Source organism: Lathyrus oleraceus, chromosome 6 (genome assembly GCF_024323335.1).
Source record: "Lathyrus oleraceus cultivar Zhongwan6 chromosome 6, CAAS_Psat_ZW6_1.0, whole genome shotgun sequence".
Taxonomy (NCBI): Eukaryota; Viridiplantae; Streptophyta; class Magnoliopsida; order Fabales; family Fabaceae; genus Lathyrus; species Lathyrus oleraceus.
The window spans coordinates 162,463,873-162,608,051 of NC_066584.1; the positions used below are offsets into that span (position 1 = coordinate 162,463,873).

The 144,179-nt window shown below is 39.2% G+C and overlaps 1 protein-coding gene across 1 annotated transcript; it reads right to left on the bottom strand.

Annotated features, from left to right (window-relative positions):
* Positions 1-84,960: 84,960 nt before the first annotated feature.
* LOC127093539 (uncharacterized) lies at positions 84,961-87,650 on the bottom strand. Its single transcript, XM_051032485.1, has 3 exons — positions 87,193-87,650; positions 86,474-86,812; positions 84,961-85,770 (listed from the first exon to the last, which is right to left on the bottom strand). Exons 1-3 carry the CDS (start codon positions 87,412-87,414, stop codon positions 85,246-85,248), a joined length of 1,086 nt encoding a protein of 361 aa, XP_050888442.1. The 5' UTR covers positions 87,415-87,650; the 3' UTR covers positions 84,961-85,245.
* Positions 87,651-144,179: the final 56,529 nt, after the last annotated feature.

Consider the following 144,179-nt stretch of genomic DNA (forward strand, 5'->3'; position numbering starts at 1 on the left):
GAACCCAAAGTCACCAACAGAACCACAAGTCACCAACAGTACCTGTAATAATGATCAAACCCTTCCCCACTCACGGGTGTCGTCTAGGCCAGGGTAAGGTCGAGAGAAACGCAGCATAAATAACCTTTCGCAGAATATCATCATATACACACCCGAAGTATGCAACGACAACATCCCACCAGGGTCTGAACTGCTCGTGATATCAATGTTCCGCTAAGTGGCGCAATACCACCCGCTTCCCATGAATCACTCTATTCCTAAGCATCCTAGATTTCACTCATGGCCTGGGTATTGGGCCTTTTACCTCAAGTAACTCCCACCCCAACAAAGAGAAACAGACAACCAGCCAGCCAGATAAACAATGAATGTGAATGAATGCAAACATAAGTGCAAACATAAATGCAAACAATTAATGCAAACAATAAATAATGAATGCAATAACAAAACAGCAAACAGCAACCAAAACCCTAACCTAGAGAGCGCTAGGAGAGACTCGCTTAGGGAAGACGGACCAGCACAGGTCAACTTCTCTATGTCCCCAGCAGAGTCGCCAGCTGTCGCATACGCGAAGAACAACCAGCGGGAAAAATACACAGAGCCGCCACCGTGCGTTATTTATCCCAAAAGAGGGAAAGGAAACGCTCAGAGTAAACCTGGAAAGAACATGGTCTCGCGACCAAAGAGAATGGGATCGGGAGTCGGTTATGCGAAGGGAAGGTATTAGCACCCCTACGCATCCGTCGTACTCGACGGGATCCACGCACAATAAGAAGGAAAATGGTTGCTAAAACACTGCTCACACACACACAGATACTGGCTGAAAGAGACACAAGAAAACAAATAAAACTGACTCGGCAGGACATCGCGTCCTGGGCCTACTTAGTCTATCAGGCATAGACATCAGAGTTGAAGTAGTTCGGACTGGGGAAAACACATGCTCGCTAGGACATCGCATCCTATGCATACGTATCTCCTCGGACGAAGGAGAATCAGAGCATTCGTAGCTCGGCTAACACGCACACAAACAAACACAGGCAAAGGCAAACGTGGAGCCCGAATGCCAATCACTGGACTTACATCAGCATCCGAACCAAAACACACACAAGAAGGCAAACGTGGAGCCCGAATGCCAATCACTGGACTTACATCAGCATCCGAACCAAAACACACACAAGAAGGCAAAACAAAGACACAGGCGCCCGGAGAGATCTGCTCATCTCCTGCCTACGTACCTCATCTGGTATGAGGATCAGGGCGACATAGTTCCCCTACGGAGGGACACAGGACTAGCCTAACCAGATAACAGAGGGAGACACAACTAGGGAGACTACGACTCGAGCCTAGATGTTATCATGCAAAATCATCCCTAAGTTAAGGTTGCTATCTAACTTGCACAGGAAGCAAGCCTATCCTAAACATGACTTGCACAGGAAGCAAGCCAAACTAAACCTAATTTGCACAGGAAGCAAGCTAAAGCAAACCAACAAGCACAAATAGCACACACTATATGCAATCAATGGGCTCAATCAAGGTTAGGTTTTAGTCGAGGGGTCATATCAACCTCAACAAACAAACCACTGTAACAGGGTAATGTTAGCTCTTAACCCTAACATTGAGAGTTAGGGTGAAGCTGATGAAAGGTGAGTGAAGATGAGACTTCACAGCTCTTATCCCTGGCCTGGGAGAGCTTAAGACAAGAATGTGTGGGTTCAGAAGGTGGGAACCCTTCTACACATGTGACACTGACTCAATGTACAATGATCTTGGGTTAATATCTACAATGCATCAACACAGTGGTGTGAGCAAAGCAGATGACACACAGAATAGCAGGGGATGGATTTCACATCCCTTATATCTGCCAATGCCTCTTCACTTAGAAGGTCTTTGAGTATGTACAAGGACAAATGTAAACAAACACAAACATTGCCTCTTAAGGAGGACTTCAGACAGGTGCCTGGCCAAGTAACAGGCCAGGTCTTCCAAACTACATGGAGTAAGGAAATTATACCTCAATGCAAATTGCTATCAAGCAAAGCAAAGCAAAGTTCACAAAGAACTACTAGAAACTAATGTACCTGAAATCAGTCAAACACAATTAGTATACTAGACACAAAGTTAAAACAAACAGCATAAGCCAACAGACAACACAGTCAAGCATATGTGCAAAGCACAAGCTCATAACAAGTGAGCTAAGCAACCTACAAAACAAACAAGTTAGTTCATGATAAACAATCAAACTCATTCAACTTGTATTGATCTCTTTGAAGCTTTGTTGCTTAACCTGAAAAACCAAGCTTAAACATGAGCAACAAGACCACTAGGACAAGCCTAGGGTCAAAAGGGGATAAAAAATTCAAAACAGCAAGTGACAAGTGTCCAAAGTCAAGATAAACCAATCAAGAAGCCAACCCAAGTGGTTTCACATTCATACCATTCATCATTATTATTTCACAAGCAAATTAGGTCAAAGCATGGCATATAGAACCTCAAAGAAGTCAACAGAATGACTCAACTCAAATTAAATCACAAACATTCCAAAAAAACCTCAAATAAATCATGATCAAAAATCATCCACAACATGGTAAGCATACCAAATTTCATCTCATTTGGATCAAAGGAAGTAGGTCAATGAAAATCAGAAAGGCAAGGCATGCAAATACAAGTTCAAACTAGGTCATAAATGATGCATCAACTTCAACCAATCATAAAACAGTGATAAAGCATGATAAATGAATGGGACCAAAGCCATGATATACTTCAAGATGTCCACAATGCACATGTCAAATTTCAAGTCCATCCAATTAAGCATTAGAATTTCACAAATCATATAGCATCATGTGTCACAAAAGTCAACAATTTGGGTCAAACAGGGGAGAAATTAACAATCAAATAGAAAATGCATTCCAAAATTCCAGAAAAATTCACACACATTCTCAACACGCACAAGTGTATTCATGCAAAAATCCAGACGATTTTGAGTTCAATAAGCAGGGTAATTAAAATCATGAAGTTGGACATGCATGGTGTGACACAAATTGTCACACCCCTATTCAAAAAATCATATCTCCATAACCAGCAATGATAAAATTACAAACTCTACACCAAAATCACAATGAACATGTCTAGTTTAAGCACAAAAAATTTGAGAGGCATTGGATCTTGTATCATCATTTCACAAGCAAATTGGCAAAGCATACACAAAATGGACACATATGAACAATCCCTAGCACATTTAAAAATTCACACGTGCAAAAAATCTGGAAAACTCACCATAATAAACTAGAGATCAAGAGAAGCAATCCACAAAAAATCCCATCAAATTTGGATTAAAATTGAAGAACTTATGAATTTTCTAAGTTTGCCATGCAAAATGAAATAAAATATTGAAAGAAAGAAAATGATTTAAATTAAATAAACACGTCAATGGCAAAATTGTAATATTGGGACTCACTAAGTGAAACGCCGCGTTTCACTTAGTGAGGTGGCGTGCTGCTATTTGCTTCATGGCCCACGAACGGGAAAATCATGCAAAACGAGTTCCAATCAGATTAAACACGATCCTGGGTTTGGTTTTTTAGGGTTTATGCTACACAGTGCCATGTTCATCAACGAAATTTCCAGCAGAAAAACATTTTGCAACCAAAATCAATAAATGATATACCAATCAACTCATCTTGCAGTGTACATCACAAATCCAACCTTAGTTTTCATTAATTCAAGCTAACAAGGAAGAACTAAGCACAAACACATTTGACAACCAAACTTAAATTCGATGTATCTCTCTCAGTTCTCAACCATTTCTCACGATTCAAGTTTCATTGTAATCAGCATGGAGAGATCTTTAATAAGCATAGCTCGATTTCAACAATGGTGTGATTCGAAATTTTACCTAACTTGAAGCACAGTGTTGGAATAGTGGTTCTTCGGTCGTGTTTAGTTGAAACAACAATGCCTTGATACTCCAGGAGGTGAATGGATGAGTATTGGAAGCTCACTCTTGCTCAATCATGCTCGAAAATCCGACTGCCATGGAAATGGTTCAATGCAACAGTGCTGGAAAATGGTGCAACAACTGCGAAATGAGGTTTACAGAAGCTTCAAAAATGTTGGTGAATGATGAATCAGTAGACCAAGGCACCAGTTCTTTGAAGATTTTCGGAAAAAAATTCAGATGAAGAAATGAGAGTTTTTGAGAGAAAATGAAATTCAGATCTCAATTCTCAATAGTGGCTAGGGTTTTTCAGTCTGAAATGTGCAATATATACTTTGATTAACAATGCCTAAGCTTGGTTAATGAAGTGGTAAGTGAAATTAGCTCAAATGAAGGTGTTTTGACAATTTGCTAAAAACCACTCAATAATGCATGGGGTGCATGTTAATGCACGAAAATGGGCTTAGGCATACCCCAAATGTAGTTTCTGAACATTTACAATTGATAGAATGTATTGAAAATGATTAATTTGAAAGTCACTTTTTCACCTCCCCTTTTTTAATTCAATGCACTTGAAAAAAGGCCATTTTGACTGGATGATTTTTGGTGAATTGTGATGAAGGATTTGGATAGAGCATATCAAATTTAACTTGTAGCAAAAAACCTCACTCAATTTGGCCAAATGGTTTGGAAGATATGCCACTTTGAAGTTCAAAAATTCTTGAGAATGATTTGATCATAACTTGCCAACCACAAATGAGAAATGAGTGTTCTTGGACTTTTTGGAAAGGTGAGAACAAGATCTTAAACTTTCATGTTGGATAAAATTTCATTTGAAGCTTGTATGATGATGTAAATTTGAGGAGCAAAACTTTCCATTTTTGGCAATTTCCAATTACAGGTCACCTGCCATTTTAGGAAACTTTTTGTCTGACTTTATTTTCTCCAATCCTGGTCTTTGAAATGTCAAATGAGACTTGTATGGACATGAATGAACCCTTTCAAACCATCTCCCACCTTGAAATCCTTAATTTCAAGCACAGTTGACCACAGTTGACTTCAGTTGACTTTCTAGGGTTTCGGGTGGACTGAACAATGACTGATGACTTCTGAGCACCCAATCCTTGACCAAAACACTTCAAAAGGACCCCTAGGTCATGTGAACATATTGGACCAAACCTAGGGCCTTGTTTAAATGGAAATTGCACTTGCTTGCTTGATTGACTGATCTCCTGACCAGTTTGACCTAATTTTGTCAGAGGACTTGCACTTGGGCAAAGGACAATGCAATGCTATGCTATGGACTATGTTATGTCAATGACCTAATATGAGAATGTATATACAAAAGGTAGGTGCAAATTTGAGGTGCTACAATCAAGTGTGTGTCCTTGAAGAGTGTCTTCTTTTCAGTGTAATTCTTGTTTAATATCACTGGTGTGATTGAGAGGGAATGAGTGGGATCTCATATCTAAGAGTTCTTAGGTAGAAGTCACACGGGTATAGATTAGGTGAAAAAGACTGTAACTTGTGTTGTTTACTGAGAGTCTTTGAACTGATTCTATTTTAGTCGATTTCCTTCCTGGCTTGGTAGCCCCCAGACGTAGGTGAGTTTGCACCGAACTGGGTTAACAATTGCTTGTGTCTCTTGCATTACTATTCTTTATCTTTATCCTGTTTGTATTGTTCAGATATTAGTGTCGTGACATTACCTTCGACATCTCATATCTGATACCAGAATTTCAATTGGTATCAGAGCAGGCATCTTGCTCTGGTTCTGGGTGAGATCTAGGGACGATACTTTCTGGTACTATGAAAAGAGATGGAGGATCTGTTCATAGGCCACCTATTTTGGATGGATCCAACTATGACTACTGGAAACCTCGAATGGTAGCCTTTCTAAAATCTCTTGATAATAAGGCTTGGAAGGTTGTGTTAACAAGCTGGGAACATCCATTAGTTACTAAGGAATGAGAAGCTACAACTGATAAGAAGCCTGGAGCACAATGGACCTAGGAGGAGGATGATCTAGCCCTTGGAAATTCTAAAGCATTGAATGCTATATTCAATGGAGTAGACAAGAATATCTTCAGATTGGTAAACAACTGTGAGGTGGCTAAAGATGCTTGGGACATTCTCAAAACCACTCATGAAGGCACCTCTAGAGTGAAGATGTCTAGACTACAGCTGCTCACTACCAAGTTTGAAAATTTAAGGGTGAAAGAAGATGAAAATATTCATGAATTTCATATGAATATCCTTGAAATTGCTAATGCCTCAGGAGCCCTAGGAAAGAAGATTCCAAATGAAAAATTAGTAAGGAAAATACTCAGGTCACTCCCTAAGAGATTTTCTATGAAGGTGACATCCATAAAAGAGTATCAAGACATCTCCAACATGAGAGTTGATGAGCTAATTGGTTCCCTCCAAACATTTGAGATGGGAATGTGTGATGGATCTGAAAAGAAAGCCAAAAGCATAGCCTTCATGTCAAACACTGAGGAGGAACAGGAGGAAGGTGGTCAAGATATTGATGAAGATCTGGAAAATGATGTAGCAATGCTTGGAAGACAGTTTAACAGACTTATGAAAAAAATGGATGTAAGATCTAAGGCTAATGTCAAGAACATTTCATCTGACATCAGTAAATCCAACAATGTTGGAAGAAGAACAAGGTCAGATGAAAAGCCCAAAGAGGGAAAAGGAGTTCAATGCCATGAATGTGATAGGTATGGACACATTAGAACTGAATGTGGAACCTACCTCAAGAAACAGAAGAGGAGTCTTGCAACCACTTGGTCTGATGAAAGTGAAACAGAAGAGTCTGCAAATCTTGTGACTACCTTGATTGGAAGATAGGGTTCTGATGAAGAATCAAGTGATGATGAAGTAACCTTTGAAGAGTTGGCCACTACCTACAGAAAGTTGTGTCACAGAAATGCAGAAGTGTGTCAACAAGTTGAAAGCCAGAAGAAAGTGATAGCACAGCTGGAGAATGAGAAGGCAGAACATGTGGAAACCAGCTCCAAGTTGAAGACTGAAGCTGTATTCTTGAATTCTAAACTGGATGAGATGACCAAGTATGTAAGAATGCTAAACAATGGATCTAACACCTTAGACAAGATTCTCCAGACTGGACAAATAACAGGAGACAAATTTGGCATTGGGTTCAATGAATCTAAGCCTGAGTGCAGTTACACTGGTGGCAAACCTAAATCCAAACCTAAGTGCAGCCATATTAATAGCAAACTTGAGATGTCACAACATCGTAAAGGAAGATAGCAGAAAGGGAAACACCAAAGATGGAGATGTCATTACTGTGGAAAATTTGGCCACATAAAGCCCTTCTGCTATAAGCTGTATGGTTATCCTAGTCCTGCTCATCATCAACCTAAACATCACAGGCCTGTCAACAAAAAGCAATGGGTTCCTAAGACTAATGTTACAAGTATAATAACTCACACTTCCTTCAGAATTTTAGCCAAAGAAGATTAGTATTTTGATAGTGGGTGCTCCAGACACATGACTGGAAACAAAAACCTGCTAACTGGCCTTCATCCTCATGCCACAAGCTATGTAACCTTTGGTGATGGAGAAAAGGGTGAAATCAAGGGGATTGGTAAGCTTTATTGCCCTGGAGTTCCTGACCTTGACAATGTCCTACTTGTTAAGGGATTGACTACAAATCTAATAAGCATTAGTCAACTGCGTGACCAAGGTTTAAATGTAAACTTCACCAAAACTGAATGTTTGATTACTAACAAAGAAAATGAAGTGATCATGAAAGGAGTCAGGTCTAAAGACAACTGTTACATGTGGAGTTCTCAAGAAACTGGTTACTCTTCAATGTGTGCTTTAGCCAAAGAAGAAGAAGTGAAGATATGGCATCAAAGATTGGGCCATCTGCACCTTAAAGGTATGAAGAGGATTATATTTGTTGAAGCTGTTAGAGGAATTCCTAACTTGAAGATTGATGAAGGAAAAGTCTGTGGGGAATGTCAGATTGGAAAACAGACAAGGATATCACACCAGAAGCTCTGACATGACACCACTTCCAAAGTTTTGGAACTCCTCCATATGGATTTGATGGGACCCGTGCAGGTGGAAAGCCTTGGTGGGAAGAAGTATGCTTATGTAGTGGTGGATGACTTCTCCAGATACACCTGGATCAATTTTATAAGAGAAAAATATGATGTGTTTGAAGTCTTCAAAGAGCTTTGTCTAAAACTTCAAAGAGAAAAGGAAAGTCCAGTTATCAAAATTAGAAGTGATCATGGGAAGGAATTTGAGAACAACAAGTTTGCTAAATTTTGTTCTTCAGAAGGAATTCATCATGAGTTCTCATCTCCCATTACTCCCCAGCAAAATGGTGTGGTGGAAAGGAAAAATAGAACCCTTCAAGAATCAGCCAGAGCTATGATTCATGCTAAGAAATTGCCCTACCATTTTTGGGCTGAAGCCATGAACACAGCCTGCTATGTTCACAACAGAGTGACCTTGAAGAAAGGGACTCCTACAACTTTATATGAAGTCTGGAAAGGGAGAAGACCTACAGTCAAATACTTCCATGTGTTTGGTAGTAAATGCTATATCTTGACTGATCGTGAACAAAGAAGGATGATGGATCCCAAAAGTGATGAAGGAATATTTCTGGGCTACTTAACAAACAACAAAGCATATAGAGTCTTTAATTCCAGAACTAAAGTAATGATGGAATCTATTAATGTTGTGGTTAATGACCAACAAACTGATGTCACAGACGATGTTGAGACATCTCAGAATGATCCCCAGCTGATTTCTCAGACAAAAATAAGGAGAGTGAACCTCCTCAAGCTAAACCTGAAGATGACAAAATCAACAAGGGACCCTTCATCAGAGTTCAGAAGGATCATCCCAAAGATCTCATTATAGGAGATCCAAATAAAGGGGTCACAACTAGATTAAGGGAAGTGATCTCACATGGCTGCTTTGTGTCCAAGATTGAGCCTAGGAATGCCAAGGAAGCCTTGACTGATGAGTTTTGGATCAATGCCATGCAGGAGGAGTTAGGTCAATTCAAGAGGAATGAAGTATGGGAACAGGTTCCTAGACCTGAAGGAATAAATGTCATAGGTACAAAATGGGTGTATAAGAATAAATCTGATGAACAAGGGGTGGTTACTAAAAACAAAGCAAGATTAGTAGTACAAGGATATACTCAAGTTGAAGGAGTGGATTTTGATGAAACATTTGCTCCTGTAGCTCGCCTTGAGTCCATTAGACTATTGCTTGGAGTGGCATGTATTCTGAAGTTCAAACTGTTCCAAATGGATGTAAAAAGTGCCTTCTTGAATGGCTACTTAAATGAGGAAGTATATGTTGAACAACCTAAAGGATTCAAAGATCCAAATCTTCCAAAGCATGTGTACAGATTGAAGAAAGCCCTATATGGTTTGAAGCAAGCTCCTAGGGCTTGGTATGAGAGACTCACAATGTTCCTCACTAACAATGGATACAAGAAATAAGGTATTGACAAGACCCTATTTGTGAAGAATGAAGGAGGAAAACTCATGGTGGCACAAATATATGTAGATGATATTGTGTTTGGTGGGATGTCAGATCAGATGGTCGAACATTTTGTTAGACAAATGCAGTCTGAGTTTGAGATGAGCCTTGTTGGAGAGCTAACCTATTTCCTTGGGCTACAAGTCAAGCAGATGGAAGATTCTATCTTTCTATCTCAAATCAAATATGCCAAGAACATTGTTAAGAAGTTTGGCATGGAGAATGCAAGTCATAAAAGGACACCTGCTCCTACACATTTGAAAGTCTGCTATATAGATCAAAGCTTGTACAGAAGCGTGATAGAAAGTCTGCTATATCTCACAGCAAGCAGACCTGACATTGCATTTGTTGTAGGTGTTTGTGCTAGATATCAAGCTGAACCAAAAGTCAGTCACATAAACCAAGTGAAGAGAATACTGAAATATGTCAATGGCATAAGTGATTATGGGATGTTATATACTCATGGATCTGGATCTATGTTGACTAGTTATTATGATGCTGACTGGGCTGGAAGTGCTGATGATAGGAAAAGCATATCAGGAGGATGTTTCTTCTTGGGGAACAATTTGATATCATGGTTTAGCAAGAAACAAAATTGTGTGTCCCTATCCACTCCTGAAGCTGAATACATAGCAGCTGGGAGTAGTTGTTCTCAACTGGTTTGGATGAAACAAATGTTGACTGAATACAATGTCACACAAGATTCCATGACATTATACTGTGACAACCTGAGTGATATAAATATTTCCAAAAATCCTATTCAGCACAGCAGGACAAAGCACATTGATATTCGTCATCACTTTATTAGAGAACTTGTGGAAGAGAAAATCATAGCACTGGAGCATGTTACTACTGAAATGCAATTAGCTGACATATTTACAAAGGCTTTGGATGCTAATCAGTTTGAATGTTTAAGAGGGAAATTGGGGATTTGTATTCATGAGAATTTATAGCAATTAAAGTGGAGTGGAAAAGGTAATAAAAATATTGTCTGCCCACTTAAAAGAAAGTGCCCCATTTATGGTAAAACATTACCTAGTATTGGAACTACCATCTATACCATTTTCACACGCTACCTCAACACAACCACTTCCATCTTCATCAAATTGTATCATTCATCTCTCCTAGGGCAACCAAAATTATTTCACAAGTTCAACAAAATGTCACAACATCCCTCATCTTCTGGTTCAAAACCCACTCACAAAGCAATGAATGGATTTTCTGGATGAAGACGTTTTGGAAGTTATCCCTCTTTCAGTAATCCCAGGCGACGCCCCTGGTCCTTCTTCCGTGGCAGGAAACACTCAAGGTAACAATTCTGACAACCCTCCTCCTAAGGATGACATGCATTATACAAATCGTGTCATTAGGAATCTGGTCACAAGGGTCCTAAATGAAGGACACTCAGTCAAGGGAGTTTCGACTCCTCTGTCTAGAAGGGACCCCTAACCTGAGGTGGAACCTCAAACTGAGAAAGATGATGATTCATCTAAATCAGAGAAGGATATTGCTGCTGAGGGACTGTGTTCTCTAGGAAAAACCTTGCCTATTAAGAAACCAGTAGATGCTTCTCAGTCTAAGAAGCATGAAACTGCTGAGAAGGTGATTGATTTGGAGGAAGAGAGCTAAGATGAGGAAGATGTCACCTTGGTTCATCACTTGAAACCAAGTGTTACAAAGAAAATGAAGACCAGGAAAGGGAGGTATGTGGCTGAGATGATGACAGCCAGAACTAGTAAGAAGGTTGTTGTTGTAGGTCCTTCAAAATCATGGAGTAAAGTAGAGGTCAAGAAGAGAAAGGTCAGAGAAAGTTCTGATTCTGAGGATGATGTCGAAGACGATGTCCCAGACATCTCTCCTGCTAAAAAGAAAGCTGTTAAAAAATCTCTTGCTAAGGTTGCAGCTGTGCATTTAGACAACATTTCCTTCCATCTGGAAGATGGTGCAGCCAAGTGGAAATTTGTTATACAGAGGAGAGTTGTTATGGAGAGGGAACTAGGGAAAGATGTTGTGGGAGTGAAGGAGGTTATGGAGTTAATCAAGTCTGCAGGTTTACTAAAAACAACGAGTGCATTACCCCAATGTTTTGAAGGTCTAGTGAAGGAGTTTGTGGTGAATATCCCTGAGGATATTTCTAACAAGAATAGCAAAGAATTTTGCAAGGTGTTTGTGAGAGGAAGGTGTGTAAGGTTCTCCCCAACTATAATCAATAAGTTCCTAGGAAGAGGAACAAAAGGAGTTGTTGAGTTAGAAGCCACATACAATGAAGTCTGTAGGACAATCACTGATGGTCAAGTCAAGGAATGGCCAAACAAAAAACATCAATCTGCTGGAAAATTAACTGTAAAATATGTTATCTTGCATAAGATAGGTTCACCCAACTGGGTGCCGACAAACCATATCTCAACAATCTCTAATGTTCTTGGAAGGATAATCTATGCTATTGGAACCAGGCTCAACTTTGATTAAGGAAGGTTCATGCTTGAACAAATTGTTAGACATGCCTCCACTAATGCAATAAAGCTTCCAATTGCCTTTCCCTCAATCATTTGTGGAATAATTTTAAGCCAGCAACCTGGTATTTTAAACACAAGTGATATCCCCAGTAGAAGGAAGCCTCCATTGTCCATTCATTACAAGTTATTTGAAGGCAGTCATGTCAATGACATTGTCATGACATCTGCAATGAAGATGTCAACCTCTCAAGGTGGCCTGATTGCTCAATTGAAAGAAACTTGTAAGGAGTTGGAAACTGGGATTAGGGTGGCTAAGGCTAGGAAAGAGGCTTTAGAGGTTCTCATTAGTAGCTTGGAGCAAGAAGAGATGGATAAGGTTGGTGAAGCCAAGGAGACAGATGCCCACACCTCAAGTGAGAGGTCTAATTCTCAAGATCAATCTAGTGGCAATTCTGGATCTGAAGGTGAAGAAGATGCTACCTCCTCAGACTAAGTTGTGGTGATGGTCCCCCTGTTTTGATGTGTGTTCTGGATGCTTGGATGATTGGATGCTTTGATGTTTTTCTGTTTGATGTTTGTAGTTTTTTTTGCAGTCTTTGTTGATGCCATGATGTAATATTTGGGCTCTTTTTGAGTTCCCTGGATTTCTGATTATCTCAGCTATTGCAGCTGTGTATAATTATGGTTATGTACCACCTGACATTGTGTTTTAACATTTTATATGTTATAACATCCTTTGTGACATTCTCTACTGGACTGATTGACATTTATTTTGTCTAATTGGTCACTTTGGTCTATTTTGACTAAAAAGGGGGAGAAGTTATTATGTGGAGAGCTGCGGTTAATGTGTGGAGATGTGGAGAGCTGCAGTTATTTTGTGTTGATGTAGCTAGCTAGGCTAAACAGACGAACAGTTGATGATGTTGAACATAATGATGTTATGACAGAATGATGTTATGTGATGTTGAAGGAGATGTCTGAACAGAATAATGTTTTGTGTTGCACAGGTGATGTTGAAGGAGATTTCAGTGGGTGACTCTGAATGTTACAAGTGTTGTTGTTGTTGAAGGAGATGCCTGTGTTGAACAGACTTAGAGGGAGAAGAAGTACCCATGTGTTTATTGTGTGTATTACTAGTTGCTATTATAGCTAGTAATTGTGTTTGCTTCTGCTGCTGCTTAACTGTTGTTATGCTGTTTAACTACTGATATGTTTTTTCTTGTGAACTAATGGACTGATATATGTTTTAGCCAAAATTTGCCAAAGGGGGAGTTTGTTGGTTCTAGGTGTTGGCAGCAATTTTGGTAAAACCTAGAGTGTTCACAAGTTGTCACATGTGATATCTTACAATAAGATATCTTGTACCTGTTGGATGTTTAAAATATAATTATGCAGGATTTTTCCAGGATGTCAGACCCGATGTCATGACATCTGTACACAGAACATTTAGTCTAAATGTTATGTATTATGTGATTGTGTTTTTAATGGCAATCATTGTATGATTGATGAGTTGATTGAACATGTTATCAATCAGTAATTACAATGAGATTAACTTATTTTCCAAAGAGATCTAATTAACTGTCATGAGAAGATATGAATGGAGAATAGTTTTAGGGTTTTATGATGTCCAAGCCCATCCAAACGCTTCTATAAAAAGGACATGGAAAACCTGATTTGAGACACAAGAAAGAACGAACGAAATATTGAGAGAGAATAAGGGTTTAAGTCTTGTGTGGTCGTGTGAATTGTAAGCCATTCAATTCACCCATAGATGATTGAATTGGTCTGATTTTTGAGTTGTAATTTGTCACTCAAAGCTTTTAAGCATGAGTGTGTGTCTACTTGATTGAAGTTGTTAAGTAAGATTAAGTGTGTGTCTTTGAAGAGTGTCTTCTTTTCAGTGTAATTCTTGTTTAATATCACTGGTGTGATTGTGGGGGAGTGAGTGGGATCTCATATCTAAGAGTTCTTAGGTAGAAGTCACACGGGTAGAGATTAGGTGAAAAAGACTGTAACTTGTGTTGTTTACTGAGAGTCTTTGAACTGATTCTATTTTAGTGGATTTCCTTCCTGGCTTGGTAGTCCCCAGACATAGGTGAGTTTGCACCGAACTGGGTTAACAATTACTTGTGTCTCTTGCATTACTGTTCTTTATCTTTATCATGTTTGTATTGTTCAAATATTAGTGTCGTGACATTACCTATGACATCTCATATTTGATACCAGAATTTCAAGCTAGTTCATCCTCAGCCAAAGGGATTGGATTACCTTGGGCCTCATTTTCCACTCTCTAGTCAGTCTCATGACCAGAGTCACTGGTATGAGAATGTTGAGTGGTGGTTTTTGGTGGCGAAACATCGAGGGTACCGGTTGGAGGTTGATTAATCTCGCTCATGAACCCCTTTTCAGAGGATGGTTGATAGGTAGGTTCGCCAGTGCTGTTCAAAACATCTGGCACATAGGTAGGCTTGGAGGAGGCATCTTTCTTGGGAGGAATGATGGTGCTTGCGTCACCCTAAAGTTAATACAAGCAAAAGGTGTAAATGACTAAAAGAAGAAAACAAGTGAAATAAAGTGATGCGAAGTGGGGGGTACCTTATAACCTTTGACCCCGGGGCTAGAATTATCGCTCTCACTTTGAGCTACTGCTACTCTTGCCATTTATTCAGGAGTAGGTTCTTGGATAACAAGTGTAGCGGGCCTTTTTCTTGAGAGTTTTGTGTTCGGTCGATTCGAGGGGTCGATGGGTTTTGGCTGTGGCTTCCTCTTCCTCGAAGTGAGATCCAGAATAGGCGACAGGTCATCTTCATCAGAGTCCACGACAATGGGGGTAGTAGTGGGTTTTTGGATTTGTAGGGGGCTCACCGGAGGTTTTCGAGCAACCTGAACCAAGCATTAAATGTTATATCATCAATGTATAACAAGGATAAAGGAACAAAGAAAGAGAGGTACCTTTGCAGGTTTGCTACTTCCTTCAACCTTCGAGTCGATGGGTCTTTTGTTGGTGTGCTTTTTGGGGAGGATCCTGATAGCTAGACAAAAAAAACAAGAAGAAACGGTCAGTGTTAGTTAAAAGCAAGTCAAATGGAATCTACTTCGAGGGAAGTCACATGTATCACACCTTCACATATGTCCAATTCGATTCGACATCTTCGATCCCTATATGAAGGTGCCCTTTGAAACTGCCTAAAGTGTGTTTCATCGCAACCACCCGCTGAGTCTTTTTCTGAGATTGTTGTCGAAGGATTTTAATGGAATCTCCACAAATGAAGCAATCTGGGAATGAGGGTGCAAGAGCCATTCTGGATGAAGACATTTTGGAAGTTATCCCTCTTTCAGTAATCCCAGGCGACGCCCCTGGTCCTTCTTCCACGGCAGGAAACACTCAAGGTAACAATTCTGACAACCCTCCTCCTAAGGATGACATGCATTATACAGATCGTGTCAATAGGAATCTGGTCACAAGGATCCTAAATGAAGGACACTCAGTCAAGGGAGTTTCGACTCCTCTGTCTAGAAGGGACCCCTCACCTGAGGTGGAACCTCAAACTGAGAAAGATGATGATTCATCTAGGTCAGAGAAGGATATTGCTGCTGAGGGACCGTGTTCTCTAAGAAAAAACCTTGCATATTAAGAAACCATTAGATGCTTCTCAGTCTAAGAAGCATGAAACTGCTGAGAAGGTGATTGATTTGGAGGAAGAGAGTTAAGATGAGGAAGATGACACCTTGGTTCATCACTTGAAACCAAGTGTTGCAAAGAAAATGAAGACCAGGAAAGGGAGGTATGTGGCTGAGATGATGACAGCCAGAACTAGTAAGAAGGTTGCTGTTGTAGGTCCTTCAAAATCATGGAGTAAAGTAGAGGTCAAGAAGAGAAAGGTCAGAGAAAGTTCTGATTCTGAGGATGATGTCGAAGACGATGTCCTAGACATCTCTTCTGCTAAAAAGCAAGTTGTTAAAAAATCTCCTGCTAAGGTTGCAGCTGTGCATTTGGACAACATTTCCTTCCATCTGGAAGATGGTGCAGCCAAGTGGAAATTTGTTATACAGAGGAGAGTTGTTGTGGAGAGGGAACTAGGGAAAGATGTTGTGGAAGTGAAGGAGGTTATGGAGTTGATCAAGTCTGCAGGTTTACTAAAAATAGCGAGTGCATTACCCCAATGTTTTGAAGGTCTAGTGAAGGAGTTTGTGGTGAATATCCCTGAGGATATTTCTGACAAGAATAGAAAAGAATTTTGCAAGGTGTTTGTGAGAGGAAGGTGTGTAAGGTTCTCCCCAACTATAATCAATAAGTTCCTAGGAAGAGGAACAGAAGGAGCTGTTGAGTTAGAAGCCACATACAATGAAGTTTGTAGGACAATCACAGATGGTCAAGTAAAGGAATGGCCAAACAAAAAGCATCAATCTGCTGGAAAATTAACTGTAAAATATGCTATCTTGCATAAGATAGGTTCAGCGAACTGGGTGCCGACAAACCATATCTCAACAATCTCTAATGTTCTTGGAAGGATAATCTATGTTATTGGAACCAGGCTCAACTTTGATTAAGGAAGGTTCATGTTTGAACAAATTGTTAGACATGCCTCCACTAATGCAATAAAGCTTCCAATTACCTTTCCCTCAATCATTTGTGGAATAATTTTAAGCCAGCAACTTGGTATTTTAAACACAAGTGATATCCCCAGTAGAAGGAAGCCTCCATTGTCCATTCATTACAAGTTATTTGAAGGCAGTCATGTCAATGACATTGTCATGACATCTGCAATGAAGAAGCCAGCCTCTCAAGGTGGCCTGATTGCTCAATTGAAAGAAACTTGTAAGGAGTTGGAAACTGGGATTAGGGTGGCTAAGGCTAGGAAAGAGGCTTTAGAGGTTCTCATTAGTAGCTTGGAGCAAGAAGAGGTGGATAAGGTTGGTGAAGCCAAGGAGACAGATGCCCACACCTCAAGTGAGAGGTCTAATTCTCAAGATCAATCTAGTGGCAATTCTGGATCTGAAGGTGAAGAAGATGCTACCTCCTCAGACTAAGTTGTGGTGATGGTCCCCCTGTTTTGATGTGTGTTTTAGATGCTTGGATGATTGGATGCTTTGATGTTTTTCTGTTTGATGTTTGTAGTTTTTTTTGGCAGTCTTTGTTGATGCCATGATGTAATATTTGGGCTCTTTATGAGTTTCCTGGATTTCTGATTATCTCAGCTGTTGCAGCTGTGTATAATTATGGTTATGTACTACCTAACATTGTGTTTTAACATTTTATATGTTATAACATCCTTTGTGACATTCTCTGCTGGACTGATTAACATTGGTCTATTTTGACTAAAAAGGGGGAGAAGTTATTATGTGGAGAGCTGCAGTTAATGTGTGGAGATGTGGAGAACTGCAGTTATTATGTGCTGATGTAGCTAGCTAGGCTAAACAGATGACCAGATGATGATGTTGAACATAATGATGTTATGAAAGAATGATGTTATGTGATGTTGAAGGAGATGTCTGAACAGAATAATGTTCTGTGTTGCACAGGTGATGTTGAAGGAGATGTCAGAGGGTGACTTTGAATGTTACAAGTGTTGTTGTTGTTGAAGAAGATGTTTGTGTTGAACAGACTTAGGGGGAGAAGAAGTACCCATGTGTTTATTGTGTGTATTACTAGTTGCTATTATAGCTAGTAATTGTGTTTGCTTCTGTTGCTGCTTAACTGTTGTTATGCTGTTTAACTACTGATATGTTTTTTCTTGTGAACAAATGGACTGATATATGTTTTAGCCAAAATTTGCCAAAGGGGGAGTTTGTTGGTTCTAGGTGTTGGCAGCAATTTTGGTAAAATCTAGAGTGTTCACAATTTGTCACATGTGATGTCTTAACATAAGGTATCTTGTACCTGCTGGATGTTTAAAATATAATTATGCAGGATTTTTCCAGGATGTCAGACCCGATGTCATGACATTTTATACAGAACATTCAGTCTAAATGTTATGTATTATGTGATTGCGTTTTTAATGGCAATCTGTGTATGATTGATGAGTTGACTGAACACGTTATCAATCAGTAATTACAATGAGATTAACTTATTTTCCAAAGAGATCTAATCAACTGTCATGAGAAGATATGAATGGAAAATAGTTTTAGGGTTTTATGATGTCCAAGCCCATCCAAATGCTTCTATAAAAAGGACATGGAAAACCTGATTTGAGACACAAGAAATAACGAACGAAATATTGAGAGAGAATAAGGGTTTAAGTCTTGTGTGGTCATGTGAATTGTAAGCCATTCAATTCACCCATAGATGATTGAATTGGTCTGATTTTTGAGTTGTAATTTGTCACTCAAAGCTTTTAAGCATGAGTGTGTGTCTACTTGATTGAAGTTGTTAAGTAAGATTAAGTGTGTGTCTTTGAAGAGTGTCTTCTTTTCAGTGTAATTCTTGTTTAATATCATTGGTGTGGTTGAGGGGGACTGAGTGGGATCTCATATCTAAGAGTTCTGAGGTAGAAGTCACACGGGTAGAGATTAGGTGAAAAATACTGTAACTTGTGTTGTTTACTGAGAGTCTTTGAACTGATTCTATTTTAGTGGATTTCCTTCCTGGCTTGGTAGCCCCCAGACGTAGGTGAGTTTGCACCGAACTGGGTTAACAATTGCTTGTGTCTCTTGCATTATTGTTCTTTATCTTTATCCTGTTTGTATTGTTCAGATATTAGTGTCGTGACATTACCTTCGACATCTCATATTTGATACCAGAATTTCAAGCTAGTTCATCCTCAGCCATAGGGATTGGATTACCTTGGGCCTCATTTTCCTCGCTCTAGTCAGTCTCATGACTAAAGTCACTGGTATGCGAATGTTGAGTGGTGGTTTTTGGTGGCGAAACATCGAGGGTACCGGTTGGAGGTTGATTAATCTCGCTCATGAACCCCTTTTCAGAGGATGGTTGATAGGTAGGTTCGCAGTGCTATTCAAAACGTCTGGCACATAGGCAGGCTTGGAAGAGGCATCTTTCTTGGGAGGAATGATGGTGCTTACGTCACCCTAAAGTTAATACAAGCAGAAGGTGTAAATGACTAAAAGAAGAAAACCAGTGAAATAAAGTTAAGCGAAGTGGGGGGTACCTTATAACCTTCGACCCCGGGGCTAGAATTATCGCTCTCACTTTGAGCTGCTGCTACTCTTGCCATTTATTCAGGACTAGGTTGTTAGATAACAAGTGTAACGGGCCTTTTTCTTGAGAGTTTTGTGTTCGGTTGATTCGAGGGGTCGATGGGTTTTGGCTGTGGCTTCCTCTTCCTCGAAGTGAGATCCAGAATTGGCGACAAGTCATCTTCATCAGAGTCCACGACAATGGGGGTAGCAGTGGGTTTTTGGATTTGTAGGGGGCTCACCGGAGGTTTTCGAGCAACTTGAACCAAGCATTAAATGTTATATCATCAATGTATAACAAGGATAAAGGAACAAAGAAAGAGAGGTACCTTTGCAGGTTTGCTACTTCCTTCAACCTTCGAGTCGATGGGTCTTTTGTTGGTGTGCTTTTTGGGGAGGATCCTGATAGCTAGACAAAAAAAACAAGAAGAAACGGTCAGTGTTAGTTAAAAGCGAGTCAAAGGGAATCTACTTCGAGGGAAGTCCCATGTATTACACCTTCTCATATGTGTAGCGGGGTATTCGTTACCATTAGAGATATTGACTAAATCCAAGGTAAATCATACAAGTCAAGTCGCCACCGCACTTCTATTTATCCAAAGGAATGGTTAGAAAGCGAACAAAAACCTAAAAGTTTTATCGAATCAAAAACTAGTAAAAGAGAGTCAGAGATCTGGGTAATGGGGTTGGTTATGCAATGGGAAGGTGTTAGGCACCCAAAACATCCTAGGTACTCCTAGGGAGCCCTTTTCATACTTGTGATAAGGTTGTTGTTTTATGAAAATTTGTTTGTGCAAACATGATTGAAGAGATGAGAAGAGAATATAAAAGTTATTTACATTTTGTGTTTGGATGGATAAACCCATTGCCTACGTACCATCTTAAAAAAAGATTAGGATCAAAGCCTCGTAGTTCGGGGTAAAAATCTCAAAGTGAGTTGGTGAATTGATTGGTCCAAAAGCCTTAAGGTCTTTCGTTATCAAAGGGAGAAAACTCAACCTAAAACCACAAATCCACCATGTGAGGATAGCTTCAACATGCTAGTGAGGGGTTAACCCTATAATAAGCATGGAAGACTCATTGTCCATCACTAAGGATATAGGTGAGTATTACATCTACCACAAAGATAACTCAAACCTAATAGCTAAAGGTTATGAAAAAGTTTTGATTAGAAAGTGGTCATTGAAACCACAAAAAGACATTTGAATGGGTTATATTTACCACTTAGAAGTATATACAAAATGGTCAAAGTTGACTTTAAAGATTCAATTCAAAATAAGTATTATGAAAAGAAAGTTTGAAAATCAAAAGCATAAGGCTTAGGTTTCTAATGTTGAAAACAAGTGTTAGATGTTTGCACAAAAGTTTTGGCTTGGGTTAGAGTGGAGAGAAGAAGAAGAAGGGCTAAAGTCCTAAGCATGCAAGAGGTAAGGAATAAGAAACAAAACCACAATGGAGTTCCTCTCTTGAGATTGTATTGATGATCCAAGTAGCTCCTATCCTTTGGAATAAGCAATCACATAAGCATAAACTCAAGCAATCAACAGTCAAATGAACTCTTGGAAATACTCCTCAATGTATCTTGGATCTCTCTCTCTTGGAAGCTCATGGTAATGGTTCCTCAATTAAGCTCAAGTTGGAACTCCTAGCACAAGAGAATACACATCAAAAGGTTCTATAATACAATTAAAGATTGGACAAGAGGGAGTTTAGAATATGGTCCTTTAAATGTTCATCTTCAAGCTTAAGCATTCTAAAGGCTCAATGCCTAGTTGCTCTTTGACTCCAAATTTGCATAGGGAAAGTCCTAAAGTCTACGTCCATTTGTCCAATTCTTTGCATTTGGTTCACAACAATCAAAACAAAACACAAGCACAATAGTATATACACAATTATGTGCTCAAGTGAGCAAGAGGAAAATGGCAATAACATAAACATGTGCTCAAGTGAGCAAAAGGAAAAGCAAATGGATAATATGTGCAAGAATAGTAAATTGCATTAAAAGTAAAGAGCAAAAAGTAAATGTTAATTGTTAATGGTTAGTGTTAGTGGTTAGTGTGCCATAAGGAAAATTTAGCGCTATGTTAAGCAATCGTAATTGGACTTATGTAGAAGTCACAACTATCTGAGGCCGGTCAATAATAATGTAGGCAACAACACAAGTTAGAAGTCTTGATTTGTGAACCAAGTTCCAACAACTTGCCATGCCAAAAAGAAGAAGAGAATTGATCTTGTATTGGTTTAAGTCTTTTGCATAATTTAGGAAACAACCTATCCTTAATGCAAAGCCATTCACTTGATCAATTGATCAAGATGAATTAGATTTGAATCAAGGAAGGTTAAGTCTCCCTAATCAATGCTAACTTATCAACCTTCAACTCATTGATAAAAAAAAAAAAAAAGAAGAAAGAGATGAATAATGGAAGATGAAAATGGGAAAATAAAGTGCATAAGATGAAATAAATGTACCAATCCATGTATGTTGACCAAATGACATTGAATGTCAAAGTCAAACAATGAGAAATCAGAAATGAGATGAAGATTGGAGGTCAAACAATAAGCAAAATATTTTTGGCATTTTTAATATTAAAATAAACTTGAATTAAAAATAAAAGGAATGTCAAACTTCAAAATCACTTCAAATCAACCTTGAAAGGTCCAAGTGATATCCTAAGTTCAATAAGATCACACAGTTTGACAAAAAATTTCAGCATTTTTAAAAGTCAGAAACTATTTTTAATCAATTAAAAATGAATAAAAATAACCTAATTGAACTAAAATCTTAAATAAATCTCAAATCAATTCAAAAATTGATGAGAATATTTTTCATAGATCCATCATCACTCAAATAGGTTAGGAAAATATTTTTGTATTTTTTGAATATCAAAAACTATTTAAAATGAATTAAAATAACCAGAAAAGAGAAAATTCACAAAAAATATCAAATAAAAAAATAAAAGAAAATTAAAAATCAAAATTAGAAACTAGAAATTATTTGGAGAAGAATGCAATTGGTCCCATATTTTTTGGATTTAAAATGAAGAAGATATGAATTTTTGAAAATAATGGGAATAAAAGAAATAAAATCAGAAAATAAGAAATTCAAAAAAACAAGGAGCGTCTGATCAAGCCTCATTAATTGACGTGGCTGATCAGACGCTCCACATGCGCGCTTCCATGGTGTACCAAAGTCATCAGCGAAACACATGGCGTTATTGAAAGTCATAAGAAGCAAGGGCCAGGATTAGATCTGGAAATAAGAATGGACGACCACGATTGGATCTGGAGACCAGACGGTGGCCAGCGCCACCATCTTCTCCGGCTAGCTCCGGTGAGAGCTCAAATTTGTAGAAGAGCAAATGTGCGCCAAAACACGCGATCCAGGCATCAATCGAAAGAGGAAGTGATGTACATCACTCCTATACCATCCACTTCCACTCTAGAGTTCTATTAAGAGAGAAATCAGAGATGGAAGCTTGATGGTGTTCATCATGAACTTCATGGATTTCAACAATTGAGCATTCAAAACAATTGCCTCAATGAAGAGGACTTCAGCCAACACAAAATCCAAGCAAATAGATCAATAAATGGTGAGTTTCGAAGAAAAAACTAGTTGAAGAACAACCTTGAATTCTGGAGATTTGAGCTTTCTTCCTTGCTTCCTTTGGCCAAACAGAAGATCAATGGAGTATGAGAGAGAGGTCCAGGAACTTTAGATCTAAAAATTCAACCTAATTTAGTTGAATTTCAGATCTGAGAAATTGAAGAAAATTGGAATAGTTCCTTTAGGTGTGGCTCGGTTTTTAGTTCAGCAGCATTTCAGGTTGATTCATGGATGAAATTTGAATAGAGTGAGGCTCTTATTTATAGATGGAAAGGCAAGGTAAGTGTGATCAAAGCCGTGTGCATGGAATTGGATATTCATTGCATGGGCTTGCATGATCATTCAAAAGGCCCAAATTCAATGCCAAATGCACTCTGAATCATAACTGAGCTGAAATGGTCATGGAATTGGCAATGCACAAGCTTGTATAATGAGTTTCAACATGTTATGCATAATCATGCCTAAAACTTCTCTTCGAAAATGCCATTTTCCAAATCCAAACATGAGCATGTGAGTAATGGTTGGTAAGGTTTTGATGTAAGGAACAATTGTTATGTTGAGCAAAAATCCATTTGAAGTATGGAAATTGGTGAAATTTGAGTTTAAAGTGCAAGGTGCAAAACATGTAAAGGCAAAGTTTCTATATTTGGCCAATGTTCAAGCCCCTCTGTTTTGATGATGCAAACTTCAAATGAAAAAACATCCAACATCAAAGTTGTAGATCATTTCAAGAAAATCAAAATGGACTTAAAGTTTGCATCATTTGGATTTTTGATGAAAGAGTTATGGGCACTTGAAGTTGGACTTTTTTGCCTTTCAATGCATTTGGTCCAAAGTGACCTATAATGTTTTGCATTATCACATGTATTTCCTTTGAGATTTTGAAATTTTGTTCAACATAAAATTTGAAGTAGACATCTTAAGCTTTCCAAATCATTTGATTACATCTCAAAATCATAAAAAACTGAATGAGTTATGTCCTTGGGAAGTTGACCCAAAATTAGGGTTTCAGTCAAAATGACCTATAATGTCTTGGAATGGGAGATGACCTTACATGCTTCAAATCAATTTTTTATGAACATGAAAATTGTTCATATTGTCCTTAAGAACATTGTTTCTTTTGGGATCATCTCCATTTGACCAACACATAAAAAGTTAGGTCTCAGTGCATTTCAAAATAATCAGATGAATTGACTGATCAACTTCTCAAGTCCATGACTCATATCCTGATGAATTGATGATTGAGGACACTCAAATAAGTTCAAATATGCATGAAATGATGAGTTAAATAACTTCCCTTGATTGTATTTGATCATGAGCTGAGGTTGCTTCAAGAGCAAGGCATTGTGGTGCACAAATGAATCAGGGTTTCTTTGGGGAACAAACCTCAAACCCTTTGACTTGTTTTGATCAAAATGATGAATTCAGATGCTAGGGAAGCACATTTTATGGAGGGGAGCTTTGGGAACTATTACCATGCTTGCTTTCCTCTTCTTTTGACCATATCTTTGTACCAATGATCTCCTTGAAGCTTTTGACCTTGTGATTGCTCAAGCTACAAACAAAAGATGTTAGTGACATATTTTTGTGCTTTTGGTTAGTAAACAAAATAAGAAAAGCAATAATATACAATTCAAGCATGCTTGGTGATCTCAAACCACTCACAAGAGGTCCTACCCAAAGGTAAAGGGAACCAAGATGCTTATGATCCTTAAGGCTTTGCAAATGCAATGTTATGATTCCATGAGGGATCTTAGGGTCAAAATTGGGGTCTTACAGATGCCCCTATTTAAGGTCATTCTAGCCGGAGGAGTGAAGGTTAAAATCTTCGTTTCGACGAGGTAGAATGGGCTTAAATAATAACAAAGAGACGAATTTTGGTCCCTAAGAGACCTCATGATGCAGATATATGCATGCAAATGGTAAAACTCTATGGGGATATGTGTCCACAAAGGCAAAGATCAGGAGGAAAATCGACAATTCCTATGAATAATTCATTCTATGGGGCAGAGACTCTATCGGGGAGTAAAGGGATGAAAACGCGTGAACAGGTCACGACTTGAAACTTGTTAAGACACGGAGAGAATCCATGAAATAAATCAATGGAAAGACTCGAGCTGACTCGAAGATGCACGCATTGGGGAATATTCCAATACAGCAAAGATTATCCATAACGGATACTTCGGATAAAGATCCAGACTCAGGTGGGGATGTCCACTAAGGACTCAGCTGAGGAAAAAACAAATGAGGTATTACTGGCTACTGGGTAATAAGCTCAAAAGGAGATCATGTGATCCCACCGGCATCAGGGTGAGGGAAAAACATGCTCCGGGAGAATGAATATCCACAACGTCTGAGGAAGATCTAAAAGGTATATTTCAACTCAGGGATTCTGACTCCACAGGGGAAAAAAGTCATAATAGGGAGCAGAAGGAGGGAACACCAGGGATGCCGGTTACTGGGCATATAATAGGTGACCAACCAAAACGTGAATTGGGGAATATTCCCAAGACACCCATCCTCCAAAAGAGGGCTAAAAGCAAACTCGATTATGGGATGGACATTCGATTCCCAAAAAGGAATACGAATCTTACTCAACTGGGGAAGAACAAAAGGCTTTGACCAAAGAGTGCATGAGATATATTATCTATTACCGTCAGAACGTAGATAATATACTCGCATGGAAGATTATCCACAATCGGCTACTGGGTTAATAAAGGATAAATCGACCGAGAGAGAAAGGCATCGGGATACCGAAACTAGGTATAAAATGATGACCATTCAAGGGGAGCAACAAACATTACCGGCAACCGGTATATGAAAGATGACTTACTGGGGATAAACTGCCTAATCAGAGCAATTATCCAAAAGAATGAGGGAATATCCACACCGAATATTGGATAATGATAACCGTCAAGGAGGCGATTACATCTACCGGATACTGGGTAGAAAACCACGGAAGAGTAACCGTCATCGATTAGGATGAACAAAAGGTTAACTCTACAAGGGGATGAAATAGGGTTTACAACTACCGGTATAAAGGTATAAAACCACAGACTCCGTCGGGGATAAGACGAACGATTACTAATTACTGAGCAATTATTCATTTATACCACAGTGAAGCGCAGGAAATAGTCACAAAAGGCCAATCTAGGATCAAACTAAAGAGGCAAGCTGAATCAAAACTCGTCCCAGTGAGGATATAACTCAATAGGGAAACCCATCCCAATATATGTTGGGAAGGAACAGAAACAACCATCATCCACGAGGATATAACTCGGTGGGGAATATGGAAGGAAAGATAAACACTTTCTGCTTAAGGGGCTGACTCTACATGGGGAGATCAGACACTGACATCTGCTTGGGAAATGTATTACCCACTAGCAGGGGATAACAAATAAAGATATATAGCAAAGAATGCAATCATGAATATCTGAATGTTTGAAAACTATATGCACGCATGCATGGTTTATGTATGATGAATGCTGACAAAAAAACATTTCTAACACAAACAGCTCCAAAGGATAAGTACACAAACATCCGGTACTACATCTCAAGAGAGGAAGCCAGGTTTACCGGAGAGTATCCAATCTGATGAGGGCAAGTGATACCAGGAAGCAAAGATCTCCGTAGGGGAATGAACATCAGTCATTCCAGCTGGGGGCAGGAGTTATTGCACAGATAAAAATCCGCCACATAAGCAACTCTATTGGGGAACCAATCCGAGGAGGAAAGGGAACTTCTGTGGGGAACAAACACCCAATAGGAAGCTTCCAAGGTCACCACTAAATACCGTACTACCAAATATCTCATCTGCTGAGGTGGAAAGAAGGATGAATATCTTATCACACACTTTGCTTGGTGGAAAAACCTCAAAAGGCTCCGGTAGGAAGAGGATACAAACATGCCAGGAATGTGAACAAATGTTTTACCCTGTTGGGGGTTATACCATCCTTGGGAGAGCACTGAAGATCTCTTAAGTATTCTTATGTCATTGTGAATGTTCATTTTGTTTAAAAACAAATTTATGAAAAATTCGATTATTTAAAACAATGATACTTTTTTCAATGAAAACATGCAAAACCTTTGTTGGATAGAAATAAATAAGAGTGCAAATAATTGGATAAAGGCTCAAATTTATTTGATGGGATGGTAGTTTGCGAATGGCAAGACTCCATAGATCTTTACAAATTGGAAATTGATGATATATATTGGAAAAGGGCTACATTAAACATAATGGCCATTTCTCCACCAATTCTGAATCCGATGTATTTGAAGCTTTGGTTGATGACGAATGAGCAAGAATCTCTGACGGATGACAGTTGTAGAACAAAGTCTTGCCAGGGTGCAATTACTTGCCAAATCCCTAATTTTTGCCTAGATTGCCCCAGGATGAGGTACTCAATCTATCGGGATACATATATATATATATATATATATATATATATATATATATATATATATATATATATATATATATATATATATATATATATATATATATATATATATATATATATATATTATGTCTCTAACTTTTGCCTGGATCACCCTTTCGGGTTTTCAATCCACCGAGACGCTCATTTTTGCCTAAGCCGCCCTTTCGGGTTTTCGACATAGCGAGCTATTCTGTTTTTATTTTAGGCGAAGTATTTCTTGACTGCATCTGAATTCACAGGTCGAGTGAAATCCTCCCCATCCATAGGTGTAAGTATCAAAGCACCGCCTGAAAAGGCTCTCTTAACAACATATGGACCTTCATAGTTTGGAGTCCACTTGCCCCTGGAATCGGGCGCGAAAGACAAGACTTTCTTGAGCACAAGGTCACCCTCTCGGAAAACACGAGGCTTGACCTTCTTGTCAAAAGCTTTCTTCATCCTTTGCTGATATAATTGACCATGGCACATGGCAGTCAATCTCTTTTCTTCTATCAAATTCAGCTGGTCATAACGACTCTGAACCCATTCAGCATCAGTCAACTTGGCTTCCATCAAGACTCTCATTGATGGGATCTCCACCTCTACTGGGAGTACAGCCTCCATGCCATAAACAAGAGAGAAAGGGGTTTCCCCTGTTGAAGTGCGGATAGATGTACGATATCCGTGTAAAGCAAATGGCAGCATCTCATGCCAATATTTGTATGTGACAACCATCTTTTGGATAATCTTGATATTCTTATTAGCAGCTTCAATAGCCCCATTCATCTTGGGTTTGTAAGGAGAGGAATTATGATTAGCAATCTTGAACTCACTACACAGTTCTTTCATCATTTCGTTGGTCAGGTTAGATCCATTATTAGTAATGATCTTATCTGGCACACCATATCGGCATATGAGTTGATTCTTGATAAACTTCACGACTACTTGCCTAGTCACATTTGCATATGATGTCGCTTCAACCCACTTGGTGAAGTAATCAATTTCTACGAGAATAAATTTGTGTCCATTAGACGCTTTTGGCTCTATCATGCCAATCATGTCGATTCCCCACATGGAGAAAGGCCATGGTGATGAAATCACATTCAGAAGTGTCGGGGGAATATGAATCTTATCCGCATAAATCTGACACTTATGGCATTTCTTCACATATTTGCAGCAGTCAGACTCCATTGTCAGCCAATAATAGCCTGCTCTCAATATCTTTCTAGCCATGGCATGTCCATAGAAATGAGTACCAAATGAACCCTCATATACCTCAGTCATCAACAAGTCTGCTTCGTGTCTATCCACGCATCTGAGCAGAACTATGTCAAAATTTCTCTTATAAAGCACATCACCATTGAGGTAGAAACTTCCTGATAATCTCCTCAGAGTTTTCCTATCCTTCACAGATGCCCCAGGCGGGTAAGACTGGTTCTGAAGGAAACACTTGATATCATAATACCATGGCTTATCATCCTTCACTTCTCCAACCGCAAACACATGGGCTGGTCTGTCCAAGCGCATCACAGTGATATTGGGAACTTCATTCCAAAGTCTAACCACAATCATTGAAGCAAGTGTAGCGAGAGCGTCTGCCCTCCGATTCTCATCTCGAGGAATATGATGGAAGTCAACCTCAGTAAAGAACATTGAAATCCTCCTCGCATAATCCCTATATGGAATGAGGTCGGGCTGATTCATTTCCCATTCACCCTTTATCTGATTAACAACGAGGGCCGAATCACCGTATACATCAAGATGCTTGATCCTTAGATCAATGCACTCCTCTAATCTCATAATACATGCCTCATACTCAGCCATATTATTCGTGCATTTGAAAGTTAGCCTTGCTGTAAAAGGAATGTGTGTGTCCTGAGGAGTAATAATCACTGCCCCAATACCATTTCCATATTGATTTACAGCGCCATCAAACACCATACTCCATCTGGAACTAGGCTCTGGCCCTTCATCGAGCGTAGGCTCATCGCAATCTTTCATTTTCAAATACAGAATCTCCTCATCTGGGAAGTCATACTAAACTGACTGATAATCCTCAATCGGCTGATGTGCCAACTGGTCAGCCAAAATACTACCTTTAATAGCCTTCTGAGCTCGATACTCAATATCATACTCAAATAACAACATCTGCCAACGGACAATCCTCCCTGTTAAAGCAGGCTTCTCGAAGATATACTTGATTGGATCCATTTTGGATATTAACCATGTCGTATGATTTAACATATACTGGTGTAGGCGCTTAGCAGCCCAAGTCAAAGCACAACATGTTTTCTCAAGCATTGAGTATCGAGACTCACAATCAGTGAACTTCTTGCTCAAGTAGTAAATAGCGTATTCTTTCTTTCCTGATTCGTCTTGCTGACCAAGGACACAACCCATTGAGTCTTCAAGAACAGTCAGATACATAATCAATGGTCTTCCTTCCACGGGCGGAGACAGGATCGGAGGCTCAGATAAATACTCTTTAATACTGTCGAAAGCTTTCTGGCAATCCTCGGTCCAATCATGGGACTTATCTTTCCGGAGGAGCTAGAATATCGGCGCACATGTGATAGTCATGTGGGATATGAATCTGAAAATATAATTCAAGCGGCCAAGAAAACCTCGGACTTGCTTCTCAGTTTTGGGCACAGGCATCTCTTGTATGACTTTGACCTTTGCAGGATCAACTTCAATACTTCTTTCACTGACAATAAAGCCCAATAACTTGCCGAAACGGACTCCAAATGTACACTTGTTGGGATTCAGACGGAGCTTATACTTTCTCAAACGCTGAAAAAGCTTCAACAAGTGCTCTACATGTTCAACTTCCGTTCTTGACTTAGCGATCATATCGTCAACATATACCTCGATCTCCTTGTGCATCATATCATGAAACAAGGTGGTCATAACTCGTTGATACGTGGCTCCGGCGTTCTTCAAACCGAAGGGCATCACTCGATAACAGAATGTTCCCCAAGGTGTGATGAATGTTGTCTTCTCCATATCCTCGGGTGCCATCTTAATCTGATTATATCCTGAAAATCCATCCATAAATGAGAAGACATTGAATTTAGCTGTATTATCTACCAACATATCAATGTGTGGTAGAGGGAAATCATCTTTTGGACTAGCTTTATTCAAGTCTCTATAGTCCACACACATCCAGACTTTTCCGTCTTTCTTAGGCACAAGCACAATATTGGTCACCCATTGAGGATATGTAGAAGTCACCAGAAACCCCGCATCAATTTACTTCTGAACTTCCTCTTTGATCTTTACTGCCATATCAGGATGAGTTCTTCTGAACTTCTGCTTCACAGGCACGCACTCAGGTTTCAAAGGTAGGAAATGTTTCACAATATCTGTATCTAGACCGGGCATGTCTTCATATGACCAGGCAAAGACATCAACATATTCTCGTAGCAATTCAACCAACCCCTTCTTAACAGACTCTTCCAGGAGTGCCCCAATCTTCACTTCTCTCACACAATCTTCAAACCCCAAGTTGATTGTTTCCAGATTCTTAAGATATGGCTGAATGATTTTCTCTTCATGCTCAAGTAGACGGGTAATCTCGTCAGGAATCTCTTCAACATCATCTTCTTCCACTTCAAATACAGGGAATTCAAAGTTAGGAGATGGTGTTGGGTCATTATGTTCAATGGGTTTGATCAACCTGCATAATGATTTTGGATATGAAAGTTTTAGAATTCAAACAAGGCAAATCATTATGCAAATGAAAATATTGATTTTATTCTTATTTTTGAGGTTTTATGTGATCACCAATTTCATGCAAAAAACGAAAAAGGAAAATAATTGGAAAAACAAATATTTAACATGAATCTATTGAATGAAAATATCATTGTATTTATGTACCAACAATGTCATCACTCCTCCTTTTGGCATGGGAGGAGGGTTTTTAAACTCAATGAACATTACTTTGACTTATGGATAACTGTTGGAATATCCACAGCGACCCAATTATTGCAGATCCCCCCAGGGATGATGAAGCTGCCAGAATCCTCTTCGTCCTCTTCCAAGATGGCAGCAGCCTCCATGTCCTGACGAGTGTGGATGAAACCTCCACTCTTGAACAGACCTTGCGTATTAGAAACCCCAGATGAATAACCTATGCCAGCCCGGGTCTTGTTGTCTTCTAGCTCAATCACTTTCCCTAATCCAGCGGTTGCACCACGCTCAATGGCCAACTTTGCATCTTTATAGGAAGCAAATGAAGGAGTTCTCTTCTCAATAGGTTCAGCAATAGATAAAGCTTGGAAAGGAGTTCCAACTTCATCCTCGGCATCTATATATGAGAAGGAAGACAAATGGCTAACCAGGAGAGCCTTTTCTCCCCCTACCACCACCAGCTTCTTATTCTTCACAAATTTCAGTTTCTGGTGTAGGGTGGATGTCACGGCGCCTGCCTCGTGAATCCATGGTCTGCCTAGGAGACATCTATACGATGGGTGAATATCCATAACCTGGAAGGTAATCTGGAAATCACTTGGTCCGATTTTGACTGGGAGATCAACCTCACCAATCACAGTTTTGTGAGACCCATCGAAAGCCTTCACAACTACTCCACTCTGCCTCATGGGAGGCCCTTGATATGACAGCTTCGTAAGAGTGGTTTTTGGAAATACATTCAATGATGACCCAGTGTCCACCAGTACATTGGACATGGCGTCGTCTTTGCAACCCATAGATATATGCAATGCCAAATTGTGGTCTCTTCCCTCCTCGGGGAGACCAGAGTCACAAAAACTCAAGTTGTTACAAGCAGTAATGTTTGCAACAATGCTATCGAATTGTTCTATCGTGACATCGTGATCCATATATGCCACATCCAACACCTTCTGCAGAGCCTCTCGGTGTGGTTCTGAATTCAAAAGCAATGATAACACATATATTTTGGATGGCGTTTGTAGAAGCTGGTCTACAATGTTGTACTCGCTTCTCTTGATGAGCCTCAGCATCTCATCACAGTCTTCTTTCGCATGGCCACTCGGGCCAGTAGCAGCAGGAGTTCTCAACATAGAGGAGGGCTTAACAACAAGTGCCGGATTCGGAGTACTCACAGCATTCCCAATCGGGCGTTCAACAGAATCAGCATCAACACTTCCTCGAGCATCAGCTTGAGGCTTTGACGGTGCTGAAAATACACGACCACTACGGGTCAAACCGCTAACATCAGCAATATTTACAACAGATGAAGAAGACAAGGACACCTCTTTCCCATTTTCCACTACTACAGCATTGTAGCGATAGGGGACCGCCTTTTCAGAAGAGTATGGTACTGGTCCAACCGGTTTAATGATGAGAGCAGAAGAAGCCTTCTGCTTGCTGCCATCATACTTGATGACAACAGGCTCAGGTATCCAGGACACCAGGGAAATCACATTGACCTCATCGGCATCTTCGTCAACATTTCTGTTTTGAAGGATCTCAATGACTCCTTCATCCAGCATTTCTTGAACATCTTTGCGTACCTGGAGACAACCTCTTTGATTAACAGAACAGACTCGGCATCTATCGTGGTCATGCTCATAATGACTATAATCACATAGAAAACGATGTATCTCGACCAAAGATTGTCGAGTATGACTGACGTATTTGACTTTGTATTTGCCAGGGCAACCCTAGACCATATTGACAGATTTCCCATGCTCGGGCAATGGGTTCTTCTTCATGTTAGGACTTACATCCTCGAAACACAGAATGCCACACCTCACAAGGTCTTGAACTTTGGTCTTCAAAGGGTAGCAATTCTCCACGTCGTGGCTGGGAGCACCAGAATGGTAAACACAGTGTAATTCGGGCTTATACCACCACTGGGGGTTAGTAGGCATAGCCGGTGGGTCTCGCGGAGTAATCAACTTCCTCTCTATCAAAGAGGGATATAACTCTGCATACGTCATCGGAATAGGATCGAAGGTGACCCTTTTCCTCTCGTAACTTGTGCTGGTTTGATTACTGTTTTGAGGCTGGTAGGCCTGCTGTGGCGGACGGTGCTGTTGTTGTTGATATTGCGGATGTGGTGGTTGCTAATTGTTGTTATGTTGCTGGTACTGCTGATTATCTCTGAAGACAGGTGCTATATGAGCCACCTGGTGCTGGTTACCGGTGGGACGCACGGTCTTCCTCCTCACAGAGAGTCTTCTTGGTTTCATATGGGAGGTCACAGCATGTGCCTCTCCATTTTTCTTTTTCGCAAACGCCCCATAACGTTTGGCAGAAGAGCCTTCTTCTCTTGTCAGACGCCCTTCCCTAACCCCTTCTTCTAGACGCATCCCCATATTCACCATCTCGGTGAAGTCAGAAGGAGCGCTAGCAATCATCCGCTCATAATAAAAAGAACTCAAGGTCTTCAAAAAGATCTTAGTCATCTCTTTCTCTTCTAGCGGGGGCACGATCTGTACTGCTACCTCTCGCCACCTCTGGGCGTATTCTTTGAATGTTTCTTTGTCTTTCTGGGACATGGCCCTCAATTGATCCCTATCGGGAACCATATCCACATTGTACTTGTATTGCTTGACGAAGGCCTCGCCAAGATCGTTGAAGGATCGGATGTTCGCACTGTCTAGACCCATGTACCAACGCAGAGCAGCACCGGACAAACTGTCCTGAAAGTAGTGGATGAGCAGTTGGTCATTGTCGGTCTGAGTCGACATTTTCCTGGCATACATGACCAAGTGGATGAGAGGGAAAGTATTTCCCTTGTATTTCTCAAAGTCAGGGACCTTAAATTTCACAGGGATCTTCACATTAGGAACCAAGCAGAGTTCGGCAGCAGACTTGCCGAAAAGATCCTTTCCTCTGAGAGTTTTCAATTCCTTGCGAAGCTCAAGAAATTGATCGTTCATAGTGTCCATCTTCTCATAGACAGTTGGGCCCTCCGACGGCTCAGAATGATAGATGGTGTCGTCTACTCTAGGCAGAGTATGCACGACAGGAGGAGGAACAGCAAGGACCGGGCTAGATGCCGGCATAGAAGCAAAGGTGGGAGCAGGACCCTCGGGCATGAAATTGGGAGGCATCCCCCACGGGAATCCGGCTGGCATGGCCGTTGGAGCAAAGTGTGCACTGGCTGCGGGCACAGTCGAAGAGACAATCTCATAGATGACTGTCCTCTAGGGAGGAGTTGAAGGTGTCGGAGAAGACTGGCTCTGGGCAGCCATGAATGACTCCATCAAGGCATTTAATCTGGCCACTTCCTCTTTCAGCTTGCGGTTCTCTTGTTCCAAATGATCCATCAGTCTTGAAATGTTGGCTCTGGTATAGTACCGGTGAGTCAGCTTGTCTTCAAAATAAATGAAGAACACAGAGTTAGACCACAGGACAAGACGCCGGGAACAAAACCTGCTTATGCACATGATGCATGCAATGCTTGTGCACATGATTTGTTTTTTCTTTTTCTTTTTATTTCAAAGGAACTTTAGGGTTCTATTTGCAAAGTTTGGAAGTATTAAACATTTATCACATATGGAAATATCTCATTAAATAATATCTGGAAGCATTTTTGCACTAAAGAAGTACAATTTTGGTAACCAAATATAATACAAGAGAGAAGGGAAATAAACATCTTATGGATCTCTAGAAGCAATCGTCCAAAGCTCTGGACACAGGAAGATAAGATGCACGAAGCCTCTTCACCTCCCTCTCTTAGGTTGCCTCAATACTTGCCTTCTCCTTGGCGAGTCGATCGTACTTCCTTTTCCAAAACTTGGAAGACTAAGGAAGTAGAGAGGTCCATGCATCATCAGGATCATCAATAACCTGATGTTCGAGGAACTCTATCAAAGCATCCTTCTCCTTGATCTGCTGAAGCAACTCCTCTCTTTCACGGATCCAAGCACGTGATCGGTCTTTGTCTCTCAACTCCTCTACTCCTTGGTCAGGGAGGGTTGAAGGCCCAGCCATAACCAAAGGTGTAGGTCTTGGATACTCGTAAGGCATGAGATACTCAGACACTCTCTTCCAAACCCAAGCAGTGTAAGGCTCCATAGCAACATAATTCTTAGGTCTCAACTCATTCCTTCCTTTTCTATGAATCTTGCGCCAAGCGCGGACCATCCTATCTTTCAAGCCTTGGGGATCTTTACCCTCCTGAAAGAATATACCCTCTAACAGAACGTTATTAGGTTTATCCTTTAGGGGGAACCCAAGCTGACGACGTGCCAAAACAGGGTTGTAGTTAATCCCGCCACATGTACCAAGAAGAGGTACATTGGAGAATTCACCACAAGAGTCGATAATCTGCACACCATCATACACACGGTTGTTGTAACACCCTTCTAAAATACCCCAAAAATTAATTAAAATAATAAACATATAATCAGAGTAATAGTGCACCAAGGGTGTCACACAAACATTCCACACCATTTAAACAATATAACAATCATGCTCTTTTATTTAATTTAAATATAAAGTATTTGCACAATTACGCAGCGGATAGAGATCAACTCAATCATGCAAAACATGTAACATCACATGTAATTTAGTTCAACCACAACAACAATAATAATCAAAGTGTTCCCGCCCGATGTTACATCTATCAGAGCATGACCCACTAGGGAGACTACACTAGACTCCAAGCATTTGCTTCTACTCAACTCATTTCTCGTTACCTGAAAAATAGTTGTAAGGGTGAGTTCCTCAATCAATATAATAAGCATTATAAAACAACATGTAATGCCAAGTAATTAACACATCAATCACCCTAATTGCAATACACATTCAGTAATAGCTCATTGGCTTAAACATCATACTCAACATCAATATACAATACCAGTATAATCTCAAATCATACTTAACAACAACACAACACACGTATAATATTGGAACACATCCATTCATATTATACGCCATACATATTTTTATGCAATGAGACTCTACACATGCGGTACCGACTATTCTCGAACATATAGTTCAAGCTCACCGATCCCTCCAGATACGGCTACTAAGCTCACTAGTCCCACTCATTTGAGACCTAGTGACTCACTCACTAATTCCTCACCATGGGAATTAGCTACAGCCCCGAAGGCTAGACTATGCACACTAATCATCTAGTATGCAAACATCAACAACAACCCACAATGGTTCACTCACTAATTCCTCACTATGGGAATTAGCTACAGCCCCGAAGGCTATGCCATGCATGCTAATCATCTAGCAATGCAACATCAACAATAATTCAAGAATAAACATATGCTCACACTCTGAGCCATACAACAGTCCATTCACACATACATGCATAATATATACATTCACAGCATCATGTACATCATTATACATCATCAATCTTTCATCACATAAGCATGTCAGATTATACCAAACAACAACCACAATATTAGTACATTTCAATATTGCATATACTGCTCAAGACAGCGGGAATTTATCCCTATTACACCATAGGCAACATAGGCCAACCCTCAATTAGGTACACCACATTTAAAAACAATAATTTTTCACTCTGCAACAGTGTTAACCGGTTAACGCCCTGGGTTAACCGGTTAACGCAGGCAAAACTCACTTTCTGGCAAAACGCAACAGCGTTAACCGGTTAACGCCCTGGGTTAACCGGTTAACGCAGGCAAAAACTCAATATTTTCACATTTCAATACAGTGTTAACCGGTTAACACCCCGGGTTAACCGGTTAACGCAGACCAAACAACAATTCCTGCGCTAACACACGGCAGAATGCAGAATTCCGCCGTTGGAAGACTTCCGGACCTCCGATTCCGATTCCGTAAACAGCTATACGATCGGGAAAACATTACTCACACAAATACCGATTTAATTTCAACTTTCAACACAGTTCATCCAACAACATTTCAACATTTACAAATCCCAATTAGGGTCAAATTAACGGCTTATCACTACCCATGACATATTATCCCAAAATACCCATTAATCGACGATAAACCCCCCTTACCTTAACAATCCGGCGAATCTTTGAGCTTCAAGCCTTTCCGTTCTTCAACCTTTGCTCTTCAGCTCCTTTCTCCTCTTCTCTGCCCTTTTCCTTTTTCACGATTTCTCTGTTTTCACGTGAAAATGTTTTTACTCCCCCTGGGCTTTTTCCTTAATTCCAACTTATATATATTTTCCAAATAATAATTACTATTCCAAAATAATAATAATTCAAAAAATAATAATAATAATAAAATTTCCAATTATTTAATTAAATTAATAATTAAATTATTAACTCAATTCAAATAATTATTTTATTATTATCGGGGTGTTACAACTCTCCCCCACTAAAAGAGTTTTCGTCCTCGAAAACATACCTCAAGCGAACAACTCTGGATAAGATTCCTTCATCTTACTCTCCAGTTCCCAAGTCACGTTGCCACCTGCTGGCCCCCCCCAAGCTACCTTCACCAAGGCAATCTCTTTACCCCGCAACTGCTTCAACTCTCGATCCTCGATCCTCATAGGTGATGTTTCAACAGTCAGGTTATCTCTCACCTGTACATCATCTATTTGGACTACATGCGACGGATCATGAATGTACCTCCTCAACTGAGACACATGAAAAACTTCATGCAAATTCGCAAGCGACGGCGGTAAGGCGATACGATAGGCTACTTCTCCTATCCTCTCCAAAATCTGATAAGGACCAATAAATCGAGGTGTCAACTTCTTCGACTTCAAAGCTCGACCAACACCAGTTATCGGAGTGACGCGAAGAAACACATGATCTCCCTCTTGGAACTCAAGTGACTTCCTCCTCTTATCGTGATAACTCTTCTGACGACTCTGAGCAATTCTCATCTTCTCCTGAATCATCTTAATCTTTTCCGTAGTTTGTTGAACAATCTCCGGTCCAACCACAGCACTCTCACCGGACTCATACCAACATAAAGGTGTCCGACATCTCCTACCATACAAAGCTTCAAACGGTGCCATACCAATGCTCGAATGAAAACTATTGTTGTAGGTGAACTCAATCAAAGGCAAATAACAATCCCAAGCACCTCCTTTTTCTAAAACACAAGCTCTCAAAAGATCCTCCAGTGACTGAATCGTCCTCTCAGTCTGACCATCAGTCTGCGGGTGATATGCAGAACTCAATCTCAGCTTAGTTCCCAAAGCCCTCTGCAAACCTTCCCAGAATTTCGATGTAAATCTAGGATCTCTGTCCGAAACAATACTAGACGGAATACCATGCAAACTTACAATCTTCTCAATATACAACTCGGCTAATCTCTCTAACGGATAATCCATTCTGATCGGAATGAAATGAGCCGATTTCGTCAATCTATCAACAATCACCCAAATAGCTTCAAAATTCTTACTTGTCCTCGGTAACCCAGAAACAAAATCCATACTGATACTGTCCCACTTCCACTCTGGAATAGCCAACGGTTGCATTAGCCTAGACGGCTTCTGATGCTCAATCTTTGACTTCTGACAAGTCAAACAAGAATAAACAAAACTCGCAATTTCTCTTTTCATTCCCGGCCACCAAAATAACTTCTTCAAATCATGATACATCTTCGTAGCTCCAGGATGAATACTTAAGCCACTACGATGTCCCTCCTCAAGAATACTCTTCTTAAGCTCAATAACATTCGGAATACACACCCGACTACCAAATTTCAAAACACCATTCTCATCAACTCTGAATTCACCACCTCGACCTTGATTCACTAAAGTCAACTTATCAACCAAATGCATATCGGATTTCTGACCCTCTCTGATCTCCTCCAGAATACCACTCGTTAACTTCAACATTCCCAATTTAACACTGTTGTGAGTACTCTCACACACCAAACTCAAGTCTCTAAACTGCTCAATTAAATCCAATTCCTTAACCATTAACATAGACATATGTAATGATTTCCGACTCAATGCATCAGCCACTACATTTGCTTTACCCGGATGGTAATTCAACCCAAAATCATAATCCTTCAGAAACTCTAACCATCTCCTCTGTCTCATATTCAGCTCTTTCTGATCAAACAAATACTTTAAACTCTTATGGTCACTGAAAACCTCAAATCTTGATCCATACAAGTAATGCCTCCACAACTTCAAAACAAACACTACAGCTGCCAACTCTAAATCGTGCGTCGGATAGTTCCTTTCATGAACCCTCAGTTGTCTCGAAGCATAAGCTATAACCTGCTTATTCTGCATCAACACACCACCCAAACCCAACAATGAAGCATCACAGTAAACTTCAAATGGTTCCGACGAACTCGGTAACGTCAAAATAGGAGCAGTAGTCAACCTTCTCTTTAACTCTTGGAAACCTTCTTCACATTTTGAGTCCCAAACAAACGCTTGCCCCTTTCTAGTCAACATCGTCAACGGTAACGCCAACTTAGAAAATCCCTCAATGAACTTCCTATAATAACCAGCCAAACCAAGGAAACTTCAAATCTCAGCAACAGACTTCGGAGCTTCCCACTTAGATACCGCTTCTATCTTAGAAGGATCAACAGCAACACCACCTCTTGAAATCACATGACCAAGAAAACTAACTTCTTCTAACCAAAATTCACACTTAGACAGTTTAGCAAATAACTGCTTTTCTCGCAGCACTCCTAAAACCACTCTCAAATGCTCAGCATGCTCTTCTTCAGATTTCGAATACACCAAAATGTCATCGATAAACACCACAACAAACTGATCCAAGTACGGATGGAAAATCCTATTCATGTACTCCATAAATACTCCAGGCGCATTAGTCACACCAAAAGGCATTACAGAATACTCATAATGTCCATACCTCGTTCTGAAAGCAGTCTTCTGAATATCCTCAGTTTTCACACGTATCTGATGATACCCAGATCTCAAATCTATCTTGCTGAACACACTCGCACCAACCAACTGATCCATCAAATCATCAATCCTCGGCAAAGGATACCGATTCTTGATCGTCACTTTATTCAGTTGCCTGTAGTCCACACACAACCTCATAGTACCTTCCTTCTTCTTAACCAACAACACTGGTGCACCCCACGGTGACACACTTGGACGAATAAACTTCTTATCCAACAAATCTTCCAACTGACTTTTCAATTCAGCTAACTCAACAGCAGACATACGGTACGGAGCCATCGATATCGGTCTAGTACCAGGTACCAATTCAATCGAGAACTCAACTTCACGCTCTGGCGGTAACTCATTCACTTCTTCCGGAAACACATCAGGAAAATCACACACCACTGCTAGATCACGAATCACTAGTTTATCTTTAGCCTCTAAAGTTGCCAACAGCATAAACAACTCTGCCCCATCTGCCACTTCCTCATTCACCTGCCTGGCTGATAGAAACAGACTCTGCCCTTCCTCAGTCTCAGGAAATATCACCGTCTTATCAAAACAGTTGATATAAACTCGGTTAAACACCAACCAGTTCATACCCAAGATAACGTCAATCTGCACTAATGGAAGACACACAAGGTCTATCCCAAAATCTCTACCAAAAATATTCAAAGGACAACTCAAACAAACCGAAGTAGTAGTCACTGAACCCTTTGCAGGAGTATCAATCACCATACTTCCACGCATCTCAGATATCTCTAATTTAAGCTTCACAGCACAATCCACAGATATAAAAGAATGAGTAGCACCTGTGTCAATAATAGCTATAAGAGGAAAGCCATTAATATAACACGTACCTCTGATCAAACGATCATCTGCAGAAGTCTCAGAACCTGATAGAGCAAAAACCTTGCCTCCTGACTGATTCTCCTTCTTCGGCTTAGGACACTGTGGACTGATATGACCCACCTCTCCACAGTTGAAACAAGTTACAGTCTTCAACCGACACTCTGCAGCCAAATGACCACCTTTCCCACACTTGAAACACTTCATCTCAGCACTGGTACACTCATGAACACGATGTCCAGCCCGACCACATCTATAACACTTAGCAGGAGCACTAGAGTCTCCCCCACTAGGCCTCTTCATGCCACTCTGCTTCTGAAAACCTTTGCCAGCTGCATACGGTTTTCCACGATCCATCTGATTCTTACCCTTCCTATCAACCCTCTGCTGATAGCTCTCTGCTCTAGCCTTGGAATCCTGTTCAAAAATTCTGCAACTGTCAACCAAGTCAGAAAACACCCTGATCCTCTGATATCCAATAGCTTGTTTGATCTCAGGACGCAACCCGTTCTCAAACTTCACACATTTCGAAAATTCTCCAGCAGCCTCATTATAGGGAGTATAGTACTTTGACAGCTCGGTGAACTTCGCAGCATACTCAGTAACCGACCTGTTACCCTGCTTCAATTCCAAAAACTCTATCTCTTTCTTTCCTCTGACATCTTCTGGAAAATACTTTCTCAGAAACCTTTCCCTGAACACAGCCCAAGTGATCTCAGTATTCCCAGCAGATTCCAACTCAGCGCGGACCATCCTATCTTTCAAGCCTTGGGGATCTTTACCCTCCTGAAAGAATATACCCTCTAACAGAACGTTATTAGGTTTATCCTTTAGGGGGAACCCAAGCTGACGACGTGCCAAAACAGGGTTGTAGTTAATCCCGCCACATGTACCAAGAAGAGGTACATTGGAGAATTCACCACAAGAGTCGATAATCTGCACACCATCATACACACGGTTGTTGTAACACCCTTCTAAAATACCCCAAAAATTAATTAAAATAATAAACATATAATCAGAGTAATAGTGCACCAAGGGTGTCACACAAACATTCCACACCATTTAAACAATATAACAATCATGCTCTTTTATTTAATTTAAATATAAAGTATTTGCACAATTACGCAGCGGATAGAGATCAACTCAATCATGCAAAACATGTAACATCACATGTAATTTAGTTCAACCACAACAACAATAATAATCAAAGTGTTCCCGCCCGATGTTACATCTATCAGAGCATGACCCACTAGGGAGACTACACTAGACTCCAAGCATTTGCTTCTACTCAACTCATTTCTCGTTACCTGAAAAATAGTTGTAAGGGTGAGTTCCTCAATCAATATAATAAGCATTATAAAACAACATGTAATGCCAAGTAATTAACACATCAATCACCCTAATTGCAATACACATTCAGTAATAGCTCATTGGCTTAAACATCATACTCAACATCAATATACAATACCAGTATAATCTCAAATCATACTTAACAACAACACAACACACGTATAATATTGGAACACATCCATTCATATTATACGCCATACATATTTTTATGCAATGAGACTCTACACATGCGGTACCGACTATTCTCGAACATATAGTTCAAGCTCACCGATCCCTCCAGATACGGCTACTAAGCTCACTAGTCCCACTCATTTGAGACCTAGTGACTCACTCACTAATTCCTCACCATGGGAATTAGCTACAGCCCCGAAGGCTAGACTATGCACACTAATCATCTAGTATGCAAACATCAACAACAACCCACAATGGTTCACTCACTAATTCCTCACTATGGGAATTAGCTACAGCCCCGAAGGCTATGCCATGCATGCTAATCATCTAGCAATGCAACATCAACAATAATTCAAGAATAAACATATGCTCACACTCTGAGCCATACAACAGTCCATTCACACATACATGCATAATATATACATTCACAGCATCATGTACATCATTATACATCATCAATCTTTCATCACATAAGCATGTCAGATTATACCAAACAACAACCACAATATTAGTACATTTCAATATTGCATATACTGCTCAAGACAGCGGGAATTTATCCCTATTACACCATAGGCAACATAGGCCAACCCTCAATTAGGTACACCACATTTAAAAACAATAATTTTTCACTCTGCAACAGTGTTAACCGGTTAACGCCCTGGGTTAACCGGTTAACGCAGGCAAAACTCACTTTCTGGCAAAACGCAACAGCGTTAACCGGTTAACGCCCTGGGTTAACCGGTTAACGCAGGCAAAAACTCAATATTTTCACATTTCAATACAGTGTTAACCGGTTAACGCAGACCAAACAACAATTCCTGCGCTAACACACGGCAGAATGCAGAATTCCGCCGTTGGAAGACTTCCGAACCTCCGATTCCGATTCCGTAAACAGCTATACGATCGGGAAAACATTACTCACACAAATACCGATTTAATTTCAACTTTCAACACAGTTCATCCAACAACATTTCAACATTTACAAATCCCAATTAGGGTCAAATTAACGGCTTATCACTACCCATGACATATTATCCCAAAATACCCATTAATCGACGATAAACCCCCCTTACCTTAACAATCCGGCGAATCTTTGAGCTTCAAGCCTTTCCGTTCTTCAACCTTTGCTCTTCAGCTCCTTTCTCCTCTTCTCTGCCCTTTTCCTTTTTCACGATTTCTCTGTTTTCACGTGAAAATGTTTTTACTCCCCCTGGGCTTTTTCCTTAATTCCAACTTATATATATTTTCCAAATAATAATTATTATTCCAAAATAATAATAATTCAAAAAATAATAATAATAATAAAATTTCCAATTATTTAATTAAATTAATAATTAAATTATTAACTCAATTCAAATAATTATTTTATTATTATCGGGGTGTTACAGTTGTACCAAGAGATATCATCATTAGTGAGAGACATAAGTCTCGTGGACCACCGTAGACATCCTTTGTTCTCCTTGAAGGCGACCGTCTGCGGTAAGTGAGAAATAAACCACTTATACAACAGAGGCAAACAACACATAATGGCGCCACCACCCTTTGCATTCCTTATATGCAAAGAAAATTAAGTGTCACCCAACAGAGTCGGAACGGGATTAAGAGTAGAGAAGATCCTAATAGCATTCATATCCACAAACTTGTCGATATTGGGGAACAATACTAACCCATAGATGAGAAGTACAAATATTGCCTCAAAGGCGTCCTCACTCATGGCATTCCCATACATAATAGCTTGAGCAATGAGGAACTCAGAAGGGAGACCTTGAATTCCACCTTTGGTAGTCATATGAGCACCGACCAGAGATTCATCTATGTGCAACATGTCTGCTATCTCTTGAGAAGTAGGAACATTCTCCAAGCCACTGAACGGCAGCTGGTCTAGAATCGGTATACCCACAAGGTAGGCATACTCCTCAAGTGTAGGCAAAAGCTGGAAATCCAGAAACGTGAAGCAACGGTACAAGGGATCATAAAACTGCACCAATACACTCATCAATCCTTCGTCCACCTGAGTAGTCAGAAGAGAAAGAAGCTTCCCAAAACGAGCCTTGAAACCCAAGGGATCTAGTACATAGGATGTCAAAGTCCTTAACTCTTTCAAATCTGGTTGTCTGAAACTTTACTTCTTTGTATTCCTTCTTTGTCTTTCCATGTCTGAAAATTTGCAAATAGACCCCTTAAGTTCCTTGAAAATTTTCTTCATTATTGATGATATGGATGCAAATGAGTGCATGAATGCATGAATGCAACAATCACACTCAAGGATCAAGCAAAGCACACCAAACAAAGGTCATGGGATGGATCATATCATCCTTAATATCAATCATCCATTTTGGTGGATTATGGTTTACACCTTATCAACACCCAAGTGCCATTGATATTAAGGATACATGAACGGATCAACCATGAATCAAGGGTTTGTTGCGAGTCACGAGCATGGAGTCTCGGTTAAGAACCACCCAAAGGGAGTGTACTAGGGTTTAAACCTGCCAAACATGTTCTACAAGAGGTTCCCATAGTCATAATCCCATCTTTCGGATATTATCGGAGAAACGACTACTCGTATTCCAAAAATATTCTCAAGAGAGACTCTTATGAGTGTAGTATCGCGTAACAATCGTATCAAATCTTACATTCGAACGACTTTCGCACTACATCCTAAGAATAGGCCAAGATGGGCTTGGCAAACTAAGGTCCTTGGCTTCTAAGGTCTATATTGGAAAGAGTAATGTCTAACCACAACTACTTGTGTGACATTATTGATCCCAACATGACCTCCACCAAGTGAATGGACTTGCAAGTCAACTTGCTAAGGAATAACTCCACACAAATCAACAAGACTATGCCATTCTCCTATCCTAAGTGCACTCGAGTCCGGGTATAGAACTCATCTCACAAAGATCACCAAGCATACAAGGAATTAATATTCAAGCAATTCAATCATTACATACAATATAGTAATCCCAAATTGCATAAAAATATGTCACAAAACAATATAATACAATACAACAAGTATGAAAAGTAGGCAAAACTCACTAGGGCAAACACAATGCGTCCCCAGCAGAGTCGCCACTTTTCTGTAGCGGGGTATTCGTTACCATTAGAGATATTGACTAAATCCAAGGTAAATCATACAAGTCGAGTCGCCACCGCACTTCTATTTATCCAAAGGAATGGTTAGAAAGCGAACAAAAACCTAAAAGTTTTATCAAATCAAAAACTAGTAAAAGAGAGACAGAGATCTGGGTAAGGGGGTTGGTTATGCAATGGGAAGGTGTTAGGCACCCAAAACATCCTAGGTACTCCTAGGGAGCCCTTTTCATACTTGTGGTAAGGTTGTTGTTTTGTGAAAAATTGTTTGTGCAAACATGATTGAAGAGATGAGAAGAGAATATACAAGTTACTTACATTTTGTGTTTGGATGGATAAACCCATTGCCTACGTACCATCTTAAAAAAAGATTAGGATCAAAACCTCGTAGTTCGGGGTAAAAATCTCAAAATGAGTTGGTGAATTGATTGGTCCAAAAGCCTTAAGGTCTTTCGTTATCAAAGGGAGAAAACTCAACCTAAAACCACAAATCCACCATGTGAGGATAGCTTCAACATGCTAGTGAGGGGTTAACCCTATAATAAGCATAGAAGACTCATTGTCCATCACTAAGGATATAGGTGAGTATTACATCTACCACAAAGATAACTCAAACCTAATAGCTAAAGGTTATGAAAAAGTTTTGATTAGAAAGTGGCCATTGAAACCATAAAAATACATTTGAATGGGTTATATTTACCACTTAGAAGTATATACAAAATGGTCAAAGTTGACTTTAAAGATTCAATTCAAAATAAGTATTATGAAAAGAAAGTTTGAAAATCAAAAGCATAAGGCTTAGGTTTCTAATGTTGAAAATAAGTGTTAGATGTTTGCAAAAAAGTTTTAGCTTGGGTTAGAGTGGAGAGAAGAAGAAGAAGGGCTAAAGTCCTAAGCATGCAAGAGGTAAGGAATAAGAAACAAAACCACAATGGAGTTCCTCTCTTGAGATCATATTGATGATCCAAGTAACTCACATCCTTTGGAATAAGCAATCACATAAGCATAAACTCAAGCAATCAACAGTTAAATGAACTCTTGGAAAGACTCCTCAATGTATCTTGGATCTCTCTCTCTTGGAAGCTCATGGTAATGGTTCCTCAATTAAGCTCAAGTTGGAACTCCTAGAACAAGAGAACACACATCAAAAGGTTCTATAATACAATCAAAGATTGCACAAGAGGGAGTTTAGAATATGGTCCTTTCAATGTTCATCTTCAAGCTTAAGCATTCTAAAGGCTCAATGCCTAGTTGCTCTTTGACTCCAAATTTGCATAGGGAAAGTCCTAAAGTCTAAGTCCATTTGTCCAATTCTTTGCATTTGGTTCACAACAATCAAAACAAAACACAAGCACAATAGTATATACACAATTATGTGCTCAAGTGAGCAAAAGGCAAATGGCATTAACATAAACATGTCCTCAAGTGAGCAAAAGTAAAAGCAAATGGATAATATGTGCAAGAATAGTAAATTGCATTAAAAGTAAAGAGCCAAAAGTAAATGTTAATTGTTAATGGTTAGTGTTAGTGGTTAGTGTGCCATAAGGCAAATTTAGCGTTATGTTAAGCAATCGTAATTGGACTTATGTAGAAGTCATAACTATCTGAGGCCGGTCAATAATAATGTAGGCAACAACACAAGTTAGAAGTCTTGATTAGTGAACCAAGTTCCAACAACTTGTCATGTCAAAAAGAAGAAGAGAATTGATCGTGTATTGGTTTAAGTCTTTTGCATAATTTAGGAAATAACATATCTTTAATGCAAAGTCATTCACTTGATCAATTGATCAACATGAATTAGATTTGAATCAAGGAAGGTTAAGTCTCCCTAGTCAATGCTAACTTATCAACCTTCAACTCATTGATCAAAAAAAAAAAAAGAAAGAGATGAATAATGGAAGATGAAAATGGGAAAATAAAGTGCATAAGATGAAATAAATGTACCAATCCATGTATTTTGACCAAATGACATTGAAAGTCAAAGTCAAACAATGAGAAATCAGAAATGAGATGAAGATTGGAGGTCAAACAATAAGCAAAATATTTTTCGCATTTTTAATATTAAAATAAACTTGAATTAAAAATAAAAGGAAGGTCAAACTTCAAAATCACTTCAAATCAACCTTGAAAGGTCCAAGTGATTTATCCTAAGTTCAATAAGGTCAAACAAAGTTTGACAAAAAATTTCAGCATTTTTAAAAGTCAGAAACTATTTTTAATCAATTAAAAATGAATAAAAATAACCTAATTGAACTAAAATCTCAAATAAATCTCAAATCAATTAAAAAATTGATGAGAATTTCATAGATCCATCATCATTCGAATAGGTTAGGAAAATATTTTTGTATTTTTTGAATATCAAAAACTATTTAAAATGAATTAAAATAACCAGAAAAGAGAAAATTCACAAAAATATCAAATGACAAAATAAAAAAAATAAAAAATCAAAATTAGAAACTAGAAGTTATTTGGAGAAGAATACAATTGGTCCCATATTTTTTGGATTTAAAATGAAGAAGATATGAATTTTTGAAAATAATGGGAATAAAATAAATAAAATCAGAAAATAAGAAATTCAAAAAAACAAGGAGCGTCTGATCAAGCCTCATTAATTGACGTGGTTGATCAGACGCTCCACATGCGCGCTTCCATGGTGTACCAAAGTCATCAGCGAAACACATGGCGTTATTGAAAGTCATAAGAAGCAAGGGCCAGGATTAGATATGGAAATAAGAATGGACGGCCACGATTGGATCTGGAGACCAGACGGTGGCCAGCGCCACCGTCTTCTTCGGCTAGCTCCGGTGAGAGCTCAAATTTGCAGAAGAGCAAATGTGCGCCAAAACACGCGATCCAGGCATCAATTGAAAGAGGAAGTGGTGTACATCACTCCTATACCATCCACTTCTACTCTAGATTTCTATTAAGAGAGAAATTAGAGATGGAAGCTTGATGGTGTTCATCATGAACTTCATGGATTTCAACAATTGAGCATTCAAAACAATTGCCTCAACGAAGAGGACTTCAGCCAACACAAAATCCAAGCAAATAGATCAATAAATGGTGAGTTTCAAAGAAAAAACCAGTTGAAGAACAACCTTGAATTCTGGAGATTTGAGCTTGCTTCCTTGCTTCCTTTGCCAAACAGAAGATCAATGGAGTATGAGAGAGAGGTCCAGGAACTTTAGATCTAGAAATTCAACCTGATTTAGTTGAATTTCAGATCTGAGAAATTGAAGAAAATTGGAATAGTTCCTTTAGGTGTGGCTCGGTTTTTAGTTCAGCAGCATTTCAGGTTGATTCATGGATGAAATTTGAATGGAGTGAGGCTCTTATTTAAAGATGGAAAGGCAAGGTAAGTGTGATCAAAGTAGTGTGCATGGAATTGGATATTCATTGCATGGGCTTGCATGATCATTCAAAAGTCCCAAATTCAATGCCAAATGCACTTTGAATCATAACTGAGCTGAAATGGTCGTGGAATTGGCAATGCACAAGCTTGTATAATGAGTTTCAACATGTTATGCATAATCATGCCTAAAACTTCTCCTCTTTTAAAATGCCATTTGCTAAATCCAAACATGAGAATGTGAGTAATGGTTGGAAAGGTTTTGATGTAAGGAACAATTGTTATGTTGGGAAAAAATCCATTTTAAGTGTGGAAATTGGTGAAATTTGAGTTTAAAGTGCAAGGTGCAAAACATGTAAAGGCAAAGTTTCTATATTTGGCCAATGTTCAAGCCCCTCTGTTTTGATGATGCAAACTTCAAATGAAAAAACATCCAACATCAAAGTTGTAGATCATTTCAAGAAAATCAAAATGGATTTAAAGTTTGCATCATTTTGATTTTTGATGAAAGAGTTATGGGCACTTGAAGTTGGACTTTTTTGCCTTTCAATGCATTTGGTCCAAAGTGACCTATAATGTTTTGCATTATCACATGTATTTCCTTTGAGATTTTGAAATTTTGTTCAACATAAAATTTGAAGTAGACATCTTAAGCTTTCCAATTCAGTTTATTCCATCTCAAAATCATAAAAAATGGATGAGTTATGTCCTTGGGAAGTTGACCTAAAATTGGGGTTTCAGTCAAAATGACCTATAATGTCTTGGAATAGGAGATGACCTTCCAAGCTTCAAATCAATTTTTGATGAACATGAAAATTGTTCATATTGACCAACATATAAAAAGTTAGGTCTCAGTGCATTTCAAAATAATCAGATGAATTGACTGATCAACTTCTCAAGTCCATGACTCATATCTTGACGAATTGCTGATTGGTGACACTCAAATAAGTTCAAATATGCATGAAATGATTAGTTAAAGAAATTCCCTTGATTGTATTTGATCATGGGTTGAGGTTGCTTCAAGAGCAAGGCATTATGGTGCATAGATGAATTAGGGTTTCTTTGGGGAACAAACCTCAAACCCTTTGACTTGTTTTGATCAAAATGATGAATTCAGATGCTAGGGAAGCACATTTGATGGAGGGGAGCTTTGGGAACTATTACCATGCTTGCTTTCCTCTTCTTTTGACCATATCTTTGTACCAATGATCTCCTTGAAGCTTTTGACCTTGTGATTGCTCAAGCTACAAACAAAAGATGTTAGTGACATATTTTTGTGCTTTTCGTTAGTAAACAAAATAAGAAAAGCAATAATATACAATTCAAGCATGCTTGGTGATCTCAAACCAGTCACAAGAGGTCCTACCCAAAGGTAAAGGGAACCAAGATGCTTATGATCCTTGAGGCTTTGCAAATGCAATGTTATGATGCCATGAGGGATCTTAGGGTCAAAATTGGGGTCTTACAATATGTCCAATTCGATTCGACATCTTCGATCCCTATATGAAAGTGCCCTTTGAAACTGCCTAATGTGTGTTTCGTCGCAACCACCCGCTGAGCCTTTTTCTGAGATTGTTGTCGAAGGATTTTAATGGAATCTCCACAAATGAACCAATCTGGGAATGAGGGTGCAAGAGCCATTCTGAATTCAGCATTTGGCAGTGTAGGAAACTTTGGGGGAAATAGTTTAAGAGTTATTTCATAGCGTTTCTCACAGGGGACGTATGAGGGAATCTTTAAAGTTTCTATTTTCTTTGAAAACTTCTCTTTGAGCGTAAAAACTGCTTCGCAGATGGTTCGACTAAGATCATCAGGTCGATAGGCATTTTCATAGTAGTTTTGAAAAGCTTGAATTTCTTTTATAAGCGTATAAGTACCTTTCTTGGTATTTTCCTACACAAGGAGAAAAGCTTTGTCAAACAATTGAATAAAGGAGGTAACATCGCAGAATTCCTCGATGTAATATTTGGCCCACCACTTCCCAAATTCTCGACTACAAAGGAAGCTAGGCTCGAAATGAAATGGAGTCAACTGGGTCCTTCCAGTATACTTGGCTATTTGTTTGAAAGTCGTGGTTTCAGTATGAACGATATTGTCAAGGAGGAGGCTACTCTTCTTGTCGTATAAGCATTTCGGGAAGACCTGGACCAACCCAAATTGTCGAGCAACAAGGTTGGGCTGGTAAGTTATCAGTGTGACTTGGACTTTCGAAGGGTTAAATTGAAGGGTAAGGATCTGAGGCGTCAAGAAGGCTTCCCAAATTAGAAAGGCTTATGTCTCTTGCTTTTTAGACGAGGAAGGAGCCAACTTTCCTGAGAGCGAAGGGAGCCATACTCAAAGTAAAATTATGACTTTTAGCGAACATAATGATGTAACTCATGAAGGTTGATTGAAGAGCCTGTCCTTCGTCCCTAGGGGTTAATTGAGCTAACCTCGGCCCTTTGACTCTCTTGTGCTTGATTTCTTCAGTATCTTCGTCGACGAGGCCCTTGTTGGGCAGATTAGCCTCGAACGTGGCATTAAGCCAAAGTTGTAATAACCAAAAAGGGCCAGACAACAGAAGATTCCCTTTGTCCCCCAATTTCTTTAGTTGAGCCACTCCGTCGCTCAAGGATTCGTACAGGCTGGCCAAAATCATCTCACTTAAGCAGACATCATGCCCGGCATGCAGTTGATTAGCCAAGGTAAGATATTTCTTGGCCACTTGTAGTGATTTCGGGCAAAAGACAGAGTGCGACAACCACAGAGCTAGGAAAGCTATATGCTCCACATCAGAGACAATTTTAGTGTCTTTATCATGATAGTGGGTTATATGTGTTGAATATGCTGCTCTTGTAGTCGAAAAGGCAATGGTATCCATGGAGTCAACATCAGGATCATAAGTGTGGCCAGTGGGTTTCAGCCCTGTGATAGCGGTCATGTCGAAAAGTGTGGGTGTGACCATTCCACAAGGCAGGTGGAAGGTATAATCTGTGATATCCCAAAAGTACAATGAAGAACTAACATAGGGTTACTATAATCCAGGTCCAATTTCGACAGCATAATAAGGTCGTATATCCCTATATCTTTCCAAGCCTGAGATTTTTGTTTCTCTATTTTGTTTAACCAATTGGAGTAATCAGTGGGATCTTTGGAAGTTGGGGTGGCACGAAAGGCTCTAAAACCATTGTTCATAAACCTTAAATCTATAGCGTTTTCAGCCATGGTGTTTTCAGAAGAAGAAGTCCTAGGGTTTTTAAATTGTCCTATGGGTTTGCTTTTATGGTAAGACGGAAAAAACTCTCTAAGCTTACTGGTGTCAGTGTCTAAATCTGTTAGAGGTCCAGATAAGGCATAAGTTTTATTAGAGACAGAAATAGGAATGAGTACCTGAGAAGCATAAATATGGCGTTGTTCCTCTGTCTGAGGTTCTGGTAGGTACTGACGATTACCAACAGCAAGGGGGGCGGATAAAGTAGCAAATGGCAGAAGTTCAGAAATTTTCTTCAGAGCTTTGGACCTATTGGCAGTAGTTTTGAAAGAAACTCCTGTTCCCTTGAGAGTTTTGTTTGAAGCATCCATCGTTAAGGTTTAAAAAAGCGAAAATTTGGGTTTCAGTTAGAAAGGATTGGGAGAAAAGAAGGCTTGAACGTTTGAAAATGCAGAGAATGTGAGGAAGTTCTGAAATGGGTAAGTAATTGGGTTTTATAGACCTACAGGGAGACGTTTCAAATTAATATTAATGGTAGACAAGTTAATGGGACACGTGTATCCCTTAGACAGTGTAGTGAAAATGGCAATTAATGTTATAGCTGTGATTTCCTAGAAGCTAGGAAACGTGGTGAGTGGAAAAGATTATGTTGTGGGCTGAAAAGACGTGGGTAGGAAAAAACAATGATGACGCTGACGTCACCAGACAAATGGAGGAACTGAAAGGTTTTGCCAACATTAAGACACGTGGCAGTATCAGCCATTGAGGCGTCGAAGTAAGGTCTCAAAAAATGTCTTTCTCTCTTGTATGTCAAAAATGACATTTTTGAGGGGCAATCTGTTAGCTCAAATTTTCGACGCCCACTTCAAATTACCAAAATTGGAAAGCATGTACAGCTGGCTTCGACTAAGAGGTGATTCGACCAGCTAAAGGTAGACTGACTTAGCTGATTAAATAAAGATCAAGCTTATAGTTGAAATTTTGGAGCGGTTCCTTAAGGAGCGGTTAAAAAACGGTTTCGATCAAAGATTTAAAATTTAAATAAAGGAGGGAAGAGTATCTTCGGTAGAAACCGCAAGGATACACGTGGAAGTAGAGTGAGAAAACATACACATGCAGGATGCCACGTGTATCGACGTGATTGAAGAACCCTCAGAGCGATTATTTTGATCCAGTATAAATATAGGGTCTTAGAGTTAGAAAAGTGTGTCAAATTATGTATAAAAACCTACAAATTTACTAAGTATTCGTGTGAAGAAGAACTGTAAAATGCAGAATATACGTTGTCTACACCATTATTTAATCATTTCAAAGCATTACAAAGTTATCTTTACTTTCTCTTCAGAAATATCTTTCCTTGCTCTTTACTCTCAAACACTTTATTTCTTACTTCGTCGTTTACAAGTTTAAAGATCTTTAGTTCCTTTCGTTACTTTGAACTTTTACCTTACATTCTTAAATATTCCAGCACTTACCAACCTTTTCGATTGCTTTCAATCCTTTTACAATTCCCGTCATTTACTTCTTCTTTAATAGTTCTAAATACTGATTTAAGATTGTTCTTTTGTTCAAGTCACTCTTTTGTCTTTAATTTTTATTTAACGCTTCGATTCGACGTTTAGTTCGATCATTTATCAACGTTACGCTTACAAGAAATTTAGCACATGTCCTAGGATCAATCTGATTGATCCTGTAAGTGACCAAATTTAGAAATTTGGAAGATCAGCGGTTGTTTACCATTTTTCAAGGTAAACAGTTTCTTGACCGAATGATCGGCGAATTGGAGTGTCATCCTGATATCTTGCACAACCCCTATATCAAGCTTCTTGTAAATGGATAACGTCATGAAACTCACACTAGCTCCCAGATCAATAAGAGCTTTGTTGAATGACCTATCTCCAAAAGTACAAGGGATGGTGACAGCTCCTCGATCTTTCTTCTTTATCGGAATCTTCATACCCGGTAAAATATCACTACAAGTTTCGGTTAGAATAATCGGGTTGGTGTCAGTGGTACGACTCTTTGAAATGATATCCTTCATGAACTTGGCATAAGTAGACATTTGTTCAAGTGCCTCCAACAGAAGAATGTTAATCTCCAGCTTCTTGAACAACTCTAAGAATTTTTCAAAGTTTTTCTCATGTTGTCCTTTTTTCTTGTTTCTAGTGGGGAAAGGAAGCTTAACAACCGGCTTGGGCTCAATGACTGTTTCTTTCACAACAGGTTTTGGTGCTACCACTTCTTCCCTAACAACTTCATTTTCTTTGATCTCAAGGTCCACTTCGATCAATTGGTCTTCCTCTTCATCCACCTCCTCGACAACTTCATCTGATTTACTACTTCTTGTTGTTACCGCACTCACATTATTATGCTCTCTAGGATTTGTCACGGTTGCACTAGGTAGAGCACCTTGTGCTTGAGAACTCGAAGCTAGTTGCTGAGCGATTTGACCCATTTGGACTTCAAGATTCTTTATGGATGTTGTGGTGTTTTTCTGATTGTTCCGGGTTTCTTCCTGAAACTGAACATTATGAGTTTCCATTCTTTCAATAGCAATTTCCCAATCAGCCTTCTTAGGGGCATGTTGCTGCTGTTGTTGTTGATATTGAGTTTGATACTGACCATGTTGAGGAGCGGTTCCTTTTTGGTCTTTCCATGAGAAGTTGAGACGATTCTTCCAACCCGGATTGTACGTGTTAGAATAAGGATTATTCCGCTTCAAAAATTTGATTTCCTCCACTTGTTGAGGAGTTGCAAAACAATAAACAGTTTGGTGCGGACCACTACAAATTTCACAACAGACAGTAGGAGCTGGTTGGACCTGCACCACCTGTTGGGTACCTATATTCATCTCCTTCAGCCTCTTATCAACTACAGCAGCTATAGTATCTTCAATACATATTTTATTAGTTTCCAGCTTTAAATCTATAACCCCTTATAGTTTGCTTTGACATCTATCGTACAACTCCAAGTGCTCATTAGCAACAATAGCTTCAACGATCTTCTTGATACCGGTGGCTGTTGAAAAATTTGTGGAACCACTGGCTGTGGTATCAATCAACTGTTTGGTTTTTATTTTGAGACCATTCACAAACATCTGCATCTGTTCAGTTGGATTCATATTATGAGTTGGGCAGGCTACCATGACTCTCTTGAATCTCTTGTAAGCATCTCCTAAAGTTTCCCCGTCCTTCTGCTTAAAATTCAGAATTTCATACCTCTTCCGTAGAAATACCGATGCTGGAAAATACTCATTCAAGAAGGCTTTTTCCATTTCTTCCCAAGATGTGATGCTACCGGCAGGTAGAGAATAAAACCATTCTTCATCTTCTTCCGCTAAGGTGAACGAAAACATTCTCAATTTCTTGGCTTCTTCGGTATGACCATCAATTTTTAGAGTGTTGCTCATGGTCAGAAATCTCTGCAAATGCTTGTTTGCATCTTCATTCACTTTTCCAATGAAATGCTTCCTTTCAAGCTGATTAATAGCACTCTGATGCAACTGGAAATTAGCCACGTTCACTGGTTGGTTGACAATAGTTATTCTATCAGTTGGTGCATTTGCACCTCTGTAGTCCCCCAACAGTCTTTCTGGTGGCGGTGAAGCTTCAGCCATAATTTCGATCTCTCTATCGGAACCTAAATCTGAACCTGAATGAATGGAAAGTTGTTCTTTGTCTGATTCCAATCTGGCTAATCGAGCTTGTCTGAGTCTTGCCCGCAAGGTTCTCTCGATTTCTGTGTCAAAAGGAAAATCAGCTGAAGCCTTACCTCGCATATAAATATCAGACACAAATTAGTTGATATAATCGAAATAAACTATTCACAGTAACGGAAAATAAATTTTAGTTACAGAGCAACAAAACTTTAATTGATATAATTTAAACTTATATTTGGCAATCCCCGACAACGGCGCCAAAAACTTGATTGGGAAAATAGCAAGTGTACTATTTTTCCGATATAGTAATAATAGGGATGTTTCCCAAAGATCAATCTCGAGGATTGCGCAGCAATATATGTGTAAATTGTTACTCAATTGAACAAAACTAATAGTTGGGGGTTTTGTAAAAATCATTGTAAGAGAAAATAACACAGAATGAATATTTTCACAGATTATAATAATATGCCAAGGTTGGTGTGTGAAAATCTCCTGTAATGACCCTTGAGTGTATATCTCCTAAATAATGAAAATTGTTTCAATTACCGGATCTTAAGATTGTTTCCCCCTAAGACCTCAGAGAGAAACCTTTGGTATTCAATCTAACCTCTAAGTCCTTAGGTGATTATGATGAAACCAAGTAATTTTAATTTAACAAGAATAACCCGGTAACCATAGGGTATCCCTAGTCCTAGGTGATATCTACAATGGTTTCACTGTATAAAAACCTTAACAATTGCAATCCTTCTAATCGTTAACCATATACCAATCTAGATTTTTCTGATAAAAAAAGCATTACGCAAATTACACAGTGAAATTAACAATAAATAACATGTATTAAGGAAATTATAACATCAGAGTCATTACACGATCAATTCAGGGACACTCCCTGGCATTGGGGGGTTTAGCCTCTCATATTATTCAAATAAGATACAAAATAAAATTGAGACATTACAAAAGGTTGGAATTCCGTTGATCTTCAATTGCGTCCGCTCTTGAAGGATATCCGTTCTTCGCCGCTTTTGACCGCTTCAATCTTTATCGTCTCCAATTTCTAATCGTGAAAAGTCCCCTTCTCCATATTCAAAAATCCCCTAAATAGTTCCTGATGACAATTTTAATGTAGCAAAAGTCCAAAATACCCTTCGGGATCAGCCATGCCAAAATACAACAAAACTGGAAAATGAGGTGCTCAAGCCAACGCTGGCAGTGTCAGGCAACACGACATGCCGTGTTGGGCTGCTGATGGAAAAGCCTTGACACGCCCGTCTAGGGAGGCTGACACGGGCCGTGTCAACTGACACGGGCACCCGTGTCAGCTCCCTGTTTTCTTCTTCCAAGTGTCCTCTCCTGACACGGCCTGTGTTGGGCAACACGGGTGGCCGTGTCAGGACTACTGTATTGCCCAATTTCCTCTTCCGACGGGCCCAGAACGTCCGATTTACTTGTCTATCCCTCCGGTACTCTTGCTTACACCTGAAACCAATAGAACTATCATAAAGAGGCATAAAATGGAGTATAATGATGCAAACTAAATGTAATCAATAACTGGAAGCAACAATGCAAAACATCTAATTTACTAAAGAGAACAATAGAGCAAGTAGACTAATGTGTTACCGACTTCGTGAAAAGGTGTCGAATGAGTGTCAGACAACAAGTAGAATTGGAGAATGATCACTACACCTAAGGGGAACATACTTTGATTATTCAAAATTTTGATTAAAAATTCTAAGTCAAAACTCCTGAGGGGCATACATTTGCTATATGGCTAAAAATAGCAAAATAAACCCCTAAGGGGAAAAATGGTCATACCATAATAATATCTAATTACAAGCAAAAATTGTATTTTAATCAAAATATAACCATAGCCTAAAGTCTAGTCAAATTCCAAAACTATTTTAACCTAATGTTAGAAATAAGCCTAAATCCTAAAATCAAGTAATTTCTAACTAAACTAATTAAATTTCAATTAAAACTAAAAATTAAGTTCTAATTGAAACCTAAAAATCTAATAAAGAAATTAAGAAAAAAAATCTAATAAAACCTAATTAACCCTAAAATCTAAATAATCTAATCATGTTGATTAATGTGCATTAATGAAATTAAACCTAATTAAATTAATTAAGTGAATTAATCACCTAAACTAAACAGAATTTGGCCATGGTAGGGTGCAAAATAGCACTGGCGTAGATCCACACTCACAAGGCCTAAATATTCTAACTAATGTTTTGGTTTAATGGAAATGGAAGTGTGGAAATGAATTTGGAGGTGGGCCTCATAGTAGAGGCCCGCTCACCACTGCTAGCAAGGAGGGGGTGTAGGATGCATGTTGGGATGATGATGTATGAGGGATAATTGGGCCCAAAGTAGTAAGCCCAACAGAAGCAGATCCAACGCCCTAAAATCAAATTTGAATGGAGCTCAGACACACACCCTCATTGCCCTACCGTTTCAGATCAATGGCCGTCGGGGCCACTGCGCCAGAATTCGCTTCCGACAGCGGTGGCCACCAGAAATGTAAACCAAATACTCCAATGGAAATATTTTCACCTCCCCAATCTGAATCCATCTTCATTTTCAAGCAAAACTATCTTTATCATCATAAATCAAGTTACAGAAACCAAGAACCTTAGAGGCTTAAATGCATATTACATAGTGAGGCTCAAGACTCAGAGCCCTAACTGTTAGGGATTTGAGTCGCCTCAAGCTAAGCTACAAGATGATTACATGGTTTCAGTTGGAGGGAGAATAAGGAACTAACTTAGAAGCTGAGGATCTCTCTAGTGAAATGTTGAATCGAAGAAGATGAACTGAACAACGGGAATCACTTGATCAATAAGTATGACCTTGTTATCTTCCCTTGTGCTTTCACTTCTTCTTCGAATCAATCTTCCATTTCCGAACTTTTGTGGTGATGGTTGAGATGAGAGTGATGTAAGGGCAAGCTCACTCTTCTTGAAGCTTGAATGTGAAGCTCCAATGGAGTTCAGAGGAGAGCTCTAGGTGAAAGAAGGAGACATGTGTGTTTGAGCAACAAAGTGAGAGCAAAAATTGGGATTGTGATTGTAGCGGTGTATTCGTCGCTATATGATTTATCGATTAAACCATAAGCAAGAGATACAATGAAATTTTCGAGTCGCCACCGCACTTTTATTTATCCAAAGGATTGGCTAAAAAGCGAACAAAAGCCTAAGAAGTTTTACACGTAGAAAACTAATAAAAAGATCAGAGATTCTGGGTAAGGGGTAAATTACGCAATGGGAAGGTGTTAGGCACCCATCACGTCCTAGGTACTCCTAGGGAGCCCTTTTCACACTTGTTGTATTAAATTGTTATTTGTTATGACATATGTATTGTGCAAACATGATTGGGATGATGAGAAAAGAATATACAAGTTAGTTATTTTTGTGTTCGAACGGATGAACCCGCTGCCTACGTACCTTCCATCAAAGGTAAGGATCAAAACGCCGTAGTTCGGCTAAAAGATTTCCAAAAGTTGGTGGATTCAGTTTTAAAACAATAGCACTGAGGCTTTTCATTATCAATGGGAGAAAACTCGACCAAGAACAACATCCACCATGCGAGGATAGCTTCGACGTACTAGAGGGGTTAGCCCTGTTTTCAGTACGGAAGTCTTACTGTCGACTCACTAAGGATAGGCAAGATTTACATCAACCACAATGATAATTGAAACCTATGGCTAATGCATGAAGATTAACAATGGACAAAGCCAAAACAAGTGAATGAGTGAAGTTAATTGATTGTGATTATGAAAATGGAGTCAAAGTATGATTAAGATTGATTCAAAAGAAGTATTATGAAATGGAGTTTGGAAAAAAGTCAAGGACTTGGGTCCAGGTTTTTAGTTAGAAAACATGAAGATGTTTGCACAACACTTATGTCAAGTTTGAAAACTAATGTGTGAAAAGGTTTAGGACATAATGAATGATGAATGGATGAGGATGGATAGTAAAACTTCTTAGAAGGTTCACTTCTTGAAATCATATAGAAGATGATTCAAGTGTGTCCTTTGGAATAGCAATGGATAATAACAAACAAAAAAAAAAGAACGCAAAAGCGGATATCGGATGCCAATCACTGGGCTTATACCAATCTCCTAAAATAAAACTGGATATCATATGCCACTCAATGGTCTTACACTAATCTCCTCAAACAAAGAAATAAAAGGCGGATACCGGATACCAATAGATGGATTTACACCAGTCTCCTAAAACAGAACAGGATATCAGAAGTCACTCAATGGTCTTACACTAATCTCCTAAAACAAAATGAAACTTGGATACCGGATGCCAATCTGTCTGGGCTTACACCAATATCCAACATATGATCATAGGAAAGCAAATGCCAACTAGCAGGGACTTACAGTTGCAACCTCACATAAACAAACAAAAGCAAGACATGGATGTCAGATGCCAATCTATCTGGGCTTACTCTAACCTCCACAGTATGGTCCTAGGAATACAAATGCCAACTTGCAGGGACTTACAGTTGTATCCTCACATACAAACAAACAAAACAATATGTGATCATAGGAGAGCAAATGCCAACTTGCAGGGGCTTACAGTTGCTTCCTCACATACAATCAAGTAAATGCATCAGGCAAAGATAAGATGAGTGGCCAAGGTGATGGTCTTATACTCACTTCCATATCATAGGAGCAATGGCCAATGGATGGTCTTACAATTGTCCTCAGTGGGTAAACAGCAATGATAATGTCACAAAGACAAATGAGATGATTATGCATTGATGAGCAATTAATGATGATGAGTGCACAAAGCATGAAAGCAAACATGTGTATATGAAGCAATCAATCAATCAATCAATATCAAACAGCACACTCTATAGCCAAACAAGGAGGCTCACACACAAGAGGGTTTGACTATGAAAGTCCACTGTAATAGGTGAAGGTCGCTCTTAACCTTGCCATTGAGAGGCTAAGGTGAAGCAGATGAAAGGAGATGAGGGGTGTGCCTCATTGCTTCTATCCCTGATCAGGGAGAGCATTATCAGAAAGTGTGGGAGTTCAGAAAGTAGGAACTCTCTCCACATATTAGACTCGATTGATCTTGGGTTTTTATCTCAATGCTACAACCATGTAATGGGAGCAAGGAGAGGACTCACTGAATAGTAGGGGATAGGCTACTTATCCCTTTGATCTACCAATTGCCTTACTTGAAGGACTTTTCCTGCTTGGGACAATTTTAAACACACACAAGCATTGCCTCTTAAGGAGGACTTCAGACAGTTTGCCCGGTCAAATAACAGACCGGGTCTCCAGACTACATGAAGAAGAAGTAATTATACCTCAAAGCAAATTGCTAAATAGCAAAGCAAAGCAAGTTCAAAGAACTTAAGCAACTAAAGTACCTGAAAAAGTCAAACCAATTAGTAAACAGTTCAACAGTTTAAAACAAAAGGAATGGATAAACAACAGTCAACCACAGAGGGACCAATGTGCAAAGCACAAGACTCAACTATATGAGTCACACCTACAAAACAAGGGTTAGCACATGATATATATAATCCAACTCAATCAAATTTGAATGATCTTTGAGGCATTGGTGCTTAACCTGAAACATTAACTCAATTGTAAGCTCAAAAGACCACTAGGACTAGCCTAGGGTCAAAGATGAAAGAAAAGGTCAAAACAGCAAAGAAAAGTCAACCCAATTCATGTTCAAACATTTAAGAAGCTACCTCAATTGGATTCACAATCAAATCATGCATCATTGTCATTTTACAATCAAAAGAATGCAAAGCATGGCAAAGGAAAGCATACAAAAGGTCAACAGCAAGACCTCATTCAAAACCAAGCATAAACAACTCCAAAAATCATGAAATAATTCATACTCAATCACAATCCATAACATAGCATGCATATGAAATTTCAGCTCAATTGGATCATGGGAAGATAGTCAAATAAAATCAGGAAGTCAACACAATTTCAAGTATGCACAATGAAGGTCAACAAACATGTGTCATTTTCAAAAAAATATAACAAAATGAAAACAGATGAGAAATGGATGGGATTAACACCAATGCAAAGCTCAAGATGTCTAGTATGCACATATGAAATTTCATGATCATACAATAAGATATGAGAATTTCACAAAGGATTTGGCAAGAAGTGTCACACAAAGTCAACATTTGACTAGGCAGGGAAGAAAATTCACAAACAAATAGGAAATGGCATGATTAAATCCCAGAAAATTCATACACAAACTAGACATGTAAGAGATCATTCATGCAAAATTTCAAGTTATTTGAAGGCCAGGAGACATGTGAACAAAAATCATGAAAATGCACATTATTGGTGTGACACAAATTGTCACACCCTACTTCAAAAATTTGTATCTAGCAAACCACAGATGATAAATCCACAAACCCTACATCAAAACAAAGATGAATGAGTCTAGTTTAACCACAAAAATTTTCAGAACCAATGGATACAAACTCATCATTTCACAAGGGTTTTGGCAAAAGGTGTCAATTAGGCATACATGTTAAGAAACCTAATAGCATTTAAAATCCAGCCAACCAAAAATTCAGCAAAAATCATGATTAAATAATAGACATTCAACAGGTCATAATGCAAAAAATCCCATGATTTTTGGAGCTAAATTGAGTGAAATATGAATTGTGGAAGATGATGAACAATTGGGAACAAATATGAGCACATAACATGGTATGAACAAGTCAACGGTTGACCAGCATGGCATTTTTGTAATTACATGCATCATTTATCAAAACGCGGTGTTTAAGCAAGGGAAATGAAATGTTCCCATTGGCTGATGGCCAATGGAACAGTACAAGGGCCAATCGATGCTCAAGTTTCTGGGCAGGCTTAGGGTTTTTACAGCAAGGTTGTTTATCATCATGCTCATCAATCATCAAACAAATTTCAAGTAGAATCAATCACACAGCATGGCAATGGAAATGGGGATATCAATAACAAAAATAACCAACACACACGCATACATGAAGCTGGGGTTTCTGGAAAAAATAATAGGGTTTAAGCAGCAGTATGATCTTCATCACCTTCATGAACTCGAAATTTCGAAATGTCCAGAAATAAAAAGTAAGCATAGCAATGTGATCCCTAGACATCATACATACATAATCCAAGCATAGTTTTCATGAAATCCACAACATCACAGCAAATCGATGAAAAAACAAATTCAAGCATAAAAAATGAAATCCATATTTCTCACAGCATAGTTGATCATTTTCAATGGTTCAAGGTTCATTGGAATCAGCATCAAGAAATCTACCCTAAACATAGCATGATTTTTGAAATAGAGAGGGTCGAGATCTTACTTAATTTTGAAGAAAAGTGTGGAGCAGGTGTTGTTTTGATGGTACAGCTCGAAACAGATGAAGATAATGCTATGGGATGATGAATGCTTGAAGTTATTTGGCTCAGCACAGCTTGGAACTCTTCAAATCTTGTTTCACCATTGTTGGAGCTTGAGGAAAACAGAACAAGAGGCTGTGCTTCAGTTGAGGTTTGATGGTCCAAAGAGCTTCACAAGGTTGTCCAAGTGATGAAGGAAACAAGAATGGCTCGTGGTCTTTGAAGCTTTGAGCAGAAAAATTCCAATCGAGCAAAAATGCAAAATGAGAGAAAAGAGTTTTTCTGTTGTGTTTTCTGGCTGCAGCTGGTCTCTAGGGTTGGCAAGTGACAGAAAAATGCTTTATATTGGTCTGTTTAAGGTTGCTAATGAAATGGTAAGCTTGCTTATGTCTTAATGAAATCACTTGCATTTTGCTAAGTTTGAAAAAATGAACATGGAGGTGCAAAGTCCTGCCACGAAATGGGCCTCAAACAGGCTGCACATGACCAAAATAATTGTTGTTTGTACTCTGCTCATGAAATGGTTAACTTGATTTGCTTGTTTCAAACCATTTGCCAAATTACCAAGTTTGCATTTTTGCCCATGGAGATGCATGTTTCTGGCCAAGTTAGGGCTCTAGACAAGTCATAAATGATGTTTCCAAACATTTCCAATTGGCCAAAGTGTGAAAAAATCAATAAATCAAAAAGTCAACTATGAGTCAAACTTGATTTTAAATGAAATAGGTCAAAAAATGCCATTTTGAATGGTAGGGTTTTGGTGAATGAAATTTATATTTTTGGAAAGAGGGGATGAAATGTGGTTTGTAGGAAAAAAAACCCCACCAAATTTGGCCTTATGGTTCATGAGATATGGCTTGTTGAAGTTCACAAATTCTTGAAATTGAATTGACCATATCTTGACAACCACACATGGGATTTGGGAGTTCTTGGACTTTTTGAAAATGGGAGAACAAGATCTTCAACTTTCATGTTGGGCAAAAATTCATTTGAAGCTTGTATCATGATGTAAGTTGAGGATCAAGAAGTTTCCATTTTTGGCAGTTGAAATTACAGGTCCACTTTCTATTTCTGGAAATTTTCTGTTTGACTTTGAATTCTTCCATGATGAGGTTTGGCATGATAGATGAGGCTTATATAAGCATGAATGAGCTCCTTCAGATTAATCCTATCCATCAAATCCTTGATTAAATCAACAGTTGACCAAGTTTGACTTTTCTAGGGTTTTGGATGATTGAACCACTTCTGATGAATTCCAAACCCTAATTCTTTGAGAACTTGATTTCAAATGATGTCATAAGATGTATGAACTCTTGATTATTGATCATGGTGCCCAAATTCTGCAAGAATGGCCACCATCCATTGCTTTGACTGATTGTTGACTGTCTTTGACCTAATTGCTGATGATTGCTTCAATTGCAAGCAACAAGGTTAAACTGACAATATTTTTGTACTTTTTGGTTAGTAAACATATGAAGAGCAAAGATATACAAATGCAAGACATGCTTGGTGATCAAGAAACAACCCACAAAGCAACCTACCCACTAGGAGGGAAGCTAGGGTATGCAGTGATCCTTGAGGCCATGATATGATATGATATGGGCCATGAGGGATCTTAGGGCCCAAAATTGGGGTCTTACAGATGCCCCTATTTAAGGTCGTTCTAGCCGGAGAAGTGAAGTTTAGAAATCTTCATCTTGACGCGGTAGAATGGGCTTAAATAACAATAATGAGACAAATTTTGGTCCCTAAGAGACCTCATGATGCAGATGTATGCATGCAAAAGACAAAAATTCTGTGGGGAATACATGATTCACACAGAAGGAAAGACGATCCATCGGAGTATACACTCACCAGGAACAGAGACTCTAACAAGACTCTAGTCGGGGATAAACAAAACTGACACAGCGTGAACAAGACACGACTCTGATTAGGAAATACAGAAAACAGACTAAAGAACCCACTGGGGAGTGAAGGACTCACACTGGAGAAAAGATTTCCAAATGGAAAATAAATCCATTGGAGAGACACAAGCTGACTCCTGGGGAGAAGCAGAAGGAAAACTTCACTGAGGAAGCACCAAACAAATGAGATGTTACCGGCATAAGGGTAACAAACTCAGGAAGGAACACCAAGGATACCGGGTTGTAGGTATGTAACAGGTGACCGACAAAAGACGTGAATTGGTGTGTGTTCCAAAACACTCATCATCCTGAAGAGAGCGAAAGCAAACTTGTTTATAGGATGGACAAAAAAAGCGTGAATTGGTGTGTGTTCCAAAACACTCATCACCCTGAAGAAAGCTAGAACAGCAGACTTGTTTAAGGATGGACAAAAAAGCGTGAATTGGTGTGTGTTCCAAAACACTCATCACCCTGAAGAAAGCTAGAACAGCAGACTTGTTTAAGGATGGACAAAAAACGTGAATTGGTGTGTGTTCCAAAACACTCATCACCCTGAAGAAAGCTAGAACAGCAGACTTGTTTAAGGATGGCCAAAAAACGTGAATTGGTGTGTGTTCCAAAACACTCATCACCCTGAAGAAAGCTAGAACAGCAGACTTGTTTAAGGATGGAAAAAAAAACGTGAATTGGTGTGTGTTCCAAAACACTCATCACCCTGAAGAAAGCTAGAACAGCAGACTTGTTTATAGGATGGATATTCGATTCTACAAAGAATACGAATCTTACTCTGAGGGGAAAGCAACAAAGGATTGACCCAAGAGTGTACGAGACATATTATTCATTACCGGCAGACCGTGAATAATATACTCAAAAGGAAAATTATCCTGAACCGGTTACTGGGTTGTTTATAGGATAAAATCCGAAGACGTGAATTGGTTTGTGTTCCAAGACACTCATCATCCGAAAGAAAGCTAGAACAGCAGACTTGTTTAAAGGATGGCTGAAAAAAAACGTGAATTGGTGTGTGTTCCAAAACACTCATCATCCAAAACGCAAACTGGTTAAAGGATGGATAAAAAGACGTGAATTGGTGTGTGTTCCAAAACACTCATCATCCAAAACGCAAACTGGTTAAAGGATGGATAAAAAGAACGTGAATTGGTGTGTGTTCCAAAACACTCATCATCCTGAAGAAAGCTAGAATAGCAGACTTGTTTAAGGATGGACAAAAAACGTGAATTGGTGTGTGTTCCAAGACACTCATCATCCTGAACACAAACTGGTTAAAGGATGGACATTCGATTCTACAAAGAATGCGAATCTTGCTCAGCTGGGGAAAATCAACAAAGGATTCCAACTAAAGAGCGCATGAGACATATTATTCATTACCGGCAGACCGTGAATAATATACTCGCATGGAAGATTATCCTGAACCGGTTACTGGGTTGTTTATAGGATAAAATCCGAAAAGAAAGGCATCGGGATACCAGAATAGGTATATAATGATGACCAATCAAAAGGAGCAACAGACATTACCGACAAAAGGGTAAATGAAAGGTGATCTGCTGAGGATAAATTGCAAGCATCCGGCAATTATCCACAGGGACTAGCTGGGGATGCACTGATAAAGAATCAATGATCCAGGGAACAAATCACGAGCATACGGTGAAAGGACCGACTGGGGATAAAATTGCTAGCATACGGCAATCATCCACAAAAGACTTGCTAGGGATATAGGTGCTGATCTGAGCAACTTATCCGAGCAAAGGAAAATCAACATCAAGAACTAGATGAAGATAACCACAAGATTAGGGTTTACATCTACCGAATACGGGGTAGAAGACCAAAAACTCCGCGTGGGGATAGAACAAATCACAAATCCGCACGGGGAACCAAAATAGGGTTTATAACAAACCACAAACTGCTGAAAAGCAAGAAAAATAGGGTTTACAACTACCGGGTAGTAGGTAGAAAACCAAAAACTCTGGCTGGAGAATAAAAGGCGTATAACCACAAATTCTGTCAAGAAAGCCAGGAAAAGTAGGACTTATAACTACCGGTTATGAGGGTAGAGGCCCAAAAAACATTCCGCTGGGGAACAACCCGCTGGGAAACACAAGACATTTGACAAATAGCCAATTCGGGAATGATCCGAAAAGACAGACTGAAATCAAGACACGTCCTAATGAGGATGTAACTCAAATAGGAAAATCCATCCCAATATATGTATTAGGAGGACACGGAAGAAACCGTCATCCACGAGGGTATATCTCGGTGGGGAACTGCAGAAGAAAAGACAACATTTTCTGCTTATGGGGCTGACTCTATATGGAGAGATTTATAACACCCGACATCTGCTTGGGGAGATCTATAAAGAGATCTATATCCCCATAGCAGGAGACACGACAAACAAAAGATATATGGCAAGAAATGCAACATAAATATCTGAATGTTTATGAATATGCATGAATATGCGTGATTTATGTTTGATGAATGCTGACAAAACAGACAACTCTAACACAAACAGGTTCAGGAACCAGACGTCCGGTATTATAATTCCAGGGGAAAAACCAGCTGGAGAGCCAATCTGCGGAGATCTACATGCTGTAAAGCAAAGATCTGCGGGTACTGCTGAAGAAGCAGGGAATCAGAGATATCAGGAGACGACCCAATTAGGGCACAGAAAGTCACAACGGGCAAAAACAGCCACCAAATGAACAAATCTGTAGGGGAACAAGAGAAGTCCCAAAGTATCTGCAGGGGATCCAAGTGTTAACTGAGAAACAAAGAGGTGCATAAGCACGAACTGCTGTAGAAGCAAATCCACACAACTCCACTGGGGGACAACCCACTGAGGGAGAATGATATCATCCAAATAGAATCTAACTGCATAAGCAATTCTACTGGGGAAAACTGTCGGCTACTCTCTTGGGGAACAAACCACTGAGGGAGGACAGATCAAACAAGTAGATTCTGCAACGAACCACTCCACTCGGGGAGAATACACAGCAAACTGATCACAACAAGTAGATTCTGCAATATAAGCCAATCTACTGGGGATCACAAACAGTCAGGAAATAAATCCGTTCTCGGGAGGCTAGGGCCATCATCCGACCATGTTGGGGATTGAAAGAGCATTCAACTGGCGAAACTGCCACAACAAACATTCTGCAGGCTAAGCTGAGGAAAAGATGATTGAAATACTGGGATACCAACCCAATCAACCACGGAGTAGGAAAATAAATCCTGCTCTGCTGGAAAGAATAACTCTGATGGAGAGATAGTAACAATTCCACAGACGACTTCGCCGGGGAAAAGGTAAAGTACCGGGTATCAAACCACTGACTTACCGAATCTTCAAAAAGAAAGCGATCATGCTGAGGAAACAGACAGTTCCGCTGGCACACTGCATGGGGAAAAGCGGTAACAACTCCACTTGCAACTCTGGTGGGGATATTAATAACAGCTCTACTCGCGACTCCGAGGGGAGTATCAATCAATCAGTTATACTCATGACTGCTGAGGAGACAAATAAAGTCTGGGGGTATCGACCCACTGGAGAAAGTGACGGGGCACCAAGGTGACAAACCATCAACCGCCGAAACTTCTCAAGAAAACACCCATGCTAGGGGAACTGCTGCTGGAGAAAACGAAGTCTTCAACAACACTCTGCTTGCGATTATACTGGGGAACAACCCCAACAACAACTCTGTCTGAGGAACAACCTCAACAAAGATCTGAAGAAAGAAGATACCACCAAACCAGGAATATGAACAAATGTCTTACCTGTTGGGAATCATGCCACCCTCGGGAGAGCACTGAGATGTTCTTGAGTATCCTTTCAATCTTGTGAATGTTCACTTTGTTTAAAACAAAAATTTTGAAAAATTGATTTGTTTAAAACAATGACATTTTATCAATTTAAAACATGCAAAACATTTGTTGAATTGAAACAAATAAGAGTGCAAATAATTGGATAAAAAGCTCAAATTGATTTGATGAAATGGTAGTCTGCAAATGGCAAGACTCCATAGATCTGTACAAATTTGAAATCAGTGATATATATTGGAAGAGGGCTACATTGAACATAATGATCCTTTCTCTACCAATTTGAATCTCGATGTATCCGAAGCTTCAGTTGACGACGAATCGAGAATCTTCTGACGAAATGACGACTGATGAACCAGAAAGTCTTGTCAGGATGCAGTTACTTGCCAAATCCCTTATTTTTGCCTAGATTGCCCCAGGGTGAGGTACTCAATCTAGCGGGATGCAAATATATTCTTTTTTTCAAGTCTCTAATTTTTGCCTGAATTACCCTTGCGGGTTCTCCACCGAGACGCTCATTTTTGCCTAAGCCGCCCTTTCGGGTTTTCAACTTAGCGAGCTATTCTGTTTTTTCATTTGCATATACTTTTTTTTTTTAGGCAAAGTATCTCTTAACTGCATCTGAATTCACAGGACGAGTGAAATCCTCCCCATCCATTGTTGTAAGCATCAAAGCACCGCCTGAAAAGGCTCTCTTAACAACATATGGACCCTCGTAGTTTGGAGTCCACTTGCCCCTGGAATCGGGCGCGAAAGACAAAACTTTCTTGAGCACAAGGTCACCTTCTCGGAACACACGAGGCTTGACCTTCTTGTCGAATGCTTTCTTCATTCTCTGCTGATATAACTGACCATGGCACATGGCAGTTAATCGCTTCTCTTCGATCAAATTCAGTTGGTCGTAACGACTCTGAATCCATTCAGCATCAGTCAACTAGGGACTTGAGGGTATACTTTTTTATTTTTTTCCTTGGAAAAATCTTGAAAAAAATTTCCTGCTTTTTTGATTTTTCCATCTTTTTCACCCTCTTTTTTTTTCTTTCTTTTTTTTTTCTTTTTTTTTTTATTATTATTTGTTTTTTTTTTTTTTTTTTATAATCCCCATTTTGACTGTTTTGTTGATTCTTATGATACAGCTGAATGAACTTCTTTTGTGCTCAAGAAGGTGGGTAATCTCGTCAGGAATCCCCTTCAACATCATCTTCCTCTGCCTCAAATACAAGGACTTCAAGATTGGGAGATGACGTTGGATCATTATGTTCAATGGGTTTAGAAATCCCTGCATAATGATTTTGGATAATGAAAAGCATTTGATATTTTAAACAAGCAAATCATTTATGCAGATGAAAAAGCTGTTTTTGTTGTTTTTCATGGTTTTTTGTGATCACTGATTTCATGCAAAAGCAAAAAGTGAAAACAAATGGAAAAACAAATGTTTAACGATGCATTAATTGAATGAAAACATCATTGCATTAAAATGCTGCCAACAATGTCATCGCTTCTCCTTTTGGCATGGGAGAAGGGTTTCAAATAAAGTGAACAAATCACGCTGACTTATGAATGACCGTAGGAACATCCACAGCGACCCAATTGTGGCAGACACCACCAGGAATGATGAAATTGTTCAGGTCTTCTGCATCCTCTTCCGAGATAGCAGCAGCTTCTTCTTCTTCAGGTTGATCAGCATGGATGAAGCCTCCACTTGAATAAACCATGCTCCTTAAGTGCCCCAGAACAGTAGCCAATGCCAGCCCGGGATCGGTTATCTAGGAATAAATCCATCAACAGGAATAAATCCATCAACAGCACTAAGGCTGGCAAAATATCCTCCTTGAGTTCACAATCCTCTTGCTCAGGATGATCCATCAATCTGGCAGAGTTGGCTTTGGTAAAATACCGGCAAAGTGCGTCTCAAAATAAATGAAGATCGCAGGGTCAGACCACAGGACGGGAGACCGGAACAAAACACCTGCTTATGCAAATGATGCATGAAGTGTTTATGCATATGCTTGTTTTTATATCAGAGGAACCCGAGGGTTTTATTTGCAAACTTTGAAATATTTAAGCATTTTGATCATACATGAGAATATCTCATCAGATACATCAGGTGAAAAAAAAATTTCCCGATTTTTTCATGTTTTGAAAATTTTTGCAAATAAACTCCTTTGAGTTCTTGAAAATTTTCTTTTTATCTGATGATATGGATGCGGATGAATGCGTGAATGCATGAATGCAACAATCACACTCAAGGATCAAGCAAAGCACACTAAACAAAGGTCGTGGGAAAGCTCATTGTATCCCTAATATCAATCATCCATTTTGGTGGATTTAGGTTTTTCACCTTATCGACACCCAAGTTCCATTGATATTAACGGTACATGAACCGGTTCAGACATTCTTAATATCAACCAGCCGCTTTGATGGATTTTAGGTTTTACACCTGATCCGGGATCCATTGATATTAACAATGTTTGAACGACTCAACCACGAATCACGGGTTTGCTGAGAGTTACGAGCATGGAGTCTCGGTTAAGAACCACCCAAAAGGAGTGTACTAGGGTTTAAACCTGCCAGACATGTTCTATCAGAGGTTCCCATAATCATCGTTCCATCTTTCGAATATTATCGGAGGAACGAATACTCGTATTCCAAGAATATTCTCAAGAGAAACTCTTATGAGTGTAGTATCGCGTAACAATCGTATCAGAACTGACATCTGAACGACCTCCGCACTACGGTCCTAAAAATAGGCCAAGATGGGTTTGGTAAACTAAGGTCCTTGGCTTCTGCGGAACATGATTGAAAGAATAATGCCTAACCACAAATAACTTGTGTGACATTATTAGTTCAACATGACCTCCACCAAGTGAATGGGCTCGCAAGTCAACTGGCTAAGGAATACTCCACACCAGTCAACAAGACTATGCCATTCTCCTATCCTAGAGTGCACTCGAGTTCGGGTACAGAACTCATCTCACAGATCACCAAAGCAAACAGCAATTGTATATCAAGCAATTCACACATTACAATCAATACAGTGATCCCAAATTGTACAAAAATATGTCATACAACAAATAACAATATAGCACAACAAGGATGAAAAGTAGGCAATACCACCAAGGATCGATTTTCTCCCCAGCAGAGTCGCCACTTTTCTGTAGCGGTGTATTCGTCGCTATATGATTTATCGATTAAACCATAAGCAAGAGATACAATGAAATTTTCGAGTCGCCACCGCACTTTTATTTATCCAAAGGATTGGCTAAAAAGCGAACAAAAGCCTAAGAAGTTTTACACGTAGAAAACTAATAAAAAGATCAGAGATTCTGGGTAAGGGGTAAATTACGCAATGGGAAGGTGTTAGGCACCCATCACGTCCTAGGTACTCCTAGGGAGCCCTTTTCACACTTGTTGTATTAAATTGTTATTTGTTATGACATATGTATTGTGCAAACATGATTGGGATGATGAGAAAAGAATATACAAGTTAGTTATTTTTGTGTTCGAACGGATGAACCCGCTGCCTACGTACCTTCCATCAAAGGTAAGGATCAAAACGCCGTAGTTCGGCTAAAAGATTTCCAAAAGTTGGTGGATTCAGTTTTAAAACAATAGCACTGAGGCTTTTCATTATCAATGGGAGAAAACTCGACCAAGAACAACATCCACCATGCGAGGATAGCTTCGACGTACTAGAGGGGTTAGCCCTGTTTTCAGTACGGAAGTCTTACTGTCGACTCACTAAGGATAGGCAAGATGTAAATCAACCACAATGATAATTGAAACCTATGGCTAATGCATGAAGATTAACAATGGACAAAGCCAAAACAAGTGAATGAGTGAAGTTAATTGATTGTGATTATGAAAATGGAGTCAAAGTATGATTAAGATTGATTCAAAAGAAGTATTATGAAATGGAGTTTGGAAAAAAGTCAAGGACTTGGGTCCAGGTTTTTAGTTAGAAAACATGAAGATGTTTGCACAACACTTATGTCAAGTTTGAAAACTAATGTGTGAAAAGGTTTAGGACATAATGAATGATGAATGGATGAGGATGGATAGTAAAACTTCTTAGAAGGTTCACTTCTTGGAATCATATAGAAGATGATTCAAGTGTGTCCTTTGGAATAGCAATGGATAATAACAAACAAAAAAAAAAGAACGCAAAAGCGGATATCGGATGCCAATCACTGGGCTTATACCAATCTCCTAAAATAAAACTGGATATCAGATACCACTCAATGGTCTTACACTAATCTCCTCAAACAAAGAAATAAAAGGCGGATACCGGATACCAATAGATGGATTTACACCAGTCTCCTAAAACAGAACAGGATATCAGAAGCCACTCAATGGTCTTACACTAATCTCCTAAAACAAAATGAAACTTGGATACCGGATGCCAATCTGTCTGGGCTTACACCAATATCCAACATATGATCATAGGAAAGCAAATGCCAACTAGCAGGGACTTACAGTTGCAACCTCACATAAACAAACAAAAGCAAGACATGGATGTCAGATGCCAATCTATCTGGGCTTACTCTAACCTCCACAGTATGGTCCTAGGAATACAAATGCCAACTTGCAGGGACTTACAGTTGTATCCTCACATACAAACAAACAAAACAATATGTGATCATAGGAGAGCAAATGCCAACTTGCAGGGGCTTACAGTTGCTTCCTCACATACAATCAAGTAAATGCATCAGGCAAAGATAAGATGAGTGGCCAAGGTGATGGTCTTATACTCACTTCCATATCATAGGAGCAATGGCCAATGGATGGTCTTACAATTGTCCTCAGTGGGTAAACAGCAATGATAATGTCACAAAGACAAATGAGATGATTATGCATTGATGAGCAATTAATGATGATGAGTGCACAAAGCATGAAAGCAAACATGTGTATATGAAGCAATCAATCAATCAATCAATATCAAACAGCACACTCTATAGCCAAACAAGGAGGCTCACACACAAGAGGGTTTGACTATGAAAGTCCACTGTAATAGGTGAAGGTCGCTCTTAACCTTGCCATTGAGAGGCTAAGGTGAAGCAGATGAAAGGAGATGAGGGGTGTGCCTCATTGCTTCTATCCCTGATCAGGGAGAGCATTATCAGAAAGTGTGGGAGTTCAGAAAGTAGGAACTCTCTCCACATATTAGACTCGATTGATCTTGGGTTTTTATCTCAATGCTACAACCATGTAATGGGAGCAAGGAGAGGACTCACTGAATAGTAGGGGATAGGCTACTTATCCCTTTGATCTACCAATTGCCTTACTTGAAGGACTTTTCCTGCTTGGGACAATTTTAAACACACACAAGCATTGCCTCTTAAGGAGGACTTCAGACAGTTTGCCCGGTCAAATAACAGACCGGGTCTCCAGACTACATGAAGAAGAAGTAATTATACCTCAAAGCAAATTGCTAAATAGCAAAGCAAAGCAAGTTCAAAGAACTTAAGCAACTAAAGTACCTGAAAAAGTCAAACCAATTAGTAAACAGTTCAACAGTTTAAAACAAAAGGAATGGATAAACAACAGTCAACCACAGAGGGACCAATGTGCAAAGCACAAGACTCAACTATATGAGTCACACCTACAAAACAAGGGTTAGCACATGATATATATAATCCAACTCAATCAAATTTGAATGATCTTTGAGGCATTGGTGCTTAACCTGAAACATTAACTCAATTGTAAGCTCAAAAGACCACTAGGACTAGCCTAGGGTCAAAGATGAAAGAAAAGGTCAAAACAGCAAAGAAAAGTCAACCCAATTCATGTTCAAACATTTAAGAAGCTACCTCAATTGGATTCACAATCAAATCATGCATCATTGTCATTTTACAATCAAAAGAATGCAAAGCATGGCAAAGGAAAGCATACAAAAGGTCAACAGCAAGACCTCATTCAAAACCAAGCATAAACAACTCCAAAAATCATGAAATAATTCATACTCAATCACAATCCATAACATAGCATGCATATGAAATTTCAGCTCAATTGGATCATGGGAAGATAGTCAAATAAAATCAGGAAGTCAACACAATTTCAAGTATGCACAATGAAGGTCAACAAACATGTGTCATGTTCAAAAAAATATAACAAAATGAAAACAGATGAGAAATGGATGGGATTAACACCAATGCAAAGCTCAAGATGTCTAGTATGCACATATGAAATTTCATGATCATACAATAAGATATGAGAATTTCACAAAGGATTTGGCAAGAAGTGTCACACAAAGTCAACATTTGACTAGGCAGGGAAGAAAATTCACAAACAAATAGGAAATGGCATGATTAAATCCCAGAAAATTCATACACAAACTAGACATGTAAGAGATCATTCATGCAAAATTTCAAGTTATTTGAAGGCCAGGAGACATGTGAACAAAAATCATGAAAATGCACATTATTGGTGTGACACAAATTGTCACACCCTACTTCAAAAATTTGTATCTAGCAAACCACAGATGATAAATCCACAAACCCTACATCAAAACAAAGATGAATGAGTCTAGTTTAACCACAAAAATTTTCAGAACCAATGGATACAAACTCATCATTTCACAAGGGTTTTGGCAAAAGGTGTCAATTAGGCATACATGTTAAGAAACCTAATAGCATTTAAAATCCAGCCAACCAAAAATTCAGCAAAAATCATGATTAAATAATAGACATTCAACAGGTCATAATGCAAAAAATCCCATGATTTTTGGAGCTAAATTGAGTGAAATATGAATTGTGGAAGATGATGAACAATTGGGAACAAATATGAGCACATAACATGGTATGAACAAGTCAACGGTTGACCAGCATGGCATTTTTGTAATTACATGCATCATTTATCAAAACGCGGTGTTTAAGCAAGGGAAATGAAATGTTCCCATTGGCTGATGGCCAATGGAACAGTACAAGGGCCAATCGATGCTCAAGTTTCTGGGCAGGCTTAGGGTTTTTACAGCAAGGTTGTTTATCATCATGCTCATCAATCATCAAACAAATTTCAAGTAGAATCAATCACACAGCATGGCAATGGAAATGGGGATATCAATAACAAAAATAACCAACACACATGCATACATGAAGCTGGGGTTTCTGGAAAAAATAATAGGGTTTAAGCAGCAGTATGATCTTCATCACCTTCATGAACTCGAAATTTCGAAATGTCCAGAAATAAAAAGTAAGCATAGCAATGTGATCCCTAGACATCATACATACATAATCCAAGCATAGTTTTCATGAAATCCACAACATCACAGCAAATCGATGAAAAAACAAATTCAAGCATAAAAAATGAAATCCATATTTCTCACAGCATAGTTGATCATTTTCAATGGTTCAAGGTTCATTGGAATCAGCATCAAGAAATCTACCCTAAACATAGCATGATTTTTGAAATAGAGAGGGTCGAGATCTTACTTAATTTTGAAGAAAAGTGTGGAGCAGGTGTTGTTTTGATGGTACAGCTCGAAACAGATGAAGATAATGCTATGGGATGATGAATGCTTGAAGTTATTTGGCTCAGCACAGCTTGGAACTCTTCAAATCTTGTTTCACCATTGTTGGAGCTTGAGGAAAACAGAACAAGAGGCTGTGCTTCAGTTGAGGTTTGATGGTCCAAAGAGCTTCACAAGGTTGTCCAAGTGATGAAGGAAACAAGAATGGCTCGTGGTCTTTGAAGCTTTGAGCAGAAAAATTCCAATCGAGCAAAAATGCAAAATGAGAGAAAAGAGTTTTTCTGTTGTGTTTTCTGGCTGCAGCTGGTCTCTAGGGTTGGCAAGTGACAGAAAAATGCTTTATATTGGTCTGTTTAAGGTTGCTAATGAAATGGTAAGCTTGCTTATGTCTTAATGAAATCACTTGCATTTTGCTAAGTTTGAAAAAATGAACATGGAGGTGCAAAGTCCTGCCACGAAATGGGCCTCAAACAGGCTGCACATGACCAAAATAATTGTTGTTTGTACTCTGCTCATGAAATGGTTAACTTGATTTGCTTGTTTCAAACCATTTGCCAAATTACCAAGTTTGCATTTTTGCCCATGGAGATGCATGTTTCTGGCCAAGTTAGGGCTCTAGACAAGTCATAAATGATGTTTCCAAACATTTCCAATTGGCCAAAGTGTGAAAAAATCAATAAATCAAAAAGTCAACTATGAGTCAAACTTGATTTTAAATGAAATAGGTCAAAAAATGCCATTTTGAATGGTAGGGTTTTGGTGAATGAAATTTATATTTTTGGAAAGAGGGGATGAAATGTGGTTTGTAGGAAAAAACCCCACCAAATTTGGCCTTATGGTTCATGAGATATGGCTTGTTGAAGTTCACAAATTCTTGAAATTGAATTGACCATATCTTGACAACCACACATGGGATTTGGGAGTTCTTGGACTTTTTGAAAATGGGAGAACAAGATCTTCAACTTTCATGTTGGGCAAAAATTCATTTGAAGCTTGTATCATGATGTAAGTTGAGGATCAAGAAGTTTCCATTTTTGGCAGTTGAAATTACAGGTCCACTTTCTATTTCTGGAAATTTTCTGTTTGACTTTGAATTCTTCCATGATGAGGTTTGGCATGATAGATGAGGCTTATATAAGCATGAATGAGCTCCTTCAGATCAATCCTATCCATCAAATCCTTGATTAAATCAACAGTTGACCAAGTTTGACTTTTCTAGGGTTTTGGATGATTGAACCACTTCTGATGAATTCCAAACCCTAATTCTTTGAGAACTTGATTTCAAATGATGTCATAAGATGTATGAACTCTTGATTATTGATCATGGTGCCCAAATTCTGCAAGAATGGCCACCATCCATTGCTTTGACTGACTGTTGACTGTCTTTGACCTAATTGCTGATGATTGCTTCAACTGCAAGCAACAAGGTTAAACTGACAATATTTTTGTACTTTTTGGTTAGTAAACATATGAAGAGCAAAGATATACAAATGCAAGACATGCTTGGTGATCAAGAAACAACCCACAAAGCAACCTACCCACTAGGAGGGAAGCTAGGGTATGCAGTGATCCTTGAGGCCATGATATGATATGATATGGGCCATGAGGGATCTTAGGGCCCAAAATTGGGGTCTTACAGTGATGTGTGTGCTCAATGATTGGCAAAGATGAATTCTTATATGGATTCATTTATAACAGAATGGGGAAGGCTAGGTTAGTTTGAGGGCAGCTAGGGCAGGTTGGTTGTTATTCAGTTGAACTCTATTATGAGGTTAGTTGTGAAAATGGAAGTTAGTTAGAGATCCAATTTTCTGTTAGGGAATGGAGTGTTAAACTTGATTTCTGCTCGGTTGGAAATGCCAAATTCTGGGTTAACTTGTGAACTCTGTTAATTAAAGAAAAACTTGTTAAGTTAAGCTTAAAGTTAGTTGATGCTAAGTTAGGGTTAATTGTGATTAATGAAGCTAGAATTCCCTCTTATGATTAGAACTCTTATTGTTGTTGGTGTTGGGATGCAACATACACAAGTTGGGATATCATGATGTTAGCTGCAGCAAAACTAAGTAATTTGAAAACTTGGATTGGTAAGACTGAACTGAATGACACGTTGTGATGTTTGTTGTGGTGTACTGAGCATAACCATTGAGCTGAAAGTCATGCATGCTCATTATCCATTAATAGCCTGCTTGGATTCAAATCAGAATAGGATGGACTGTATTATGAGCTAACTTGTTATTAGTGCATGAACATAACATGTAGCAATGCATTAATGGAATGAGCTATCTTAACTTGATACCAATGATGATGAACCTACTATTAGCAAACTATTAATGTTGTTAATGTAAATCTGAAATTGAGATGGATGTCTTTATCATGCTTTGGTTTTTTTGCCTGCATACATGATAGTAGGGACATGGCATTGTGTTAGTTAAAAAGTGAACCATTGGTAGCTAGACTGTTTCTTTCCATTTGTGATTTGCTTATGGTTTATGCATGGATGTGGTTTTAATGGCCTTGAAGCCACTGACCTGGTATGCCAATGTATCCAATGCTAGCTTCTATGCCACATGTTCTGGACATGAGTTATGTTGACTGTATGATGCTTGATTGATGCAGGGTAGTAAGGATCTTCATGCCAATCATCTTCCCTGCACATGACTTCATTTCTCTAGTCTTCTTAATGCCTCCCTTATGGTCTCATGCTCAGCAGCTGGAATTTTGGTGGCACGATTATTGGAAATGGCCATCCTGTTTGCAACTTTCATATGCCAGTTCTTCATGATAATGTAGAATGGTGGTGTGGACTCTTGATGACTGGTTTGTACACTGCAAGGACCTTGTTGCTGATGATGCAAAAATGGCAGTATTCTGGCTTGGTTCAGTTCCAACATATATTTGCATTAGTGTCATGGTGTAACCCTCTCCATTTTGAGCTCATGTGTAATGGGATGTTATGATGTTAGCTTAAGGTTTTGTTGGCTTATATGCATTTAGGGTATTCCATTATTTTTGTCTTTTGAAATGGTTGGAAGTTGTGTGAATGTTAAAGGATGTAGATGGTTTCATCATGAAATGGCAAGCGTTTTGATTTGTAAAATGGGAGTTTTATAGAATCTTGATTGTAAAATTTGTATTTGAAAATGAATGAACATTGGTTTTGAAAATTTGGTTAATGTATGTATTTGTTAGTCATGACCATGGTGTGAGTGGTTAAATAAGGCATGTAACCAAAGATGACACCAAGTTGAATTTTTAAACAAAAGATCAAATGGTGCATCAAGAATCAACATGGAAACATTGGGATTAGGATTAGGATTAAAGAAATTAGGGTTTAGAATGGAAAAGAATTTGAGTTGACTTTGGTCAAAGTTGACCAAAAAGTCAATTGTTGACCAAAGTCAACATTTGGTCAACATGTATTCTTTTTGGCATTTTTTGTATGTAATGAAAATTTTACGGATGATAAATGAATGGGATTGGCCAATTGAATGCAAATGAATTGACTTAGTATGACCATGTTACTTAAAATGATTTGAATTTGAATGATCAGGTAATAAAATGGACTTAATGAATGGGCTTAGACATGTTTGAAATAGCTCGAATAAAATCCTATCAAGGACTACAAATGACAGATGTAAGAAAACCACTAAGTCTTGGGATAGCACTAAGGGACTCAAACACAGATGAATGGAATCAAAACCAAGGAAATACCATGAATGAGAAGCTGAGTGAAACACACAACAATTGTAACTAGGGTTAGGAGGCCCACCAATGAAAATGAGACCACATTAGGGTTTAGATGACATAAGGCATGCCATAATGAAGTCTTTTGAATCCAAGATCAATAAATTAGGGTTTTGGATGTCACCGGGTGGAAAGTCAAGTCACAAGGCCCATTAGGGCCATACCCTCCTTGATTAGGGTCTCAATGAGGCATACTCTTATAACAAAGCCTTTGAATCAAACATGATGCTTCACAAGCAAGTTCTCCAATGTATGAACCCCCCCCCCCAATTATTTAGGGTTTTGATAGCCAAGACAAGGCCCAGAGAAGCTCGCAAGGATTCTATCATCATATCATCAAGAATTTAGGGTTTGAATGCCTAAAGGAGTGCCATGGTGAAGTCTTCTTGAATCAATGCCTCAAAGATCAAATAATTAGGGTTTCATTCCCCCCATGATCAGATGAGTAGTCAAGTCATACCTTTGAAGTTTGATCCACACACAAACCATATCTTTACAGGCTAAGTGCCATGAATCTATAGTGATACACTAATGGATGAATGGTACATACGAATGAGTTATGAATGTATGCAAATGATCCCCAAGTCAAGTGGTTGGATGAGAAGATGAAAAAAGGGAGGGAAAATTTTGGGGTATAACACACTTGGATACCCTAGCGAATTAGACGACAACAATAGTGAAATCTTCACCATCTTCATTCATTTCTTGGAACGCCTAATCTTCACCATCTTCATTAATTTCTTGGATCGAAAATATTTTCTTTGTCTCTTCCTCCTCTTCGAAGTACGGTATGTTAGATTTTTGTATTCGTTGTTCATTGTTCATTGTTCATTGTTCATTTCTTGGTCTCTATCACGTTGTGGTGTGACTTTCCTTTATTTTTGTTCTGTTGCAATTTTTTTTTGGTTTTATTCAGATTTTGTGATATTTTTATTATTATAAGGCTATGTAATGTTGTCATGTGTCGTGATCTCGCATTGTGATGTTTTGTTGTTATAAGGCTATGTTTTGTGTAGCATATAACCATAGTATGTTTAGTATGCATATAACCATAATATATTGTGTGTGTAGCATTAGTGTGTCATTCACATTAATCTTTTGATACATTAGTCTTTTGATATAAATATCATAATTTGTTTTGGATCGTAGTTGGATAAAAACGGATATATTAGGTTCGATGTATGACAAAGGAGTTCTTGAATTCATTGAATTCGCCAAACAAAAACTTCTCGATAATAATGGCATCTTTTATTGTCCTTGTGTTAATTGCAGAAATATAAAAAAAATGGTCAAAGGAAGAAATACTACATCACCTATGTTGTGATGAAATATGTCAAAATTATACAACATGGACGTGGCATGGAGAAGTTGACAAGCATCAAAGGGAGACATCACAAATGGATAAAGTTGATGAATATATGGATGATCGACTAGAAGATATGATTCGTGATATTGGAGAATCATCTTATATGAAAGCTCATACTTATGATATTTTATGTAGTGATAAGGATGCACCTTTATATTTGGGGTGAACAAATTTACACGATTGTTTGTATTGTTAAAATTGTTTAATCTGGAGGAAAAAAGTGAATAGTCAGATAAAAGTTTCACAAAATTGCTTGATTTATTGAAACAAATGTTACTAGAAAATAACAATTTGTCTGATCGTTGTTATGAGGCTAAGACGATATTGTGTCAAATGGGTTTGGAGTATATCAAAACACATGCATGTGCTAATAATTTCATATTATACAGGAAAAAGTATGAAAATTTGAATCAATGTTCAAAATATGGTGAGTCGCGCTACAAGTTGAAGGACAACAACGGTGATGACAATTACAATGTTAGCAAGAAGTCCTCCTGCTAAAGTGTTATGGTACTTGCCAATGATTTCAAGATTCAAGAGTTTTTTTTGCTAATGTGAATGACGCAAAGAATATTAAATGGAATGCAGATGAAAGAAAATATGACGGAAGCATTCTCCATGTAGCTGATTCTTTGAAATGGAAGAAAATTGATTCGTTGTTTCTGGATTTTAGCCTTAAGCCAAGAAACCTTGGACTTGGGCTTTCCACAGATGGAATGAAGCCTTTTGGTAATCTGACTACTAACCATTCTTCGTGGCATATTCTTCTCACGATTTACAACATATTTCCTTGGTTGAGCATGACTTATATATTGAATAATCTTAGTGAAGTTGAACCTTACATAGCTACTCACAAAATAGTTATAAAGAAAAAACATTCCCGAATGAATGATAAGTGGTTGTTGACAAAGCATAATAAGAAATTCATAAGTTGGTTTAATAAGAGGATTTCTAATGATGATAGTGTATCCGAGAATATTAAATGGTTATCGTACATGCCAAAATTTAATGTGATAACTTGGACTGCATACGATATTTCTAACTTTTCCTTTTATACAAAAGCTAAAGATGATCGTAGTACAATGTAAAATAGTGGGGTTACGGTTGAGGTTGAATCCATATTCTAGCACGTTCTATGGTGTCATTTAGGAGTTTTTTAAGATTGATTATGTTATTTTCAAAGTGTCTTTATTTAAGTGCAAGTCGGTTCCCAATAACAATGGTGTACAAACTGATGAGTGAGGATTCACACAGGTTGACATTGGGAAGGCAACTTATATGACCGAACCATTTATTATGGTTACTCAAGCAAAATAAGTTTTTTATGTGACAGACTCTGCAAACTTATCAAGGAGATGGTCAATTATTCTCTAAGGAAATTACATTCCTCATAGTAATTAAATTTTTTATATTCCTTCTGCTCCTTCTTACGTAATACAAGTGCTTACTTCATATGAAGAAGTTGATAGAGATGATGTGCATGTTATTCCTAACGATCATCAAGAATGCATAGGGAAATTAACAAGTATTTTTTTCTTTATTCATAATTTATTGTAAGTTATAATTTCTAAGGTTATTTACAAACAAATATATTATTTTTTTAAATTATAGGTGTTTAAAGTCAAGACACCAAGAGACAAGACACAAAGACATCAAGATACTAATATTTGATGTAATGATGTGTAAGTTGTAGGTTGTTTTGTACCATTTTGGTTTTCATGTAATATACAATTTTAGGTTCTTAATGGAATTTTTCTTTGATGTAATACAATTTTTTGTCTAATACGTTTCTCAAATGGGTGTATTGTTGTTTCTGGTCTGATATGATTCAGAAAATTTAGGCTAGAATGTGTATTGTTGTAAAATAAAATATATATATTAAAAAAATGAAATAATTTCACAACGATATTTAATACAACCGTTGTTATAGGATGAGCGATATCCAGAATAATGAACGTCAAATATGGCATTGTTGGGTATCGAACCCAAGACCTATAAATAATTTTTATAACGATTGATTAGTACAATCGTTGTTATAAGTAACATGTTTTCTAGTTTACTAGGCAATAGACCGTAGTTCTAAACTACACACTTACAATTACACCCTACCTTACAACAGTTGCTCAACCGTAGTAGTAACCCTTTATCAACCGTTGTGAAATGTGTTTTCCGTAGTAGTGTACCATTCTGATCCCGACAACAGTCATTAGGTTGTTGTCTAGAATATCCTTAACTACTTAAGAAGAACTAAGGATTCATTATTAGTATATGGAGGTCAGGAAGAGCTCGTTGTACCAGGTTACATTGATGTTAGATTTCAGACATATAAAGATAATTTTAGATTGCTCATCTTCAAGCAAAAGTTCTTGATTATCAACTACTTCACAACTACAAGTTCCATGGATAAAGGGGTTACCACTAGCACCCAAAACTTACGAAGGGGGGGCGTTAACTTGTGAAGGAGCAACATTGTTTGATGAAAGATTTGTGACGAAAGCAAAAAGGAGGAAGGAAAGGGTGATACCTGCCTCGTGAATCAAAGCTTTGCTTTTCTGCCGTCACCGAGGATTGGGGTGCATGGAGAGAGTTATGTTTTTTGTTTAAATGCTGGAGTTATGAGCTGGAAGAGTTCAAGCGAGGAAACGATCGTTGATTTTATCATAGAGGCTGAATATATTAATGCCTCAAACACATAAATAGAGGTCGTTTAGATTGAGAAGTTCATTATTGAACTTCATATAGTTCCTAGGATTATAGATCTCATTAATCTCTATTGTGATAAAAAAAATGATACTATTACACAAACTAAGGAGTCTAGATGTCACAAACGATATAAACACATACTTAGATATATGCCTAATTGACTCTAATTCTAGTGGGAGATTGTAGGTGTAAACACTAAAGGTCAATGATTTTATGATTTAACTTAAAACTTATATCATATTTGTTACTTATAATTAAAGGATTTTCTTTATTATATTTTTTTAAGGTGATAATTTATAAGTATCAACAGCTTTTTTTTAAAAAAAAGAAGTTCTTTTCAAACTAATAAATTTCCTAGAATAGTTAATCTATTTAATGGAACATTGAGTATTTGCAATCAAACCTTACTATAAAATAGGACGACAATAATATTACGTAGATGGTCATTTTTCATATATCATGGATGAGATATTGAATATTCACTTAGATATAAATTTTAAGAGTCTTCAATTATGCCTTACAAGTAGTAATCAATTAATCCCAAATCATGGATATAAGATATTGCATCTTCACTTAGGTATAAATTTTAGGAGTCTTCAATTATACCTTACAAATTGTAATCAATTAACCCCACTTAAGTATAAATTTTAGGAGTCTTCAATTATGCCTTACAAATTGTAATCAATTAATCCCACTCATAATCATTCGTAAGAATCTATTTCAAAGATTTATTTTATTTTATTTTAACCAATGCGATTGTGACGAATCTATTTCAAAGATTTATTTTTATTTTTATTTTATTTTAACCAATGCGATTATCACAATTTTCCTTCCTCCGCATGATCAATTACCAAGCCTTTGAGACTTAAGAGACATTTTGCCACGTGAGGAATAAGTTAGGCATGTGTGACTTAAATAATGTATAGATTTTTTATTCGTTTGTTACTCAAGTTCAATTTAAAGATGAAAATGACAGGCTTGCATTTACGTTGTAATAATATTGAGCCTATCTAAGGCACTAAGGTAATAAAGCATTGCTGAGAGTTTCACCAAACAATAACACTATTATGATGCAAAACAACAATGTATAAGTGTTCTTTCACCCTGGATAATGGTTTCAATAACTTTCTAATTGATGAATACTTCAATTTCTTATCAGCATTCATCTCATAGCTCACAACAAACTCAAAATCAAGTTTACATATACTATGCCCAGAATGTATGGGTTAGTACTGTTACAATTACAAAAACATTCATTATATCTGTTAAGTATTAAGTAACAATTAGTATTTTTTTCTCATATAAATCGAGTATCCTGATGCACCGCCGCTAATGCAAGGATGATTTCCAATCAAGATGTTGCTGTGGACAATCTTTGTTAAGTTCTTGAGGTGGCAAGAAACAATCAATAGACAACCCTTGAACATTGAATGCAACATCATCAATACTCCATGATTCTTCCAACTTAGTAATCGCCGGTCCATCCTTAAGATTATCACCAAACCTTGTTATCATCACGGTCGTCGATCCAGAATGTGCGATCATAACACCGTCAACATCTCTATAGTCTTCGATTTTTGTAGACATTGATGTTTCCCAATATGTAGGGTTTGTCCCTATTGCTTGAATCCTTGTCAGGTAAGAGTCCTCCAAGTACACTAAAAGTCCACTTCTTTGACTAAAATAACCAAATATAGCATGCTTGATCATCTCGGCCGTGTTGTCGCTTCGTTCGACTAGGTCTTTTTGATCGGCCGAGAGTTTTAGTACGAAACAATCCACGCCGTTGATTTGTTTCTCTCCCATGTGTTGTGCTGCACTGAATACAGATGATACTGCTAAAGGGTCTAGTCCCTACATAGGTAACAAAAATTAATGTTTGTTTTTTTAGGTAACAAAAAACAAAATCAAATCATAGATTCAAACTTCATTACCATTATTATTGTAATCTAAAAATAGATAAAGAAAACTAAGTTTAGAATATGGTTAGATTGAATAAATGAATGAAATTTATTAAGGAAACAATGATCCAATCCAATTCACTGGCCTGCAGTATATGCATGTGTTCAAGTCCTGAAATTTATTAAATTTGGCCAATAGCATTAGATTAGTTTAATGACATTTATGATCATTGAAACAAATTTAATATTTTTGATTAATCATCTTGATTTTTGCCAATATTTTTCTGTCAAGGTTCATAACAGATTAGAAACAGCTTCAAGATGCCAAAAATTTTGGAGGTTTCCGAAACAGGGTCGTCTTAAATTTTTCGGAGGAGACCCTCTATAGGTTAGTCATGGTTTAAATGTGGCAAAACAAATAAAGGCTTTTAATAGTAACAAATATTTTACGAAATCCTATTTAGTTGTGGTTTAACCGTGTCAAAATTTGGGCCACATATATGCGGTAGTCCGTCTTGCACACCCTTAAAGACGGTTTTATTCCTAAGGCGCTAAATGGCTATCAAAATAGATTTTGTGTCTATACTCTATATAAAACTTGCTTTCAAAGTACAAACAGATTCAAAATCAAAATCAAGTATGACAAACGAACTTGCCTGAAGTGCGCGGCGAAGAGGACGGACACCACCTTTAGCCGCGTGCACGCCGAGCCAAGGTGTGTGACGCCAAGCAATAGTGCCATTACTACCAGCAAGAACCTTTTGGCCACCAACAACAATCTCTATCTGCCAATTATCAGGAACCATCTGCCACATCACAAAACACCCTTTTTCTGAAACTCCATTAACACTCCCACCACCGACGGATCCAAGCTCATCCACAACAACCATTGTCACTTTTCCAGTAACAAACACATTCTTCACTGTCCCTTCTAACTTCCTACACCCTGTTGCAGCTGTAAAGTGTTGTATAATATACTGCGCCGATGACGAAACCTGTAACAGATTGCGAGCAAACAAAGATCACTTAAGACGGATAACTTTTTCAGCAGAAACCAACCAGATATCTGCTGCGCAACTGCAAATACTAAATCCTTCGAGCAATGAATGACCACTTAAAAAGATAATACTAAATCCATGAACAAATTTTTTAGCATATTCTAAAATCGAAAAAACAAGCAATTTTATTTATTTTTTCATGTGAATGATTCTAAACATAACAGAAAATGATTTTTAAAATCATATTTATAGTACTACGTATCTAGATATATTTGTATAACATACTGGAGATGTTAGTTATAGAAATAAAAAATTGCATGAAGCACTAAAAATTAGATAACAAAAAGTAAATAGAACAAAAGAAAAAAGAGGCTTACCTCATTAAGGGGTAATTTGGTATGAACAGGAACAGGAAAAAGTGGACAACCAAGAACACTAAGAAGCATCTTGAGGTTAGATTTCTTGTTGAAAACAAAAGAAAAATGGGTCTTGATCCAATTCCAGTTCATCCATAACTGGAAACCTTTCTTTGAGTTATTGTTTCTTCTTTCATTTTCTTCATTGAAAGGTTCTTCTGATAATGGTGCAAGCCTACCCATCAAAGAAAATGCTTGAAAAGAACAGAACAGAATAGAACACTCTTCAAAGGAACATAGTCTTTGTTGTTGATGATGTTGCTGTTGAATGTTGTTGTTGATGTTGTTTTGAGGTTTGAGGTTTAAGCACACGCATGATAAGTGCGTGTGGTACACGATGGAAAAGCATGATCCTTAATTAACTGCAAAAGATTGAATATGATGTGACACCATAAGGTTAGATTTTAAAAGGTACTATTATTATGAAAAGGAAGTTGGAAAAAAGAATTGGAGATTGTTATGCTTTTTATTTTTACTTTTTTAGAAGTTTTGGATTGAATTATTTGATGGTGATGATGTTAGTGTGATCTCATTTACTTTCATGGTGGAATCTTTTAAGCTTTACTTAGTTAGTAAGATTGGAATTTAGTCACCGTGGGTAGTGTCATTTAATTTCTTAGCTTAATCAGGTAGGTTTTGGTTGGTTGGTTGGATGTTGAAAGATGGAGTTTAGAAAAAAAGGTATAAATAATATGGATTCTTGAGTTTCACAATTTAAAACGTGTCATAAAATGCCTTACATTTATTATAAATTGTTCTAAGCCATATATATATATATATATATATATATATATATATATATATATATATATATATAATTTATTATAAATTGTTCTAAGCCATATATATATATATATATATATATATATATATATATATATATATATATATATATATATATATATATATATATATATATATATATATATATATATATATATATATATATATATATATATATATATATCAAGACTCATTTATTTTAATCATTCTCACGTTCATATTGTTTTTCATTTCCATAATAATTTGAATGTTAGAATGTTAATATTGCATGTTCATCCCATTCAAACATACCAGAAGTTCACTCTACCGAACTTAAATCATATTTCACTTCATCATCAACTATTTATGGTTCTTGAACGAAACATAAATAAAGAAACACACTCTAAAAAAACATATTTAATTTTGTTCATACTTTTTATAGGAATTGTCATTTGATTTAAACTAATTGGTCTTTTTATAGAGAGAGAGAGAGAGAATTCTCCATTTTATGTTAATCTATATTATTTTTTATCGATATACTTTATCAATTCAAATGGATAAATATCGTTTTGTTTTTAGTAAAAAAATGTCGCTATGAAAATCACGTTTTGACTAAAAATGTTAGTGCGTGAGACATTTCTAGTGAGGAGTAAAAAAATAGAGAATAAGGAATTAAGGATTGTATTAATGAAGAATGATTATAATACAAAACTGAATTACAAAGTATTTATTTATATACATCTAAGTGACTTGGCGACTAAGTAACAAATATAACAAACTAAGTAACAAACCATAAACCCTAATTAACATTGGGCTTGGACCTCACGCAACTTGGATTATATTATTTTCTCAACATACCCTCATATAATCCAACTTTCGATCTGAATTATTCCTAATTTCTTTCTCAAATTCAGGAATCTTTCGACCTTCAATCCTTTGGTTAAAATGTCGGACAACTGTGCTTCACTTGAGCAGTATCTTACTTTAAGTTCACATCGATTTACCTTCTCCCTTAAGAAGCGAAGTCTAGCTTCGATGTTCTTACTCCTTCCATACAGAACTGGATTCTTCGCAAGATTTATGGCTGACTTGTTATCCATCTACAATAATAGGGGTTTCTTTACTTCGACTTCCATTTCTTCAAGCACGAATCTGCTCTGAATTGCTTGACAAGAAACATAGGATTCTGTAATATATTCAGCCTTTGTTTACGCAACAATCTCTAGCTTTTCTATCGAGGTTTACTTGCAGGACCGGGTACAAAGTCCTAGACTGATGTGTGTTAAGTATATGGTGGTTTAGTTGGTAAAGTGTTTGAAACACTAGAATAACAATTGAAGTGCTTGAAAAATAGAAATGCAGTAAAAGTAAGGAAGGATAAAAGACAAGATACAAATGTAAATGAACGAAGCAAATGAAAATAACTTGACAAGTTAAATGACTTGAAAATAAAGGTGAAAGCAGAAGTACATTTTTCCAGGAAGTTAACTTTTTTCTCTCAAACGCTTGATACTTCAAGTGTACTCCTATTGCAATATTAAAAATGTCTCTCCTTGAAATAAAAATTACATCTACTTCAATAGTAATAAGAAATAACTACTAGGAGGTTATGACCCATTCACGATGTGCCACGTGTCAGAGCCCATCACCCAAATTGTTGGTAACTTCCCACTTTCTACTTCCTACGATCAGTTCACATCATGTGACCTTCGACTTCGACAGACTCACCTCCTTCGTCGATCCTACTTCCGACCTTCTATTGGTCGACCTGGCTTCATACTATTCAGGTCAAAATTTGCCATCTAACAAATTGTCCCCCCAATCGTTAATGATGTTTTTGTCTGCAATGATGATTTTCCTGTGCTGCGATTTCCCAGAAAAACTATCATCATTATGAGTTACTTCCTAGGTCGTGGGATCTCAACTAAAGCTACTAACTTTCCCACTACCTCATAGTCGGACAACTGTCAATCGACTGACGCTTGATTGTCACTTGGTTTGCCTATAAATAACCATTTTTCACCTTCAGCATTCTCTTCCTGTTTCTTTATCTGCGCATCCTTTATGTAACTTATCACAACAACCTTATTCGTACCAAATTTTTTCTTCATATTTCATAGCAATAACTTCCTCTACTCGTACCAAAAACACCATCACCTTCAACACTAGCAGCAACCCCATTGCATTTCGACTTACTACAATGGAAAGTACGAAACATATTCCTCAACCGACTTCTATTGATGAAGCTGTGGTAAAAATCTGGCAACGCCAGATGCTCATTCCATTTGTCGTTGGCGATAAACTTGTTGCATTTTCGGACCTTACCCGGACACCAAATCTAAACCAAAAATGGTTCAAGGCCACTTTCCTGGTTACACTGCTACTGCCCCTCCAACTTTCGAAAAAGATGGAACCATCGACGTCATATTCATGGACCCAAAGGCAAGAGTCTTTGGGTCGATGCCTACCCCAGGCAACAAAGAGTACTTAGCTTGGCTTAACAAAGTCCAACGAAAATTCCAAGACCACTGGAGAAGCGCGGGGATCTTCGACACTATCCAAATTTCAAGGCATGCTCACCGAATCAACCCCTACATGCTACTGACTTTGATGTATTTTTGGAAAGGCTCGACCAACACTTTCCGCTTCCATGTGGCATGTTGATGCCAACTCTCTTCGACGTGGTGACTATCACAGGCTTATCGCCACTAGGAGAAACTTTTTACCCCATGCTTCGGACAGAGACCGCCTTTTCGTTCAGTCGTGCTAGCCTTCAAAACTATATAGAATATCACCACAACAAGGATTTTGTCGAAGTGTCTGATGAAGAGCATATTACTTTTCTAACATTATGGCTTTCATACTATGTCTTTTGTCCTGGCTCTTTACAAATAGCCAAAAGTTACATAAATCTAGCGATCCAAATCCACGAAGGTCAACAGGTCTCTCTGGGTAAGCCTTTGCTAGTTTCTTTGTACCACTCCCTGTGGCTCACAACCCTAAAATTAAAATACCTTCATTCTACTACCAAGGCCCTGAACTTGTCAGGTCCTATGTGGCTTTTGCAACACTGTTTGAATGCCACTTTTGAATATCAGTTGTGTTACCCGGTGTTGGAGCGCATAATGCATTTAAATGAGGATTGATCAGTCGAAGGAGCAAGACTTGCCCTGATGACATTCCAAGAAACCCCCAACAAACATTTTTTCATGAAGTACCTCAACATTTTCATCTAGGCCGACAACTTTGCTTCAGGTATGGCTCCATTCATGGACCAAAGCTTTGACCCAAAATGGTTTAAAAATCCTTTCCCAGGTGACTCCCCTCAAGTTGCAGCGCAATCCAGTGCCATGTGGAGGGCGTTTTGACCCCTACGTTTCTATCCTTTAGGATCTAAGTGGGTGCAAAGGGGTGTGGCTTCATGAGTTACCAACCCAACTTGGTGGCTCGCCAATTCGGCCTTAGTCAAATGTTACCGAAACCTTTGGTGTCATATTTGAATGACATCGTAAGGCCTGGTGTATCATTAAACGCCAATGACCATAAAGCTTGTCTGCGTTTCCATAAGTCCACTCAATACCTCGAACTACCCGTGTTTAAGTTCCAATAATCTTTTTTAACAACCGCCGACTTCGACGAATGGTAGGCCGACTACCAACGTCAAAAATTTTCTAGTGATCTTTTTACTCAACATATCATTGATGCCTTTTCCACTCTCATTGAAGAAATTCCGCCTCCACCACCGGCTACTGATGCTCCCGCCATAATAATCCAAATTACCAACACTGACGAAGTCCCAACAAAAACGGTAACAATTGTTCTTTTATCTTTCCTTTCTTTAGAGATCCAAAATAACCACTCATTTTCTCTGTTGTTAGGGTCGAAAAAGGGTTCCAACAACTGAACCATCCCCTAGCAAACCTTCCAAAAGGCAAAGGGCGTCATCGACTCTGAAGTCGAAGGTACTTAGTATTAGCTGATCGGTCACCAATTCTACTACTTTTTGTATTATTTTGTCAAGTAAATTAAATGCTCGCATTTCCATTCTCATTTGGTTATTATTTTTGGTTTTCGTCAATGTAATAAACTATATGCTTTCTTTTAATAGTTCTGTTGGTTTTCAGGTGCAAGCAAGTATGCCCAAAGACTCGCCAAGGGAATCGGGCGTTCCGGACTCACAGAGAAAAAGTTTTGACGTTATAGTGGCCCTGATACGGTCACCCGTGTTGCCTAACACGGCCTGTGTTAGGGGAAGGAGAAAAGAGGATGAAAAGAGGAAAAATAGTGGGCTGACACGGGTGCCCGTGTCAGCAAGCCTGGCATGGGCGTGTTGGGAAATCAACAGTAGTAAGCCAACATGGTCGGTCGTGTTGCCTGACACGACCAGTGTTAGCTTGGAGGCCTCATCTTCTAATTTTACTGGATTTTTGGAATTGCTAATCCCGAAAGGCATTTTGGGTATTTGCTACATCAATTAATTGATCAGTGACTATTTAGGGTACTTTTGGAGAAAGAGAACAGGAATTTTTGCACGACAAAGAATTGGTATGATTGAGATTGGAACGATCAAGATTTTCGAAGAACGGAGGTCCTTCAAGAGCTAATGCAATTGAAGATCAATGAAATCCCATTATTCTTGCAATGTCTAATTTAAATGTTGTATTTTCTTTGAATAATATGAGCGGATAAACCCCCCAATGCCAGGGGGTGTCCCCGATTTGATCGTGTAGTGACTCTGAATTCATAATTCCCTCAATTTTATGTTTGTTATTCAATTTAATTGTGCAATGTTTTTAACGCTTTCGTTATAAAAAAAATAAGGATTGTTATATGGTTAACAAGTTGTGGGATTGCAATTATTAAGGTTTTTTCATAATTAAGCTGTAGTAGATATCACCTAGGACTAGGGATATTTTATGGTTACTGGTTATATCTTGTTATTTCAAAAAGCTTGGTTTCATCATAATTCTCTAAGGACTTAGAGATTAGAATGAATGACCAAAGGTTTCCCTTTAAGGTTTTAGGAGGAAACAATTTTAAGATCTGGTAAATGAATATTTAAACTAGTTGAGGAGATTTACATTCAAGGTCATTGCAGGAGATAATCACACACCGTCCATGGCATAATTTTATTATTTGTATAAAAGCTGTATTTTGCATTCTATGTAATTCAATTATAGTGCGGATTTATTCCAAACCTTCAAACTACTGTTTTTGTTTAATTGAATCATAATTTAAACTAATATTACTGCGCAACCCTCGAGATCGATATTTGGGAAACATCCTTATTATTACTACATTGGCAAAATAGTACACTTGGTATTTTCCCGATCAAGTTTTTGGCGTCGTTGCCGGGGGCTGCCAAATATAAAGTTTAAATTTAGTTCAATTGAAATTTTGTTGCTCTACAAATAAAATTTATTCTCTGTTCTTTTAGTTATTTATTTCGATCATTATTAACTAATTTGTGTCTGATATTTGTATGTGAGGCAAGGCCTCATCTGATTTTCCTTTTGACGCAGAAATCAAAAAAACTTTGCGTGTAAGACTCAGACAAGCTAAATTAGCAAGACTGGAACCAGAAGAAGAACAACTTTCCATTCATTCAGATTCAGGTTCAGAGAGAGAGATCGAAATAATGGGGGAGAACCCACCGCCACCAGAAAGACTATTGGGTGACTGCGGAGGCGTAAATGCACCAACCGGAAGATTAACAATTGTCAACCAACCGGTGAGTGTGGCTAATTTCCAGCTACACCCAAGTTCTATTAATCAACTTGAAAGAAAGAATGAACAACTTTCCATTCATTCAGATTCAGGTTCGGATAGAGAGATCAAAATAATGGGGGAGAACCCACCGCCACCAAAAAGACTGTTGGGTGACTACAGAGACGCAAATGCACCAACCAGAAGATTAACAATTGTCAACCAATCAGTGAATATGGCTAATTTCCAGCTACACCCAAGTTCTATTAATCAACTTGAAAGAAAGCATTTCACTGGAAAGGTAAATGAAGATGCAAACAAGCATTTGCAGAGATTTCTGACCATGAGCAACACTCTCAAAATTGATGGTCACACGGAGGAAGCTAAGAAGTTAAGAATGTTCTTGTTCACCTTAGTGGAAGAGGCTGAATAATGGTTTTATTCTCTCCCAACCAGTAGCATTACATCATGGGAAGAGATTGAAATGGCTTTCCTGAATGAATATTTTTCAGCGTCGGTTTTTATGAGAAAAAGGTATGAAATCCTGAATTTTAAGCAGAAAGATGGGGAATCTTTGGGAGATGCCTACAAGAGATTCAAAAGGGTCCTGGTAGTCTGCCTAACTCAATATGGATCCAACAGAACAAATGCAGATGTTTGTAAATAGTCTCAAAATAAAGACCAAACAGTTGATTGATACCGTAGTCGGTGGCTCAACTAATTTCTCAACAGAAACCGGTATCAAAAAGATCATTGAAGCAACTGCGGCTAATGAGCACTTGGAGTTGTATGACAAATGTGTAACTAAACCGGAAGGAGTTATCGATTTGAACCTAGAGACTAACATAATCCATATAGAAGATACTATCATTTCCGAAGTCAAAAAGAAGCTGAAAGCGATGAATATAGGTACCCAACAGGTAGCTTAAGTCCAACCTACTCCTCTTGTCTGTTGTGAGATTTGTAATGGACCGCACCAAACAGTGTGTTGTTTTGAACTCCTTAACTTGTTGAGGAAATAAAATTTTTGAAGCAGAATAATCCATATTCTAACACGTATAATCCTGGTTGGAAGAATCATCCTAATTTCTCATGGAAAGATAAAAAAGGGAACGCTCCTCAACAAGGCCAAGGTCAATATCAAACTCAATATCAACAATAGCAGCAACAACAAGCACCTAAGAAAGAGGATTGGGATATTACCATTGAAAGAATGGCAATCATAATGTTTAATTCCAAGAAGAAACTAGAAACAATCAGAAAAACACTACCGCTTCCATAAAAAATCTTAAAGTTCAGATGGGTCAAATAACACAACAATTAACCTCGAGTTCGCAGGCACAAGGTGCTCTACCAAGTGCAACTGTGACAAATCCTAGAGAGCATAATAATGTTAGTGCTGTGACAATGAGAAGCGGTAAATCTCATGAAGTCCTTGAGGAGAAAGTTGAAGATGAAGATCAATTGCTTGAAGTAGATCTTGAGATCAATGAAAATGAAGTTGTAAGGGAAGAATTGGTTGCACCTAAACAAGTGGTGAAAGAAAAAGTCATTGAACCAAAACCGATCATTAAGCTTCCCTTTCCCACCAGAAATAAGAAAAAGGGGCAACATGAGAAAAACTTTGAGAAGTTCATAGAGTTGTTCAAGAAGCTAGAAATCAACATTCCACTTTTGGAAGCACTAGAACAAATAACTACCTATGCCAAGTTCATGAAGGACATCATTTCTAAGAGGCGTAACATTGACACCAACCCGATTATTCTAACCGAAACTTGTAGTGCTATTTTACAGGGTATGAAAATTCCAATGAAGAAGAAGGATCGAGGAGCTGTCACTATCTCTTGCACCATCGGAGATAGGTCATTCAAAAAAGCTCTTACTGATTTAGGAGCCAGTGTGAGTCTCATGCTACTGCCCATTTATAAGAAACTGGGTATAAGGGCGACACAAGATACCAGGATGACACTTCAATTCGCTGATCATTTAGTTAAGAAACCTTATGGGATAGTTGAAGATGTTCTAGTGAAGATTGACAAGTTTGTATTCCCGGTGGATTTCGTGATTCTAGAAACGCCTAAAGATGAAGAAATTCCTCTCGTTCTTGGGAGACCCTTTTTAGAGACTAGAAGATGCTTGATCAACATAGAGGAAGGTATTATGACTTTGAAGGTTTATGATGAGGAAGTAAAAATTGATGTTCAAAACACCATGAAATACAAAGATGTTATTGTCACTAGTCATACAATAGAGGTTCTAGATCAAGTGATTACTTATGATAGTCCTTTGAATGCACCGCAGTTACCTTTGGAAAGAGTGTTGAGTTTGTCCATTTTTTACGGTGATAAGGAAGTGGACAATAGAGAATCAGAAGTGCTGGCCATGATGAACGCACAACCCCATTGGAAAGGATCTTGACCACACCGGTGAGAAGATTTACGACTACCTCAATCATGTGAGGAGAATAAAGAGTCCAAGAAGGGGACGAAGTTGAAACAACTTCCCGAGAATCTCAAATATGTCTTCCTCGATTCTGAATGTAAATGCCCGTCTATAATAAATTCGAGCCTCAAGAGTATCCGATAAGAGAAACTCATCCAACTCCTAAAAAAAATACAAGAATGCCATAGGATGGGAAATCGAGGACTTGAAAGGTATTAACCCTACAGTGTGCATGGATAAAATTCTCATGGAAGACGATCACAAACCAGTGGTCCAGCCCCAAAGAAGACTTAACCCAGTGATGAAAGAAGTGGTTTGGAAAGAAGTGATGAAATTGTTAGACGCAAGTCTTATCTACCCTATATCTGACAACCCATAGGTGAGTCCGGCACATGTGGTCCCAAAAAGGGGGGGAACCACCGTCATAAGAAACGAGAAGAATGAGCTAATCCCTACAAGGGCGATTACAGGTTGGCGAGTGTGTATTGACTACAAGAGGTTAAACATCACGACCAGAAAAGACCACTTCCCTTTGCCATTCATTGATCAAATGTTGGAAAGGCTAATTGGTCATGATTACTACTGTTTTCTAGATGGATATTTCGGGTATAATCAGATTTTTGTTGCCCCTAAAGACCAAGAGAAGACGAAATTCACATGCCCTTATGGTGTATTTGCTTACAAAAGAATGCCATTCGGGCTGTGTAATGCTCCAGCCACCTTCCAACATTGCATGACGTCCATTTTCGCTGATATGCTTGAAAAGCACATGGAAGTGTTCATGGATGACTTTTCGGTCTTTGGATCTTCGTTTGATAATTGTTTAACTAACCTTTCTCTTGTTTTAGACAGGTACCAGAAAACAAATTTGATTCTGAACTAGGAGAAGTGTCATTTCATGGTGCGAGAAGGAATAGTCTTGGGTCACAAAATTTCTCATAAGGGAATTGAAGTCGACCAAGCAAAAGTGGAGGTGATATCTAAACTTCCGCCTCCGGTTAGTGAAAAAGGTATCAGGAGTTTCCTAGGACACGTGGGTTTTTACCGCAAGTTCATAAGAGATTTCTCGAAAATAACCAAACCGATGACCACTCTTTTGGTCAAGGATAAGGCTTTTGTGTTCGATGAAGAATGTGTCGCAGCTTTTGAGACATTGAAAAACAAATTAGTATCAACACCAATTTGTAGTGGTAAATTCATGACCGTTAAGCTATGGATAAACTTAACGTCAATAAAACTAGAGTCGCTGCCGCGCTTTTATTGTTAGCGCTTTTATTGTTTCCAAAGGAAATAGGAAAAGTACGAACGAAACCTAAAGGTAAGAAGTTTTCAAATCAAAACTAATAGAATGTCATAGATTACATGTAAGGGGGTTGGTTACATAAAGGGAAGGTGTTAGCACCCAAAGTATCCTAGGTACTCCTAGGAAGCCCTTTTTTATGTGTGTATGTGTTTTTGTATAAAATATGTTTGAAACAAAAAGAGTGTGGGGGTGAGAAAAGAATTCATTAATTATGCTTTTGTGTTTGACAAGACCTTCAGACTTGTGCTTACGTATTAACATAAAAATGAGGGATCAAAACCTCGTAGTTCGTGGTATCAATTTCAAAATGAGCGGATTGCTTTTAATCAAAAGTTAAGTTTAAAATAGGCACAAAAGACCCAAAAATTTGAATGAGTGTTAGTTCTTTTTGTCTTTTGAAATTTTAAGTCAATATGGTTAAGTTCATTTACAAGTTTAATTTAAGAAAAGAGTTTTAAAAAAAGGCAATGGCATAAGGCCAAAGTTTCTAGTTTGCAATAAAGTCTAAGTTTTAAAATCATAAGCAAAGAAAGTTTTTTAAAAAAGGGGAGAGATTTTGAAATTTAATAAACGAGAGAAGATGAAGAGGCTAACCTAAGCATAAAATTAAAAGATAAGAGTTTAAAAGATCTGACCAATGGGATGCAATCCAACAGACAAGAATGTCATATAGAAAACCCACTTTTCCTTTGGACTTTGAATCAAGCAATAATCAGCAAGCATTTAGCAATATGAAGAGCAAGGCATCAAATAAAGATAGCCACATCCAAGCAAGCAAATCCCATGGCTAACAGTCTTCTTTGTCTTTTCATGTATTAGATGAAATACTCCTTGATTTTTGCTCAAAACAAGGTGTAGCATGAGATCAAAATAACAGTTGTGCCAAGACCATGTAGCAGATGAACTTATGTGGATCCCAATACTTGCATCAGATGAAAGCTCAAATCACAATAACTTGGTCTCAGAAATGTTGGCATTGGCCAAGTCCTTTTGCATATGGAATGTTGCCTAATTCTAAGTCCAAAAGCTCAGATCAAATCCAACAGTCCACACAAACATTTTTTTAGGGTTTTTGTTGTTTATTAAGTATTTTAAGGGCCTAAGACCATAATCACAAACAAAGTGCACAAACAAATATATACAATCACAATATATGGCTCAAATGAGCAAAGTGAAAATGACATAAACATAAACAATTTAAATGCTATGTAAATGACAAATAAATGGTAAATGACTTGAACTTAAATTTCATAAAGTAAATGACTTGAAAATAAAAGCAATATTAATACAAGTTAGTCAAATGTTAGTTGATTAGATATTAGTGATGTTTTTCTTTTCAATTGATTAAGTCATTATTTGGAGAGCACTAAACCATATATTCACAAGCATGGATCCTTGAACCAAGACATCTTCCAAAGGAAGGAAAAGAGGTCAAGTTTCTACATAATACCATGAAATATGGGAGACTTACAATCCCACTTACTAGAATGATATGCCTTTAGGGTCAAAACTTAGCTCTATGTTAGGCAATCGTAATTGGACTTATGTAGAAGTCACAACTATCTGAGGTCGGGCAATAAAAATTTAGGTGCTAATGCATGTTAGAGATTTAAGATAATGAACCAAACTCCTAAAACATACCACACACTAAAAGAAAACAAATCAAAGGGATGAACTTATCTCATCCATACTTGTATTGGTTCATCTAACACAAGGTTATTGATTAACCAATTAGCCTTAGGATTTTGAGATTTAATTGGTCAATGAAAGGGATGAGATAGAATGGGATTGAAGATGAAGAGGGAGGGGAGATGAGAGAAACACAAATTGGTCATGGGAGGAATTTTATCAAATTAAAATCATTCATTCATTTTGGGAGATGAAATGTACATTTCATCAATCCCCTAAATCCAATGATTTTAACTCAACAAAAGTCAAATCAATCTTGACCAAGGCCCAAACACATAGTCAAACATCACAAGTCTACAAAAGTGGCTCAACATATTTTCTATACAATTAATCAATTAAAAATCAAATAAAAAATGCATTTAAATTAAATTTAGTTTGGTCAAAACCTAAAATCTCTTCAAAACACCAAATAAATGGCCAAGAGATTTATCCTAGGTCAAACAAGGTCAAAGGACCTTAGACAAAAAATTTCATGATTTTTGAAAAGTCATAAGTATTTTTAAACAATTTAAAATATGCATAAAAACAATTAATTCATGAAAAATATCAAAACTAATCCAAAAAATAATTTTAATTCAGAAAATAAAAGAGAAAAATATTTAAAGATTTTTGGTGAAAGTCCCATATTTTTTGGACTAAAAATGAAATTAATATGAATTAATCAAAATAACACAATTAAATGAAAAACCAAAAAATACAAAAAAAAAACAAGGGCCATCAGATCTCCCTTATTAATTGAGGTGGCAGATCTGATGGCTACACGCGCGTATTCCACCATGCACCAAGTCAAATGCGTTGTACGCGTGGTAATCAGAACCAAGGGCTAAGAATAAAATATTTTGAATGGATCTTGTGGTTGAGAGGTGTGACAACACACCACCAGAGTTCGGGCTCCGGTCTTCTTGTCCGGTGGAGCTCACCGGACTGGTCCACCATCAACCATCACCAAAATGAAAAACAAAGACATGGATTTAAAGAAAAAATGCTCAGGAGCTCGAATCTAGCTTCAATTTTCTCCAATTCCAAGTATATAAAAAGATACAGGGATTTGAATTTTGAGGATCATGAACTGAGTTGCTTCGATTTGACCTCAAAGCAACTCAATCTTGTTGCCTATATTAGTAGGACTTTAACCAATTAAAAATCACAAAGAATGGTGAAGAATTGAGAGAGAATCGAAGAGATGAAGTTTCTGAAAAATCACCTTCGAGTTGATCTAATTTCACTTGATCTTGATCTGGATTTGCTTGCTTTCTCTTCCTCTTGCTTGCAGAAGCCAATTGAGATGAAAAGGGAAGTGAATTTCTGGAGTTTGAACTTCCAAACAGAAGATGAAGTTCAAGCTCGATTTCAAGAGAAACCTTCATAAATTCTATGGAAATAAGGGTTTGGATCAGTCTAGCAAAGCTTGGGCAGGGTGTGGATGTCGTTTCTGAAACCATGAGCTTATATAAATAGGCATTGGAATTGATTTTTGCACCACTTGAAATTTGCCAAATTTGGAAACCAACTTGCATGGATGCATGGACAATGATTTAGGCCTAAGGAATGATGCAATCCATCTCCAAATCGTGTGTAATTGATGTTGAAGTCATTACAATGAACCATGCAAAGAAGAATGATCACTTGAATCCAAAACTTGCCAAAACAAATCCTACAATGGAGCCATACGCAAGTCCCTCATTTTTTATCCAAATGAGATGATGTTGGACTTTTTGGAAGATGAGATCTAGGGGAACAACTTTCACATTGAATACTTTTTCATTTGAAGCTTGGATCATGATGAATTTTGAGGTGTAAGTTTGGGAAATCAAACATATTTGAAAATTTTCTAAGTCCCAACTCAAATGTTCACTTCTTCTACCTTGAATATCTTTTTCTATGGACTTAAAATGAAAAGAGTTCCTTCATCAAAGTTATATATCCTTCAAACATATTTAATTTGGTCATAAATTTGACCTCATTTGGATTTGGCATGAAGGAGTTATGCATTTTAGAAGTTGAGGAAAATCACTTGTTCAATGGTATTGGTCCAAAGTGACCTATAATGTTTCCTCTTGGCACATGCATTTGAAATTTGAAATTGAACTTCCTCTAAACATAAAAGTTGAAGTAGACATCTTGAATTTGATCATGGAATTTGAATGGATTTCATCTCATGAAAATTGAGTAAGTTATGGTCTTGGGAAGTTAACCTTCAAACTAGGGTTCAAACAAAAGGACCTATAATCTTTCACCATAAAAAATGAATTTAAAGCAAAACTAGCTCTATACTTAAACATAAAATTTGTTTTTAATGTCATTCTGAGTAACGTTTCTCTTGGAATCATTTTCATATGACAAAAATTGTAGAAGATAGAGTCTAGGGAACCCTAGTTTTGACCAGTTGACTTTCTCTAGTCAACCACCATGAACCATCTTGATAGCTTGATATTATCTTGACTTTTGGGACTCATGGAGGATCATATAGGAATAATATGATGTAGTATGAAGTATACCTTGAAATATTTAATCAAATGTTGAAGAAACTTGCTGAGAAAGTCACACAAGATACCCAAATGAATTAGAGTTTCCAAGGCAAACAAACTTCAAACTCTTGGTGATTTCTTGATCAAAATGACATGTGAAGATCACGGGGATCCATATCTGATGCTTAGAGCCAAAGTGAACCATTTCTTGATTTAACTCCTTGCATTGAGGATCTCAAACCCTAGATGTGAACTTGATGGAGCATAGGTGAGCACACACACTACCTACAAAAGTAACAAACTATACATTGACATACTTTTGGTATTTTGGTTAGTAAATAATGAAAAACAAGGTATGATACAATCAAAAGTGCTTGGTGATCTCTCCTAATGCAAACCCAATGAATGAGGGATAAGGTGGATGCCAAGGTGTGATCCTAATTCTAATGCATATGATGAGATAGCATGAGGGATCTTAGGGTCAAAATTTAGGGTCTTACAGCTTCCCCTATTTAAGGACATTCTAGCTAAGGAGGTGAAGGTTAAAAGCTTCGTATCGACTCAGTAGAATGGACTTAAATAACAACCATAAAGACAAATTTTGGCCCCTAAGAGACCCCATGATGCATATGATATGAATGTTAAAAGGAATCTTTGTGGGGAAAATATTGCCACAAAGGAAAAGAATCTGGGGAGACTAAAAGTCCACAGGAGTATGATGCATTCCATAAGGAGAACTCACTGGGGAGACAGAGACTCTGGGGATAAAAGGATGTGCGTAGGCCAGACTACAACTTGAAAACTGCTGGAGACACAAGAGGGTTCCATGAAAATAAATCAATGGAAGGACTCGGTCGGGGTTAAAGGGAAAATATGCAGGGGAAGCGGGTAAATCAGAACAAAATTGAAATACTCGAACCGAACAGGGAATTGGCGACTTCACTGAGGAAATACGCACTCAAACTCAACTGGGGAAGCATGAAGTTCAACACAAAAGTACCAGAAGTATATTATCCATTGTCGGTTACTGGGCAGGAAGATAACATACCCTGACAGAGAGGCATCCATTACCGGTTAGGGTAAACATATCAAGGATGACTCGCTAAGGAAAAAGAGGTGTGTTCGTTACTGCTTACTGGGTAAGAACAACCTGCTGGGGAAAATATCAAATAGGATTTACAACTACCGATTACTGGGAAGAAGACCAAAGAAAGAGAATATCCGTTACTGGTTAAAGTAAACATATCAAGGATAGACTCAAGGGAAGCATACCTGTTATTGGTTAAGATGAACATATCAAGGATAGACTGCCGGAGAAAAGTAGGAAATATATCTATCAGTTACTGGATAGAATACCGAAGAGATAATATCTATCACCGGTTAGGATGAACATATCAAGGATAGACTCAGCAGGGGAAAGCAGGATTTACAAGTACCAGTTACTGGGCAGAAGACCACAAAGAGGAGAAAACCCATCATCAGTTAGGATGAACATATCAAGGATTAACTCCATTGGGAATGAAAATAGGGATTACAACTACCTTTTTAATGGGTAGAAAACCACAAAGAGAATATTCGTCACCGGTTAAGATGAACATATCAAGGATATACTCAAAGGAAGAATATCCGTCATCGGTTAGGATGAACATATCAAGGATATACTACCTGGGGAGACGTAAAACAAATATGCTGGGGAAAAGTAAGAGGAAGTAGATTACTATTACCGGGTATTGGGTAAAAGTAAAGTACTCGCAAATCGAAGAGAATATTACCAGTTACTAGGTAATAGACTTTCGGGGGAACAAAAGTATCCATCTAGGTAAGAGCTAGAAAGAAATGGTCAAACAAAGACTCGACCCGATGAGAACATAACTCAAGGGGAGTGGTTCCATCCAGACAATCAACTAGGGAGGAAGCTGAAATAATAATCGTCCACGAGGAGATAACTCAGTGGGGAATGAGAAAGGTTAAATTCTTTTTGCTTAAGGGGCTGACACTCTACAATTGAGGGAGGACAGACACACCAAATATGTATGGAGAAATAATATCACCATAGCGGAGGATCAGAATAATAAGGAATCAAATGCAATAATAATGCATAATGAAATATTTGATGTATGAACGTATATGTATATATGATTGATAATTATGCTGACAAAGCAATCACAAAGGATACGAATGTCACTGATCTGAATCATCACTACAACACTCGACTAATCTCGACAGGATGGAGGCATCGACTGGAGAAAAATCGGGGATGAATATAAATCATCCATCCCTGAACATCTCAAACCCTGCTGAAGAAGGATAAAAGATATGCTGAGGACCTGAATTATCAACTTTGCGGGGAATTTTAGGTCAACGCCATACCAAATGGGAGACAACCTTGCAGAGGACCAAAATACTGCTCAAGAATCAGTGCCGATGGGGATCAGGAGTGAACTCCGTTGGGGACTTGAGGGGAATAAAACTCAGTGTTGGATTTATGCAAACTGTTGAGAATGGGCGTCTAAAACTCAGATAGGGAGGCGATCAACCAACTCAACTGGGGAAATTAATTTGCCGTTGGGGAGGAAAAAGTGACCAAACCAACTGCTTGGGAAAAGCCAACAATGCTCCGCACTTTGGGACTCACCTGTTCTCAGGCTGCTGTTGATGTTCCTTACTGAAATCGATTGCTTCTAAAAGTAATTGCTTTTATTATTTTAAGAAAAAAATTATTATTTCAAAATTATCATCATAAAATTTCAATTCTATTTAGCTGAAAAATAAATAAGAGTAGAAACAATTGGATAAAAAAACTCAACTTTATTTAATAGAATGGTAGTGTGTAAATGACAAGCCTCCATAGATCTTTACAAAAGTGGAAAAATGGTAATTTACATGGAAAAGGGCTACATTGAACACAATAATCACTTATCCTTCTACCAACTTCAACATCCACTGTGCTCTTGGCTTCGGTTGAGGATGACGGATCAGAGTTGACTGACTTGCTCAAGACTGTTCCAAAACTAGAGATCAAACGAACACAGTTACTTGCCATAATCCCTAATATTGCATAGATTGCCCCAAGGTGAGGTACTCAATCTATCGAGATAAATTTTTTGTTTTATGTCTCTAATTTTTGCCTGGATCTCCCTTTCGGGTTTTCAATCCACCGAGCTCATTTTTACCTAAGTCGCCCTTTCGGGTTTTCAACTTAGCGAGCTGTTCTTTTATTTTTCTAGGCGAAGTATTTCTTGACTGCATTGGCATTCACAGGACGTGTGAACTCTTCACCATCCATAGTTGTAAGAATCAAAGTACCGCCTGAAAAGTCCATTTTCCCCTAGCATCTGGTTTGAAAGATTTAATCTTCTTAAGCACAAGGTCACCTTCTCTGAATACACGAGGCCTGACCTCCTTATCGAATGCCTTCTTCATTCTCTGCTGGTACAATTGATCGTGGCACATGGCAGTCAACCTCTTCTCTTCAATTAAATTCAACTGATCATACCTGGTCTGACACCATTCAGCTTCAGTCAACTTGGCTTCCATCAAAACACACAATGATGGGATCTCAACCTCTACTGGGAGCACAACTTCCATGCCATAAACAAGCGAGAAAGGGGTTGCCCTATTGAAATGCGGATGGATGTACGGTACCCATGCAAAGCAAATGGGAGCATCTCATGTCAATCCTTATATGTCACAACCATTTTTTTGAATGATCTTCTTGATGTTCTTATTCGCAGCTTCAACAACCCCATTCATCTTAGGTCTGTAGGGAGAAGAATTATGACGTGCAATCTTGAAGTCTTTCTAAAGAGCTTCCACCATATTATTATTCAAGTTTGATCCATTATCAGTAATGATCTTACTTGGCATACCATAACGATATATAATTTGATTCTTGATAAACCTCACAATAACTTGCTTGGTCACATTCGCATACGATGCCGCTTCAACCCACTTTGTGAAATAGCTAATAGCCACCAGAAGGAAACAATGTCCGTTCGAAGCTTTAGGCTCAATCATACCAATCATATCAATTCCCCACATGGAGAAGGGCCATGGAGAGGAAATGACATTTAATAGTGTCGAAGGAACATGAATCTTATCTGCATATATTTGACACATATGGCATTTCTTCACAAACTTGTAACAGTCAGATTCCATTGTCAGCAAATAGTAACCTGCTCTCAACATCTTCTTAGCCATAACACGTCCATTGGAATGAGTACCAAAGGAACCTTCATGGACTTCAGTCATCAATAGGTCTTCTTCGTGTCTATCCACACATCTGAGCAAAACCATATCAAAGTTTCTCTTATAAATCACATTACCATTCAGGTAGAAATTGTCAGTTAATCTTCTCAAAGTCTTCTTATCTTTCAAAGATGCCCCAGACGGATAAATATGACTTTGGAGGAAACATTTGATATCATGATACCATGGCTTCTCATCTTTGACTTCTTCAACATCAAACACATGGGTTGTCCTATCAAGACGCATCATAGTTAGATGAGGAACTTCATTCCAGAATTTCACCACAATCATTGAAGTTAACGTTGCAAGAGCATCTTCCATCTGGTTTTCATCTCGAGGGATATGATGAAACTCAACCTTTGTAAAGAAAGTTGAAATCCTCCTCACATAATCTTTATATGGTATCAAACCGGGTTGATTCGTCTCTCATTCACATTTGATCTAATTCACAACCAAAGGTGAATCTCCATATACATTAAGATACTTAATTCTGAGATCAATAGCCTCTTCAAGCCCCATAATGCAAGCTTCATACTCAGCCATGTTGTTCATACACTTGAAAGTCAATCTAGCTTTAAATGGAAAATGAGTGCCTTAAGGAGTGATAATTACTGCCTCAATGCCATTACCATATTGATTAACAACTCCATCAAATACCATGCCCCAACGGGAACCAGGTTCTGGTCCTTCTTCAAGCAATGGTTCATCACAATCTTTCATTTTCAAGTACAAGATCTCTTCATCAGGAAAATCATATTGCACTGACTGGTAATCTTCAATTGGTTGGTGAGCCAAATGGTCATCCAAGACTTTAATAGCTTTTTGAGACCGGTATTCAATATCATACTCAGATAACAACATCTGCCAATGGGAAATCCTCCCAGTTAAAGCAGGCTTCTCAAAAATGTACTTGATTGGATCCATTTTGGATATCAACCAAGTAGTATGATTCAGCATATACTGGCGCAGACGCTTAGCAGCCCAAGCCAATGCATAACAAGTCTTTTCAAGCATAGAATATCGGGTCTCACAATCGGTGAATTTCTTACTGAGGTAATAAATAACATATTCTTTCTTTCCAGTTTCATCTTGCTGACCAAGAACACAACCCATACTTTCATCAAGCAGAGTCAAATATATGATCAACGATCTTCCTTCAATAGGTGGAGACAAAATTGGAGGCTCAAGCAGATACTCTTTGATACTGTCAAAAGCTTTCTGGAAATCCTTGGTTCAATCACAAGACTTATCTTTCCTAAGAATCTTGAATATAGGCGCATACGTGGCAGTCATATGCGATATAAATCTCGAGATGTAATTCAAGCGGCCGAGAAAACCTCTGACTTGCTTCTCAGTTTTGGGCGCATGCATTTCTTATATTGCTTTGACCTTGGCAGGATCAACTTCAATACCCTTCTCACTGACAATAAAGCCCAACAACTTACCATAACGAACACCAAACGGACATTTATTGGGATTCAAGTGGAGTTTATACTTCCTCAAACGCTGGAATAACTTCAACAGATGCTCGACATGTTCTTCTTCATCAATTGATTTAGAAATCATATCATCGACATAAACTTCGATCTCTTTATGCATTATATCATGAAAAAAAGTGGTCATAACTCTCTGGTATGTTGCACCAACATTCTTTAAATCGAAAAGCATCACTCTATAACAGAATGTTCCCCAGGGAGTAATGAATTTGGTCTTCTCCATATCTTCGGGTGCCATTTTGATTTTATTGTAACCGGAAAATCCGTCCATAAACGAAAAGACTTTGAATTTAGCTGTATTGTCTACCAACATATCAATGTGCGGCAGAAGGAAATCATCTTTCGTACTAGCTTTGTTCAAATCTCTATAATCAACACACATACATACTTTTTCATCCTTCTTCGAAACATGCATAATATTGGCCACCCACTGCGGATATTCGGAGGTAACAAGAAAACCATCATCAATTTGTTTATGCACTTCCTCTTTGATCTTCACTTCCATATCAGGATGAGTCCTCCTTAACTTCTGCTTGACTGTCGGGCATTCTGGCTTCAACGAAAATCTATGCTCCATAATCTCATAATCCAAACCAGGCATGCCTTGATAGGACCAAGCAAACACATCGAAATATTCTCGAAGAAGATCAATCAACCCCTTCTTAACCTCTGGACACAGTTGAGACCCAATCTTGACTTCCTTCACATCATCTTCAGAACCCAAGTTGACTAACTCAATCTGCTCTTCGAATTGCTTAAGGGCCTTTTCCTCATGCTCAAGTAGACGAGATAATTCATCAGATACCTCTTCATCATCAGCCTCTTCCTCAACCTCAAACACAGGGAAATCAAAGTTTGGAGAGGGAGTAGGATCATTGTATTCAATGGGTTTGGGAACCAACCTGCATAATAATTTGATATTTTGATTTTAGAGAAGTGAATCGTGACCAAATAATATGCATATGGACAATTATTATTTATTTATTTATGTTTTTTGTGATTACCATTTTTTAGAAAGGCAAAAAGCAAAAATGAAACATCATAGATGTGGATGAATAAAATTGCATTTTATTGATGATAATTGAAAATGCCTAACAATGTTCACTTCTCCCTTAGGCATAGGAGAAAGATTTTTCTCAAAACATGAAAACAAATTACTTAGAGAGGTGAACGATAACAGAAATATCAACAACAACCCAATTGTTGCAAGTCTCGCCATGCGTCACAAAGTTGGCGCAGTCTTCGTCTTCATCATCCTCGATTACAACAGCTGAGTGTTGTTCATTACCATGGATGAACCCTCCACTGTGGAAACTCGGTTACACATCTTCATCTTTGATGTTGAACGACCCTAGTTGAAAACCCAATCCGGCCATATTCTTGTTCTCGGAAATCTCTACCATGCGACCCCACTGATTAGTGCAACCAACCTCAATAGCTTTCTTAGCATCCTTGAAAGAAGACATGGGCCCCCCAACTTTCTTCACTTCAGCAATAGACAAGGCTTGGAACAGGGTTCCAACCTCCTCCTCAGCTTCAACATACAAAAAGGATGATAGATGGCTCACTAAAAGCGCCTTCTCTCCACAAACAACGACAAGCTTGTCGTTCTTCAAAAATTTGAGCTTCTGGTGTAGAGTAGATGTCACTGCTCCTGCTTCATGAATCCATGGCCTTCCCAAGAAACAACTATAGGCTGGGTGGATATCCATTACTTGAAAAGTAATTTGAAAATCACTCGGACCTATCTTGACTCGAAGGTCCACTTCTCCAATGACGGTTTTGTGAGAACCATCAAACGCTTTGACAATTACGCCACTATACCTCATTGGGGCGCCTTGGTAAGAAAGTCTGAACATAGTTGATTTTGGAAGCACGTTCAAAGATGAACTAGTATCAACCAATACGTTAGACATCACATCCTCCTTGCAATTCATCGAAATGTGTAGTGCCATATTGTGATTTCTACCTTCCTCAGGAAACTCTTCATCATAAAAACTCAGATTATTGCAAGAAGTAATGTTAGCCACAATGTGGTCAAACTGACCCACAGTCACGTCGTGCTCCACATAGGCTTGCTCGAGTACTTTTTGCAATGCTTCTCTGTGCACTTCAGAATTCATCAACACAGACAACATTGAAATCTTTGATGGGGTTTGGAGCAGCTGCTCCACCATATTAACCTCGCTCCTCTTAATCAATCTTAATACCTCATCATCATCATTAGGATTCAGCTTGCTGGATTCACCAAACTAACATACTGGAGCAGTAATTGGATTCACCACAGGCACATCCACCTTTTTACCAACTGTAACCTCTTCTACTCCCTTCAGAAAGATTGGACCAAAGACACGACCGCTACGGGTCACCTTTGCGATATCAGCTATATTTACCATAGAATTTGCCACAGGCAACGAAACCTCTTGACCATTCTCCACCATGGTGGCATTATACTGATAGGGGACAACTTTATCGGATGTATACAAGATGAGGCCCGCTAACCGTATTACCAACAACGATACCGATATATTGACATTATTGTTGCTGCTACTATCAAACTGAATCACTACCCGCTCATGGGTCTTGAACACTGACACTATCACATTTACATCATCTACCTCTCTTGACTTAAAAACTTGGATAAGCCCTTCATCCATCAATCTCTAAATATCCCTCTTGACAATGATACATCCTCGAGGGTTCACACTGCATATCACAAAACCATCATGGTCATGTTCACAATCACTGGACAAACAAATATCTTTATGAATTTCAACCAAAGACTGTCTGATATGGAAAACATCATAAACCTTATACTCTCCAGGACAACCATCTACCATGTTGACAGAGGTGTTACCATGAGCGGGCAACGAATTAGCTTTCACATTCGACGTACAGTCCTCAAAGGACACCCTCCCACTCTTCACAAGATTTTGTACCTCATACTTCAGCGGGTAGCATTTCTCAATGTCATGGCCAGGATCTCCCTAGTGAAAGGAACAACGGAGTTCAGGCTTGTACCACCATGGAAGTGGCTCGGGAATTTGAGGCAAATTTCTTGGTTGGAGTAGGTTCTTGAGAACCAAGGATGGGTATAGTTCGGCATATGACATAAGAATAGGGTCAAAGGAGACCTTTTTCCTCTCGAAGTTCTGTTGTTGATTATTGTTATTGTTGTTGTAGTTGTAATTGGTTCTTTGTTGCAGTTGTTGTTGTTGACGTTGTTGTTGCTGAATTGGAATAGGTTGATTGTTGGAATTATTGGAAAACACTGGAATTACTGATGAAACTTGATGTTGATGCTGACGCAGTTGAGGATGCCTTCTGACATGAGGCTTCCTTTTCCTTCCTATGGATACTGAATTGGTCTCCCCATTCCTTCCTTTTGGCAAAACCACTTCCATACTTCTTCCTTAGACATACGTCCTTCACAGACTCCTTCCTCTAATCTATCCCCATATTTACCATCTCGGTAAAGTCACTAGGGGCACTAGCAATCATTCGTTCATAATGAAATGAACTCAGGGTCTTTAGGAAAATCTTCGTCATTTCCTTCTCTTCCAATGGAGGATTAATCTGAGCAGCAAGTTCCCTCCATCTTTGAGCATACTCTTTGAATGTCTCTTTATACTTCTGAGACATAGACCTCAGGTTGTCTCTATTAGGCTCCATATCCATATTATACTTGTATTATTTCATAAAAGCTTCACCCAAATCGTTGAACGTGCGAACACTTGCACTGTCTAGCCCCATATACCATCTCAGAGAAGCACCAATCAAACTGTCTTGAAAGTAGTGAATCAGTAACTGATCATTATGAGTTTGAGTTGACATCTTTCTGGCATATATCACAAGGTGACTCAATGGACAGGTGTTTCCCTTATACTTTTCAAAGTCAGGGACTTTGAAATTCATCGGGATCTTCATATTTGGTACCAAGCAGAGTTCAACAACACTCTTACCAAACAGGTCTTTTCCTCTCAATGTTTTCAACTCCTTGCGCAGCTTAAGGAACTGATCCTTCATTTCATCCATCTTCTCATAAACATCTGGGCCATCAAACGGGTCAAAATGGTAGATGGTGTCCTCAACACGAGGCAAGGTATGAATAATTGGAGGTGGCATAGACATAACCAGGCTAGATGTCGACATAGAAGCAAATGTAGGCGCAAACCCTTCAGGCATGAAATTTGGTGGCATCCCCCACGGGAATCCAACAGGCATAGTTGGACTGGATTGAGTAGCAGCAACAGGAATAGTCGAGGTAGCAACCTCGGAGATGACAGTCCTCTGGGGAGGAGTTGCGGGCATTGGTGAAGACTGATTCTGCGCAACAAGAACAAACTCCATCATGGCAGTTAGCTGGGCAATCTCATCCTTCAGCTCTCTGTTCTCTTGTTCAAAATGCTCCATAATTCTGAGTTGATTGGCACGAGTGTTATATCAGTGAGTTAGCTTGGCTGAAGCACAAAAGAATAACCGATAAAACATTTGGCAGAAGAAAACCTATTATGCAAATGATGCATGAGATGCAATGTTTTTGTTTGTTTTTAATTTCAAGGAACACATGAAGCTTTATTTGCAAATATATTCAAATAATAATAGTAATAACAATTTGATTGGCCATAAAAAAATTCATTCATAAAATTTGGAAGGATTACACTGAGTATAATTTCGGAAACCAAAGTACAAATATAAGAGAAAATGAAACTAATCATCCTAAGGATCCCCTAACAACAGTATCAGATGATCTGGCTGTTGGTGTGTACTTCCTTTGGATGCGTCGAATCTCGGACTCAAAGGATGTCTTCATCTGAGTCTTTTCAAGGACAAGCTGATCAACAATCTTCTTCCAAGCACTGGAAGGCTGAGGCATACTAGAGGAAGATGGACCCTATGACTCTCTCTGTCTCTTTACTGCCCGGTCTTCAAGAAGTTCAATAAGCGCGTCTTTGTCCTTTGACTTAAGCTGCAACTCCTCATGCTTTCGGCTTAAAGCATGGAACCGCTCTTCCCACATGTCCTTCTCTTGCTTCATCTTGGCGAGTGCGTCTTCTAACTCCTCTACATCTTGGTTGAGGAGAGTTGATGGCTTAGCCACAACCAAATACATAGGTCTCTCACAAGCATACGACATCTTTAATTCCAAAGCTCTCTTCTTCACCCAAGCAGTGTAAGCTTCTAAAGCTACACAATTGCACGGACCAAGCTCGGATCTTCCTTTCCTATGCACATTATGCCAAGCATGTATAATCTTTTGCTTCAAATGTTGGGTATCTTTACCCTCTTGATAGAAAAGACCTTCTAAGTGAGTGTTATTAGGTTTGTCTCTCAAGGGGAACCCAAGTTGACGACGAGCGAAAGCAGGGTTGTAATTGATTCCTTCTTGTGTACCAATGAGAGGAAAATTAGAGAATTCACCATAACTATCAATAATCTCCACACTACTCAATGCAGAGTCGTACCAAACAATATCATCATTAGTGAGGGACATAAGTCTCTGAGACCACCATAAACATTGTTTGTTCTCCATAAAAGCAAGCGTCTGAGGCAAGTGCGAAATAAACCACTTGTATAGAAGAGGAACACAACACACAATAGTCCCACCACCTTTAAAATTCCTCAAATGCAAAGAGAAGTACATATCACCCAACAAAGTAGGCACAAGATTCCCAATCAAGAAGATTCTTGTTGATTCTAAGTGTTGGCAGCAATTTTGGTAAAACAAAGAGTGTTCACAAGATGTCATGTGTGATGTCTTAACATGAGATATCCTATGTACCTGCTGGAGTTGAAGAACATATGCAAGCAGGATTGTTTCAGAATGCCACTTACAATGCTAAGGCTTCTGATATTAGATGTACCTGGTGGAGCTAAATTAGAAGACATATGCTGCAGGATTGTTTCAGTTGACATACTCATTGTCATGGTAACTGATATGGCTGTACCTGCTATAAAAGGAAACTGGATTATGCAGGATTTTTCCAGATGTCAGACCCGATGTCATGACATCCTGTACACAGAACATTCAGTGTGAATGTCTGGTGTTTTGTGATTGCACAATTGGTGGCAATCATTGGTTGATTGAAGATATGGCTAGGTGGCGCATTCTATCAGGGATATCAACCAGATTTGTTTATTTTCCAAGGAGATCTTTACAGCTGATATGAAAAGATTTGATTGGAAAATATATCTAGGGTTTTCAAGCTGTCCAATGTTTCTATAAAAAGGGACTCAGAAAACCTGTTTGTACACACAACCAATACTGAGCGAAATTTAGAGAGAGAGAGAGCTAGGGTTTGTGTCTGTAGGTCATTCAAGTCATCCATTGATGATTGAATTGGACTGATTTGTCATCTTGATCAAAGCTTTGAAGCAAGATCAAGAGTGTGTCTTCTTGATTGAAACTGTGAAGTAAAATCAAGAATATTGTAATTGAAAAGTATTTTCTTTTCACAAGGGATTGTTGTTTAAAATCACGGGTGTGTGATTGTAAGGGAAGTGAGTGGGTTCTCATATCTAAGAGTGCTTAGGTAGAAATTGCACGGGTAGAGATTAGGTGAGAAAGACTGTAACTTGGTGAAGTGTACGGATAGTCTTTGAACTACTTCTATTTTAGTGGATTTCCTTCCTGGCTTGGTAGCCCCCAGACGTAGGTGAGTTGCACCGAACTGGGTTAATAGTTGCATGTGTTATTTGCTTTACCATTCTGTTTCTGTTTATCCATTGTTTATAACCAGATATTAGTGTCGTGACATTACCTTCGACATCTTATATCTGATACCAGAATTTTAATTGGTATCAGAGCAGGCATCCTTCTCTGGTTCTGGGTGAGATCTAGGGGCAATACTTTCTGGTACAACGGAAAGAGATGGAGGATCTGTTCATAGGCCACCAATCCTGGATGGTTCTAACTATGACTATTGGAAACCTAGAATGGTAGCATTTTTAAAATCCCTTGATAACAAGGCTTGGAAAGCTGTCTTGACAGGATGGGTGCACCCTGTAGTCACTAAAGAAGGAGAAGCCACTACTGAAAAGAAGTCTGAAGAACAATGGTCCAAGGAGGAGGATGATCTTGCTCTTGGAAACTCTAAAGCCTTGAATGCAATATTCAATGGTATAGACAGGAATATTTTCAGGCTGGTAAATAACTGTGAAGTGGCCAAAGATGCTTGGGACATTCTCAAGACCACTCATGAATGCACCTCTAGGGTAAAGATGTCTAGACTTCAGCTTCTCACCTCCAAGTTTAAAAACTTAAGGATGAAAGAAGATGAAAACATTCATGAATTCCACATGAGTATCCTTGAGATAGCTAATGCCTCAGGAGCCCTGGGAGAGAAGATGACAGATGAAAAGTTAGTGAGAAAAATACTTAGGTCACTCCCTAAGAGATTTGCAATGAAGGTGACTGCCATAGAAGAGTCTCAAGACATCTCCAACATGAGGGTAGATGAGTTAATTGGCTCCCTCCAAACCTTTGAGATGGGATTGACTGAGGGAACTGAAAAGAAAACCAAGAGCATTGCCTTTGTTTCCAACACAGAAGAGGAAAATAGTCAAGATGTGGATAAAGAATGGGCAAATGAAGTTGCTATGCTGGGGAGACAGTTTAACAGATTGTTAAGGAAAATGGATGTCAGATCCAAGGCAAATGTCAAGAACAACGCGTCTGACATCAGTAAATCCAACAATGCTGGAAGAAAAGCAAGAGCAGATGAGAAGCCCAAAGAAGGAAAAGAGGTTCAGTGCTATGAATGTGATGGGTATGGACACATCAGGTCTGAATGTGGGACCTACCTTAAGAAACAGAAGATGAATCTTGCTGCCACATGGTCTGATGAGAGTGATACTGAAGAGGCTGCAAATCTTGTGACTGCTTTGACAGGAAGATGGGAATCTGATGAAGAGTCAAGTGATGGTGAAGTAACCTTTGAGGAATTGGCCTCTACCTACAGAGAGTTGTGTCAGAAAAGTTTTGAACTGAACAAGCAGTCTTTAAATTAAGAAAAAGACATAACTCAACTTGAGAATGAGAAGGTAGAATTCTTGGAAACCATCTCCAAATTGAAAACAGAAGCTGTGGCTCTAAAGGTCAAGCTAGATGAAGATCAACAAGTTGAGAGCCAGAAGATAGTCCAACTGGAGAAAGAAAAAGCATAACATGTGGAAACTACCCTCAAGCTAAAGACTGAAGTTGTGCTCTTAAACTCAAAACTAGAAGAGACAACCAAGTATGTAAGGATGCTGAACAATGGATCTGACTCCGTAGACAAGATTCTTCAAACTGGACAAAGTACAGGAGTCAAATCTGGATTAGGGTTCCATAAAACCAAGGCTGAAAGTAGCTACACTGGCTGCAAACCTCAAGCTAAACCTAAATGCAGTAATAGTAAGAGCAGTTCCAAGATGTCACATCATATGTCACAACATCAGAAGAAAGAACAGCAAAAATACAAACACCTAAGATGGAGATGTCATTACTGTAGGAAATTTGGACACTCAAGGGCCTTCTGCTATAAGCTGTATGGTTACCCTACCCACCTTCATCAGCAACAGAAGAAGAGAAAACAGTAGTATGGCAAGCACCAAAGATGGAGATGTCATTACTGTAGGAAATTTGGACACTCAAGGGCCTTCTGCTATAAGCTGTATGGTTACCCTACCCACCTTCATCAGCAACAGAAGAAGAGAAAACAATAGTATGCCAAGCACCAAAGATGGAGATGTCATTACTGTGGGAAAGCTGGACACTCTAAGTCTTCCTGTTATAAGCTGTATGGTTATCCTAGCCATGGTCATCAACAGATCCACTATCAACCCAGACCCAAACATCATAGGCCTATCAACAAGAAGCAATGGGTTCCTAAGACTAGTGTCACAAGTCTAATGGCTCTCAAAGAAGAGTGGTATTTTGATAGTGGATGCTCTAGACACATGACTTGGAACTCAGACTTGATTACTGACCTTCACCCTCATGACTTAAGCTATGTAACCTTCAGTGATGGAGCTAAAGGTGAAATAAAGGGGATAGGCAAGCTTGAGTGTCCTGGAGCTCCTAAACTTGACAATATTCTACTGGTCAAGGGCTTGACTTTAAATCTAATAAGCATCAGTCAGCTAGGGGATCAAGGTCTGAATATCATCTTCACTAAAACTGAATGTCTGATTGTGAACAAAGACAGTGAAGTAATTATGAAAGGAATCAGGACCAACAACAACTGCTACATATGGAGCTCTCAAATGGATAATCCCTCTAAGATAAGCACAACTGCAATAAGAATCTTCAAGGGAAAGGAAAAGTGTCAGATAAGGATACCTAACCTCAAGGAAGAAAAGGTCATGATGGCCCAAACACCTGAACATATGACTGGTGGTATGAAGTCTGAAGGTAGTGAGAGCCTTGCTGGAACTGAGACACAAGGAACTATGTCAGTTGAGAACAACAATGCTCAACCAGGGTGGATGAAACTACTGAGCATTATCTACAATGTCACATTCGATGCTATGACATTGTATTATGACAACCTCACTGCAAAGGAAGTAGTTGCTGAGGGTCTGTGTTCTCTTGGAAAAAACTTACCTAGTATGTCCCCTGATACTGCTCAGGACATTGAGGAAGAAGGGTTTGAGGAAGAAGATGACACGTTGGTCAGTCTTGTGAAAACAAGTGTAGCTAATAGACTGAGAAAGAGGAAGAGTATGGCTGAGATAAGGATAGGTAGGAAAGAGAAAAGGGTTGCTGGTATAGGTCCCTCCAAATCTTGGAGTAAAGTAGAGGTCAGGAAGAAGAAAGATAGTGAAAGTTCTGAATCTAATGAGGATGTTGAAGACGATGTTCCAGACATCTCCTCTGACAAAAGAAAGGTTGTAAAGAAGTCTTCCAACAAAGTAGCTGCTGAGCACCTAGACAAATGGAGGTTTGTCACTTAAAGAAGGGTAGCAGTTGAAAGAGAATTGGGGAAAGAGACTGTTGAAGTGAAGGAAGTAATGGAATTAATCAAGGTAGCTGGTCTAATGATAACTGTGACTGCTCTGCCTCAATGCTATGAAGGGCTAGTCAAAGAATTCATTGTAAACATTCCTGATGAGAGTTATGGAAAAAGCAGCAGGGAGATCTGCAAAGTGATTGTTAAGGGCAAGTGTGTGAAACTTTCACCAACCATCATCAACAAGTTCCTGGGGAGAGGAACTGATGGAGGGGTGGATCTAGAGGCCACAGATAATGAGAGTTGTAGGATGATTACAGCTGGCCAAGTTAAGGAATGGCCCAGTAGAAAACACCTTTCAGCTAGTAGACTAACTGTCAAGTATGCCATCTTGCATAAGATTGGTTCTGCAAATTGGGTACCTACTAATCACATTTCTACCATCTCCATTGCTCTTGGGAGGATCATTCATGCCATTGGAACTAAGATAAACTATAATTTTGGAAAGTTTGTGTTTGATCAAACCATCAGACATGCCTCCACCAATGCTGTAAAGTTGCCCATTGCATTCCCATCTATCATCTGTGGGATCATCCTGAGTCAACAACCAGGAATCTTGAGTACAAGTGATATTCCAAGTAGGAGAAAAGCTCCTCTGTCCATTCATTATAAGTTGTTTGAGGGAAGTCATGTCAATGATGTCATGACATCTACCAGAAGGGAGTCTACAACTAAAGGAAGCTTGATTGACCAACTGAAGGAAACCTGCAAGGAATTGGACAATGGTATAAGGGTGGCCAAGGCCAGAAAAGAAGCTCTAGAAGTTCTCATCTGTAGCCTGGAAAGGGAAGACATAGAAAAGGATGGAAAAGACTCAAATACAAGATCCCAATCCAGTTCTGAAAGCTCAAAAGAATCTGAAGATGTAGCTGAAGATGAAGATGAAGGTGTAGGAGATATTTCTTCTTCTGATTAATGGTTCCTGCCTGAATTGAAGACTTGGAGGGGTGCTGGAAGGTGTGGTGGAAGTTGCTGCTGTTTGGAAGGCTGTTGTTTTTTTGTTTTTTGTGGCAGTCCTCATGATGCCTGTTATGTAATATTAAGGGCTCTTAATGAGTTCCTTGAATTTGTTCATTGTCTCAACTTTTTGCTGTGTATAATGATGTTGTGTACTGCTTGAATTTTTGTTTTAACATGCTTAATGTTATAACATCTGTTTTCACTTTCTCTGCTAGACTAATAGATATTTATTTTGTCTGATTGGTCACCTTTGGTCAATTTTGACTAAAAAGGGGGAGAAATGCTTGATATGGAAGTTGGATGTGGCTGATCAGAAGGACAACTATTATTGATATGGTGCACAGGTGCTGATGTTGTAGCAGATGGTGCACAGGTGTTGTTGTTATAGCAGATGTCAGTGTGACACTATGGCTGGTACAGGTGCTGGAGTCTTCAGTAGCTATTTTTTATGAATGCACAGATTTAGGGGGAGAAGAAATACCCTGGTGCATTGTGCATTTGTGTGTCTTACTAGTTGCATCCATAACTAGTAATTCTGATTGTTGCACAGATTTAGGGGGAGGAGAAGTACCCTTGTGCATGTGTGTATTACTAGTAGCCATAGCTAGTAATTGTTTTTTGCTTCTGCTGCTGATTAAACTACTGGTATGTGGTTTAACTGCTGATAGTTTGCCTTGTGAACAAAAAGGACAGATATATGTTTGAGCCAAAATTTGCCAAAGGGGGAGTTTGTTGATTCTAAGTGTTGGCAGCAATTTTGGTAAAACAAAGAGTGTTCACAAGATGTCATATGTGATGTCTTAACATGAGATATCCTATGTACCTGCTGGAGTTGAAGAACATATGCAAGCAGGATTGTTTCAGAATGCCACTTACAATGCTAAGGCTTCTGATATTGGATGTACCTGCTGGAGCTAAATTAGAAGACATATGCTGCAGGATTGTTTCAGTTGACATACTCATTGTCATGGTAACTGATATGGCTGTACCTGCTATAAAAGGAAATTGGATTATGCAGGATTTTTCCAGATGTCAGACCCGATGTCATGACATCCTGTACACAGAACATTCAGTGTGAATGTCTGGTGTTTTGTGATTGCACAATTGGTGGCAATCATTGGTTGATTGAAGATATGGCTAGCTGGAGCATTCTATCAAGGATATCAACCAGATTTGTTTATTTTCCGAGGAGATCTTTACAGTTGATATGAAAAGATTTGATTGGAAAATATATCTAGGGTTTTCAAGTTGTCCAATGTTTCTATAAAAAGGGACTCAGAAAACCTGTTTGTACACACAACCAATACTGAGCGAAATTTAGAGAGAGAGCTAGGGTTTGTGTCTGTAGGTCATTCAAGTCATCCATTGATGATTGAATTGGACTGATTTGTCTTCTTGATCAAAGCTTTGAAGCAAGATCAAGAGTGTGTCTTCTTGATTGAAACTGTGAAGTAAAATCAAGAATATTGTAATTGAAAAGTATTTTCTTTTCACAAGGGATTGTTGTTTAAAATCACGGGTGTGTGATTGTAAGGGAAGTGAGTGGGTTCTCATATCTAAGAGTGCTTAGGTAGAAGTTGAACGGGTAGAGATTAGGTGAGAAAGACTGTAACTTGGTGAAGTGTACGGATAGTCTTTGAACTAATTCTATTTTAGTGGATTTCCTTCCTGGCTTGGTAGCCCCCAGACGTAGGTGAGTTGCACCGAACTAGGTTAACAATTGCTTGTGTTATTTGTTTTACCATTCTGTTTCTGTTTATCCATTGTTTATAACCAGATATCAGTGTCGTGACATTACCTTCGACATCTTATATCTGATACCAGAATTTCAATTCTAATGGCATTAACATCAACAAAACCCTCGATGTTAGGGAACAAAGCTAAACCATAGATGAGCAACACAAGGATTGCTTCAAAAGCGTCCACACTACCGGCTTGAGAAAATACAATAGCTTTCCCAATGAGAAACTCAGAAGTCAATCCAAACATTCCTCCTTTCTTCACGCAATGAGCCTCAATCTCAGACTTCTTCATATGAAGGGCTTCAGCTATGATATGAGATATGTGAATCTCCTCCAATCCACTAAAAGGAAACTTGTCAGAAACAGGTATTCTCAAGAGATGGGCGTACTCCTCTAACGTAGGCATAAGCTGATAGTCAGAAAAAGTGAAGCAACAGTAGAGAGGGTCATAGAACTGAACCAACACACTCAAGAGCCTTTCAACCACATCAGTAGATAAAACAGATAGAAGCTTCCCATGACGTTGCTTAAAGTCCAAGGGATCTAATACAAATGATGACAACTTCCTTAGCTCTTTCAAATCAGGACATCTGAAACTGTACTTCTTAGTGTTCCTTTGTCCATAATCCATGGTCCGAAAATATTTGAAAATAAGACCTTAGTTCCTTGAAGTTATTTTCGTGTGATGAATGTCATGATGCACATGAATGCATGAATGCAACAATCATAAACAAGGGATCACACACAAGGCAATCACAAACAAAGGTCAAGGGATGAATCAAGTCATTCTCAAGATCAATCATCCATTTTGGTGGATTATGGTTTTCACCTTATCAACACCTAAGTTCCATTGATATTGACAAGACTTGATTGGATCAACCAAGAATCAAAGGGTTTGTTGTGAGTCATGAGCATGGAGTCAAGTTAAGAACCATCCCAAAGGAGTGTACTAAGGATAAAAAACTTGTAGATCATGTTCTAAAAAGTTCCCAGAGTCTTAATTCCATCTATCGGATATTACAGGTTAGAATGTCTGGCTCATCAACCCATAATATTCTCAAGAGAAACTCGTTTGAGTGTAGTATCGCGTAACAACTGTTATCAAGCCAACACCTAAACAGTCTCCACACTACATCCTAAATAGGCCAAGTTGAGTTAAATTTTTTACGGTCCTCAGCTTCTCGGATCGCAAATCAGAGAAAGTAATGCCTAACCACAAATAACTTGTGTGACATCAATAGCTCCAAAAGGGTCTCTGTAGCGGTAAATTCATGATCATCAAGCTATGGATAAGCTAGACATCAAATAACAAGAGTTGCCACCGCACTTTTATTGTTTCCAAGGGAAAAGGGAAAAATTACGAACAAAACCCAAGAATAAGAAGTTTTCAAATCAAAACTAATAAAATGTCAGAGATTACAGGTAAGAGGTTGGTTACATAGAGGGAAGATGTTAGCACCCAAAGTGTCATAGGTACTCCTAGGGAGCCCTTTTTTGTGTGCATATGTATTTTTGTACAAAATGATGTTTTACAAATAAATAGAATGGGGGGATGAGAAAAGAATTCATTAAATATATTTTTGTTTTTGACAAGACCTTCGGACTTGTGCCTACGTACCAACATAAAAATGAGGGATCAAAATCTCGTAGTTCGTGGTATAAATTTCAAAGTGGGTACATTGATTTTAACAAAATTTAAGTTTGAAAGGCATAAAGGCCTAAAATGGTTTGAATGAGTTAGTCCTTTTTGGCTTTTGAAAATTTTAAGTCAAGTATAATTAAGTACATTTACAAGTTTGATTAAGAAAAGAAGTTTGGAAATGCAATGGCTTAAGGCCAAAGTTTCTAATTTGCAATATGGTCTAAGTTCGGAAAACAAGCACAAATAAAGAAGTATTTTTGAAAGGAGGGAGAGATTTTGAAATTAAAGAAATGGGGAGGAGATGAAGAGACTAATACTCAGCATAAATTTAAAAGTCGAGAGTTGAAAAGATCTGACCAATGGGCTGCAATCCAATAGACGAGAATGTCATATAGAAACCCAAATTCCCTTGGACATTAGAATCAAGCAACAAACAATGCACAAAATATCAACTTGAAGAGTAAGCCATCAAATAAATATATCCACATCCAAGCTTAGCAACTCCATGATCTTTCTTTAAATTTGCCCATGTAGCAGATGACTTTCAAGATGCCATAAGTCAAAGTTTCAAAATAACAGCTTCACAATGATCATGTTACAGATGAACTCAAAATGGATCTCCAATGATGTATCAGATGAAGTTTCAAATCATAAGCACTTGGTTACATGAAAGTTGGTATTGGCCAAGTCCTTTGCATAGGGAGTGTTGCCTAAATTCTAAGTCCAATAGTCTCAGATCAAACCAATAGTCCACACAAAATGTTTTTTAGGGTTTTCGTTCTTATTATGTACATTAATGGTCAAAGACCACACAAGCAATCACAATATGCACAAACAAAATATATCACAAAATATGGTCCAAGTGGACAAAGTGAAAATTACATTAACATAAACAATTAGAATGGTATGAATAATGGCTAATGAATAAGACTTAAAAATAAAGTGAATTAAAGTAAATGACTTGGAATTAAATGTTAGTTGTTAATGAGTTAGAAGTTAGTATTGCTTTTGCTTTTTTAAGTCATTCTTTGGAGAACACTCAACCCACTTATCACAAACATGGATCCTTGAACCAAGACATCTTCCAAAGGAAGGAAAAAATGCCAAGTTTCCACACAATACCATGAAAGAGGGGAGACTTACAATCTCACTAACTAGAATGCTATGCCTTTTGTGTCAAAATTTAGCGCTATGTTAAACAATCGTAATTGGACTTATGTAGAAGTCAAAACTATTTGAGGTCGGGCAATAAATTTTGGTGTTAATGCATGTTAGAGACATAGTATAATGGACTATGCTCATGAAACATTCCACACACAAAAAGAATATGAAAAAGTGGTGGCCTAATCTCATCCATACTCATATTGATTTTGTAATCAACTAGCCTTAAGATATAGAGATATCATAGGACCATGACATGAATGCATAAAGTAGGGGAATGAGATGAAGAGGGAGGGGAAGTGGATCAAACTCAAATTGGACAAAGGAGGACTTTTACCAAATTAAGATCATTCATTCATTTTGGGAGATGAAATGTACATTCCATCAATCCCCTAAATCCAATATTCTTATCCTAGCAAAGTCAAATCAACCTTGACCAAGACCGAACAACACAAGTCAAACTTACAAAAATCAATCAAAATGGCTTAGCATAATTATTTGGCATTTATTCAATTAAAAATACTAAAAATAATGCATTAATTTAAATATGGTTGGTCAAATTCCTAAAACCTCATAAAAGCATCAAAGAAATGGCCATAAGATTTATCATAGGTCAAACAAGGTCAAAGGACCTTGGAGAAAATTTTTCATCATTTTTGGAAACTTAAAAGTATTTTTAAACAATTAAAAATAATCACAAAATCAATTAAATCATGAAAAATATTAATAATGATCCAAAAAATAATTTTACTTTAGAATATGTAATAGGATTTTATTTAAATTTTTTTGGTGAAACTCTCATATTTTTTGGATCAATACCAAAATTAATATGAATTAATGAAAATCAAAGGAATAAAGTGAAAATCAGAATTTACAAAAAAACGTGGACCACTTGATCTCCCTCATTAATTGAGGTGGCAGATCAAGTGGACACAAACGCACGTTCCATGATGAAACTCAGTCAGCGCGCCACACAAGTGGTAATCAGAACCAACGCTTGTAATTAAAACAATTTGAAATAGATCAATGGTTTTGAACCGTGTCACCTCACTGCCGGAGCTAAAGGCTGGTCACCTTCTCAGGCGAACCTCGCCGGACTGGTTCAATCATCACCATGACTAAAATAAAAAAAGAGGACATGATCTGAAAGAGAAAATGGTGTAGAGCACGAATCTAACCTCAATTTTAACTAACTCCAAATATATAGAAAGATATGAGGGGTTGAATTTTGAGATGTGTCAACTGAGTTGCTTCGATTTGACCTCAAAGCAACTCAATCTTCTTGCCTACATTGGTAGGACTTCAGACAACCAAAGATCCAAGAGAATTGATGAGAATTGAGTGAGAATCGAAGAGAAGAAAAAAAATCTGGAAAATACCTTCAATGCTGTGCAAAACTTGGTCTCTCTTGCTTCAATTCACGTTTGATCTTGCTCCAATAGCTTGCAGAAGTGGTTTAGGATTCGTACAAAGCTTTGGATCCTGGAGTTTTTGAATCTCCAAACAGTGAGATTCAGACCCAATTTTCAAGTGAAAATTATCAGGTTTTCCTTTGAATTGTGAGGGTTTGAAGAGGGGAGGCAAAGCTGGCGCGCAAGGACTCCCTCAAATGAGCTCAGAGGGTCTCTATTTATAGCAAAATGAAATGTTATTTCCACACTTGAAATTTCTTCCAAAATTGGCAATGTCATGTTCATGATTGCATGGGCGTGTACAAGCCCATGAAGCAATGCACTAAGGTCCAAATTCAACTGTGCTGAAGTCTGAATGAAGCTTTATTGGTAAGGCAAAGTGAAATGGTCATTTGAAGTTTTGATTTTGCCAATTGATACAGGCCTGTTAACACCATGCGTAGCCCTAGCAAACCTCATCCAAAATGAATGAATTAGGACTCTTTAGAAAGCTTAGATTAAGAGGAACAACTCTTATGTTGAAAACTTTTACATTTGGAACTTGGATCATGGTGAATTTTGAGGTGGAAATTTGGAAATTTCAACATGTTGAAACATTTTCTAAGTGTCAAGTCATATACTTCAATATTCCACCTTGCTTAATATTTTATGTGAGCTCCAAATGAGAAAAGTGTCTTCATAAAAGTAGTATCTCTTTCAAAGAAATTAAAAATGGTCACCAATTTGACATCATGTGGAGTTATAATGAGAGAGTTATGTATTTTTGAAGTTGAGGAAAATCACTTGTGCAATGGTATTGGTCCAAAACGACCTATAATGTATCCTCATATCACATGCTCATAAAAGTTGAATCAAATTTCATTCCAAACATAAAGGTTGAAGTAGACATCTTGAATTTGATTGCGCAACTTGTAAATATTTCATATCTTAAAAATTGAGCAAGTTATGGCATTGGGAAGTTGACTTCCAAATTAGGGTTTAGACAAAATGACCTATAATGTTTCAACATAGAAAATGACTTTACAAGCAAAACTAGCTCTAGAACTCAACATGAAAGTTGTTTGGAATGTAATCTAGAGTAACTTTTCTCTTGGAATCATTTTCATACGATAAAAATTGTAGGAGATAGGGTCTAGGGAGACCCAATTTTGATTAGATGAATTCATTTGGCCAACCACCATCAACCAACTTGCTAACTTGCAATTCTCTTGACCTTTTAGGCTCATGGTATATCATATATGCATAAGATGATGAATTTTGAAGTTTCCCTTGAGAAATTTGATCAATTGGTGAAGAAGCTTGTTGAAGAAGTTACTCAAGATACCCAGTCAAACTAGGGTTTCCAAGGCAAACCAACTCCAAACCCTTGAAGAAATCATGATCAAAATAACATGCAAAGATCATTGGGACTCATATATGATGCTTAGAGACATTGTGTATCATTCCTTGATTGTGCTCTTAGCCATGAGGGTCTTAAACCCTAGATATGAGCTTGATAGATCAATGGGGATCATGCCTTACCTACGAAAGAGTTAGACAAATGCAAAGACATATTTTTGGTATTTTGGTTAGAAAAATGATAATATACAAGTATGATACAATCACATGGTGCTTGGTGATATCTCCTAAAACAAACCCAATGAAAGAGGGGTAACGAGGATGCCAATGTGTGATCCCAATGCTAGTGCATATGATGAAATTGCATGAGGGATCTTAGGGTCAAAATTGGGGTCTTACAGCTGCCCCTATTTAAGGAAATTCTAACTGAGGAGTGTCGCATTACGCGAAAAACCGGCGGGAAACGAAGAAACAACAGAGCCGCCACCGTGCGTTATTTATCCCAAAAGAGGGAAAGGAAACGCTCGAAGTAAACCTGGGAAAAGACATGGTCTCACGACCAAAGAGAATGGGATCGGGAGTCGGTTATGCGAAGGGAAGGTATTAGCACCCCTACGCATCCGTCGTACTCGACGGGATCCACGCACAATAGGAAGGGAAAATGGTTGCTAAACGCTGCTCAAACACACACACACACTGGCTGAAAGAGACACAAGAAAACAGACTGAAACTGACTCGGCAGGATATCGTATCCTGGGCCTACTTAGTCTATCGGGCATAGACATCAGAGTCGAAGTAGTTCGGACTGGGGAAAACGACACATGCTCGCTAGGATGTCGCATCCTATGCATACGTATCTCCTTTGGACGAAGGAGAATCAGAGCATTCGTAGCTCGGCTGACACGCACACAAACAAACACAGGCAAAGGCAAACGTGGAGCCCGAATGCCAATCACTGGACTTACATCAGCATCCGAACCAAAACACACGCAAGGGTGGTTAAGACACAAAGGGTTGAAAGAGAAAAAGGGCGCCCGGAGAGATCAGCTCAATCTCCTGCCTACATACTTCATCTGGTATGAAGATCAGGGCGATGTAGTTCCCCTACGCAGGGAAAAAGGACTAGCCTAACCAGATAACAGAGGGAGACACAACACTAGGGAGACTACGACTCGAGCCTAGATGTTGTCATGCAAAGTCGTCCCTAAGTTAAGGTTTCTAGCTAACTTGCACAGGAAGCAAGCCTATCCTAATCATGACTTGCACAGGAAGCAAGCCACACCTAACCTAACTTGCACAGGAAGCAAGGGTCTCGATTGCAACTAGGGCAAGAGAAAGGGGAGGTCTCAATCGCAACGAGGGCGAGAGAAAAGAATTAGTGTTAGTTGTTAGTCAAACTCGACAAGACATCGCATCTCGTGCCTACGTATCTCACCTGAACATGAGAATCAGAGTTGCCGTAGTTCGGCTAAACTATTACTGTTGGTTTGTGTTTTTTAAGTGGACAACGTCACTACACAATCTACCTGATGCTCGACCTTTGGAGACTTAATCACCTGTAGTAGAAGGAGTTAACGTATCCTTAAGAGGGGATAATGTGTTTGTGTTTTAAGAAAGCTCAAGCAAGAAAGGAAGTCCTATACGAAGGAACCGTGCTACCTTAATTGACATGCAAACGAGACTACGCGGAGTCTAACAAACCTAGGGGATACAATCACACCGCATAAGCACACACAAGCACATACCGCATAAAATAAACACACCAACAAGGGGCTCAAACATGGGTTAGGTTTTAGTCGAGGGGTCACATCAACCTCAACAAACAAACCTCTGGAATGGGGTGAATGTTGCTCTTAACCTTGCCATTGAGGGGCTAAGGTGAAGCAGATGAAAGGAAATGAGGGGTGTGCCTCATTGCTCTTATCCCTGGCCAGGGAGAGCATTTGACAAGAATGTGTGGGTTCAGAAAGTGGGAACCTTTCTACACATTTGATACTGACTCAACTGTACAGTTGTACAAGATCTTGGGTTTGTATCTGCAATGCATCAACACAGTGGTGTGAGCAAAGCAGAAGACACACAGAATAGCAGGGGATAGGTTGCTTATCCCTTGATTCTGCCAATTGCCTCTTCACTTAGGAGGTCTTTGACTATGTACAAGGACAAATTAAACATACACAAACATTGCCTCTTAAGGAGGACTTCAGACAGTTGCCTGGCCAAGTAACAGGCCAGGTCTTCCAGACTACATGAAGATAAAGAGATTATACCTCAAAGCAAGTTGCTATTAAAGCAAAGCAAAGCAAGTTCAAAAAACTAAGCAACTAATGGTACCTGAAATAGTCAAACAGATCAGTACACAATTCAAAAGTTTAGACAAAAGGAAGTAGGAATCAACAGTCAACACAATTAACAAATGTGCAAAGCACAATGCTTAAGGCATATGAGCCAAGCAACCTACAAAACAAAGAGGTTAGCTCATGATAATCAAATGAACTCAATCAAATTGTAATGATCTCTTTGAAGCATTTGCTCCTCAACTTGATTTTGAAGAAAACGTTGAAACAGTGGTTGTCTTGATAGTATGAGCTCGAACAGATGTCCAGTACCCCTCCAAATGATGATTGGTGAAGATGGTTTAGCTTGAAACAGCTTGAAATGACTTCAACCACACTTTGCCATTGATGATGCCTTGACAAAACAGTCGCGAAAATGATGGTTACAGATGGTGTTTGAAGGTTGAAACCAGCTCACAATGGTGTATGGATGGTGAAGCAACAATGGCAAGGTCCAAATCTCTTGAGGTTTTTGCAGATTTTTGAAAATGACCAAAGATGAAGTTTTGAGAGAGTGAGAGAAAACCCTTCTTTCTGTGGCTGCTAGGGCTTTGGCAAGGCAGAAAAATGATGTTATATACTTCTGTTTTATCTTTCCTAATGAAGTGCTAATCAAGTTTAGCTCAAATGAAGCATTTGGCCATTTTGCTAATTTTCATCCAAATGGTAAGGAGGTGCATGCTCTACACGAATTTGGGCTTTGGGCAAGTTCCAAATATCATTTCAAACAAGTTCCAATTGGCCAAATGGTTTAAAAATGCTTAATTCAAAAACTCAAATTTTTACTACACTTGAAAATAAACATGTAAGTTCAAAAAGGGCCATTTTGATCCATAGATTTTTGGTACATGAAAGTTACATTTTTGGAAAGAGGAGGTTAAATATGACTTGTTGGAAAAAACCTCACCAAATTTGGCCAAATGGTTTGAGAGATATGGCCTTTTGAAGTTCAAGAATTTTTGAAAATGAATTGATCATATCTTGCCAACCATACATGGGAATTGAGAGTTCTTGGACTTTTTGGAAATGGGAGAACAAGATCTTCAACTTTCATGTTGGGCAAAAATTCATTTGAAGCTTGTATCATGATGTAAGTTTGGGATCAAGAAGTTTCCATTTTTGGCAGTTAAAATTACAGGTCCAGTTTCTATTTTTGGAAATTTTCTGTTTAACTTCAAATTCTTCAATGATGTTGTTTGCCATGATATATGAGGCCTATTTGGACATGAATAAGCTCTCTCAAACCAAATCCATCCATCAAAACCATAAAATCAACCACAGTTGACCAAGTTTGACTTCTTAGGGTTTCTGACTGATTGTGCATGAACTGATGACCTCTGAGCCTCCAATCTTTGACCTGAACACTTCAAATGGACCCCCAAGTCATGTGAACATGTTGGACCAGCCCTAGGGCCTTGGCTCAATGAAAAACACACTTGCTTGCTTGATTGACTGATCTCCTGATCAGTTTGACCTAATTCTCTTGATTGGCTTGCACTTGAGGCAAATGGGACAATGCAATGCTATGCAGTGGACCATGTTATGCTATGACCTAATATGAGAATGTATGTACAATGATAGGTGCAAATTTGAGGTGCTACAGCTGCCCCTATTCAATCAGCTGGGAACCCGAATGGATGATAGCAATGGCTGTCAGACTTTCAGGGTAAACAGGGATTGAATACCAAAGAACCGTAGAAATTTGCACCGACTGGATATAATACAATAAGAACCACGTCATTTACCGATGACAACTGCATGACAACTTCAGAGAAGCGAAACCATTTACCGATGGTTACAAAACTTTGATATTTACCGATATCAACTTCAGCGAGACCATTTACCGATGGCTGCTGGGAAAACAGACTTCAGAAAAACAAAACCATTTACCGATGGTTAAAACTGGGACCTTGATATTTACCGATATCAACTTCAGCGAGACCATTTACCGATGGCTGCTGGGAAAACAAACTGATGAAAACAAAACCATTTACCGATGGTTAAAACTTGATATTTACCGATATCAACTTCAGCGAGACCATTTACCGATGGTTGCTGGGAAAACAGTCTGAAAAGTGAAACCATTTACCGATGGTTAAAACTGGGACCTTGATATTGACCGATATCAACTTCAGCGAGACCATTTACCGATGGCTGCTGGGAAATAAATTGATGTAGAAAGGAAGCAAAACCATTTACCGATGGTGGCTTCAAAGAACCCTGACATTTACCGATGTCAACCTTAGCAAGACCATTTACCGATGGTTGCTGCAACTGGGAATTCGATATTTACCGATACCGAAGAAAACTGGGCCATTTACCGATGGCATCTCCGCTTGGGGAGGACCAAAATCTTTGTAGTAGAACCAGACAAGACGTTTACCGACGACTTCTGGGGATTTTTGATTTTATTAACAAGAGAACAAAGAATGACCAGACATTTACCGATGACTGGGATGAGACTCGATGTTTACCGACATCGAAAGATGATGTTTACCGACATCAAAAAAATGACCAGACATTTACCGATGACTGGGAATGAGAAATTTATTGGGGATAGACAAACAAATATTTGTAACTGGAAACCAGACAAGACATTTACAGATGACTCTACTGGGGATTTCTAGCTGGAGAATTATCAGACATTTACCGATGACTGAGGGAAAGACTCGATGTTTACCGACATCGAAAGATGATGTTTACCGACATCAAAAAATGACCAGACATTTACCGATGACTGGGTGAGGCTCGATGTTTACCGACACCGAAGCAATGGTGTTTACCGACACCAAAAAAATGACCAGACATTTACCGATGACTGGGTGAGACTCGATGTTTACCGACACCGAAACAATGGTGTTTACCGACACCAAAAAATGACCAGACATTTACCGATGACTGGGTGAGACTCGATGTTTACCGACACCGAAACAATGGTGTTTACCGACACCAAAAAAATGACCAGACATTTACCGATGACTGGGTGAGACTCGATGTTTACCGACACCGAAACAATGGTGTTTACCGACACCAAAAAAAAAGATAGAACACACGCGGGTGTTGACATGATACTTACTGGTATTACAAGAGCGGATATCTGAGATATGTCAAAGCAAGGCTGATCACTTGCTGGGGGTCTCACTGGGGAGAAACAAACTTTCTGTCACCATCGGGTGAGGAAATAAACCTCTGTGGGGATATCAATTCTGAATACTGTCAAAAAACCACTGTAGCTGACGTTGAACAAAATGATCCGCCTCTGTCGGGGATACAGTCTGATGGGGTTTCGAACACATGAATGCATATGTTTGAATTTTTCTATGGCGTAATGCTCCATATGGAATGGAAATGCTACGCAGTTTTGAGGATGCAATGATTACTACATGCAATGCAGTATGATGAAAACTCTGCGGGGGAAATACACAGGACGACTGTGCTGAGAAATCTTCAAAATAATTCCGCTGGGGGAAAACAAAGCAACTGCTGGGGAACCAACAATACAAATCCACTAGGGGAAGACAAGGCAACTCGCTGGGGAGTAGGCACACCACTTGCTAAAGACAAGAGTAAATTACTGGGGATATCCCAATCAATTCACAAGAACTCCGCTTGGGGAAATAACTGCTCCGCTGGGGAAGATAAACCAGGTAACTCTCTGGGGATAAGGCTCAAACAAACCTCAGATACGATAAACTCTGCTTTGGGGAATAACTATTACTCTGTCGGGGACGACCCATATAATTCACAAGTAGAACAGATTCCAGCTGGGGATGCAGGTATCGACCTGCTATGGAAACTCGTCCAATCCACTGGTGGGATGAACTCTGCTGGAGAAATGATTGTTCCGCTGGGGAAGACTTAAACATTCCAATAGTTAGGAAAATAACCCTGTCTGGGGAAAGAACTGCTGGAGAATGCTCACAGGTGACGACCTGCACAACGGAATAACAGATGCCCCAGGGGGTGCGTGGACAAGATACGCTCAAGTGTCCTCAACATTCAAAATGATTTTCAAATGTTTTAATCTTGTGCACGTTATTGTTTAGCCTTCATGTTTTTAGATGCAATGTTTATCAAAAATTCGGACGTTTTTGCAAACAAAACAGCAAAAGTAAAAACAAGAGAGCAATTTATCTGAATAACGACTTTTATTGATTGAAAATGTGCCTGAAAAGGCAGATACATTGGGAAGCAATTCCTAGAAAGAGGTAATTGCGCACAAAAGGAAAATAAACTATCCTAATGGCAATGTGAACACGGCATCCACTGTTTCCCAACTCTGTTATAACCCATAGATCATCAGTTTCCTCCCAACTCCTTGCTTTCCGAGAAAACTGACTGGACCGATCACATCTTTCGAGATGGCAGCTGACGAAGCGTGACGAAGTACAGATGACTCAGGCTGTAGTCTTCGCTTTAATCCCTCTTTTGGCTGGATCGCCCTTTCGGGTTTTCAATCCACCGGGATACCCATTTTTGCCTAAGCCGCCCTTGCGGGTTTTCGACTTACCGGGTGTACAATTTTTTCATTTTTATCCCTAATTTTTGCCCGAACCTTTTCTTTCTGTTTTTTGGTTCGCCGGGATGCCCATTTTTGCCTGGACTCTTTTATTCTTTTTGTCCAGCGGGTCTATTTATGCGAAGTATTTTTTGACTACGTCTGAGTTAACAGGGGAAGGAAAATCTTCACCGTCCATAGTTGTAAGCATCAAGGCTCCACCGGAGAAGACCTTCTTCACAACATATGGACCTTCGTAATTAGGAGTCCACTTGCCCCTGTTATCTGTACCGGGAGGGAGGATCCTCTTCAAAACTAGATCTCCAGTTTGAAATGTCCGAGGACGCACTTTCTGATCAAAGGCTCGCTTCATCCTTCTCTGGTATAACTGCCCATGGCACACAGCTGCCAACCGTCTTTCTTCGATAAGGCTTAACTCATTAAACCTTGTACGAATCCACTCGGCTTCGTCCAGCTTGACATCCAATAATACCCTCAGAGAAGGGATCTCCACTTCAACAGGCAGGACTGCTTCCATACCATACACAAGGGAGTAGGGGGTTGCCCCGGTCGACGTACGTACTGAGGTACGGTACCCATGCAAAGCGAAAGGTAGCATCTCATGCCAATCCTTGTACGTAACGACCATCTTCTGCACAATCTTCTTGATATTTTTGTTAGCTGCCTCTACAGCACCGTTCATCTTCGGTCTGTAAGGAGAAGAATTGTGATGTTCAATCTTGAAATCTCTGCACAAGTCTTTCATCATCTTGTTGTTGAGATTTGAACCATTGTCAGTGATGATTCTCTCAGGGACTCCGTATCGACAGATTATTTCTTTCTTGATGAACTGAGCAACCACTTGTTTGGTGACGTTGGCATAGGAAGCTGCTTCTACCCATTTGGTGAAGTAATCGATCGCAACCAAGATGAAGCGATGTCCATTCGAAGCAGTTGGCTCAATCTTCCCAATCATGTCAATGCCCCACATGGCAAACGGCCAAGGCGAGTTCATGACATTCAACGGGCTTGGTGGTACATGCACTTTATCAGCATAGATTTGACACTTATGGCACTTCCGAGCATATTTGAAGCAATCAGATTCCATAGTCATCCAGTAATATCCGGCTCTCAGCAATTTCTTGGACATTGCATGACCACCAGTGTGGGTACCAAACGAACCCTCGTGCACTTCTTGCATTAACATGTCTGCTTCGTGTCTATCCACGCATCTGAGCAAGACCATGTCAAAGTTCCTCTTGTACAACACGTCATCCTGATTCAGATAAAAGCTTCCAGCTAGCCTTCTCAGGGTCTTCTTATCATTCTTCGACGCACCCTCAGGATATTCTTGAGTTTTGAGGAAATTCTTGATGTCATAATACCACGGTTTTTCATCAATCGCAACAGACTCGGCTGCAAACACATACGCAGGCCTCTCGAGTCGATTCACCGCAACATGTGGTACATGATTCCACCAATGAACTTTTATCATGGATGATAAAGTAGCCAGTGCATCAGCCATTTGATTTTCATCCCGGGGGACATGATACAACTTCACCTTCTTGAAGAACGTCAGTATTCTTCTGGTGTAATCTCTATACGGAATCAAATGCGGCTGGTTCGTATTCCAATCTCCATTGACCTGATTGATCACTAGAGCTGAATCTCCAAATATGTCAAGTGTTTTGATCCTCAGATCAATGGCTTCTTCTATCCCCATGATACAAGCCTCATACTCAGCTTCATTGTTGGTGACGTCAAAAGTCAATCTGGCAGAGAAAGGTATATGAGCACCTTTGGGATTGATCAACACTGCCCCAACACCATTACCATTCATATTCACAGCCCCATCAAACATCAGTGTCCACTTGTCATCAGGATCCGGTCCTTCCTCGACAAGCGGCTCTTCACAGTCTTTCATCTTCAGATACATGATGTCTTCATCAGGGAATTCAAACATCATAGGCTGATAGTCGTCGATCGGTTGCTCAGCAAGGTAGTCTGACAGAATACTACCTTTGATGGCCTTCTGTGACGTGTACTGAATGTCATATTCTGTTAAGATCATCTGCCAGCGGGCAACACGCCCGGTGAGAGCCGGCTTCTCAAAGATGTACTTCACAGGGTCCATCTTAGAAATCAACAGAGTAGTATGGTTCAACATATACTGCCTTAGTCGGCGAGCAGCCCAGGCCAAAGCACATCAAGTTTTCTCGAGCAGTGAATATCTTGTTTCACAGTCGGTAAACTTTTTGCTTAGGTAGTATATGGCATGCTCTTTTCGACCAGACTCGTCATGCTGCCCCAATACACACCCCATTGAAGTCTCAGTGACTGATAGGTACATTATCAGTGGTCTCCCTGGAACTGGAGGAATCAGGATTGGAGGGTTCTGTAAATATTCTTTGATCTTGTCAGAAGCTCTCTGACAGTCATCATTCCACTTGATCGCCTGATTCTTTCTGAGTAGTTTGAAAATTGGTTCACACGTGGCCGTTAGGTGAGATATGAACCTTGCAATGTAGTTCAACCTCCCTAAAAACCCACGGACTTGCTTCTCCGTTTTTGGTTCAGGCATCTCTTGAATAGCTTTGACTTTAGCTGGATCAACCTCAATCCCTTTTTCACTGACAATGAAGCCCAACAACTTCCCTTATCTCACCCCAAACGTACACTTGTTCGGGTTCAGCCTCAGTTTGAACTTGACCAGTCTATCAAACAACTTCTGCAAATTTACCAAGTGCTCCTCTTCTGTCTGCGACTCCGCAATCATATCATCCACGTACACTTCAATTTCATTGTGCATCATGTCATGAAAGAGAGTCGTCATTGCCCTCTGATAGGTAGCACCGGCATTCTTCAGCCCAAATGGCATTACTTTGTAGCAGAACGTGCCCCAAGGTGTAATGAATGTCGTCTTTTCCATGTCCTCTGGCGCCATCTTGATCTGGTTATAGCCTGAGAAACCGTCCATGAAAGAGAATACCGAGGATTGAGCCGTATTATCCACCAATACGTCAATGTGAGGTAATGGGAAATCATCTTTCGGACTCGCCCTGTTCAAATCCCGGTAATCGACGCATATTCTGACTTTGCCATCCTTCTTTGGCACAGGAACAGTGTTGGCAACCCACGGTGGATAACTGGTAACGGCCAGGAAACCTGCATCCCACTGCTTCTGAACCTCTTCCTTGATCTTGACAGCCATATCAGGACTTGTTCTGCGAAGCTTCTGCTTGACTGACGGACACTCTTCTCTGAGAGGTAATCGATGCACCACAATGTCTGTATCCAGCCCAGGCATGTCTTGATATGTCCAGGCGAATATTTCCACGTATTCTCTTAGCATCTCTATTAGCCTCCTCTTGACAGAGTCTTCTAAAGCAGCCTCGATCTTGATCTCTTTTCTGGCGTCCTCAGTACCCAGATTAACAATTTCCAACTCCTCCTGATGAGGTTGGATGACCGCTTCCTCCTGCTTCAGCAATCTGACCAATTCTGCAGGGAGTTCACAGTCTTCCTCACTCTCCTCTTCAGCTTGGTAGATAGGATTATCAAAATCATATGGAGCCATAACAGAGTCGTTCACAGTGGATGCCAAAATATCACTTCTGCATGTTTAATGTTTTGTTTTTAGAAAAAGATTTCAATAAAGTCACAAAAAACAAAAACATTGCCATTTTTATTTTTGAAAAAGAGTGAAAATAGAAAATAGAAAGACAAAGATCTCAAAATTTGATTGCAAAACGTCCTTTATTTATGATAATCATTTTAAACATGATGTGGCCCTACAATGAACCACTACGCCTTGGGCAGAACGTAGGGTTTTCATGCAAAATGAAAAAACAAAAGAAAATTACTCTGTCAGTAGAGTAACTTGGACCACTTCTTCAGCTGTCCAGTTGTTGATAGATTCGCCTGGTGCACAAGGGCGGACCCAGACGTTCAAATCACAATCACTGCCTTCACCCTCAGTAGCAAGGACATCTCCATGGTTCATCAGCCCAGCGCTGGTAAAGGTGCTCGGACCTGCTTGTACGCTCTGCTCTGCTTGGAGAGGCTCGTACCCGATACCGAACTTGTCTTCCTTGATAGGCAAGTCAACCATCTTGCCCCAGCCCTCAGCTCTACCGGAGTCAACCACCTCCTTGGCTTGCTTGTAGGACGCAATCGAAGCACCAGGCTTCCTCTGCTCAGCACAAGCTACTCCCTCTAAAGCCACGGTCTCAAATGCCTGGCACAGGGTTTCATGGATCTCACCATCTACCTTAACATACTTGAATGAGGAGAGATGACTCACCAGAATTTCTTCTTCACCACACACGGTCACAATCTGACCGTTCCAGACATATTTGAGTTTTTGGTGGAGAGTCGACGAGACTGCCCCAACTGCGTGTATCCATGGACGCCCCAACAAACAGCTGTAGGCGGGCTGAATGTCCATCACATAGAAGATTACATCAAATACCTCCGGACCTATCTTCACCGGCAAGGTAACTTCACCAAACACAGACCGTTTGGATCCGTCAAATGCACGCACAATGAGGTCACTGGGAGTGAGCACAACTCCCTCAACATCAATCTTCTTTAAGATCTGCTTGGGTAGGACATTCAGGGACGACCCGGTGTCTACCAGCACGTGAGACAGAACAGCACCCTTGCACTCCATAGTGATGTGCAAAGCTTTGTTATGATTACGACCCTCAGGCGTCAAGTCTAGGTCAGTAAAACCTACACCATGCCTGGTGCTCACGTTGGCTAGTACACCCTCCAACTGGTTGACGGAGATCTCTTGCGGGATGTAGGCCATGTTCAGCATCTTCAACAAAGCGTCCCGGTGTGCCTCAGAGCACAACAGCAGAGAGAGTATTGAAATTTTAGACGGAGTTTGATTGAGCTGATCTACTATCTTGTAGTCACTCTTCTTGATTATCTTCATGAATTCCTCGACGTCTTTTTCAAAAGAACCCTCAACCTCCTTCTGAGCCGGTTCCTCGTCAACCACAGCTTGTTTACCCTTAGCCCTAACAGATGCCTCAGCATTAGCATCTCTCAATGGCTGAGGAGCAAACAGTCGTCCACTCCTGGTAAAACCTCCTGGTCCACCGACATTGTCCACCACAGGACTTGCAACCACAGGAGTTCTTACCGGGGTACTGATAGTCACAGGTGCTTGACCTGTTGGTCTCATCTGATTGTCAGCCCTCCGATTGCTGCGATAGGTGTTGTCATACCTCCACGGAACAGCCCTACTATTTTCAACTCGTCCTCTGCCAGACGCTACAATAGTAGTTGGTGCACTGATGGTTACCGGAGCAGGAATGGTAACTGGAGTACTGCTTGTTGTCGGTGCACTGACAGCCCCTTGTCCTCGTCCTTCAGACGGCTTGAAATAAATGGTGACAGTAGACACTGACCCATTGTCCTTAACAGCCCGGCTGAACTGGAGACAACCTTCGTCAATCAAACTCTGAATACCAGCCTTCAACTGGTCACAGCCATTATCGGTTTCAGCACAACCCGAACAATCTTCATTACAACCTGGGTCAACACCCCCCTTCAGCAGGCGGCCCTTGACTACTAGCAAAGAAGTCTGAACATCTTCGACATCAACAACCAAATCTTCAGCCTCTCCTCCTTCAACATTGTTCACCCTATGCCCGCCATGCTGAGGCATAGGATTGTTCACTACGTTTGGCACTGGAGCAAAGTTGATCGCTTTAGCATCGATCAAGTCTTGAACTTTATGTTGCAGAGCTCGGCATCTCTCTGTATGGTGGCCTGGTGCCCCAGAATGAAAGTCACAGCGGACGTTCGCATCATACCTAGGAGGCAGCACTGTTGGAGGAGCCATTGTACGTAGTTCAACAAACCCTAACCGGAGTAGTTCGGGCAATAATTCAGCATACGACATTGGCAATGGATCAAAACGTCGATCAGCCATCCTCTGCTTGGGCTGATACGGGCGTTGTTGCTGTTGTTGTTGTTGTGGTTGTGGTTGTTGAACCCTTTGTTGTTGTTGTTGTCGAGGCTGAGGTGCAGGAATGGTCACTGCAGCAACTGGACGATACTGATCTCTACCCACACTTCCTCGGTACCCATTCCCTCGGTGGACAGCATTGGTCTCTCCTTCTCTACGGCGAGGTGCCCCAGAGAAAGGTTTCTTCGATGAAGAAGAAGAACCCGTATCATGAATCCTACCAGCTTTGATTAAACTTTCAGTTCTTTCGCCACAGATGACGACGTCAGAAAAACTTCCGAATGGGCAGCTTCCCATCCGGTCCATATACACGCCCTGGAGAGTGCTGATAAACATGTCCGTCAACTCCGTTTCCAACATAGGGGGTTGAACCCTCGCAGCCAATTCGCGCCATCTCTGGGCGTACTCTTTAAAGCTCTCATTGTTTTTCTGACACAGACTCTGCAGCTGAGTCCTGGTCGGAGCCATGTCCATATTATGCTTGTACTGCCTGAGGAACGCTTCACCCAAGTCCCTCCAGCATCTGATTGAATCCCGCTTCAACTCCATATACCAATCCAAAGACGCCCCAGATAGGCTGTCTTGGAAAAAATACATCCACATCTTCTCATCATCAGTGTATGCGGAGATTTTTCTGTAGTACGCCTGCACATGGGTGCGAGGGCAGGAGGTACCGTTGTATTTGTCAAATGACGGCGCCTTGAATTTGTGCGGGATTCTCAGTCCTTCAACCAATCCCATGTTTGTAACATCAAAACCGAGGGAGTTTTGACATTCCATTGCCCGGATTTTCTCAGCAAGGACCTCAACTTTACGATCTCTCGCATCATTTCTGCCCAAAATATCTTCGTCTTCGCTGAGTAGAGTAAACATATCCTCTTGTCTGTCGACAATCGGAATTCTGTTACGGGCCGGAGCATGGATGACTCTGGCATTAACAACATCTGGAGCAATTGGTTGACCATTAACTCGAATACCCCTCAACTCTTCACCTTCAGCATAGTTGTTGACGGGAATAGCAGCAGCAGGAGTGTCAGGAACTGGGTTTCCCTCTGGCAGAGCCTGGTTGGGCGGTGGAATTGCAGTTTCTTGCCTCTGAACTAGAGCTCGGAGTTCTTCTTGTCCTTGCGCAACCCCTTGCATCATGTGAATAAATTGGGCCATGTTAGCCCTCATCTCAGCTAACTCGGCTTGTACCTGATCCATATTCCGTTGATGGTTGAGTCGCGTTGAGTAGCGGTGCGGTCTTTGATCAGCTATCCTGCCTGGACACAGGAATCAAAGTGAGAAGACGGCACAAGAACACCTGTTATGCAAATGAGATGAGTATGATGTTAAATGATGTGTATGATGCACATGATATGCTCATTTCTCAGGCATTCAAAGAGCCTGACCCATCCTCAAAAGATGGCAACCTGCAGCAACAAGAGAACAATACAGGATACAAGGAAAATGAGAACAACAGGGAAATACTGACAACCTTATCTATGAATAAGATCAATACAACCAAGTCAACAAATATTCGATAAACAGAGTACAAAGAAAAGAATCCCACCCAACAAGCCTGGAGGTGATTCTCAACAATAAAGATCCAAAGACGGAGTACAAACAAATGAATCCCTTCCAACAAGCCTGGAGGTGATTCTCAACAAATACATCAAAGATAACATCTAAGACAGACGGTCTTCCGGAATGAGTGTCTTCAGGTAATGGCACTGGTCTATCAACAGTGTGCATTCTGAACATTCTGGTAGAGGGGTAATCTTCTCTTTCAACTGTCTTCTAAGCTCTAAGACTTCTCCTCCAAGATAGTCCTCTGATTTTTGTCTCAACTCCATCTCTTTCTTCAACTGAGTGTCTTTATTTTTGAGTTGCTTCTCCAAGTCTCTGATCTTCTTCTGATAATTGACTTCTGCTCTCTGTAGCCTCAAGCACTCCCTATGCTCTGTATCTAACATGGACTCTATTTCCTCATATGATCTCTTCTTACCCCTTGCTCTGCTAGCATCCTCTCCTTGCACTTCCCTGAGTTGATGGGCCAAGTGCAGCTTATCAGCTTTAGCTTTGTACAACTCCATCTGGGTGTCTTGCTCCTTCTCTCTCAGACGACGACTCTCCATCAGAGCTTGCTTATAGTGCTCAGCAGGCACACTATCAGCAAGAATCAAGGGTGGTTGCTCTTGCAACGGCTCCATCCTATCGTAGGGTAGCAACAAAGTTTCCACTCTCTTCTTTACCCAATCAGTGTAATCGGGCATTGCAATGGCAAACTTCTTCCCTAAGACAGATCCATCTCTAACACCAATAGACTTCCAAGCCCTTCCTATCTGCTCCAATCTAACAGGGTCATCTTTCTTCTCAAAATACACACTCTCAGCTATCTCAGCTTCAAGTGGTCTTCTACTCATAACAAAACCTAACTGGCGAAGAGAAAGAACTGGATTATAATTTATACAACCCTTGGTCCCCACGAGTGGCACATTCCGGAATTCAACACAGCTCATAATAACATTCTTCACATTCATCCGGTAAGATTGCCATCTGATGTCATAAGAGGTGAGCGACATGACCCTCTGAGTCCACTTGAGAGTGCTCTGAGTGTTCACAAAGGGTCCACTACCAGGCAGGAGTGACATGAACCATCTGAACAGGAGAGGTAGACAGCACCTGATGGCTCCACCCTTACCATGCCTACTGTGGATGGCATAGTAAGTATCAGCTAACAAGGTGGGGACTGGATTTCCTCTGATGAAAATGCTGATGGCAGCATGGTCAACAAAATTTGGCATACTGGGAAATAGGATGATTCCATATATCAAGGCGGCAAGCTGTGCGTGAAAAGCTTCCCAATTTCCCTTCTCTGCTTCATCTCTGGCTACTCTTAGAAGAAACTTCAACGGCAGACCCACAACTCCCCCACTGGGCTTCCAATTATCACAAACTTCCTTAACACTCAACCGGAGAGCTCTGGCAACAACCTTAAAGTCAACCTCCTTTGGTACGTCCAAGAAAGGAACCTGATGCTGAATCGGGATGCTCAACAGTATAGAATACTCCTCGAGAGTAGGTGCTAACTGATAATCTTGGAACGTGAAACATCTAAACTCCGGGTCATAGAACTGAAGAAGTGTCTGCAACGGCACTGGGTCGACTACCATCTTCAACAGAGTCAGAATATCCCCATACTGATTCACGAACCCCCCCAGACGATCACTGGTCACAAGACTGCCCAACTCAATCAGAGACGTCAAAGGCTCCCGGTGAAAAACGTAGATACAAGTCTTCCGCTTCGGCTCTGGGACTGTTGCCATCTCTATCGGCGAATCAAGCTCTGGAATATACCTGAGAAATGATATGCATGCAGAGATTAGTTTTTTTTTCTCTTTTTTTTTTTTTTTTTTTTTTGTTTTTTTTTATTGCGTATCTTTTGAAAATAAATATGCTATGATGCACATGATGCAGACACAACTGGCTGGCGGTGCATCTCTGATCACAAAGTCGAAGCTTCGGTCTAAACTCAGAACCCAAATCCAACTTGAAAACCCAAGGTCAACTGAATATACTGTTGTCTGAACCCAAAGTCACCAACAGAACCATCAGTCACCAACAGTACCTGTAATGATGAACCCTTCCCCACTCACGGGTGTAGTCTAGGCCAGGGTAAGGTCAAGAGAAACGCAGGATAAACAACCCTTTCAAGAATATCATCCTGTGCACACCCGATGTATGCACCGATAATACCCCATCAGAGTCTGAACTGCTCGTGATATCAATGTTCCGCTAAGTGGCGTACACCACCCGCTTCCCATGAATCACTCTATTCCTAGGTTTCCTAGATTTCGCTCATGGTCTGGGTATTGGACCTTTTACCTCAACTGACTCCCACCCCACAAAGAAAAACAGACAACCAGCCAGGCAGAATGAATAATGAATATGAATGCAAACATTAATGCACACAATAAATGCAAACAATAAATGAAATGAACAAATAATGAATGCAATAAATAAACACAGCACAAAGCAACCAAAACCCTAACCTAGAGAGCGCTAGGAGAGACTCGCTCAGGGAAGATGGACCAACACAGGTCAACTTCGTTATTATCCCCAGCAGAGTCGCCAGCTGTCGCATTACGCGAAAAACCGGCGGGAAACGAAGAAACAACAGAGCCGCCACCGTGCGTTATTTATCCCAAAAGAGGGAAAGGAAACGCTCGAAGTAAACCTGGGAAAAGACATGGTCTCGCGACCAAAGAGAATGGGATCGGGAGTCGGTTATGCGAAGGGAAGGTATTAGCACCCCTACGCATCCGTCGTACTCGACGGGATCCACGCACAATAGGAAGGGAAAATGGTTGCTAAACGCTGCTCAAACACACACACACACTGGCTGAAAGAGACACAAGAAAACAGACTGAAACTGACTCGGCAGGATATCGTATCCTGGGCCTACTTAGTCTATCGGGCATAGACATCAGAGTCGAAGTAGTTCGGACTGGGGAAAACGACACATGCTCGCTAGGATGTCGCATCCTATGCATACGTATCTCCTTTGGACGAAGGAGAATCAGAGCATTCGTAGCTCGGCTGACACGCACACAAACAAACACAGGCAAAGGCAAACGTGGAGCCCGAATGCCAATCACTGGACTTACATCAGCATCCGAACCAAAACACACGCAAGGGTGGTTAAGACACAAAGGGTTGAAAGAGAAAAAGGGCGCCCGGAGAGATCAGCTCAATCTCCTGCCTACATACTTCATCTGGTATGAAGATCAGGGCGATGTAGTTCCCCTACGCAGGGAAAAAGGACTAGCCTAACCAGATAATAGAGGGAGACACAACACTAGGGAGACTACGACTCGAGCCTAGATGTTGTCATGCAAAGTCGTCCCTAAGTTAAGGTTTCTAGCTAACTTGCACAGGAAGCAAGCCTATCCTAATCATGACTTGCACAGGAAGCAAGCCACACCTAACCTAACTTGCACAGGAAGCAAGGGTCTCGATTGCAACTAGGGCAAGAGAAAGGGGAGGTCTCAATCGCAACGAGGGCGAGAGAAAAGAATTAGTGTTAGTTGTTAGTCAAACTCGACAAGACATCGCATCTCGTGCCTACGTATCTCACCTGAACATGAGAATCAGAGTTGCCGTAGTTCGGCTAAACTATTACTGTTGGTTTGTGTTTTTTAAGTGGACAACGTCACTACACAATCTACCTGATGCTCGACCTTTGGAGACTTACTCACCTGTAGTAGAAGGAGTTAACGTATCCTTAAGAGGGGATAATGTGTTTGTGTTTTAAGAAAGCTCAAGCAAGAAAGGAAGTCCTATACGAAGGAACCGTGCTACCTTAATTGACATGCAAACGAGACTACGCGGAGTCTAACAAACCTAGGAGATACAATCACACCGCATAAGCACACACAAGCACATACCGCATAAAATAAACACACCAACAAGGGGCTCAAACATGGGTTAGGTTTTAGTCGAGGGGTCACATCAACCTCAACAAACAAACCTCTGGAATGGGGTGAATGTTGCTCTTAACCTTGCCATTGAGGGGCTAAGGTGAAGCAGATGAAAGGAAATGAGGGGTGTGCCTCATTGCTCTTATCCCTGGCCAGGGAGAGCATTTGACAAGAATGTGTGGGTTCAGAAAGTGGGAACCTTTCTACACATTTGATACTGACTCAACTGTACAGTTGTACAAGATCTTGGGTTTGTATCTGCAATGCATCAACACAGTGGTGTGAGCAAAGCAGAAGACACACAG

Coding starts and splice junctions, on each gene's coding strand:
- LOC127093539 (XM_051032485.1), bottom strand. CDS start 87,414: ATGGGTAGGCTTGCACCATTATCAGAAGAACCTTTCAATGAAGAAAAT. Junction 86,813..87,192: donor CCAAATTACCCCTTAATGAG/GTAAGCCTCTTT, acceptor AATCTGTTACAG/GTTTCGTCATCGGCGCAGTA. Junction 85,771..86,473: donor CTCTTCGCCGCGCACTTCAG/GCAAGTTCGTTT, acceptor TTACCTATGTAG/GGACTAGACCCTTTAGCAGT.